We start from the raw sequence: 144179 nt of genomic DNA, 5'->3' as shown, positions 1-144179 counted from the left end.
TTATCACATTATACTATAAAAATAACAGTATAATTTAAATTTACCAATGTTTATAAAAATCAATGTATTCCAATGATGATATAAAAAAAAATAAAATAAATATATTGAGTGATTTTGTGATAATTTATGGCATTTTATTATTCTACTCGTGTATTTTATAGTTGTATAAAGTCTGCAACATTTTAATAATAAATTTTTTTATCGTTTTCAGTTTTTAGTACAAAAGTAATTTAGTACAAACATGTGTCATAAAAATAAATATTTTCGTTAGTGAAATTTATGATCTATTACGATTATTATGTTTATTATTTAATAGCTGAAAAATTAATGAATCGAGTAAATTGAAAACCACATAATTGAATAATATTTTTATGTTATATGTTTAATTTTAAATGTATATGACATTACAAATTCTTTACGTTTGTAAAATTCTATTTTCATATTTTTTCATTTTAACATTTTATTTCGTGTTGATTGTAAAATATAATATGCGATAAAAATCGAACAAGCAGAATAAAAATTAGTATTGTTGCAATAGTATATATAAAATATATAATTTGATTTTTTTTTTAACGAAAGTCTTCCTCTAGGCAAGTAGTGTATTTTTTAAAAATCTTGTAAGAAATTTCAAAATATTTAATTAACTTGCAATTTTCAAATTATATTTCTTATTTAATTGATTTACGAGTATGTGCAAAAATTTTTTGAACTATTAGTTACTCCGAAAGTTTTATAACATAAGCCTAACTAACATAATGTATTAATGTCGGATATAGTTTATAATAACAATGAGCTAAATCTTCATATTTAAGTTAAAATACAAGATTATTATCGGAAAAGTATGGGAAAATGGAAACCAACATAAAGTTGTGCATTAGAACTTAGAACTGGTATTTTAAAACGGATTTGATGAAGGTTACTTTTCATTTTTTAGTTATGAATGGTGCAAAATAATTTTCTTGAATTGACGTTGAGACTATCGACGTGGTGCAATGAATAGATTTAGATCAAGGTTGACTCGGGAGAAAGATGCAGTGGCTTGTTCGGCGTATGAATAGTTCGAACGCTCAAAAACAAGTATGATCAACAATAAAAGGGGAAATGGATATGTGCCAAATGGTGTAGTTAAGAGTGAGAGTCATCCAATCTGCCTGGATATATCATTGCAGCGAGGCGGAAAAATATCTAGTAGGAATATTGTCGATGGAAATGGTGTAGTATAGTCGAAGTGACGAGTTCGTCAGTTTTTTCTTCGACAGAAACGCCAAGACCACGGTAAAACATTTTCATATTTTTACAGCAATTATCAATTTAAAATGCAAACCATCTGAAGAATCAGATTTTACGTGTCAATATTTTATATACTATAACATAATATAATTTATTTTTTGTATAAAGTTAATAATCTTAAATGCGATGGTTCAAAAGCAAAGTAAATAATATATACACTCCGCATCGTGTGGCGCGAGCCTTATTAAATACGTAATAACATCTAATAATATTACAACGACAGCGTGGTGTATTATCACAAAGAAGAAATAATATTCTCAACGGTACTTTTATAACGTTTCCATTTATTTTTAATACAATATAATGCTGCAATTGCATTTATACCACTTTAAGGGGTTTATTAAAGAACCATACAAATGATAATATTTTTAGAGTATTTATATACACCAAGAACTTTTTTCTTTTTTTTTTTTTTTGTTACTGGGTGTGCATTTGTAAACAAAGTGAAATATTAAACATGCAAGTATCTATAGATAAGCACTACTGTTCAGAAATAACTTATTGCGAAACGGATATCGATGCGCTGCACTTGCGCTCATAAACATACAAATTATCGTAATATAGATACCGCGGTGTATCTATCAACAAATAATACTTTAAATTGATCGCGAGAATCTACGCAGTGTTGTAAAACCGACCATACCGAGTACGTGCGACAGTGAAATCGTTTGGACGGCAAAACGTGGGATTTTGTGTGTTATTAGCGAATTATTCCACAATCATTTGATTTATAAAATTATAAAAGTTCAGTGACGGTTTCTTCGATTTAATTGGACTTCTAACTTTGTATAATTAATCATTAGTAATGAATCTAAAAGTTCATGCTTCAATGCCCATGACTGTGGGGACAATAAAATATTTTTTGATCTTAAATCCATCCACAATTTACTGATTTACTTGGTTAATGATAGTCATCTATTTTCCTTAATTAATACTCCCGTTTCGACATTTCATCGTCGGTCTAAAAATGTCTTATGTTTCATGATAAGATAAGCTATATCGTACAGTTTATGGTATTTATTCACTAGTTTATAGGGCTCGTTTGGTGTGTAATGACTTAAAAGTAGATATATTTTTCGTTCGGATTTTTAATATTCAAAATGCATTTTTTTTTACGATCATTCTGATTAAATTATCTTTATTATAGTTGTTAGTTACATTATTAAATTAATTCAATGATCTGTTAAGATAACTTGTATAATTTTTGTCTTTTATGATACATATTATGAAATTAAACAAAATCATATTAAGATTTTAAAAACTTGCATTTATTGTATATTTAAATTACTATTTAACTATATACAATTTAAATAGTTTGCATTTAGATCAGCGGTTCTCAAACTGTGATCCATGGAGCCCTTGGTGCTCCGCAATAGATTACTTAGGGCTCCGGTCGCAACACCATAAAAAATCGTTATTTAAAATGAATATATTTCATGAAGACTTTAATGACATAATTTACCGATATTTATACTGCGTATAACCCTGATTAGAAAATTGTATATAATTATCTAATTTTAGAATTTGATGATATGAAATAACGATATTTCGAAACGACTCTGACGATTCGGTCCGTTGTTTTTTATGCGTATGTAAACGACCAAGTGTATACACTAAATATATTTTTACTGAAATGGAACGGTGGTTTAAAACGGGCTCCATAAGACCTGAAAATCGTCAGCCAACAACTATTGCTCAATCGAAGAAAGATAACAATAGTTGTAGTAAACATAATTCCTTAGAATTACATTCGGAACATATTGTACATGGTTCTACTAAAGAATCTACTATAGCTGATGTAAATATCCGGAAAGGTAGCAAAAATGAAAATATTGCGATTCATATTTAGATATAAAATTCACTGAATTTGATAATGGACGTTCTTAGCATATGATATGTAACAAAGTTTTGCCTAATATCTCAATATTCTCTACTAAACTTAAATGAAATTTTGAAACACATCCTGATTTCATAAATAAAACTACAGACTATTTAAAGAAAAAAAATTATAAGCTCCATGCAACTCAGAAAACGTTTGTATCTCATGTAAAAACTCATTCTGAAAAGCACTGAAAGCATCGCGTACTTAATAAGTTATGAATTGGTTCTTGAAGGCAAACCACACTTCTTCTCTGAAACTCTTATAAAATCACTAATAGTGAATGTAGTGAAGTGCACGGAGGACGAAAAAACTGCGAAATGCCGACAGTAAAATCATGACGTTTTTCAGCGACTTCAAACTTTTTACAAGAGAATAATTTACCAATGAATGAATCATTATTAGAAATAATTAAAGAACACCTAAATTATTTACTTCAAAATTTGAATTTATATTTTCCAAAAGATGCTCAAGAATTAATTCGAAAAAACTATGAGTGGATCATAAATCCATTTTTGGTGACGTCAAAGCCAGCAACTCTCAATGCAACAGAATACGAAGTTCTCATTGATATGATAGCTCGGTTAGAGAAAGATCATTCAATATTAAGTTCAAAAGCTAAACTGCTTTTACTACCTTTTGGTATTACGTATCTTCGTGAAATGGCTTTTTGTATACAGCTACAAAAACAAAATGTCGAACACGTTTGGATGTAGTAAACGATATGCGTCTTCAACTGACTTCTGTGACATCGGACATCGACAAACTCAGTAGTTCAATGCAGGCCTATTGCTCACATTAAGACTCATACATCAAGACTTGTATATGTAACGTTGTATTACTTTTAAATATTCTCGTTTTGTAGATTTAAATAATAAATAATATATTTTCCAGTTATTTTATTACTATTGTTTCACTTTTATTCATAAATATAATTTTAATTTGACTCCCGTATCTATACAAATCATGTTTATTATACTTCATAGAAAATAGAACACAAGTAGAAAAAAATTAACGTTAAATATTTTTTGAGGGCTCCGCGAAAAATTTCTACTTGAAAAAAGGCTCCGAGGCTGAGAAAGTTTGGGAACCGCTAATTTAGATAATACTTTCATCATTTACAGTTTTCCAACTTAATTTAACTTAATTTAAAGTTTCCCTAGGTTAGCAAAGCTGCGTATAATAATATATTGTATATACATATAGTACTCGTATATTATGGTTAGATTCGTTAATTTTTTCAATCCTCTTAACACACTATTAGTTAACTAATAAATTACATATCCCACGTCACATTTCTATAACCATATTGTGGCACAATTTAGCTGTGAAACACAACAAATCTGAACATCCACTTCAAACGATGACTTTTATTAAATAATCAAGTTTGATGTAAGTCATCTGTTTTATTAAAGAAAATATACAACAGCATTAGCATTTGTACTGTTCTATTTCAAACTGAAAATTATATATTTCGTTTTTTAATAATGCATTATTTTATCATTCAAACGTTAGAAACGTTAAAAATGACATTCATAACATATATAAGCCGGTGTTGACAAAATTCTAAATTCTAATTAAGCTTAAAAGGATGTAACAAGTGACAAACGAGGCAAACGTAAACGATTTTTGTATATACCCACCAATATATTATATGGTCTATAGTTACGTTTTATTAAACTTTATTTTTTCTTTTTTTCAAGCGTCTCTAAAAAAGTGTGTTCGAAAAAAATCAATCTACCCATGAACTCTCCTAGCCTGACAATATTAACGTTAGTCAAAATTAGTTCTTACATTGTTTAGCTCAATAAAAAGGGGGGAGGGATGATAAAAAATACATGTCTACTTAAAGTGTAAGCGATTTTCTTGATTAATTAATTTTTTGTTAGTATGGTGAAAATATAATAAAACAAATTTGAATTATAATTAAAATAGTGCTGTCGTAAACACTTTAATGGTATGCGATTTAATTCCACGCAAATATTTTGTTTCATAAAACATTAAAAAGATTAATCGAAACACATTTTTAATGTCGATCGAGTATGAAAATCACATGAATAAAACTTTGGATATTTAAATTGTTAAATAATCTTGAAAAGGTTGTTAAATCCAATGATTAATATACTATGTAAGCAAATATAAAATTTGTAATTATTATTTTATACATATTATTGGATATTTTTCAACTTTATATACATATATATATATATTTCTAAAATACATTATACTAATAGTTTTTAGTTATGAAAGCGCTTAAATTCACAACATTATTTAGTCTACTAATCATAAGACTTGATTACCTTAAATGTAGTTTATAAACTGCTCAAAGAAAATTTATAAATTTACTGTAAGTGACATAATATCGATAGATGAAAACTACCATAACAAAATAAATTATGAAAAAAATATGTAGGTACCATATACATTTATACATAAATACATTTATATATATTATTATTATTATTGCATTTATTTACAGTTATATATTTTTATTGTATATATTTCAATGAAGTTATATCTACATATAAATTAATCTGATAACCTTTCAATGGCTGATTTCAAACCAAATCAAGAGCAGGGAGAATTTTATATTTTGAAATACCATCAACTTTTTCCCAAAATATTGTCAATAACTTACCACCTCCTAACACAAAAACAGTACTTTTTAATAATAATTTAATAATTTTTAAAACCAATACTCCATTAAATTTATTAGATTTTAAATATGACATATGATATTTTAATCATAGAATTAAATAAAAAAAAATTGATCATAATATAAAACATTTTTATAATGATCTTATTAATTCAAGAATTTTTTTCGATTTGGCTATTCATTGTGTATTGGCCACTAAAGATGTGATAAACATAAACGAACTGTTATTTGTATTTATATAACAATACTGTTAGATATTATAAATTAGTATTGTGTCGACGGTTATTTTACTAAAAAATATGAAAAAGTTGTTAACAATCTGTAAATAGGTTACAATCGTTTGAAGATTTAATTGTTAATATTTTATGATTGGTATTTATAACTTATAATAAAATATCAAATAATGTACGAGTACAATTGAGATTGAGTATACTTATTAACTTTATACATATATTATATATTTTATGATTATTTAACTTATCATAAATATTAAATATTATATAACTAAAAAATGAGATTGTGTGTATAAAGTCTCGAAATCATGGAAGTTCCATTCCGCTATTAGGATTTATAAGATTCACAATACAACTACGAGGATAACGCATATGAACATTTTAGGTTAATTTAATTTATATTTGTTATAAATATGTGCGTAGGTACCAACGCGTTTTTTTTTTTATCGACCAATTTTTTTTTTCTTTTTGAAAATCATTGCAACCTACATGTGATCATCCCTTTTTTCGAATCAAAGGTTTCTAGACGCTAAGGTCGAGATATATTCCAGACACGAAATACATTATTTGTCGAACTGCGGTGATTGCAGTACACGGGCTTAATCCAATCTTTTACATTTATCGAGGAAAGCGTGGCTAAATACACTTACACACATAATGTTAAGTTGTATAATGTGTTTGTGTCGGTCGATTTTCCGCCCTGGTGAGGATACGCTTTTTGTGAACACCCAGGGATCGCACTTTTACGTAACGGCGAACATACATATATATTGTACCTACACGTTTTTTTTTTATTACGTTTGCCTACGAACCGAGTTTACGGCCCTTTTGCTGCGATTTTACGACGGACCGCGCGCCGTCTTTTTTCCTCGGTACGCGCGTCGATAAAAACCGTCATTATTATTATTATGTACACTCTTTAGCCTTCATATACGCATGGTGTATACGTCCTGGAACTAGCACGCAACTACACTATTAGTTATTAGTTATTACTTATGACATAACTATGACTATTACTACGGCCCGTTTCGACGGGTCCCACGCGGTTCGGATTCGACCATTGTGATTGGATTTTATTGATTCGAAATCGTTTTTAGTTTGTCGTAAACACGCGCGCACGAGTAGTACAATTGCTAATGGGCTGCGACGGGCCGAGAGGGTGGCGGCGAAAACTGGAAATCTTCGGTGGTCAACGTTCAGTGACCTGGTCGCCACAAAATGAGATTTTACCACGTTAATAGTGCGGTCCACGTATAACTATGCACGAAACTAAGTCATCGCTAATGTAAAACCGCTGTCGCGGGCCGAATGGAACTTAACGTTTTCGGGGGACTTGCCGCACTTCGACGGCGGCGGATCCAGACCGAGACAACAAGTCGTATTGATCTGTTCGCGTTGTTTTCCGTGCTCGGAAGCAATGGCGTAGGTAAGGAGGGTTGACGATTCAACCCCCTCCCCCCATTGCCGAAATACCATCTGGTAAACAAATAGGTTATAACAAGAATAATTATTACTCAAGTATATCAAGCCCGTAAATAATTCCTTTGTGTGGAGGACTCCAATGGCATACCGAAGCTTTTCTTCTTTACGTCTTTGTTTTCGTTTCGTAATACCGTTTTTTCCCATCTAGATCATTAAACGTTGCGCTAAACGAACATGTTATAATTCATAACCGTCATAATTACTACCACGTTGATTTTCCGATACCTGTGTCCCGGTATCTCAATAGTTTTAGTTGACTTTTATTTTTAATCGGGTCGATAATTTTCAGTTTCCCTGCATTGATTACGATTAAAGTATATTAATGTTATTAAAAGTAACATCAATTTATAACGTTCTACGAAAATTATACGTTGATAAAATAATAATTGTTAGTACAATACATTAATAATACCCGTGTTTTTTATTCACAAAAATAAATAAATGAAAAATCCTACTCGACTACTTGAAATAATATCGAAACAATTAATCACGTAGCATATTTCCAACGCGTTTCTCTAGGGGGGGAAAATGAAACATCATTATAATATTGCAACGTAGAATCGCACTAGAAACCGACTCAAATCTCGTGAGAAAATGTGTCAAACAGCGTTAACTACTATGAAATAGCAATGAATAATGACGGGTAAGATTAGTGTACCCAACACATGTTGGTAATTATAATGTTCTAGTTATTATCCCATTAAAGCGTCATTGACAAGATTACGAGTAGCAGTATGATCAGGCAAAAGCTGAAAAAATAATCCTACCCCCCCCTTCCCACCACAAGTTTAAGTATTTCATTTCTGTGAACTGTCATTTTTCCAAACAAGCCTAAGTCGAAGGAAATCTTATATTTTTCTATTAGTGACTGCAGTTACGGCTGTGGTTTGTTTATTGCTATTTACTTTCTTTCCGGCACAATACTTACTATTTGTAGACTGCACACCCAAACATAGCTAGTAGTTTAAATTATTCTATACTTGAAGCAGACTCGAATCTTAAACTATGTAGACATGATCAATTGACGTGGTATATTATACACTGTGAAGCAGTTTGAATTAAACGTACAAAACAATAAACATGTAATAATGGTATTAGCACGATTTCTAACATTCAAATGCCCAAACGAATTGGCTCTGAGATAAAGGATACGTATGGCACTTTTTCCTCTGACAACTTCATCCATCCATTGTTCAAAAATTATTTACATAAATCGATGTAATTGATAATCACAACCTCAAAATATTATAAAATTATTTTATATGCGAAAAATATAAAGAATTGGTTAGGTCAAATAAATCGATAAAATTAATATTTTTTGTGATCAATCGTAAAAAAAAATGTATCTATAGTAAAATGTAAAACACTATAATACACTGGTATATAAATGTAAAACTAACTGTAAAACATTACATGATTTGTTTTTTTTTTTTTCATGTCCTTTTTGATGTCTAAATATTTTGCAAATCCCGTCAATATTAATATCAATGTGTAATACCTATTAAATGTACATTAATACTACTATAGTTACTATCAATATTTTATCTGTATGTGTGTTATTAATTACTTTATAAAATATTCGTTTAAATTTAAAAGTTGATTATTGCGTATTATATATTATATCGTAATTATCCAAGATAATAAATTATAGTCATAACAACAAAGTAGACGTTTTTAAGTAAACCAAAGATACTAGGGTCCTAGAAGCCAGAGCGTTCATTTTTAGCTTGAAATTTTTTAACAGACATTTTTTTTTTCAATAAAATTAAATAAGCATATAGTAATAATAATACATACATATTTCGCATGCATAACAGTTATACAATAAACATATTAAAATGTAATTAACATTTTAGTACGTAGTAACTACATTCTACATTTGATACTACTGCGGAATATTCATAATATTTTGATTTTTTTATAGTATTATTTATTTAAGGCACTTGAATGCAAAAATCAAAAAAAGAATAAATATGATAATGTAATCAGTTTAAATTAACTACAGAGAATAGCGCGATCGACGGTACCAGGATCTTATGTGTTCATGTGTTACTTATATTCTGATTCGTTGGTTTTGTTTGAATTACAATTATAGTTGAAAATAATTACAGTATGTTAATTCATTGAGGGAGCATTATCGAGACTAGAACAGAACATACCATAATTTATGTTTAATTTATAATAAAATTGCTTGAAATAATTTTTGAAAGTTATCTGTTATATTTGATGTATAATCGTATAAATAAAATATAAAATGTTGAGCATAGAATTATATACATGGGACCAAGGTCCCATGATACAAACACACAATATAACTTATACGTAAGAGTAAATATATATATATATATATATATATATATATAATATAATATATAAAATATGTATATATTATTAATTGCTTATATGGTTGCGTATTGTATTTAATTTATTTTCGAGATTAAAATAATAATGGTTTAGAAATTATTATACTTATATTAATATCATTATCATATATCTAATGCATTTTTTTTTATTACGAACAATATCACCTCATCTTGCGATAAATTCAATTTTAATTGTTATATTACCTAATAATTATTACTCGCTGCCTTATTTGTTATTAATACGACTACGATAATTATAGTTGGCAATTATTGTCAAAACTTTTTTAGCAACTATTTTGTATCGATTAATTTCTACGGGCTGCAGGTATTTGGGTACTTCATTTAATTGCCTGTTACTTGAAGTTTTTGTGAAGTTTTTCATTCAAAAATCTCGTCAGTAAAGGATACAGGTGTATAATTTATAATATTAATAATAATAATAGTTGTAGTAGGTAATTAGAAGTGTGTCCGGAAAATGTTTTGTTTCTCTTTAATTAACACCTTGCATTGGATAAATAATTGATTAAAATGTTCCCGTTGAAACAATACCATTTAAAATTTATATATTTTTAATCTGTTTAATAGGTGGTTTCTTATTGAAGTAAACACAACTTTTGTAGGAACCCCAAACCATGTCCAACTCTAGGTAACTAGTTAGAGGGCTGTTGGTCCGATGGTCTGTTGGGACGAATGCAATCAATATTAAATGTTGTTCAAACGTTAGTTGTACAGAATCAAATAAGAGAGAGAAGAATACATGATTAATGATACGAAGGTATATTTGAAGTATATTGTACATTAATTATTCTAACACAACGACCTTGTGATCGTAACGCGTTGCTCGTAGTACACTATTATGAACCAATAGTGTAATATTTTTCCAATAACGAAATTGTTATTTTGTTTGATTTTTTTAACTTTTTTAAAATCGATAGTAAGTATTAAGTAATGTGTGTAGTAATTTCGTAGTATACTCGTAATGTAATTAAGCTTAAAAATGCAAATATTTATAAAATTCAACAGTTCACATTGGACGCAAAATATGTTCACTATAATTTTAACAAAATATATGACTGATTTTCTCTTATGGCGTTATAAATTATTTAAATCGTTTGCTCTAAAAAAAAAAAAAATTAATTTAGAGTAGAATTAAATTTGGTATTTTAACTGATTTTGAAAATGTAGTAGCTTGCATTTGTTTTATATAAACGAAACGCAGTATTATAATCTAGGTACACGTGCAGGAGATTAGCGTCAAAACTGTTTGAAAATAAGGGTGGGAACAATTAGAAATAAGTATATTTCACTTATATATTTAAATTATTTAATTCCGTTTTTTTTTTTTTTGAGTGTAAGGAACGAAAATATATTCGTTAAAATAACATCATTATTTCTATAAGAATTGATACACCTGAAGAACATTTGAACATATATGTAATAAAAAGTTTTGAACTGTTAGAAATATTTTACGCTCTCGTACCAATCGCATTGAATCATACACGTCATACTGGAACCTTGATATTTAAAAGTATGTTTAGACTATGGTCCGGATGAGAATGGTCCGGAAGAAATTAAATTTGTTTGTATACGAGACGGTAAAATTTATTGACAAGAAAATGTTCGTTCAATATTATTTTAATGTGAACAATACTCAGATGTCCCAATTGATTCGTTTGCATTCGCGTCAGTTAATGAAATTTTGAAATTATTAAATTAAATTAGTTAAGTTATTAAAATGTAAGAATTTTGGGACGAAAATGCATTACATTAATTAATCTACAAAAATTTTGACATATTTTATTGTATCGATTAAGTAAGCTAAGAGATGAAAAAAAAACTCTTGACATGAACTCTTTATTGGTCTGGAGAACAATGATAACGAAATTAAGGAAAATAATCGACAGAATTCTTCGTTCCAACTACTTATGGAGCAGAAAAATTCGAAATTAACCATTTGTAAATGTGGTTTGTATTTGCAGAAATACAATTTTTGTACCACAACTTCAACCAAAAAAAGTATTCGAATTGTTTTAAATGTTAACACATTTTTCAGTAAAAACATAGATATACAAAAATCAATTTTTGAACAATGATATTTGCTAGTATCTTTTAATCGTTTTCGATTTATTTTTCGTTAGAGACGTTTTGAGAGTCTATGTAATAACGAGACTTACAGAATAGCTAATTATTCGCCTTCAAATCATTAAAATAGAGAAAAATATTTGAAAAACAACTATTCAGAGGAATTAAGTCTCGTATATCTTTACTTGATCGTTGATCAATACTGAATAATATTTATAATATTCAAGTGACGATTATCAAATATTTACAGGGATGCTCACGAACGAATAATCTAGCACAAATAATATAACACGATGCGGCAACTTAATGTCTAGCAACTCGCGTTTAATTCGTTCGATAATAATCGTTCATGTTCGGATCATATTCTTTACGCACCTTTAAGATATAAAATCTACACGAACAGTTTATTGTACTGTGCAAGCAAAAGACCAAATATAAAAGCCAATGATGTCCGTCATCATTGTCATTTGATTCAGTGGAATTGTCTATATTTACAAGGATTAGATACAGGCAATATCATATACATTGATGATGTGTAAGTAAACTATTTACGGTAAATTATTCTTAGTGATAGCCTTGTACAATATTATAAACTGTCATACAAAATAATAATATAAAAATAGTAAATAAAATAATTCTTTTTTGAAGTATTTTTTAAATACGATTTTTAAACTTAATTGTAAGTATTACCGTTCAATGTATTTTTTAACGATACCTTTATAATTTTGAGCTAATTATAATATATAATATACAATTAAATCATGATTTTTAGTGTTGCTTTGATACTGCAAACTTCAAATATCTGCACATGTTGTATATGTTTATATCTAGGTAACCCAAAGCATATAAATAATGTGAACGAGTATCATCTAGCATCGTTCATGATAGCATTGATTAATTACAAATACGATAACCAATATTTTTATGGGCGATTGTAAACTCCGCCAGTTTTTTTTTGTGTTTTGCCTGTGAATCCTTTCATAATTATCTAAGAAACTCATTTTAAAAAAGTCAACCGAATGTTCATACTTTTAGTAAAGTTCCTATATAATTTCAAACCCATATTATAACAAACTAAATGGCATATCTCAAGTAAATAAGCTAAAAAATTTGAAAAAAAAAAAAAAGACAGTATTATAGGATGCTATAAATAGGTACACTAATGGAGTAATACAAGACTTAGAATATTACAAGAATATTTACTAATTGTATCACATCATTTTAGTTTTAATAAATAACATAACGATAATAACAATTAAAAAACGATAACGATTATTTATTATGATTTTTTTTACTATGATTTAAATATTTAATTTGAACGATATGATATTATATTATATTAAAATTTCTTTTTAATAATATATCATATTAATTTTATACTACTACTTGATTTTCTTCACTAATGGAATTTACATGAACTCAATTTCACCTGTGTTTTTTTCTGGCGAAGTTTACAGTAAAAAAAGGTTTTTGTGGTGGAGTTTACATGCGCCTATTTTTATACCTAGTTTATAATAAATATTAGATCAATCATTTTTTATTGTTTTTATTTTTATTAAATGAAAACAGTTTTTCGTATATCTAATAAGTATATGGTTTTTATGAATAAAAAACAATTTATATTGATATTTTTAAGGTATTTAATTTGCATATTTCAATGTTATTAAAAGTATAGGATGTTATATTTTTGTTAATAACCATGGTCCAAGTTTATTAAAGTGATTAATTAGTGTTATTATTTTTAAAATCGATTTAAAACCATGCAATTATTTGTGTTTAATAAATAAGTAACTACGGTGTGCCGGTGGAGTATAATCTTTCTTCGTTAGTGAAGTATTAAAAACGAAAAGCAAACACATTGATTGAGGGCTTGGTTGATAAAGTGCGCCGTCTTTTTGAGTATGAATGGTATCAATTGGTTAGGGTAACATTATAGAAATAACAAGAGTTATGGTTGCTTAATGTTTCTTTGAAACATTTCAAGTTTCTACCGCAGAGACAATTAAAACAATCTTCAACTACTTCCACAGTTCCACCAAATCGCTATTGAATAATTAGTCTATAGTAAACTCCTTCAAGTTATGTAACTGGTATGAACTTGTCGACATAAAACAAAAGTAATACTTGCGGTAATCGCGTTCCAAACAAAATATACATACATAGTTATAAATAATAAATTATTTTAATACGCTTATGAAATAAAGTTAACAGAGTTTGTAATAATTTTATAAAAATAAATTCTTGAAACGGCTAAAACAAACGCTTAATACAATTATTTATCTATTACGTTCGAAATTATGTACATAAAAATCATGAGTTATTTTATATAGTTAAAGTCAAGGGAAATTCCAAATTCCATTGCTCCCCTTGGAATTTATTTGAATTATTGTCCATAAATATTTACGATTTCCACATAAAACTTACTATGGTTCAGGAACTATCCTTGATGCGGCGCTAGAACTTTAGATAACTTAAAATTTTAAGCGGTAATCTATGAGGATTGGTATTCCTCATCAATGAACACTTAAAATTTAAAAATCTAGAGTTAAAATTTGAGTTAATATAGCTTAGTTAAGTCTACGAACTGGATTATATTAAACTAAAAATAATCAAAACCAAATTGTACTGATAACATTTTAGATGTACTTTGTAATACGTAAAATAGTTATAAAATTAAATACTTGTATGAAAAAATAAATATTATTAGTTAAATATTGTATGTAAAATATTGTTTTGTAAATAAATTTAAATTTAAAATATCTACTTTATCGTATTATTCAGCCAATTTTTATTTTATTTAAATAAAAATTATTTTCTTTCATTACATTAACTTGTTAACATAACAATAAAATGTTTTATCAATCTAATCTTGAAGTAAACATTATGACCAATTGTAAACCGTTAGTAAAAAGATTGCAAACATAGTTAATTTCTTCCGTTTATTACTAAATTATTACGAAAACGGTTACACGACCAATTTACCCTTTGCTTCATTCTAAACACAAACTTGCATCGGGGAAGAGTTTATCTTAAGACTAATATTTTAAAAATGTCACAGATAAAATAATTACACAATAACGTTAGGGTATAATTCAATCTTGTTAGTGGTGGTTACGAGCTCCAAATATTTTCAATATCAAATGTTTACTATACGCTATACGTACCTTATAATATATCAATATTGAATTCGCTAATTATGGGTTTTTTGTACATGGCTTTCGATTTATGGCAAATATTTGTTTTGTTGGACAATTACGAAGTATTCATGAAATTTCAAATGAAAACCTTGCAAAATAAATCATTGTAAAATCTATTTCACAGAGAATATAAGTGGAATGAAGTTTTAATTTGAGAATTTTAACTTTTGAAAGAACATTTATAACCTAATCATAATAGTCGAAAGTCATCGAAAATGGTGAAGAATGGCAGTCATAAAAGATTGTTTTGACTTTTAAAATAACATATGTTTCCAGTTTCATACTATTGTTTATTTGATTTATTTTAACTAATATTTAATTTTGTAACAAATTATTAATAGATATACTACACGCTCGTTTGCGTATTAATTTATTATACATCAAACTAGTACCAATATAATATCAACCAAACAGCACCAAGAGAATATAAAAAAAAATATACAGACAATATGTATTTTAAGTTCCCCCATAACATCATTAGTCGAATTTAATAAATAATATAGATAGTATAAAATTATAATATGAGTTTTTGGAGTAAATTATTTTTAATATATTTCTCTGTGGTGACACGCAAATTATTCTACTGTAATACTTCGTAGTTGAAATATTCCTATCTCATTACGGATGCAATAACAATAAGATAAAAAAAAAAAAAGAAAAGAAAACAGGCAATCAATAAAACTATATTAATCTCATAATACTTTTAAACTTTGTGTAGTATAATTTATCATTGTACCATTGTGTAATGATAATACATTTTCTAATTGATTTTTCTAAACATTAAAAATGTGATCGATTATTTGAAATGTTATCAGATTTTTCTTCAGTTATTCGAGTTACGACCCTCCGTAACGCGAAAACTTCGAATAACGAAATACGAACAAAAGGGGTCCGCTTAATCGTTAAAATTAGTTCCCATCTAATCAGACTTAATGTTGCACATACCGTATACCCCACATACATATGACTTACCCCGACTTTATAAACCCCACTTGTTCATTAATTGTTAATATTTAAACCTTATGTGCGTGTATCATTTTAAAGATAGTTTTAAAATAAATTACCATAATTATTTAAACGCGCGCAGGGATGTTGTACGTTAATATACTAATTTTGATATAAAAATTTGTCAGAATGAAATATAAATATATATAAATTAAAATAATTAACTCTTTTAATTTTCGTAACGTTTAATTTAAAGCGAATATTTTTTATTTTTGTCATTTATACTTATGAGGATTACGAGACGAGAACGGGACTACGTTTTTAAAAAAAAGTACTATATTATGACAAAATATTATCTTTTTTCTCTAATGTACCAAACCGTTGTGCCCCTATCGTTTGTTGTATTGCATTTTTTTATACGTTTAGACATCTTGCCGAATGCACTAAGAGTGTTTATTTTTATTATTCTATAAACATGGGTTCCTACTTAACCGATTAGTTTAATCAGTTTAAAATATAATTTTCGTATTAAGAATAGGTACTTAAATCTGGTTACAAAAAGTGCAATACATAAACGAACGAAATAGAATTGTTATTTTTTATTCAAATGAAAAAGAACCATAGAACTTAAACTGTATTAAATAATTTGTTTTAAATGTGTTTAAATTGATTTAATAATAACTGTATTACAAATTATACGATTTATATCTAACAACATTTTTTAATGAAATTCAGCAAAATATAGGTGGTTAGTAATATTGAATATTTTACCATAAAATAAATGCAAATTAAGTGTTTCGCGTAATATTATGAGTCCTATATACGAATATTTAAGTATAAAACGAAATATAATTATACGACATTTCAGAATTTCACATTTTCATTTTATAAGTTATTACGTACCTAATTTTCAATTAAATTTAGCCACTTTTATAATAATATTTTTTTTTGATTATTAATACACCTCGATCTACATTATAATGCATAATGTAAACAATAGCATATAATATTAATTAAGAAAATGTATTTATTTCTTGAAAAGTATGAATATGAAGATGTCTATAGGCAAAAGCAAAATAGTCTTACCATAAATTCGTTCATATCGGTTTGGTCGATTAAATTTAACAATAAATAATTTTTTTAGTACAAACAAAATATTATCCCTCAAGTAAATAAATGATTTTTTCAAAGACATTAGAAGTTTGGAGTTTTTATATTTTAATTTTAAATATTTTCTATTATTCGTGAAAATAATCGGTGTATAGGTAATAGGTGAATTAAACACTTAATTATATTTTACCATGGATACAATTTTTCTTTTGTTCAGCGTTCTCGTCAGAAAAGACTCAATCAATTTTGCTATTTTGATAGATTTATTTTTACTTCAAAGAAACTAGTCACATAAAAAAATTTATTTATTTAATAAATATTATAAATATTATAAATAAATAGATAAATTTTATCTATTTTTTTTTTAGTCTGATTATTATTTACTTTCGACTTATAACATTATAACGACAAAAAAACTATATGTGTGTTTTATTTATATCTTAATCAAAGACATAGTTACATAATATTAAATTTAGTATATATTTCTGACGGAAAAAATTATCAAAAAAATACTTACCATTGCATAATTAATAATTATATAATTATACATTTACATTCTTAATTTTACTCAGAATCAATAATTTTTTTAATAAATTGAAATTTCTTAGTATAGTATTTTACGTAGTTTCAATGATATTTTAAAATAAATTTTTAATAATTTTGCATTAAAGATTTTTAAATTCATCCTTCTTAACTAGTGCAATATTTATGAATTATAATTTCTTTGAAAATACATAAAAACAAAAAATAAAATAAAAAATAGTTTACATTTTTCATTTTAATATTCGTAAATTTGTTAATATTTTGTGTAAAATGTTTTATCGTTTAATATACTTTGAAATTAAATAGGGGTGTAAAAAATCTTAGAGGTAAGTGTTTTATGACTCTTTAACATTTATTCTGATCAATTATTAAAAGCTTATAGCGTGCACAATTGTCAAAGTTTATTGATTCGACCTGTCCCAAACATTAATACGTATCTAAAAACCGGTCAATATATATATATTCATTTACGATATTTTTTCAAATATAGTTCCGTAGCAAACGCAAAATATCGTGTTGGACCACGATTATATAACGTAAAAAGATAAAACTATAAAAGTAATGCTCGTGATATCTTATCATACAGGTAAAGTGTATTACCATATACCTACATATATTGAATTGAAATGTACACGTAGCCAAAATTTAAACGCTTATGTAACATTAAACTATTTAATTCAAAGCCGGAGTTTGGGGGGGGGAAGGAGTATTAAACCCAATGATGGTTCATAAGGTTTATATAAGATTAGGTGCACAAATAATTTATAAGATACAAGCAGAAGTATTAAAGAGGAGGAAAGTTAATACTTGTTGTGATCAGAAAATTAGTGGATAGAAGAGAAAGCAAAAAAAAAAAAAAAAAATAGGAGAGGACTATAAAATAATATATTTGGGTAGAACTAATACTAGGAATGGGGTTGGAGTAATATTGGATGAGGAGATGAAAAGTAAGATAGTGAACATAGGAATAAAAAGTGATAGAATTAGTAGGGTAAAATTAGTATTTGAGGAAAAAGTAATAAGTAAACGTAATAAATGCGTGTGTGCTACAAATAGGATGTGAAGAAAGGGAAAGGAAAAAATTTTAGCGAGAGATAGATGAGGTGATACAAGGAATAGCAAGAAATGAATATACTGCAATTGGTAGTAATATGAATGAACATGTAGGTAACGAGAGAGTGGAGAGAGAGATAGGTAACAAAAGAGTGCATGGAGGGTATGGATTTGATGAGAAGATTGTAGCTGGAGAAAATTTTTGGATTTTGCATCATTGAATAAGTTTTCGATAATCAATAAATATTTAAGGAAATGAGAAGAGTATTATAAATCATATACGAATGGAAGAAATAGGTTGCAGATTGATTATTTTTTGTGGAAGAGCGACAGTATAAAAAGGTATAACATTGTAAAGTAATTTCTGGAAAGAGTGTAATAACGCCACATAAGTTGATGATAATGGAGGTATGGTGTAGTGGAAATAAGGTATATATAATAAGTAAAAAAGAAAATCCGGAAAGGAATTGAAGGAGATCTCAAAAATATATATAAATTTGATTCAGGATATGATTGAAAGATTGAGAACTTGTGTAAAAAGTTTATGTGGAGTAACAGAAAATTTTAACGTAGAAATTGGTGTGCATCAGGGGTCGGTTCTCAGCCCTTATTTGTTCTCTATGATAATGGATGACGTTACAAAAGACATATAGGGAAAGGTACCATGTGTATGATTTTGCTGATGATATATTTTTGTTAGGAGAAAATTTGGAAAAAGTTAATAATAGGTTGGATGAGTGGAGGTTAGCCCTTGAAGGATAGGACACGTTTTACATCGGGACCAACTATTAATATACACTTGCTTTACATGTAAGTCCAATAGCCAATAAACAAAATAAATGTTTTCCATTCAAATTGTTTTCCTCGTGCAGTTATATTTACAATAGGGATGATTATTATGTTTATGTATAGTTTTCCCAAACTACACCGTTACGGTCGAATTTATGAATGCAAAACTGTTTCTGTATTAATAATTATATGTACTTCATTCGATGAGCAAACTCCTTACCGTAATTTCGGCATTCAGGATTCGAAGAAAAATATGCTTTGTTGAACCTTTAAGATTTAAAACAACATACATGTGTAGCCATAGAATATAGTAAAATATACTATATAAACTAAAATTACTTTTAAATACCAGCGTGGTAAGTGAAGTGGGAGCTTGAAAATGTATCCTATATTGTATAACTATATTTTAAAACTTTCCAATCTCGGGTATACGTCCTGTATCCATGTAGATACTCATTCACAAGTCTAAAGTTTATATTTATAACTATTATAATACAGTTAATTCGCTAAACCACCACGTTACGTGTCACTTTAAATTACAAAATCACCGTGGACATCTGACATAGAAATACTATGCTTCAACCATGTTTTTTTTATTTTAGTGATAAAAAAAAAGTTTTTTGGTTTTTTTTTTTTTGGATAGCTTAGATGGTGACATAGATAATTAAAATAAATTAAATTAGTTTGAAAAAATTGATATTTTAAAATAAACTCAGATTTGACCAACTATAAACTAGTAACCATAATTCATTGAACACAAATGTACATTATATTTTATGTACAGATATGTATAGCCTACGGGTGGTTACTGAAAGGTAAGCTCTGACGCGTTCAGTTGGTGGAAAAAGTTAAATAATTTTTGTTTGGTGGGGGGGGGGGGCAGAAAAACGTTAGCACCCGGGCGCCAAATTTCTGGGTACGTCTCTGCTTATCAGTATAATAAATTATTAAATTATAATAAATTTTAGACATAATAGATAACGTCGCTTTTACACTAAATAAATATCAATATAAATAGAGGATAGTAGTTGTAGTTCACAATATTTTCTGACTGTTGACAAAAAAAATGTCTATGAAAAAATTATAGAAATAGACCAGTGGCGTATTGAACTACATTTTGGCAATGGGTAAACATTTTGAAAATGCAAAACCTCAGTAAAATTATGCTCTCAAATTAACAACTTAGGCCGAAAAAAGAACAAACATGTATTTTGATATAAAAACAAAAACCGCTTATTTGTACAAACATAGTTTTAGAAATTTTTTATAATACCATTAAATAAGGAATAAGGCATTTCGAGCGTTCTATATAAATGTATCAACAATTCACAAGTTTAAAATTTACCAGATGTACCGAATTTTCCATTTATCATCTATGTAAGATCTATATTATAATATATTATAACTATTTGGTTTTGCACGCATATATTGAAAATTATAATTTATGTTTTTACAATGGTTATTTCGATAAAAATACCGTAGAGCAAAATAACAAAATTATCATAATTTTGATAATCCCCACAGAAAACCAAGGCATTCGATGGCAATGTGTATTTGTATTTGTCAAAACGATCTACGATTACAGTATATAGACAGTATATATTGCATCATATATCGTAGAATATATTAATAAAAAAAAAATAAAAATCGAATATTACAAAAAAAAACATATATTAATATTTATTTATAAATCAACATAGACGACGGACAGCACGACACACAAAAAAAAAACTTATATTAAGTGGACGTCACATGTACAATGCGATACACCCGCTTCTCGTTGACCATTCTCGCAATGTTTTCCTTTCTCTTGGTCTCTCGTTATTGTGTATTTATATATACATATAATATTACGTTTCGAGAATAGTCTCCGAGGTTGTTTATTAGTTTATTTAAATATACATCAAAAACACACGTGTAATTCGTTGTTAATATAATATTTCCCTTCTCCCCAAGTCCGTACAATAAACGGTCAACTCACAAATCAAATTCCGTCGGCTCGTAACTCTATCGGCCAGGACAAACGATAAAAATGACGACGGAATAATAATAATATTAAGACACGACGCACAACAAAACAAAACAATAACTTGTCGGAGGTTCGTGTAGAGTTGAGAAAAAAACCGTAATCTAGCATATTAATGCATGAGAAAATAAAATCGGTAGGACGTCCAAGCTGGATTGAAAACCCATTGGTATTCATTATAATAATAAATTAAGTTACATGATATACCGAGGAAATACTATTGCAGTAAAGGTAGACAGTGGGTAACAGTAGGTAGTATTATAATAAGCAGGTATGTTATGCACGGCCATAGGCAGCACTTGGCTCTTATTGTCAGAGGGGAAAAAATGAATTACAATTTACTGACCAATTTAAAAATCTACTCACATTCAACTCATGTACATATTTTACATTTTTACACCTACATTTTTACTTACTATGTGTATAATATCTGATAAGACGATAAGTATATCAATTAATATCAATGTAATATGTTATATTTTAAAAGTGTAACGTGGTCGGGGTTGTTTAGTTAAATATATGATAATCAGGGAAGGTTTCTAGTCCTTTTGAATATATTATACCGTAGCTCGGGAGCATAAAAGGAAAGATCTTAATATTACAAAAAAATCTAAATTTATTTAGTTCAATTATTAATATTTAATATACATGTTTAAATACGACTTATGCACTAAGGACTTCTACATAAAAAACAATACGGAGTGCCACTACATTGGATGGACGTCGTGGCCGAAGACCTTGTCTTACATGTTTTGCATAGCTGTTGGATTTATTATAGTGATATATATGTCCTGGTTGGAACATAATGTCTACTCAACAATATCCATATTATATGAGTAGACTAATAATATGTAACAATCGTTACAAAAGTATTGATTAAATGTACTTTATTGTATATTTAATCAATGTACATGTACATTAATGCATTAGTTTATATTCATTTATGGTAATGATGATAATATAGATAATATTGATCTGACTTAACATGGGGAATAATTTTCTTATATAATTGTACCAACGTAATTTTAACATATTTTATATAAATTAAAAATTGTTTAAATAATATTTAACTTAGGAGGGGGTAAAATGATAAGTTTGCCCCTTAATATTTTTTCTGGAGGGGCAACTGCCCCCCCCAAATGCCACCTATGGGCACGGCCACATTGTGGGGATGATGAATTTCGTCATTTTAATTAAAAAAATGACGGAAAAAATATTTTACACTACATGTTAAATTTTGCTACGTTTATTTTGGTAGTTCAGTATTTTATATATTATATTTAAATTGTGGTTATCAATTAAAAATACTGTTTTCTAACTATGGTCAAACGTTTTTTTTATCTTGTCTAAAACGGATGAAAACTACTTTCGTCGTTTATGGATAGTAATAAAATGAACAGTTGAATATTATAGTGGATTTATTAACGTCGACATAACTTGTTAAATCAATTTAATGACTCGTTTACGGAAGAAACAACAAACTATACCTACTTGAAGTAATAATCTTAGCGTAAACATTTCGGGAGAGGGGAAGTTTAAATAATCACATGGGAATTTTTTTTAATAATTTTTAAAGTTGTAGGTCAAGTTATTTATTTTTAAAATTTTTCCTGATACTACGGACGGAAGGAATTATACCACCCACCCGTCTGCTTTCGCACCTGTATACTGGAGTAAATATCAAACCAGATGCGTCTCCAAGGGGGAGAAGGGGACAGACCCCCATCTAAAGTAATTTTTAAAAATTTGTTAACAAAATAATTATAATCAGTGATATAAATTTTAATAATATTAATGAAAAAAAGATAAAAAAATATATTATGAAAGATAATACTTGTGGTACTGATTACGGTTATAGATAGATAACTGTAACCGTGGTACTGGCTAACGTACTAACGTGCACAATGGTTACAACGAATTATTGATATTCCATAAAGTAATAATATCTAGTATATATATATATATATATATATAAGTAGTAGTAATATAAGTAAATCTTTACTTTTCATTATTATCCAAGTTTTTAAACGTATATTTGCTGTATTTGAATGATGTTTAATAATAGATATTAGTTTAACTTTCACCTAATTTATTGCTTTATACTTCATGCTTTTTAGACTAATATCTCTGTTAAGGAGCCAAATTGGGAAAAATTGATTGATAGGATTGAGATTATTTTATGTACAGAGAAACATTGATATAAATTTATATAGTGTTATTGATCGATTTACTAAAAAATAATCGAAAATTCGATTTTATAGTATAATTAATTGTACCTGTTTATTCATAATTTTATTGTATTAGTAATTATTGAGTTCAAATAGATTCGCCTCTCCCCCCCTTGAAAGTTGTCTAGGGACGTGCCTGTATCAAACAGGGACCTTTCCGGGGGTGGGGTGAGGGGTTATACCATTGACTTTATTACTCTGTGGGATTTACTAATATGTTTTTATATTAGTATAAATATATAAATATAGAAGTGAATATAAGTAAAAAAAAAAAAAAAACTGTACAGTAATAGATATAACCAGCTGTTCTGTACTTATCTTAAAACAAGATGTTAAATTATAGAGGTGGCATTGTCCCTCCTAATTTATTCTAGGGGGCAATGGTACTCATGGTACTCCTTCCCCTCAGTTTATGTCTATGCGTCTATGTCTGTCAACACAATAAGCTTAAACCAATAAACTTAAAAAAACAATTTTCCAAAAAGTAAAAGCGGCCCAATTCAAACAAGCTGCCCACTGGGGCACGCCACTGGTATCAAAAAATAATAAAAGAAATTGATATAAACAGAAGTTAAATGGGATGAAAAATGCTTCCGTATTATTAATCGGAGAACGTATAAAAATACCGATAGAAATCATCTATGCCGTTCGTAGTAGAAAGAATAATAATACGGCAGTCAGATAAGTAGTAGTTAAATAAGTGTGCTCGCAGGGAGGGGGTGCCGAGTATGCCCGGGTACTCCCTGAAATGTTGGGGCCCTAAAATTTAGTTTTAAGAGTAAGGAGCTCGTATTTTAATTGATGTTGCTCAATTTAAATGTAACTTATTCTGAAATATTTGGTGAAAAATAAAAAATGTTTCATAATAGAAAAATAATACTAAACGTCCTAAATTGTCGTGCAACAACTTCTAATGTCAATAAAACAGCTACAATTGATTACTAAGGTATAAATCATAAACAATCTGAGAAAAACGTACGAGATTCAAGGAAAACATATTCATTGGGCATAGTATTGAATAAAAAATTCAAGTTACTTTTATTTAATTATTTATACATTATAATTATTTAAATATACCTACACGTTTTGTTAAGATAGGACCTAAAAGTGTTATAGGCACCTCTCCCCCCCAGAAATACTGGTCTGCGCACGCCTAACCAGTAGGTATTTGTAATATAGTGAGAAGCCGGAGGTAGACGTATTTCCGTGTGTCACGTGTGCAACGCGATGTACACAGTACACGTACGAAAAACGGGCAGACACCACGCGGTGCGCGGTGGAAGGGATGTTGGCGGGGTAGGAGGGAGGGACGGTCAAAATTAATCAGCGTCGGTGAGGTGCGGGGGAGAGAGGGGGGGCGACATCCTTCGTGCGCGCGATCGTCGCCCGCAGCCGGCACGTCAGTCGTGTACGCGCGCGGCATGGTCGCGGTCGTTCGTTGTCTGTTGCTTGTTGGTGTTCCGTGTCGTCCGTCCGTCGCAGTCCCGCGATTTCGTACCAGATTCGACGGCATCGCAGTTCGCCCTATAACCGCTGTTCAAGTCCGCCACCCGACGCGCGTACGCGGTCACTGCAGAGCCGCACGCGTCGTCTCGGCCCCGCGCGATGTGGCGCACCGCGCTGCTAGCCGCCGCGGCCATCGCGCTGGCGTTCGACAGGTTGGCCCAGGGCTCCAACACGTTCATCGACGAGGAGACCAATTTGTCCAGCGAATGTGAGTATCCGTTATTTCTCCGTTGCCCCCCTCCCCTTCCATCGTGTAGCCATTCAACGCGACAAACCGTTCGCCGCCGAATCGGGGCCGATATCGTTGGTCGATTCTGCGCGTCACCCCAGACTCCGGTCGACGCGCCGTTACCCCGGTATACACGATGGTTGAAAACGCGCAACTGTATTTATTGCACCGTACTGTGTGCACATTGGTAGTGATGGACTTGATCGGTGACCCGATACAAATAATAATTATAAATGCAAATTATTTACGTTAGTAGGTACATATATATTACGTAACGAACACGTTCGTCCCTATTACATTCGTATTTCGTGCGACGACGTATGTACATCATTGCCGTTGGTACATTCGTACATCTCGATTTCGTGGGATGTTCTTGATCAGCATTTCGTACGAATATAAATGCTATGACTATATACTGATACTTTTCGTGGACTTCAATCTGCTAGGGGACGCCTCGGATGGTATAACGTTTTGGCCTCACAAAAATATAATCACGTTCCTAACTTGGCCTACCCTCCACGTCTCCCCTGAACCTTGGTTAGGTGAACGATAATTGATAAAGATTATGATTATATCACACTGCTGAGAAGTTTAGTGAGGAGGGGGGTAACCGATGAGGGTTATCTGAAAATCTCGGTGTCCGGTACTAGTGTGTGTGGGAAATTCGAACGAAAAATGTTTGTTCACAAGGACAATATAGTTAATATATATATATGTATAACTAGTTGTGTTTACCTAATAGTTTTATAATTAGATTATCCATAACTAATGGAGGTGATGCTATTTTGTTGTTATCTCCATAAATGCGATTTTCATTACCATGTTTAAAATGATATCGGATATTTATTTTATTATCGTGGACGAAGGTAACTTGTGTAATTTGTAGAATATAATAAACATCCGAGATCGTAATTCCCATATAATACTCTTTGGGTATCGTAATTTTCTCTTAAGTATTCATTCAATTTATAAATACTTGGGCTTGGTGCCTTATAGACCCATTATTTATTACATTTTACCCACTTTATTACAAATTAATTATAATTTCAAGGAACGATTTCAATGTTTCAATAATATATGATAATAATTAATATATATTATATTGAAATATATATTTTTTTTCATAAAATTAGTTATCATTAATATTTCATTGAAGTACAGAATATATCATTCTTATTTAAATCAGGGGTTTGATTCGTTTACTGGGTGATTAAAAAATGTCTTAGGAAATGGCATTTTATCATCAGCTATCAACAAAAATCGTCTGAACAAAGGTACCTATTATTTAGTAACGAAAATATAGTATTTTTATAACTTCTTTTTAATATTTAAATAAATATAAATAAATATTAAAATAAATCCTTTATTTTATTAAACAATTATTCTTCATTTTCAAATTTTTAATGAAAAAATTACAATTAAATAAAAATAAATGTTTCCTGTTTTATTATTGACAATATACCTAGGTTTTTATTATTATTTTATTATTTAAATAAAAGTAGAGCATGTTAAATCATCTGATAATACTTGATACAATAAAATAAAATACCTGTTATTACATATTGTAAAATTATTTTTTTTTTTAGTTCGAAATTTTAATAAAAAACCAGATCCTTTTGAAGTAAAATCTATTTGTAAAAAAATAAAATGTTTGTAAAAGAAATGTTAACATCTGTAATCTGATTTTCATAATAAAAACTCATATATAATTATAATGAATTGTTACTTAACTGTATAATGATTATGTATATGCGATATGAATGATATATTTATCTATCATTATTAAATGCCTAATAAAATATTATTTAAATTTAATATGATCTCATATTTTAATATAAAACCAACGAAATGAAATAGTTGAGAGATGAAATTTAATACTGACATATTGCACAAACACGAATATAATTAATGTTTTTTGTGATGACTGATGCTATATTTGACAGAAAATATCCATAGTCATACATGTATTATTCATTAGAATCCTTTGTAACCTAATCAACCAAAGTATTTAGTATATTTTTAGGGATCTATTATTAAATTATTAAAGGGGTTGGATAGGTAATTTAAGTATAAATGTTTGATTAATTATTGTATATTATATTCAAATTTTACTGTAATATTTATGAATTAATTTTGATTATATTATCTACCAATCAATATAAATGTATTCACTTTTATAATTAGTTCTTTAGCCTTTAATTATAAATTTCTGTTTGAGCAATTAAACTCTATTGGTGTATATTTTATTTAGGTATGACCCTGGGTATGATTGAAATGTACATTATATTAGATTTCAAACATACCTATAACATATTATTACTTTTAATATTTATATTTTTGAGTAATTCACGCATTTTGGGATAAATTAAAAATTAAATAAATAATACTACTTTGGTTCAAAATATAATTATAAGTAACATAAATTATACTCAGTCTTTATAAAGGTCTAACAGAAAATGCAAAAGTTATAATATATTTTTAATAATTCATTTGGTATATGTAAATATATGAATAATATCAATAATACATATAGTATTTTCAGTTGTTTTTCAGTGTTTTCAGCTGTTCCTTATGGTATTACGACTTACGTCACATTAAATAACTATGTATAGTCAAGTATTAGATTTATGTTTACTTGTAAATTTAAACTAATTAAAATTCAATATTATAACGATTATCTACTAAACTTAAAATCCAACATTACAACGATTATAATATACATAGATACATAGTTTTATATATATACCTAAATGAAATCAGTTATTATTTTTGATATTTTTTGTTGAGTTTTGATCATTACAAATAAATTTAAATAATTGTTTTTATCTAAAGTACTTTTGCGCAATTGCTTTTAAATTAGCATTTTGTTATTTTTATTTAATAATTAATGGTCAACAACTAATCTGCCTTGTACGTCTGTACATCCAATAAGACCCGTTGATTCTAATTTAATTTTGTGATCGAAAGAACGGCCGAGTAACGGGATTTAACTAGAATGGGGACACTATATAGGCTCTGCGTTATTGGCTTATGGATAAAGACTTCCCAGTCGGATGCACGTTGCGGAGAGGAAGAAAACTGTAGAAATTATTGCTTTTGACGTCGGTCTGGGGGTCTTGATGAATTTTTCCAGTATACAACATCAGTCTTGTCGTTTGCAGATGGCGTAAAAACATTTTTTTTTTCTTCTAAAAGGTCAGAATATAAATCCTACTAAAGAATAGTATTTCATGGTTTATAAACATACGTAGACGATACAATACATAAAGTGTTCATGTATTGTCTCTTGACGCACACATCGTGTTCATTGACTATAACAAGTTCTAACCTTTTAAAACTGGAAAAATTATAAAATATTATTGTCATTAGTTTTTTAATTTTTCTTTAAATAGCTAACAATTGTTAAAATTTTTTTTCAAAATAAAAATTTTTGGGTCCTTAATAGCTCCTCCAGTCTAGTGTAAAATTCAATAAAATATCTGAAGTTATTGGCATCATTAATAGGGATTTTTATGTGGATTTTATAGTTTATGACATATCATTTGTTGTTTATTGTGTTTACTATATTATACAGCTACCGATGCACCATGGGGGTGCAACGTTAAAACAATATTATGAATTCTAAAATCGTCGGGACGAATGGGTATACCGCCGTTTTCGAAAATATTTCAAAGAAGTAAACAAACACATTGGTGTAAACTATTTGTATTATATTGAAAATCAATTATAGCTGTCATTAAATAAATTGTTTTGTCTCTAAACAAATAGTTGTTTTTATTAAAATGTGACACTTATCTATAGATATTTTATTATAAAATCAGACTTTCGGGAGTTTACCATTTGCGCTTAAAATAATCTTCTCATATATCAATCAAATTATTGTATAATAAATAAATACACTAACCAATTTTTGTTCGATTATAAATACGTAGTATAATATAAATAAATGAATATATTTTTTTTCTTAACATTAAACAATTTTCTTTGTGATCGGCAATTATTCAAAATTCAGTTGTAATTATAAATATAATAAAAATAAACATTACACTGATTTTTTTTGCGACTATTAATACATAACATAATATAAATTAATAAATTCAAATTTAAAGTTATACCAGTTACATTAATTGACATTTAAACTTTTTTACAATAATAAATACATTTTACTAACAATAACTTCATATCTGAAGGTAGGCAAATTTGAATAGTGCAGTTGGTATAAAGACCATAAAATGTATGGAGCGAAATTGGTCTATACTCAAATTTTAATCAAATATTAATTTTACTTCTAACATAATATAATATTTAAAAACTATATGGTTATTGAATTTAATCTTTATTTTAATTTTAAATTGTGTTGGATAAAATAATATATTTGTTCTTAGTACAATATACAGTACATTTGGCTACGGTTATTCATAATTTTACTTACTTAATTCCTTAATATATTTTCTTAATGGAAAATCATCTTGATGTATTATTTTTTTTTACAGTTTGCAAATATTTGACTGTTAATCAATTTGTAAATTAATTCAGAATATAATTAAAATATTTTAGTTTTTGTTCATAACCTAACCTGGGGTATTAATCTAAATAAATATACTTATAACTCAATAAAATTTGATATTAAAATATTCTGACAGTGAATTAATAATTAAAATTTATCTGTATAATATGTATGTATAATTTAAAAATTAAACTTTTGTGTACACCTTAACCTTGTTTTTAGTATATAGACTTGAAAATTAATTTATATTGACAACCTATCTGAATGTTAAAACTGTTAATTATATATATATTATTTCCTTAAAAGTTGCTGTAGAAAAAATAAACTTTCTATTCTTAATTATAGTAATATTAAGAATATAACTTTTCGATTGTGAGTAACTTATTGAATTTACACTTAATATTTTACTTACAATTTGGGTAACTAATGTATTATATTTTTCGTATATACCATAATATAAACATATCTATTATAAATTATTAAAAGTATTTGTATATTTCTTACAAATCTTTGCTAGGTATTTATTATCTTTAATTTTATTGTAAATATCGAGTTTTGTTTAGTATTAAATAAAAATTCCAATTTAAAATTATGTTCTTTTTTCGGAATTGTTATTCTGCATCAGTTTATTTGATAAAATTAAGTTTTCAATCATTTTTGAAATGGATACGTTTTACGAATTTTTTTTTAATTAAATATAATACAATTTTTTAAGAAATTAGTTTACAAAATTTGTAAACATGTGACAAGTTATTCGTTTTCATAGTTTAATGTCATGAAAAAATAACCTTGATATTTTGTAACAGTGCACAAAAATCCCGTTAAACGTAACGTTCAATTTTTAGAATGAGTCCACATGAATACCATACGAGCCACTTATTGAAAACTATAATCCATGCAATTTTCATGAAAAAAGAAATTAACCTTATTTTGTTTGCTAATTTCATATTTGAATAATCATTTTTATTTACTTTCGATTATTACATTTTATTGTTTTATTTTGGAGATCAGTAAAAGGTGTTAGTTTTCTTTTTTTAACTAAAATGTTAAATTTATGTTTTGATTGAATTTGTAATTAATTATAATGCGTTTTGTACAGTAAATTGAGACTAGAGAGTATGTATTTTATTACGCCGATAGGTTTAATTTCATTCGAGCATTATATTGTTATGAATTAATTAATCGGCCGTCCATCTATATTTTGTGTAATCATGTTTTAATTTACAGTATTGTATATTTTAAACTATACATGTATATATATATATATATTATTATTATTATTATTTATGTATTTACAGTTTTCAGTGCGTGTCACTCGTCACTTTATTAATCAATTACTGTATAATATACATTGAGCTTGCCATTTTATTTCATACTCACGACGACAGGCTGTGCATCCACGGTAAACCACTGTGTATAATATATAAATTATCACACGACGGTCTATCCTTGGATTATGCACTTGCCTACCCTTTTGTATGCGTATACTGTATATACGCGATGCTAAACGGACAATGATGTGTATGTGTGTGTGTTATTCGGGATATTTTACCTTGTACATATGCATATGGTTTTTACTGTACCAAATGCTTTATATATTTAGATACCTACCCTGCAATTCAAGGTTTTTCAGTCGGCCAAGTTGGATGATTGATGTGGTTTTAATTCGACGTAAACGCACTTGTTGCCCCTTTTACGGCCAGCAGCAGCAGCCCTCTTTCGTTGGCGTGTGTGTATATACACGTTAACGTTATGTGTCGCACGCCTTTTGCCGTAGCTCAGTACGTGTATACTGAACCACGGCAGAAGGGGTGCGCAGCAATTACCAAAACCGTTTACTATGTGCGGATGTACTCGTATGCGGTTGCTTGTGTCGCCCGTTGTGTACGCGAGAAATGCATTTCTCATCTCTTATAATGAAAAAACAAAATAATCATAATAATAATAATAATAATAAATTAATATAATACAAAATAGCGTGACAATTATTGTTGGAAAATAAATAAACATCTGGAGAAGGGGAATTTGAATGTGTTTCATTGTTTTTACAATTTCGGTGGTCTTGTGCAATGAAATCGTTCCAGCTGAAATGTTTTAGATTTAGAATAGGGTCGGTTATCCCTATGATTTTCGAATTATTCAGAATTCCGATGTATACTTAATATTTAACAGAGCACTGTCCCAAACCATTTCAGTGGCGTATACAGAAAATAATTTCGGGAGGGGCTACTATGGACAGAGTTAAATTACTACTGTTATCTAAGAATTACTAACAAAACACAGTAGGTACTCATCTACATTTCATTTACCGGATGCCCCAAAACGATTTGACATTGGACCTAAATTCTAAATAAGAATAAAGCACCATTAAAATATAATAAACGTTTAAAATAATTTTTAAGTTTTTAAAACATTTCGGGGGAGGGGGGCTGTAGCCTACTAGGCATCCCCTCTATATACGCCACTGAACCATTATGCTCCAAAATCATTTAGTGGGCTCAATTTGTTTAAAAAATACTTATAAATATGTAGGGTGTTTCAAATAGTATTATATTATATTTTATATGTAGTAGATTTATATGATAGTGTCTTGTTGGCATTCATGTCTATACTATATTATTTCCTTATCTATAAATTATTATTTTTGAAACTTGAATACAAATTATGGATATTTGATGACTAAGATATTTTATTTATTATGATATACGTTCGCTGAGTAAAAATATAAAAACTTCAAATTAATTATTTTTGACGATTAAATTTCAATAATACTTTTACGACGTAGGCATTAGTTTGTGTAAACTACACTTATTGTAATTTGAATAATATAATTGTTGAATGATAGTAATAATAATAATAATAATAATAATAATGTAAAGATTTAACATCGGTATTGTTTTGGAACCCAACCGAACTAATGATGGAACAATATCATTTTGGAATTATAAATCGCAACGAACTATATAGAATATTAATATTTAAGAAAACATACAAATGTTCGGAGCTTCATTTTAGTTAATCAGTTTAAATTCGATAATCATATACGCCGACGGTATAAATTGCTGAGGAAACTGAGCAATTTGTATTTTGAACTTAAAAATATTAGTATCTTTCCGGCAGGTAACAAATGAGTGTATACAGCGCAGAATACAAATCATAATAATCGACCCTCGTGTTTAACTTATGACATGATTGTGCCAAATAGATTTAGGACATTCCGAGAAAGCGTTGGTGGTAGAACTTTGTATAATACCGCAGTGCTTGTACAAGTGTAAGTATTACTTTATGCGTGATATGAACTGTAACTATAAACTGTAACGAAATTTGTCCCGTAATCCTTTTAAGTCCCCTCGTCGGTGGTGTCACGGTGGAGTCGTCGTCGTATAGATGTAGGGATGGAGAACTTTTCCCCAGGCTGTATAGTGTATCGTGTGTCAGACGAATCTCGTTACCGGCAGTAATTGCCGTTCGCCTTGGGTTTAGGTTTTAGGTAACTTCTTCGCGGCATATAATAAAATCGATTCGAAGGGGTGGCGAGCGATGAAGGTGTAAAGGTTTTGCGCCATCTATCCTCCCAAACTGGATGGTGTGTGTACAGTGGGGGAAGGTTATCGATCATATTCTCGTCCCTCGGAGAAGCTTTTCGGAGGGGACCAGACGTTGATGGATCGTGTTGACGGACAAACGGCGGCGTGGTGGTGTGCGTTAGACTTTTCTTGTCCTAAAAGCGGCAGTAAGGGTGGTCGTGAAGTGAAGAGGAATATCCCTGTCGCATTTGACCGGGAATCGATCAATCTTGTGGTTGGGTAGAAAGAGAATTAATCAAGAACCGTGTCTTGGATGCTTGGATGTACAATTAGCGACAAACCATTGGGCAATGGAGCATAAAAATAGAAGAGTTAACAGGAAGTACTGCAGAGAGGAAATAAATAATATACTTATAGAAAAATAATTCGAAGAGGCCGGTTATTTTAAAAAAGCTCTAAATACTATTACTGTTGGTGACACTCAATTTTCCTTATAGAGTACGTACTGGCTATAATAATTTTATAAAATGCATGCGTTTGTAACGAAAATTAGTTCAAATAAATGTATTACGAAGTAGTAGCTGAATATTATTTTGAAATTATATCTTTCAAGAGTATATTAATGCTCGTTTTAATCATCAAAGTATTGTACAAACATTTAAGTTTTTTATTTTTATTGTAATTCTATTATAGGTTTATCGACGGCTCTTTCAGTTTTTTATATCAAATATAAATTATGTTAATTTATAATTTATATAAACGTATTTATCGGCTGTCTCAGCGGTCAAGTACATTATACTGATATTTTTACGTAGGCATGAAGTAAAAAAAAATCTTAAACTATCGAAATCCATAAACTTACTAATAATATTTTATACTTATTATTATTTAATAATATGTTTTATTGAGATTTAAAACTCAATAAAACATTCAAAGTATGGAATATCCCTATTAAAAATCTGAAAATGTATACATAAACATGCATATGTAAATAATTGCGAATACTTTACGACCGAATGGTGTCAAGTAAATATGAGTAGAATTATTTATCAACAAACCATCCAATCAAGTTAACCTATACATCAAATAATATTTAAACCGGTTTTATATACTCATGATTTTATGTAGAACATTTCGAATTAATTTGCTTACAATATAAAACTGTCTAGAATTTAAATTCTACGAACTCGTTAAGAATTGATCGGCAAAATGTTTCTTCTAAAAATAAAAATTTTGTTTAACTGTTCTCGCAGGTATTTTATTTCAATGAAATGTATTTGTATCGCAATGCATGCATATAACATCAATAAGGACATATTCTTTTTTAAGGTAGATGTCGAACGCTCATTGTCGTTTTTATTATAATACTTTTAAATATTATATAAAGTATAATAACGCTAGAAAGAAGTAACTCGTGCGGGTACGAAAACTCGAGTAACCCTCTTTCACACATTGATTTTAAAACGAAACGCATAATAAAGGTTTTATTTTGTTTGAAACATATTTCGTGTTTTTGACCCTGCGCGGATGAAGGTCGTTAGACGTTGGACGGACGGCATGCAATCATAGATTGCTCAAAGCGACCTATTACAGTTGTCAAAAAAAAAATAAAGCTGAACATGTTTCGAATTGTTTTTCTTTTCGTTTATAATATATTTTACCTATGCTACCAGGACGGAAATGTCGTTGGCCCGATAAATTGGTTCGATAGGCCGGTCGACGGGTGGTGTTATACGAGGGATATATAACGTGTTACAATATCCATCCCCTCGTCATCGTCATAGTAAAGGCACAAACACCCGAACGTGACATATTTCCGAGTGTTGTTTTCATGTGCAGGCTTTTCATGTGTGTGCGATGAGGGAGAAAAGAAATGGGGGAAAGCAATAATTTCAGAAATAGAATCGACCCTCACGCGTTTCAGCTGTCAAACACTCGTCACTCGGCCTTACACCCTCCTACCGCCCAATGCTAGTCGTCCACCTACCCCATTGCCCCATTTGCCGTTCTTGACGTGCATGACGTGTTCTTGTGATGTCTGCCATTACCACTGGGACCGTAGAACTGTTGTAAAAACTAATCTTAATTCGAATTTTGCAAAAAAAAAGTATACATATTTATACGTATAAAATTGACCCATTCTATGTAAAATCGAATTAAGAACTTCTTCGTATTGTCTAAACAACGATTTTGATGTTGGATATTATAATATGCACATGGGGGAGATAATCGCTTTATAATTAATTTTCACACTTCTCGTCGCGCGTGACCCTCGACCAGAAGTGTGAGCTCTCGAAACGGCTGATGAAGGTTCTATGGATCTCGAATAATTTTCCAGTAGCACTTCAAAAAGCAATTACGTGCCAAAACGGAAGCGGATAGGGAGAAAATAACATTTCACGCAATCAAATCCTATTGTTTACAGTCGTTCAACAGAGTTTTTATTGAGTGCTAAAAAAACTATTTTGGCACTTGCGTCTCCCACTATTTTTGTAAAGGTAAATACATGTACTAGAAAGTCACTTGTGGTACTTGAAAGTAATCAAGTCGTTAGAGATAGCAATTAATATTATTTAGTCATATGCGTATACCAAAATGTGAGTAAGTGTTGTATAGGCATGTGGAGTAATAATGCTGTTCGCTCAAACATTTATTTGATAATTTGATTATAATGATTACTTTTAATAAATGTACATGTAAACGCTTATATTATTTTCGTATATGTCGATCTAAATAATTTATCAAAGCATTTTTTCATCTGGTCCGTACCGTTAAAAGTTCAAAAGCATTTCTGAACATGTTTTTTCTATGGTTGCAGTTAATGGTATTGATATGAAAATGCGATAATAATGGTTTTTTCCACTGTGTTTTATATTTGAATTGTGATATTGTATCATATTATACATGTATATACAGACAAAAGAAACTAGGAACGGAAAAATATGAAATATTGGCGTGGAACAAAAACGGTGTTTTGTGCAAATAAGCCGAGTTTTAAATCTAATACTATCCGTCACGTGGGAGCGGACATGTACAGAGATGGTGAAAGAAAAGGTTCAGACTGTAGGGCTAAAAGTGACAGTCATCCTTTCGCACACGCGTCCGGATCAATAAAACCCTTTTATACAAAGCTTTATGAAACCCTTGGTTGCACGCCACATTTATAAGTTGGTGTAAAAACGAATACTTTACGAGGAGTGGGTTGGAGAGCGGTTTTCCTTTCCGCCAGTGGTGTGCAGTAAACGTGGAATGATGTTTGGTGCGTATGGTGGTAGATAAAGTTTAGTTAAAGTTTTATATTTTCCACCGTATTGCTTTTAAGTCTTTGGCAACACCAATAATATCCACCCATAAGTTATAGCGGTACACACTGTTTTATTTATAACGTCCCTTGAGGTGAACGGGCATTATACATTATTTTCTCTAGGTTTCTACCGCAGCCATTTCGTTCGGTCGTACAAATTCTCTTTGATGTTTTTTTCCGGTCTGTGTAACACCAATCTTACATTGCTTCTCGTCTTGCACCCTAATTTCATTTCGCAATGTCGTCAAATATTATAAAAAATAAAAAATCCTTATTCTTTGACATATGTTTTTAATCATTGTACCTCATTTTGTGACGTTACTATTATGAATTGTCGTTGAAAGGGCTTCAAGGTAATTTCAGGTATATACGTTTATAACAGGAAGGGGGTTTTCAATCTGTTATTATTTTGTTACAATAGAGTTTACATTGACTTGTATTCCTGTTCGATTGTAATAATAGTTTTTTGAAAATACACAAGTGATAATGGTAAAATTCCCAATTATTTTCTCTATAAAAGCATTTGAAGAGTAAAGTATTTGAAGTCGATAAAAGTGGGTTTTTCTGTGTTGTGTATAGCGATATTGTTATATATATATATTTCGCTGTTCAATTGTTTATTCTTTTTTATATTTTTCATCAAAAGACTTCAACGTCGTTTTACACGCGTGGTTTCATTACAACGCATCATTTTCACGCTATGGTGTACTCTGTCGAAAATGCGAATAATTATTGCTGTCGCGAAATACATTGGATTGCAGTAAAACCCGTCGACAATATATATATATATATATATATATATATATACTACTGTTATGCATACTGTTTTCATCGTCGATGAACGTAGTAAATATCTCTCCTCTCGACAATACATCTGAATTATTCTCCATTGAATATTAATCGGTAATGCCATTGGTGTACAACAAATAAACCGATATACTAATTTTCGGTCTGCTGAACTTGTTTACATCGTAATTCTGGTTCCCTTATTGCATATAAATATACATATATTTACGGACGACTTATTTGTTCACATCGGTACATCCATCCAGCAGATTATAATTTTATTTTTTATTTTTGCATGATCCCGATTAATTCCAAAAATACGAATTGTTGCACCGTACCATTGAAAGAAATCGTATCCCTTTTTTCTCCCCCATAACTTAACGACTGTGTTTACTGATCGTAAACTTTCGGTATTATTCGCCCATTAGTACATTGCAGCAGAAAATATTTTATAATTTTTTCCAAATAATAATGTAACGTGTGAATTTTGGCACGAGCAGTTTAACCTCAGATTTTAATAAAATCGTATTTGACTGTTGTTGAAGATCATCCCCTTGTCCGTGTTTTTATCTCACGCGTTACAATAATAAAGTCATACCCGAGTATAACATAATATAATAATTTAATATAAAACAGTCATTTTGTGTATGCTGTATGCGGCGGGTAGACGGTTGCAGCTATAAATTGCCACCAGATATGATCGCGGTCGCGCATACACCTTCGGTCCAGCGCACACGTTATCACCTGTACTATAATAATATATTTCGCGCGAATATTATATTTCGTTGTTGTTTATTGTAAACAGTAATAGCAATAATGCTAATAGTCATCTCGTAGTCAGGAAAGTGGAGGAAATAAATCGTTCGATGAAATTGTTATTCACATGTAAATATACTCACTAAAAATACGACGAGCTGTTTCCGCGGATACGCGTGTTATTTTCTCCAAAACTTTATAAACGTGTTTATAGGTTTTATTTTTTATTTTTTATGTAGTTTTATTGTAACACGCGCGCACCGTACTGATGCAGTATTATATACATTTATATTATACATGTGTACGACGGAATCGATTTAATTTCCACTATACATACACACGGTACAATATACGATTTTTTTTCCACCACTAAAACCAAACATCATCATCGTCGTCTGGTTCTCGTCGGTTTATTCCTTCTTTTTTTTTTTTTTACGAGCTACATAAAAACATGAGTTACTTGGGGCGAGATTGGAACCTGAACAACATAAATAGCTCGTACTGCAGGCGCGCAGTCATCAACCCTGGATACTTATTATTTTTGCCTATATCCGAACGCGTGATTACAACACGATTGTTTTTATGTACGGGCAAAAGTAATGATTACAGTAAATATTATATGCATGTGCACTGTGCAATGTTCGTATCAATAATAATAATAACCGTAATAGTACGTATTCAGTCGTGAAACAAATTGCGACGAGATTTTGCAGTACTGGACGAGTGATAGTTGGCGTAAACCCAAACAAAACGCGTGCGCATTCGCAATGTTGACACAAGTGAAATGTGCAAACACGCGTGAAAGGACCGACTGGAGTGTACATACCGCATTATTATGATATGTATGCTAAATGTGTATTTTTAACGAATTTATTGTTGTACGACGTATTACGCAAAAGTGTATTTTGCTTGCATTATTACTGCATTCGACGTGTTCGAATAATGCGAAACCTCCAAATAAGTATCGACCGTGTTTCTTTTGTTCGAACGTCATTCGACATAATACGTTTTAGAGCGTACACCGATATAATGGTAAACTGTCACACTTTTAATATTTATACGAAATATTTTAATGTAATGACATAAGGATATTTTGTTTGACGTATTATTTAAGATAAATTACCACCTACACATAGAGTGTACTTCATACTCGTGTGTTATACTTGACGACATCTTGAGGTTTAATAGAGATCGTGCACTTATGTGCACTAGCGTTCATACGGTCCATATTGTATGTGTAATACGTAATAAGTACGTATTTTGGTCTAGACGCGTACCGTAACAAACAACCACTTATAAAAACCGAAAACGATGTCAAAATAGGTTCGGTGTACTAATGCCCGTCTCCTCCTACTGACGAGCACATACTGTTATGCGTCATCATGATCATCACACGAAATTTCCAGGATAAAACAAACGCGTATTGTTTCGTGTACTTTCATATATCCGTCTGCAATGTGTTATGAATACGAATGCGTACTTGAATGGGTTTTGACCATCGAACATGTCATCGTCGTATTCGTTACGTGTCTCGCTAATGATACCTCCGCGAAATCTGAATTTTATTCGGATTAAATAAATTATGAAATAATTTGTATATTACCCTTCCTCTGACTAGCACTTTGTGAACGACCGCCATGATTTTAATGCAATTAATTTTTGAACATAAATGCTTTGAAGTAACATTAAAGCTTTTAGTGCTGAGTACTATTGTTTCATCCATCAATAATATTGCAACGGCCGCGGTGAATTACTACAGTCACTTAATAGTTATAATTTCTATAATGATAATATATACAAACTAATAACGTTACCAACGGTACGATTATATGCATACTATGAATTCTATTTTTTTCATCCCTTCGTTACAACATAAAGCTTTACATTTAATATATACCACCCTTATATATATATTTATACATGACTACGCATCGCTCTTTGAAACATAAACTTTTTAATTGGAAATAGTACATAATATTCGTATAATATAATAATTATAACAAAGACCGATTAATTGAATGTAAACAACTAGATACTACGCTGTTTTCTACATCAAAGTTAACATGGAAATATGAGTTCGATACTTATTTATTATTACATTTTAAAATACGAGTAGTGTGTAGTGTACGGGCGAATAGTTTGATGTCGAATGAAAATGTGTTACGCACGTTCGTAAACTGCAAATTATAATATTGTATATTCGATGACGCATAGTACTATCTTTTCAACTCGTAGGTTGGTTTGTAATTATTTTTCTCCATTCTTTCATTCACCATTTTTTATAGTGCTTTGTAGTTTCCAACAACAATGTATTGCGAGGTTGCCCAGGTGATATTTTTCCTTCGATCATACCTTCTAATATTGTGTTCTGCAGTTCTTCTGAATGCCTTAGTTTCTATAATTATCCGTCTTTTCTTTCTAATCGAATCTGTTAATAAACGTTCTTTGTCGACTGTTTCCAGTAAATCTTTGCTTATATTTCGTTCCATCCAGCTCTTATTCTTTGCACACATTTCCAGCACCACATCCTAAATGCTTCTAATTATTTTATTTCGATTTAATTTTTAACCTTTATTTTCCAGCCTTACAGGGATATATTCCAAACTTATGTTTTAATAAGTTTTCTTAAGTTTAAACTTATTGAACGTAAATAGTTTAGAATTTTTACTGAACGCTGTTTTTGTCATTAATAGTTTCTACTGACTGATTGTACTGCAACTAGTTGTGCATGTAACAATATATTTGTCTATATTTAGTGAAGATCTTTCGTGCAATAATTTAAAACTAATAACGGCCTGTGTATATATTATTTCCTCAACCGAGGAAAAATGAAACTCGTTTTCCGGTCTGTCCCGCGAATCGCGAAGTATATGTTTACAGGTTATATATTATAACGAGTATATGTATATTATCCTCACAGAGTGCTGTAAATTATTATTATTATTAATATAACAGTTTGTTACCGTGGTATGCACGAGATAACGTGTATGTTATATACATTTTTCGGTCTGCTAAATGAAAATCGGTGTGACCATCACCACTACGCTACAACAGCCGTCGCCGGTGCGCATATTATCGTCGTAATAATTTGTAGTTTCAGCAGTAAATCGCTGCCGTTGGTGCGATAAAATTTGCATGACGTACGGTCAGTCGATTTCCAGCAAATCGGCGTAACTAACGAGAACTTGTAGGTACTTGTTACTTAGCAGCCATACGTGCATAATGCGTATGTGCGTGAAATTAAAAAAAAAAAAAAAGACGAATATAACGTCAACGCTTACCGTGGCGCAAGTACAAGTCTCTATAATCGATAGGGAGCAGGGCAGAAATTATAATACCCATACACGTATACGTATCATACAGGTACACGGGTACACGGGTACGTTTTAATTATGTCTCGAGGGGTGCTTAATCGTGTCGGATTGTCATGATCGGTAATATATTATGTGTATAATTCGAAGATGAGCAACAACAGCACCACCACCACTACTGACGTCGTGATGGATGTTAGTAGTAGCGCGGCTACAGCGACGGGAACCAGTTATTCATAACGGATTGTAAAAAACCGTATTTTCCGTCATCGTTTAATCATTTGAAAAATAATCCATATAATGAGGTTTAATCGATTGTTTTCGGGCGATAGTATTATTTACTCTTACGTATTGTACATATCATATTAACTGCGAAACATGCGTTATCATATTGTTGGGTAATGATGGTTTATGATTATTAACTATTTCACTGTTAACGTTATTCCGTATTGATGATAATATATAAATTATTGTGAATTTACATGTGCAGACCTCGACGCAACTGTTTTAATTGAAATTATTTCTGTTTAAAACCATTAATCGTCGATGATTGATAGATTTACGGAAAACCATGTGTACTCACTCACGCGGTGATGTTAAAGTGGTTGATCGTTAAGAAAATATTTTTTCCGTGATTCAAACTCTTATATGTATAATATATATGTATACCCGGATGGATAGCATAATATTCTATTTATATATGTATACATAAATTGAGGTCTTTCGATTTGGGAAAAAATACGAGTCGTATTTTTGTAGTTTGTATATATAGTATACTATATAATTTAAACATTCGTCGTACTTGTGTAAAACGGTTGTTTGTTTTTTCGTTATTTTATAACTAAGAGCTAATTAATTTAGAGATGTGAGTTGTAAAAAATACACAGGCACACATATACACATTATTACACCTTGTACAATTCTGTACAGTAATGATTTTATTATTTATGATAACTTTATACATAACAATAATACAGATATATATTATACATACTCTTGAATGAAGTGTCTCATTTGAAAACAACGATGTAATAAAACATCTATGAATGCAATTTTTTCGTAAAATAACTCTTTTGTAGTGTTGAAATAAGTAGCATACGGTATGATTGGAGTCTAGAGATTTTGATATTTATTTTAACTGCCCTCCAAATTTAGATGCTGTAGGTCATGACTGACCTTATAACTTGTTTGTATATTAGGACTTACGTTCTTAGTGGAAGCTTAGAACGTAATCGGTTTCTTAGGGCAGCGGTTCTCAACTTTTTATATTTGCGTGTCACATTCACAATTTGAAATTTCACGTACCTCCTGACTTAATTACTTTTTTTTTTTTGCTTATAGAAAATTTATACATTATTTTACATGTATATAGTAAAATAAAATTTTATTTTACTTGGAACTAAAAATTATGATATTATACATATAAGTATTTATGCTCAAAAATTAAATTAAATATGTTCCATTATTATTTTAATTATTATAATTATTATAGTTTACTTCAATGACGGTTGGTGTTAATCGGATTAATATCGGCTCCATGTTGGTAACTTTTCATCTAAAATCCTTTTCCACGTCCAATTTATTTCTATATTCATTTTTAGTGTACAATAAGTGGGAAAATATATTTTTGCACAATTGAAACAAGTATTAGATAACAAAGTATTAGAAATTATAACTTGTAGCTAATTGTAGCTTGTGGAGTAACACTAAGTATTTTTGTTTCATGATTAGCCGAAAATTTGCGATTTTTTTGGTTTTGAAAGTAGTTTTTAGAGCAGAAAATCTGGTTAGGTCATTGTATGATTTTTTTGCCAAAAATACATCAAGAATGTTCTTAATATAAATCTCGTCGAAAGGGTTTATGATTCATTTAATTTTTAGTTACACTCGGGGAACTATTGTGGAAAATATAAGATGTTAGTGATTATAGGTGTTCCGAAAAATCTGTTTTGTATTTTAATTTGGCTGAATTTAGCTGCTTTCTCAAAATTTGTTTAGTGTCTTGACTGCTGAAAAATAATTCTTGGATACTTGCGAAATAAATAAATTCAACTTTCTCGCAATGCATTGAATTTATTATTAGTATAAAATATGTTTATGTTTGAGACTTGTAGACTCATATTCAGAACATTCAAACAGTCAAATATGTTAGCAATTTACGCTAGTCTTGACAGCAATTCATCTTCGCATAACAATTTGGACTTTTCTTTATCAATATTAGTCAGAAATAATAAAACTTTTTTTATATATAAAGAGATATTTCCTTCGCGTACCACCTATGAGCTTTACGTGTTCCACAGGTTGAAAAGCGCTGTCATAAAGTATGAAGATGTAATCTTAGTGATATACGTTTAGTTTCTATATTGTACTTATATACTCAATTGGGTTTTTTATCCAGACGGATACCTAGGTATTTAACGTTGTTTTGTTAAGAGATTACCATGCTGATGTTGTATATGGGCATTAATGCTAATACAGCGTAAAGTGAAGTTGATGCGTCTAGATTGGGTTTCAATTATATTTATTCTCCAAAGGCAAAACCAGCTTTAGGACTTTGATAGATTATCCTTAAGTCCTTTTCATTAATCAATATTAATTTTTATATTAATCTTAAATTAATTTATATAAATTTTTTATAAATCAAGATAAACGTTTTGATTGATCAAGGGTCTGGGTTGAAAGAGATTTTAGCAGTATCATCGGTGAAGGTAGCGATTATCTAGGTATTGTTTGGATGAGGTATATCCAAGATAAACAGTTTGGAAAGTGTAAGATCTTATATACTATCTTGGAGTGTATCTACCATAAATCTACCATAATAGGGTGATCTATGTGATATATTTTCTGCTCAGTGGACCAAAAATATAAGACTGGTTAAGAAGGATTTAAACATGAGAAATAAGAAGGATGGGAAAAGGCGGATTTTTTGAAAAAGTAGAGAAAGATTGCTTCTCAATGACATTTTGGTTTATGGGGGAGAAAATGTTATGAGTCAAATCATGCATTTGATGTAGAGTTGAATGTTTGTTTTTGAATTCGAATTGGATATTTGGTATTGTATTGAGATCATTAATAATTGGGTATACTCTTTCGAGGGGAATCTTTTCGAGGATTTTTAAAACGAAAAGGAGTAGAATTTAGGATATGTGAAGAAGAAGACTGGGGATTTTCCAGGTTTATGTAGGTATTTGAATTATAATGAAATGTTTCCAGATTGAAGGGGTGTATGATAGACGTTGTATGGAATTGTATATATAGGTAGTAAATATTATTGATTTTTTTGAAAAGTTTTTGATTATCTAACTAGCGATCTGGAGATTTATTTTTATGTAGATTATCGTCAAAGAACGTGAAGCTTGCTTGCTTCAGCCAGCTTCGGGATGGATATAGAGCTAAGAAAGAAAAAGAATCCTTAGTAGAGCGTGAGGCTCACTGAAGCCAGAATCGGGATAGACATAGAGTTCAGAGAGCCAGAGAATCAACTGTAGAGTTTTAGGCTCGCCTCATTCAATTAATACATCTTCATTTAAAATGCAGGTGATTGTTAAAAAGCATAAATAATGATTTTTATTTTCTAAAATCTTAATTAACGCATGGTGACCAGTCCTTCGAATGGTACCTTTTTATAAATATATTTACAAGATAGGTTACGTCATTATAAGCTGTTTATACGTGTTTCGTGTAAACGGTTTCCGTTTCTATTTTCGATATTTACGAGAACATTGCTTTATTATTTCTCTTCGGTACGTAGTATGCGATATTTATACGTGTGTGTGTGTGTGTGTGTGTATACGTGTACTGGACCATTTAAAAATATATAATTTAAGAAAATCGAGAGATGAAACATTTTACCACGTTGCTGTCCGGTAGTGGTGTTGACATATAGAATATAATCAAACGCGTTGAAAATCGTCCCGTCCGCTGACGCCGCACGTTGTTCGTTCAAATATAAATGTATATATTATGTATAATATACATAATATATACATTGTATATAATATTACAATGTGGTTTGATAATATAATAATAGTAATAATAATAATAATAATAATAATAATGTAATGTATACTCCTACGGGAATGAATAATAGTCGTTTGGGCACGCAAGGGTGGATGAGTCGGAGAATATTAGTCTTGAAGTCATGGTCCGTCGCAGCCTCTGGTCTTTCATAATTGATTTTCGCTAATCGTATTTACTGAAGATGACGTTAGTTGATAAAGATTGTCGATAACATATATTACAGTTAATTATACGTTGTATAATATATATTGTGTATGTTAAATATATTAGGTGCGCGCATTCTCGACGATCAAGAGGATGAGCACACGTTTTTATTAATCATAAATATATACCAAACACGTTTGTATGCACGGTGTTTACGTTTATAATAATAATTATATTTCTTCTATGCATATAAATACTGTGTGTGTGTGTGTGTGTGTGTGTGTGTGTGTGTGTAGTGGAAGTTTAATCACTATCGTTGTGGTTAGCGAAGGAGACCGTCGTAGTTGTTGCAGTTATTGCCCTCGTTCGCGTAGTTCAGATGATTTCCCTACACGCACGTATTGTATAATATTATAAATATTGCTGGAATTTAGTAAAATATCATCGTTAAAATGCGTGGTGGAAAAGGAGATGCATATTAAATTTCAACTGGAGAAAAAAAATTTATTCTCCGATAAGATTTTCGTCCGAGTGAATAATAAAACACCTGCTGCGGCAATTTTTTCCCTACAATATTTACGACCGTTGTATGTGTATACCTATACCTTAAGAATATTGGGTTACAACCACACGGTTTTTATATATATTTACTTACTCGCTTTACTATCATACCATTGGCGTTTTTTATTTTTTATATCATGTCAGTGGCGATTTTTTAAATAAAAAATAATCCTCGACCCTCTTTTTTAGGTTAACATATTATATTGAATTACAAACTACTAGATGGACGTCTTTATTACCATTTACTTATGTGCTAGAGAGTTTTACCGAAATATCCAATTCCGATGGACAGCTTTAATGTCGTAAAAACGTTTGTAATTTTTTAGACGATCGATTTCTACGCGAGGAAAGAACGACGGACTTCTTGGCGACAAAGATCGAAAGATTTTGAAAAAACGAATATGTTTAGACCGTGTAAAGTGATTACGTTAAGCTTTATTTTATTTGGCATAATGCAGCATTCGATATATTTAAGCCAAGGTATCGTGTGTACTTGCTTCTTAGCTAAGGTTATTTATATTAATTCATAGTCGTGTAACGAAAACTGCTCGTTTTGTACAGCTAACAGCTAACAGCTAACTGTTATCTACTCCATAAATATATGTCATTAATACAATTTGTCAATAAGTTGGTGCGAACGATATAATATATATTGTAGTATTTCTCGTTCTTCGCGTTTTCGAGAGAGACATTTTCTGTCGTATTTGCGCATGTATAGACAAATATATTAATAAATATATACATATCTAGAATTTGCTGCGTGTTCTCGGCCTGCTGCTAGCACACGCATGCACATAATGTGTACGACATCGCGTCGTTGTCAATACCTCTAGACTAGCTTACGAATTGGATCGTAACAAAACGGTTATAATAATACAATACTCGTGCACATATGTGTACAGCGATGAGGTGTACTCGATTACAATGGGTCGGAGAAGAGACGATGATGTAACGGGTGATGACCAGCTACGGACGGCTCTTAAGGCGCACGCCACGTGAATACAATACACAAGAGTCGCATTATAAGTATATAATTCAGTGTATACCTCTATTCCGGAATAATAGTACATGGATATTTTCGTAACTATATAGTTTATTATATTATTATTGTACTCCGTTGTGGAGATTAAAATGCGACCCAGACGTGTCTATATCACATATACCATATATACGTATACGTAAAAATAATCAAAAACTCAAGGTCCTATCTTTGTAGCGTGTACTGTACGCACACACGTCGCGGACGACACGGGCGTTCTGGAGCGACAAAGAAACCGGTGTGAAATTGAATATTCATGACGCCGAGTGGTAGAACGGCGTGCACCAGCAACAACGGTATTGGTATAATACGAGTATAGGAGTTTACGCGTCGTGTCGTGTCCGTATGCCAATCGTGGTCGTGGTCGAGAGTGTGAAAAGAAAAGTAACTATACCTTATTTTAATATATATTTATATGTGTGGATATTATGCAGTCATTTATATATATAATTTTAATCGGAAAGACCGTTGGAAGGTAGTGGAAAAAAAAATTACACAAAAGTAGTATATGCTATGCTGAAGGTATTTTATATGCGTATACGTGCATACGGTCTTAATAAACACGAGACGGGATAAATCAAATCCGTCTAATTAAAAAGGGAGAAAAAAAAATGTAGTACGACGACGAGCCGACGATAACGATCAGCTGGGGGAATATGTCGTGATTTTTGTCGTATACGCAGAGTTGCTGCTGTTGTTGCCACAGTGCACATGGGTGGCGTACGTCGCCTGACAGACGTGTCCTATAAATTATCGTGTTCAGAGTACACGCATACACGCGTGCGGGCGCGCAACACACCGGAGAGTACGTGTAAATATAAATCTACTTTGAAGAGCGCCAAGGAAATGACACGGAGAAGGAGCCGAAGAAGGAAACGGAGATGAGAGAAGAAGAAACGGTGTGAGAGAGAGAGAGAGAGAGAGAGAGAGAGAGAGAGAGATTGAGAAAAGAAAAGAACATTGTAGAGATTCCGTCACCATTGTGGAGGGTCCCCTGAATTTTGGGGCGTAGGTGGTGTGGAGACAGGAGATAACCCCTCCCTCTTTCATAATTGCGGCTCGTTCGCGTGGTGGCGGGAGGAGAACCGCGTGTTTGGCGCATTCATGAACGATAGGTGTGTGTATGCGCTTGTGTGTTACTTTTATTATTGTTGTCGCCACCGTTAGATTCCAGACACAAATTAATTTTATTATATTATTTACTTGTTACAAAAATGTTTTAAAAACAGTATTATTAAATAGAAACGTGTGCAGTTTAATGCGATGAATAAATATATAAAGTAATCTATTTTTATGGGTCATAATAAAAATGAATTAAACGATTCAACTAATGTATTAAAGATGTATGTAAGATAGTGATGGTCTAGTTGTCTTCCTTTCACGGTCTGGATTTGTAACACCAGTTATCCCGACCGTTGCGCGTCGGACACTTTATTGATCTATAGGCATTATAATGCACCCCCGGTGATAATTAATTATTACTATGACGTTATCATCGACGAAATGCGCCGACCATAATTGAAACGTTTGCAGACACTTCTTATAATGTATTATAATATATGCGTTTGTAATAATTTATGCGACTCCGAATGGAATCTGATCCGCCGTCATTCGACGATAGTCGTCCGCATTTTCTATAAACGACACGAATTCTTGATGTTTTAATCGACCGTCAGATCTAGTTTAACAAATGATATATTATTTATTAAATTTATTTTATCGTTCCTTTAAGTTTTTTTTTCTTTTCTTTTCTCAGATTTTCTTTCTCTTTTTCTCTCTATCTCTCTCTCTCTCTCTCTCTCTCTTTTTCGCAATAATTTATTCCTATTCGGTATTTTTGTACTACAAGATTATTACATTTTATGTATGTTTATAAGCATGCATGTACACGCTATGTACCATAAACTATTGCAGTATAGTGTGTTTTAAATATTAATACAATTTCAGCGACCAAATGCAGTAACGTGAGAATGGGTTCGTTTTGTTTCATTGAAAAATAATTGACGATTATTCATTTTTTGAGATTAGTAGACGCGTGACAAAATTTAATTTCCATCGTATTGCCCACGAGATTCGTGTACATAAATCCTGAAATACACACTCACTTATACTTCGATAACCAAATAATTATTATTTCATGGTATTCCGCGTGTACGGCTTATGATTTATTTTGAAATGCGGTTTTAAATTATTTTTATAGACTCTGCCATGCGTTCCATGTATATTAATTTTTAATTTGATTTAGACAATTAAAAAGTTAAACAATTATTTATTTTAGATTTATTTAAAAATCGGTTACTACAGTTCATATTGGTCGGATTTAATTATTTTATTTCAACCTAAGCATTTAAGATTCGAATTTTTTTTTGTTTAAATGTCTGTTCTGAGTGCTCCGTCGATTGTCGATATTAATACAATATAATTATACATATATTTAAACATTTATTAGGATTAAAATTCTTGTCATGTGATTTATATTTAAAGAGTCGTTATTCAATGCAAGTTCTATTTGGTTTTGGCTCTAGATAAGATTTTAAGACTAAAAATAACATTAATTTAATTTGTCATCAAATCGTTTGTATGTATAAATATATATATATATATATATAGTGATGAACAAGTATTATTATTATTTTTATTATGTTTATAAATAATTATACGAAATTGAAATTATATATTTTACACCAACTAATAAAGAAATGATATTCATAAAATCAATAATGTAAATATTTTTTAAAAAAAAGAACAATATTTTTCAATAAACACACACACACACACACACACACACACACATACACACATTTTTATATAAAAAGAAAATAGATTTCCTTTTTACTTTTTTTTTACCACGACCTTATCTCACATATAGTGGTTTCCAAGTGTTGACGTCTGCTGTGTTAAATGGTCCGTGGTCGAAAGATGATGTCGAAACGAATCTGAAAAAATCATTTTCCATTTCCATCAAATCGTTTTTGATAACGACTCGTTAAAGCACATAATAGGGAATAACTACTTTATATAACTATTCACTGAACCAACTAAAAGTGTAAATAATATCTAACATTCAAATTGAAATCCGAATTTGAAATAAAATAATAACAAGTTTCATAATTATTTTCTAAAAATTACTTTTTAGATTATATGTAATATTTGTGTTTTCATATCGATATAAGATATTAGTATGACTTAATACAGATGTTATTCAATTTTTTTTCATTGTAGAGTATTAAAAATTTATCAGAATTTGACTAGGTATATCTAAATGAGGTCGACTTAACGTCTTCTTCAAGTTAATATAAAGAAATTCCATTGAAATGAATTTAAAAGAAATTGTAATATTCATTTTTCTGCGACCCGTTGAATTAATTAATTGAAAAAATAGGATAGTATCTTAAACTTTAATTTAAATTGACTTCACAACAAATTTAAATTTGTTTCTTAAATCCTTAACGCATTATATTACTGTATCGATTGAAGTCGTTTGAAATAGTAGCTGTTTCCAATTAGGCGTTGGACAAAGATTACAAGTCACCAGTTTTATTCCCTTGATAACATATGCCGCGTGAAACTTTACTTAGCTAAAGCGTGTTCATAATATTAACAAAATTATTCAGTGTAAAAGTGCCATATTTTGTGTTGCTTCTTATGTTACAAGATTTGTAAAATTTAGGTTATTAAATAATGCAATTATTATCAGCCCGTAGGATGCGCTTGAGCGCAAGAAAGAATGGCACACAATTAAATTAATTTTTCAACGTGTAATTTATCACACTTCCTGCGCACACCAGACCTGTGTCGATTTTACTGTTCAGCAGTGACATTTTCAATTAATATCATGTGGCGTTCGTGCGTTCTAAAATGTCAACTTACCCCCTGAGCCAACTAATTAAAAGGACTTTTGTTTATATACGCGAAACACCTCTGGGTGTTAATTATAGATCGCATTGTCTTATCCGAAATCCCTATTGTCAGGAATTTGCGGCTCTTGATCATTTTAATGATATTATATGGGAAATGTGTCAACTGGAAATACATAGAGTACGACGAATGTTTGAAAGCAGATTACGCTATTATAATTTAGTTGGCTGAAAATGTCTACGTTAATCTCTCAAAAATAATAGAAAGTGTTAATAACAACATCAACCATCAGAATCCACTCATTTGAAATCGCATTTTTATAATGGCAAATTAATAATAATGAGTATCAGTGTTTAAACAATGTATGTTGATAATGTCTCTGAGACAGGAGTATTTAATATTTATACATATAAACTGACCAAAAGAAAAAAGTTGTTAAAAAAAAAAAATAAATAAATAAAAAAAAAATCTACAAAAAAACAAGTGAGAAAAATAAAATTGTATAGACGTTTTTATAATTTTTATCAAAAAATTATCAGCATAAAGTATAAGAATATAATGATATTTTCTGTATCTCAGATTGGAATTAAAATTACTATCATAGTATATTTAGTTGTTTCATTTCCATGATTTCCATTTCCTAGGGATTTTTAAATTCTGGACTGCTATAATAGATACTGCTATTCCATTATCTAGTTGGGATATTTAATTCCTTTGTAAGAATATTTAATTAAAGAATAGTAACGAGATAGGTGAAATAAATATTTTTCGAATAAATAAATGTGTATAATTTAATACAAAGTATATATATATATAACTGTTATTAATTGTAATATATAAATAAACAAATTGTTTTTACATAGAAATAAATACTTAGCCTGGAATATTATAGCTTGAATTAAAAATTCATCGTCAAGTATACAAAGTTAATAAAAGCATGATTCTTATTGATTTATTTAATTATTTATATGTACTTAAATAAGATAAACTATTTATTTATATATTAAACATAACCATTTGATAATTTTTTAATTTTAATTATTTTTTTTATTATTTTATTACATTTTGTATATTGTATGGTTATAATATTTTATCTAATGCAATCGACTTACAACTTGAGTTGAAAATCATTAAATAGGATTACATTATTGATAATTATTTCAAAATGAAAAAATTATGGATTCATTAATGTTTTCATGGATAGATATTATAATATTTATTTTTTCGGATGTATCCATTACATATTCATTTCCTATAAAGATCACAAAAGACAATTAGGACGAAGCCAATTAGTATTAATACAGGTGAAAGAAAACAAATTGAGCGATCAGTAGGTTCACAACAGTGTTGTTGTGAAAGTAATACTTTGAAAATGAAACTGCCAATGGGCCTAAAACATCTCCAATTGGATCATGACATGTATGTATTAGAAAAAGTAAATAGTAAAATAAGCGTGATTTTTTTTTTAATCAACTGTGAGGTGGCAAACATCATAACTATTTGATGTGTTTGGTAAGATATTTTAAACCTATCGGAACGGTACGAAACCCCTCACTCAATATATTATGTTCTTAAGATTATTATGTTATTTATGGTTCATAAACATAACATTTCAACTAGGTTTTATTATTAAATTACAATTATTTAAATAACCAATCGACTGTGTGAGACTATGTATGTGAACAACACGCATTGTTTGGTTTTTAGATACCGTTTATGTAAAGTTTATGATAAAATCACCAGACTCGAATAAATACGTACATTGTAACACGGTCGCACAAGAAATAAATGAGATTGATTTTTTCTCGTGTGAATAAATTTGTCGCGTCTGCAGTGAATAATTTACGAAAATATTACCAACGTATAAATATGTACATAATGTAATGTATACATATTAAAATAATAAATAACATATATACAGTAACATTTTGTACGGAACAGTGAAAACGTTAAACAAAACATTTGTATTCATTCAATTAACTATAATTTTATATATATATATATATATATATATATATAGTATGTATACGGCAGAGGTTGATTGCACGCGTTATGCTCACCTGAGCCGATGTCTCATCGACACGAATACATTAATTTATCCCGCCGTCGTGGTCTTCAATGATTTAAATCTCCTAGTCGCATCGACAAAAATGTTTAAAAAATAACGTAACAAGAAGGACCGTTTAGTATTTTATCGATTTTCCGTTTGAAATTTCACAGCAAACGCGCGGCATCGAACGACGGTATATTGTCTCGCCATCACGAGTGAGTGCTACGAGTACGCGCTGAGTGACATCAACGATAATTCGTTTGATCTGGACCTTCGTTTTCAGTCGTCGTGTTTATGATATACATCGTAGGTTTCACGCACACGCACTTGTGCACATAATATTATACGCAACTATTGTGGTGTAATCCGAAACGAGAGCGATGATGGAAATAAAATATATTCCAAAGGTTAGTCCTGTAAATACGGTATAAGCAGCTGAGTGTTTGTGGCCAAGCGTATATGTATAAATATACAAGCGGTAAACGATAACGTGGCGTGTCCCTCCCTGACGGTTTCACTTCGGAATCCTCGTCGGTCCCCGGAGATTACCGGGTCCATTTTTCTCCGTGCGCGCACGCCTTAACAACGAATGCACTCTGTGTTCCGAGGGTTTTCATATTTTCCATGCCTCCTTTTTATATTGTTACGTGACAGCCGCAAAGGTTCCGTGGTCTATCATCTTCAAATGGTCTATCGTCCATTATTAATTATCGAACGCACCGCGCAACATCGACGACGACCCCTGACCACTTGGATCGCGTTACGATAGTAATAATAATATCGTTAAGACATCCGTAACGCGCTAGCTCGTGCCGGCTCGTTGATACGATGTACAATACAAGTGCGCTCGCGGAAGAGAGTGCAATGGTTTAGAGACCCACGTACCTGTACGCGTTGTACCGTACACGTACACATTATTATATAATTATGTACGCGTCGTAAGTACGTATTATTTTATGGCGCCCGGACGATTAGTAGCGGGGCCGCCTCGTCGTTTAAGACCTTGCAACTGATGAATCTATTAGAGCCGACAGCATTACGTGAGGATATAGATCATCCGAGAGAGTAGGTAATACAAAAATATATGGGGCCGACAACGACAACACCCTATGATGCGGCAGGAAACCGGTGCGCGTGAGACGAGTGACCGGAGGACCAGTTGTCTCACCCGGTTGTTAATTAAAAAGAAAAGAAAAAAGTCCGTTGATCTATCATCGTGCGACTATATCTGATCCTTTACGCATACTCCCTCACTCCCTCACTAATGTTCTGCCGCCGCGCGGCATGACACGCAATGACGGTCGCCGTGACGGACGCGTATGTATAATAAAACGTTCGTCTAGCATAATATGGTATATTATATGTGCGTATGTATAATATTTTAACAATTATTCCCCTCGAGCAGTATTCTATCCCGATATAGACTCACACACACACACGCGCCCACACGCGGCTGGTTCACGTGACCCTGCGTTCCGTGTACGCCGGTGCGCCGATAACGTGCGTGTCGGCGGCGTTTCAGAAACCATTCGAAATCGAAATTAATTAAAATTAAGATTCAAAGCTCCGGTACACGCGAGTAGCACGTGACTCTACTCCTTTTGCACGAAGTCCCTTATTGTTCTAACATGTATTCGTTCACATGGAGTTGTGGTCAACGCATAGTTTTCCTCTCGAATCGGCAGTATACAGCGAAATTATTTAGCGAAACCTCTCTGTTATCGGAAACTTATTAGTAGCGGACAAACTTTCTGGTCCCGGCTCAGCCCGATTGCTATTAATGCATTGCGCATCTCTTGATAACGGATATGGATCGATGTGGCTGTTCCGGTGTGCTTGTGTATCTCTGAACGACGGACAGCTATACGCGGTAAAACACGAATCTATTTAAAATTTTTTTTTTTTATACTTCCGATATCTGTATCTCCAGCTTTGAGCATCAAATTGTAATGCGAGAAAAAGCGGATTACAATTTTAAAAGTTTTTTTCACCTACGTAATGCACTTAAAGTCAACTGTTTTTTTTTATCTTTCAATAAATCTTAATCTTGCAGAGACATACATACATGGATAATATTTCATTAATTTTTCTCATCAGCAGACATTTTTGACAATCCCGTAGGTGTCCATTATGTAAAGGTTTCATTGTGTATACCTATGACGAAATTCCTGCGTAAAAAACTTGCTTAGGTCATCGGTCATCACCGTGTAGTATTCACGTGGGCTCTTTTATTTGGCCGCAAAAACGTGTTACGCACATATTAAATATGTAGTTTACGGTATATTCTCTAATGTCCAATCTCGAGGGGGGCAAAAGAGTGCGTTTGAAAATTGTGATCTCGAGTTTTATTTTTATTTTATTTTTTAAAAGGCACGTTGTTGGTTGCGGGTGTATTATGATGAGAGTTACACGAGAGACTCGGTTTCCATATTTAGTTCGAGGTAACGACAAATACACATCTATTACATAACAATGCGATGTACTGTGTTATATTCTAGAAGGACCGATCGTAAAGATTATTGTTAAATTAAGTTTATTTTTCACATTCTACATAATATAATATATGTGTTGTCGCAGTTTGATTTTAAACTAACTCTGCGTTATCAGATTAAGTTATTAACACACATTTTTACTCGATATTATTACTCATCAGCACTTTAAAATATTGATCAATGTTTCGAGTTCCTTGAAGAAATATACTGGACTTACCTAATTAGGCGTTTTAGTACCTTAAAACTTAGAAACTACAAAATTACAAATGATGATAAAACATTTTATTAAAAAAAAGAAAAATGTACATCATGATTCAATGATCATTATCTAATTACGTGAAGTCGATAAATTCAGTAATCGACCATTTGTAACGTCCAAAATTATAATTTCGTTATAATAAATGTTTCTTTGTTGCTTCGAAACGTATCATTTTAATCGATTTTTAATAGCTCTTGGAGCTTTTGAATCCTGCAACGCCATCATTAAAGCTTCCATCGAAAGTTGAACCTTTGAGAGTGTGAATTATGAAGAAAAATGTTGCTGTATTAAACGCATAATCACATTGTTCATGCACATACAAAAAAGTCAATAAGAATATGTATTTCAAATCCACACGTGTCTCCTTATTCTGTTTCAAGTTAAACTTTTTTACCCTAATAATAGCAGTAGTATTGGTAAAGAATAAAAAAAAAAATTCAGATGTTATCGTTGAACACGATCACGTGTATCGCACTGCCTATTATGGTATGTGCAGTAGGTGCATACATTAGAAACGAAATAGATACGTTTCGCGAATCCAAAGCGTTTTAAACCATTTCCATGTACGGAATTCGTTGTATAGTATACATAATATATATTACAATAAAGGCATATTATATTTAATTCATGGAGATTTTCTGTGTGCCCGTTTTGAATCTTGTGATCTCCAACAGTTCGCATCATCATCATCATCATCATCGTCATCGTCGTCATCGTGTACTAAACACATGTGTTTTCGCGTTCAATGTGCTGCACATCAGATACGCGTACCTATTGTTTTCCGACACAATGGTAACTTGGCCGTGTCGGGAGCTCAATGAAAACGGTACAAAGTAGTGCGTTATTATTAAAATATAACATCGAAATCCATAATTTAATGCAGATCATCGCTGTACCACCATGTATTATTATACCACGTATTCGACCAATAATGTGCAACTATGCGTACTGTATTAAATGTGATATTACGATAACGAAATAATCCATAATTCATTCACGCACCGAACATACGTATATATTATACAGGTTGATGTATGTGATTAGTGTGTATTTATTCGATACATATATTATTATAATGCGTGCATTGTATTATAGTGTACGGGAAAGTCAACTGATTCGTATGTAAAATGATCGGATGACTGCGATCGCGAATACGATGTTTTCAATGTTATAGTATAACGTATATACACACTCACACACAAGTATAATAACTCTGCGTAACTGTTCGGTTCAAGACGATGATGACTGAAGACGAATAGCCGTATTTGGACAAAACCTTGTTATCCGGTTTTCATTTATATGCGGATCCCGCGTGGTGCATGCACACGAATGCATACAATAAATGGTTTAGGATATTTATGATCTACAATCGTTGACGATTATGCAATATTCCCCTCAAATAGCCCATTACTAATAAAATAATAACATTATATTGATTATGATCGAAGTTGATAACATCACTATACCTGTACATCGTATACTCATAGGTGTAATTAGGGAAGGAGAGTTTAACCCTATTAAATGAAAAACAGTGAACATCAGAATTTTTATTTTTTATTGTTTATTTATATTTAAATTAAATTAATGTTGTTGAGTTAAAAATATATACAAATATATTATACTATTTAATGTGAATAAAAATGTAAGCCATGTAGATTCTGTTCGATTTATAGGGATGCTAGGAGGAATTTTTTACTGCGGAGACTCGTTTAGAGAAATTATGATAGCTAATCCTAGAAAATTTTCAAATTACATTGTAGTGAGTAGATATATTGAACTTGTAAGGAAATTAGTAAGATATGAGGGTTATGAGCGTAGTCTCTGCGGTTCTCGGTTTTCTTCACTTAATACATATAGCCCCAAAACGTAGATTCTAATTGCGCCAACGCGTATATTACCACACGTGTGTTACATTGTACTTTGATCGTTTTTGGATAACAAAACGATATCGAATTGGCGCACAGGTGTATTGTTCATTTGACATAAGAAATCGCAAACATATAATTGCGACTAGGGCGACATGGAAAACATATTTTTAAAACTACAAAAATCCGTCGCGCTGCTGTACTAAGATCACATCAAATTTATATGTATATAAATTACCCGTATATATTATAATAATCTCGACGTACTCATATCTATAAAATAAAATCATATATTTGTGGTATCTTGGGAGTTTTCTTAGCTGTATCTGCATGGAAACGCGCTCATGAATATTGCACGTATACGAATACATCAAAACATGGTGTGTATAAAAATTGCATATGCTTATGTACGGCGGGAATGCGATTAAATATGAATAAAATACAAATGGAAATACTCTTGAAATTGGTTATTTTTTAACAAAAAATAAAGTACCATTTTCTTACAAAAGAAAATAGTGTAATAAAAACTAAAATAATATCATGACTAACTAACTGCGTATATACTAAAGTAAATTTTATAATAGTTTCATGCTTATTTCCGTACTATAAATTATCAGTTTTTTGTCATATTTAACGGAAAATCATAGTAAAATGTATTATTTAATCATATGGACAATTAACGGTAGGATATCAGCGGTAAAATTGATTACACTTTTTGTATTTATTTATCATTGAGGGAAAAAATATTTTTGCTGTGAACAATATGAATTTAGAATGCATTTCTAAGAGTTTTCATAAAACAAATAGTACATTTTAAATGAACCCGTGAGAAATCTATCTATTTAATCATCTATCATCTATACTGAATATATACTGAATACACCTGGGTAAGCGAGGTACGTGTTTGCATATATTCAGTCATTTGTCGTACAATAAAAAATGTAATGCGCAAATATAAGATTCTCATCGATATATTTCTTGACTATATTTCTATGTAAGCTTTTGATGTTTTTTTACATTAATCGAGTCGCGGTGAATTCGAGATTAAATAATTTACACAAAAAGAGACACATCACAATATATATAATCAATTACATCTGTTAACTATTCGTGGTTACCATGGCAATTAGTTAGTAACAAACTTTATATTATATTACTATTATTATTATCATTAAATTTCCCTCGTCATAGTCACTGGTGCGGCGGAGCTTGTTCAGCAATAACGATAATAATAATAAAATAGAAGTTTCAGACCTCGGTGGTATATTTCCGTGTGGTGGTGCACCTACGGTGAAAAAAAGGGTCCATCTCGACCCACACACATATTTTGAAAAGGGAGTAGGACCGAGAGTCGACTTTTAATCAATCATCGTCAAATATACGACACCCCCGAGCACTGACAACGGCATTACCGTGCCACCGATTTGGAGTATAACATCTGACTTCCGCCTTCAAAGACGGCTGCTTTTCGCAATCGCCTCGCGCGGATAATATTACGTATCATAATATATCATATGCACACGCATTATTTACGTTTCAGTGGCGTTGCACGCGCGGGAGAGATTTTTGATGTCGTTTAACCTATCAATCACGCGGCACCGAAGGTTATTGAAATAAAGTAACAATATTGTCTGCGTTATGTTAACAAGAACAATGTGGCGACCCGAGCGGTGACGTTGAGTCTATTCGCAATAGAATAAAATAATCTACGTATGCGCGAGTGTTTTTAAGGATCTTTATATTAAGTATACTTAATATATACTTAAATATATATATAAGTACATCGATTATAATCTGGTAAACGCGCGATGGGAGACTACTGCTTAGAAACGATAAATACAACAATTATAATGTACAACTCTGAAGCTGGTTTGATGCATCGAAAAAACTGTACGTTCTACAATGTAATATAATTTTTATCGTATTAATATGTCCTAATCGTCAAGTCAAGTATACAAATGTAGTTGCACTCGTACATGTAACAATGTTACGTATGGCATAGTAGACTATGCTAAACTGATATTTAACACTTTCGGACGACAGTATAATACACTATAAGCCGATAATATTTTTTGTACGATATCACATCTTTGAAGGAGAATAACGTAACTATATTAACGTGCAAGAAAACCGTTTTTGTCCATTACGCTAATTATATGTATGTATTATATTTACTCGTAGGTACATATATATTTACATAGGTAGTAATAGTAACCCTATATAAAATGTGTGTCGCTATTATGTTTCGTTTGTTATAAATTCAATTTGGATTTTTAATGTACCGAAGAGCTTTCATAGTCCGACAAACTCGTACGGCGGAAGTCTGTCACCTGTTTACCGCGAACGACGTATATGAAGCTGAGCAGGATGGATTGTTAATGGAAACCAACAGACCGGAAACAACCGAGGAAATGGAAAAGAGAAACTCAATAAACTGCTTGTAAATCATGTGAGGAAATAAAAAAAAAAATTTAAAAAAAACCGAAGAGATGGACATTTTTTTTATTTATTTATTGCCTGAGGACCCAAAGGTCTCCTGCAAAACGTATTACTTTCGAAAACATATTAATTTTTGTAACTAATCGTTGACGTCCTAGTTTTTTCATGTTACGAATTTGATTTCCCTCGAGAATTTCTGTGACCTGAGGTCATTGAGGTTTGAAAAAAAAAGAAAAAGAAATAAATAAAAAAAATATGATGGCTTTAATATGGAAAAAACTTAATTGGTTCGGACTATTAGTGGACGGGTTTTTTAGGTGTGTGTCGAAGTTGTTGATGAATAAAAAAAGATCAATGGGGAAAATATTTTAATGTACTTTACGATATGCGGCGTGTTAAAATATTTGCTCTGGGGTGATGGAAGTACCGGAACTGCAGCGGTACCGTTACCCTCTGTATTATTTTATCCACGACCGGAACCAATACCATTAATTTTATTTTATACTTAAATCCGTTGTAGAAATATATATATATACCTACCTTCTGCTGAAGAGCCTTTAAAAAGTTAATTTTTACGTTCATATAATATGATTTATAAGAGTCATTCAATAAAAAGCTATGTAGTAAATTTACAATAAAGTTAAATATTACGTATTTATGGTATTCATTGTAATTATAGAATATCGTATACGAGCTTATAAAATTATATAAAAACAAGTTTTCAGGAATGATTTAAATAAAAAATAATTTCGAATATTTATATATATATATATATATATAGTTCTTATTTGTCCTTGTTAGTATTTAAATGTTTAATGCTGTTTTGTCACTTGTTTATGTTACAACATATAGAATGATGTAAATTTTTTAACGTTTTATGCAACTAAATTACAAATGATGATTTGAAATTATTATCATTTTGTTTTACATCGATTGGTACTTAATAAAGTGCATATTTGCAAAAATAATGTATAACTTATGTTTAATTCATATGTAAAATATTTAACACGTACTTGATTACATGCATGTATATATATATGTATGTTATTTAAAGATAATATACAATTCGTACCATTATAAAAAAGTATATGTATATACGTATAACATTTAGTATATGTTATTAAGGAGTTTTCGAGTTTTCGATGTACTCTTGATCATAACTATACGCTACATATGCCATAAATGGTATGCATAAATATATATTTAATACATTTAAATGTATATTGAATTAATAAAAATCCTATGGAAGGAGCAAACAATCGATATGGAACGTCACCCCCTGGCTCTTATTTTCTAACTGTATAAAAAAATAACGACAGTGTCTCGAATTATAATAAAAATAAACAGATTATTCTTGTTTTATCATAAATACCCAATAAAAAATATGATTGTTTGTTTACAATGTTATATGATTATTGTTAGAGTATAATTTATGGGTAGCTTGTAAATGCATAATTTTCTCATTATATCTAAGTTATTCGAAATGACCTACTATTATAAAAACAATGGTGAATGAAGTACCTCCTCTCGGTTCGAAAATAGTGAGTTCAAAGATAATTTCGAGGGGCACGGTGAATCGCTTCACCACCTCTTTCGAACTTGTTTCTATATAATTACAAATACATGATCAATGCAAGTATTTCGCCTTTACTAAAAATATTATGTAGTTATGTAATAAATATTATTATTTTATAAATAATAATGTACGTCTGCATACCGTTTTTGCTTAAAGTTTGAGTCTGGCGATAAATTATGTGCATTTTAATTGACTTTTATTATTTGTAAGTACCGTATAGCACCCGCCGAGTGATGTTATTTTTAAACCGCAAATATTTTCATTGACAAGTTAGCAGCTGGTACGTTTAAAGTTGTACAGATATATTAATGTAAGTATACCTACTTTCTGCGGTAGAAGAAAGCCGTGTTCCAGATTAATATCAGTTCAACATAATAAATATATATACATAATCGATTATAAATAAACGATAAATTTAGTCGTAAATATGAAACTGTGTTTAAAATAGTCCCTGTTTAATTAAGAAGTTCAAATTTTTTGATTCCGTTTAACGCATTTACCTAAAAGTTACTTAGATACTTACCGAGTACCCATAATAACGTGGTCTGTATTGAGTCATTTTTAATCAATATTAATATGCCTAATTTGAAAGCATACGTTGAATAAAATAAATTACTAATACAATTAATAATATTGTACCTACAACCTTCCAAGTTCCTGCTGTAACTTAACTTTATTAAACGGTTTGTATTGTGTAATAATATAGTACATAGATATATGTACACTGTGGCCTATGCTGTAATGTTGGTATTTATTTTTTCGGGCCAAATATGAAAAGTGGCCTCAATACGAAAAGGCTCAGTCGGCGATCACCACATCGAGTCAAATCGTCCCCGATACACGTGCGGTACAGACCACAGTACATGCGAGTGCAGTTCGTACTTGCACGCGTATGAATTATACAATAACAATGATTTGCCGAGTGCATTTTGCTGTAAAATGTGTTTATAAATAACACGCACGCATATATATATATATCTATATTAGTCTTCTAATACTTGTGTTTTGCGGACCAACAATTATTTATTGTTTCTGTATAAACTGTGCTGTATACATATATATATATAGTACACACAAGAGTACGTAAACGCGCACTATGGAAAGGTTTTAAGTAAGACTGCTCTACAACCATACGCGGATACAACAGGACGCGTACAAAATTAATATTATTTGATTTCGTGAGTAACATAGGTTTATACGTATACGTATAAAAAAAAGTGTCTGTGCAGACGGAATTGATTGAGAAATTAATCACGTATACATACATATATGCATGCAGATTCCGGTCCAGTGCAAAAACCTACCTCCTATAATATATGTGTTTGTGTGTGTACGTGGTTTACTTCATTGGCTGTATTCATAGTGGTTGGTTTTTTTTTTTAATTATAAATTCAAACATCGATTCCGCGTAATACGATAACCGCCAATGCTGCTGTGTCGCCGTGCTGCCTAGAATATGTACTATATAATTTATGACACTAGCTGCCACTTGTGTATACTTCAATGTATATATGCAATAAGGATGTCCGTTTAAGGACTTAAACGTATTGTGCACTGTGTAGTTCCACGGGTGTTCGATTTAGTTGCAGTGACCTATTACATATATTACGCGTTTTGCATGTATCCTGCAGCACCAGGACGCGTAACTCGGTTTTTGATTAAAATACTTTTAGTTTGATTTTCTTTCGAGTCGGTACGTATCGCGTGTGTATGTAACAAGCACCTCCTATATGAATTTTATTATCACGATCGTGTTGGTCACGTAAAAAATTATATAAACACTCGATAATGCAATTATCTGCATTTGAATAAATAGTTATCCGATGATGGTGTAGAGATATTATAATATTAGCGCATTTGCCGGTAAGAGAAGGCTGACGTTTAATACATACACGTACTACCTGTTAAAAATCCGATGGTTCGACGTTATTGGCTTTAAACTGCACGTCGATTAATAAATAATATAATCTCCGAAGTCAATATACGAGTGATACAATTTGATTGTCTGCAGCTAATTCGACAACTATTCCTCTATATGAGTTGACCGTAATCGATGTATGTAAGTACGTTCTATATTGTATATAGCTCCGTTATATTCATCGTGAGTTTATATTTTGTAACGATTTATAATTCTTTTTTACATATTTTCTACATATTGCTATCATGGAATACTTCTATGCGTCCTTAAAGTATAATATACCTATAAATATAGTATCTGTGTCCATACATTTTGATCTGTACGTAACACTGCTATGTTGATGTGATTTACTATACTCTTCAAGAAACTTTATGCTTGTTATATCGCTATATATTTATATATACTTGTTAGAACTTAAGACTTTGTTTGAGATGTGTCTTTGAACGTAGTATATTCTGTGTGAATAATCGGTTCATCAATTGCATCGTCGTCACGGTAGCACATTATTTGCACGTACCTAATAATATGTGTATAGTTCAATTCTTATAGTACGTTCATTGCATTTGCGTTTCAGCGCCATACTATTCTGTTAAATTGATTAGCTGCAGAAATTTTATATTACATGTGGTTTCATTCTCTGGTATCATAAAATATATTAAATTGTGTACTATACATTAAAATTTGGACCGGTTTAAAGTTGTTGACGTTAATACATAAGTTATTGTTTTAACATACAGTCGCTTAACAAATGTTACTCGTATTGACTTTATTTAAGTTCTCCCTATTCCATTACACGTTTAATAACTACGGATTTCAGATGGCTCGTCGTTTTAATTACATATCATTCCTTCGGATGGACCGACCATATTTTTCAATTAAGCTAAATTATCCATTCTATGACTATATTTATAAGTTCAAAATTCAGAAATCAACAGATGATGTTACCCTTAACTGTAAGCGCTAAGTACGGCTCTGATTATAAATTATGTAGGAGCGGAAAATGGTGTATAGGTTGCGTTTTTTCCTGCGATCGTCAGCTAGAAGGTCGAGAAAATTAAATTCCGTTGTCCGGATCACAGCGCACAATAGGACTTGAAATTGCGTGCAATCATCGCGACCATTGAGGAACCGACCGACGTCTACAGTGCGTTTTTCGTCCAATCTAATTATAAAAGGTCGCTTGTAGCTTCATCAAATGTTTTATTATTATTAAATGTACATTAAATTTACAGAAAACCACTAGCATTTACCACCGTGACGTACGTTTTCCTTCCACTGTATTCAATATAATAAAACCTTCGTGGACCGCTGCCACGACACTTCTAGTGTGTTTCATAGAGCAGATGGAAAAACTCACCCTCCTCCCGCGCTTTCATCTACTAGATTCATTCGTATTATTTTTGCTCGTCGTCCTGGACGCGTGCGAGCGTTGTAACGAATGTCCGGTTCGAACCACCCCCACCCTCCCGTCAAGGCCGAATGCTCACCGGTAAACGTGTTCTCGATTTAAACGTCGTTAATATTAATGATCAAGATATAGTATAATAAGCATATACATAATATAATATTATGCCGAGAAACGGTCGAGAAAAAAACGACGGTGCGTGCATTATATTATATAGCGTCTGGCGGGTGCATGTTGTGTTTTATTTTTTTTTTTTATTTGTTATATTATATACGCGTTGTCGCGTGTTTGTATACACGAATAACATGTACACGTATTTATGTACGTATAATAATAATATTACGATAGGACCCGATGTTGTGTACGACGTCCGTGGCGCGCAGTGTGTGCATGTAAATATATTCGGCCGGTATCCCGCATGGGCACGCATCGTTAAAAATGAAAAATCGCCCGTGACCCGAACTGCTGCTGTCTAGCCGTCGAATGTTTTGTACGTGTGTGTGTGTATGTGTGTGTTTGTGTGTGTGTGTGTGTGTGTGTGTGTGTGTGTGTGTGCGCGCCGCGCGCACGCGCGTGTGTACTCGTTTCTAAACTGGTAAAAAATATACGTATAAAATATGTGTTTGTAGGAAGACAGTGTGTGTCCGTGCATTCGTATACAGAAAGGTAAAAAGATATTCGTGTGCATGTAGTTTATGATGTAGTCGATGACGAGTGACTCCAGCAGAGTGCGTATAAATATGTGTATACGAGCGTTTCATTATTTATTTGTCTTTTCTCCGTCGTATATTATCCCTCGGATAAATTTTAAGAAAAGGATGTTTTTAATAATAAAGAAAAAGACCCAATACGTAACGCATAATATACCTTTTTTTCCCCTTTTTATCTCTTGCCTTGCATCGTGTCGTTATTTAGAGTCTTCGTCTCCGTGTGCCGCACACTGACACTGCCTCGCTTTCGTTGCACACGTCTAATTCAATTATCGTGATTTTTTCCCCTTTCCTCGGACAGTTTTTAACAATGGACCACAAAGTACAGTAATGTTATTGAATTTATTTCTCCTTTTACCATCTCTTCTTCGCTCTGTGTCACTTCATTCTTGCCCAATTGTACACCTACTTATCACCACACGACCGTGACGATCGAAGCACTTACCCCATTTTCGAGAGAAGTGTACTTGACGGCGTCAGTGCAGCTGATCAAACACAGTCGTCGTTCGCACGATGCATGGACACAATAACAATCCGTGCACGTCTCCTTGCAACAACTGTGTATACAAAACGGATCGGTGGAAAATAGTGTTAGGAAGGTCCCTAGAAATCAACACGTTTTGAAGATTTCGTGTGTTCTGTAATGACGAAGGAGACGAAAACGCATGCACAAAATCCTTTCGCGTATGGTAATGATAAACGGGGTTCACTAGAAATTGTTGCCCTTAAAATATACGCTTACACAATGGCGGTGTATTGCAATTAATTTTACTTCGAGGAACTGTACGCATTTTATGTTTAATTTTCCGTATTGTATTGGAAATGTAGTTTTAGTTCGTGTGAAATGATTACGCACGTAAATTTATTAAATTTATATATACTATTAACTCCATACATACAACCTGGATGAACAGAAATTTGTGGAACCTACAAAAATTATGCGTGGAATTCATAAGATCGTATACAAATTAAATATAAACAAAATAATTTTGGTGATTATTTATGAATATTTAATTTTAAATTCTTCTTTTTTAATGACTCTTTACCTCCCCACCCCCACCCCTAAAGAAAAGGAACAAAAATCCGCCACTGATCATGTATAATATATACAATGCATGAACCTTACTATTGGAGTGTTTTATCTTAAAACGAATTAATCACTAGTTCTTAGTCTTACGCATGTAAATGAAATACACAAAATACTTCGAACCCTTACACACATACGGTATACACTTGCATTATGCGCATTACATAATTATTTAATACAATATAAGGGTTGATTTTAATCTATTTAGAGGGGAGTATTAACGCCTTCGTCGCCATTACTGACGGTCAATCGTCACCAAAGTGTTTTTGTAATATTTACTCGGAGGTTAGGTTATTTTTTTCCAGTGAATTATTTAAACACAGCGTGGCGAGAATGCCCGTGCACGCGAAAGGGTGAAAAATGATTCGTCATGTTCGTGTTTACCTACGCGTTGTTCGTCAAAATAAATAATTGCTAACCGTTTCTTGTGGTGTATGGTCTTGAAATATTGAAATATTGCAGAACGTGTGATGTTTTGAGTGCGCGTCTTTATTATATATTACTCGGAAAAATATCGGACAAACTCCCATATACATTTTGTGTGCTTCGAAAAACGATAATAACAATAATACAAAATCTGTGGAGAAGTATTTTCTTGAGTCGCTGTAAATTTATTGATATCCATACTTTTTCCGATTTTTTCGCCCTTTGTATCTTGTTTTACATTCGACGTGCGTTGAGAATAATACGTGTGTTTCGAACTACAATATCGAATACTATTTTATGCGCAAACAAGACCCGTTCGATGTACACATTTGCAATAATTTTCTATATATTTGCGTATAATTAATACACGATCACGAGAACTACCATAAAATTAATTTAAATACATTAACATTTGCATGAGCGTGTGATAATAATGTTCTCCGAATTTCTCTACTGCCCTAGGTGCCTTTATGTATTCGTCCAATATACCTAACCTCTCAAACCTCGATGCCCTCACCCTCCTCGAGTATCTTACGTGTATTTTCTGCAGCTACGAATTTGTCGGATTCGTTTCCGCGTCGACGACGAATAATAATTATAACGGCGTCCGCCCGGCAGCAAAATATAATTATTCACCATGAAAGTTTTTCGAAGCTACCATATAAATTTCTCAATATGCAGCGTACCTATATTCCAGGAGAAAATTATCAGTTATATTGGTTTTTTCGTTCGGTTGATAATGTCGGATTATTTCGCGTGCACGTTTGGATATGCCGTGCAATCCTCAAAACTTTATGGGGTGATGATAAAATGAAAATCAATATTTTCATACCTACGGGTATTATTTAGTACGTACGTACACACATAACATACTGCTATATATATATATTATTATTATTATTATTATTATTATTATTATTATTGTATCTCGTCTTTTTGTTTGTAAAACCGACAAACTTTATCGAAGGGCGACACTCGTGAAAGTTACGTAGGTATATGCTGCATATACGTCATCGATGGGACCACCGTTCTGCACACAAAGCCAAAGAGGGTTTATAATATAATCGGGTATATAAGCGTATTTCCAAACAAAAATCGAATCGAATAATAATATTTAAGCCGTTAAAGTTTAATACAAATTGCAAGTTATTTGAAGCGCTGTGTATGTGTATATTATGTGCATTGCATGTTTGTGTATGGTTTAACTTGAGTAGCTTTGGCTCGACTCTCATATGAATTATATACTTCACGATGGTAAATAATTTTGAATTGATAAATAAAGTACTCTACTCGAGATTTTTTTTTTTTTATAAGGTACAACACAAGCGAGAACTGTGTGAAAAAATTTTACATTTAAATTTCGGTAAAATCTAATTTTGTATGCTTGAGACCTGAAAGCCCGTAGAAGGATTATAACGGCATTAAATTAGGGTTTTCAAGGGGTGGATGAAACATTAAAGGATCATATCGTTTAACTCGATTTAAAGCCCAGGTAGAGTGGTTTCGACGAACACTATTCGCCATGTCTTATACCCGATCAGAAGTAAAGCTGAAAAATTTAATATGCGTAAGAGTGTATATTATTATATAATATATAGTTAAGTTGTTATTGTTAGTGCAATTTATTATTATCCCTTTTAATTCGCACTACGTGGACACATGAATATTCGCAAAGTGTACTTGTTTGACGTTGTATAAATTATATAATATTGTGTGTGAAAAGAAATGCATGTCTAATCGACACACTTACAAGTGAATAGTTTGTGTTAAATTTTAACTACAGACTCTATCCCTCCCCCTTATCATTTTATAATTCGATTAAAATGGTTTATACGTAATAAAAGAGTAGTTAATCATTGATCATGTTTATAATTTATCAGTACACAACAAGGTCTTTAACCGTCTTAATTGTAGCTGTTTAGATCCCGGGGTGTAGGATCGTCAAATGGGCGTGCGAAGAGTGAAGAATACAGTGAGACCAGTGAACGGCGAAGTAAACCATAATGTATAACATTATTTATTGTTCTCGTTACACCGTGTCGACAGATATTATTTTCACTCCCTTGCGATCGCGTTTATTGTTTTCTATTATAAAAATTAATATTTACATAGTATGCATCGGTCTTCCCTAGACGTGTTTACGTATATATAACATGATTTACGGCTATAGATTATAATTATGTCTCCACATAATCACAATTCGTTGATATTAAGAGCTTCGTAATAGTCGTCTGCCGTTATTCTATTCTAAAAAACATAGCCGCCAAGGTAAAGTCCATAAATCTTTCACGTGTTGGTTTATCTCTATGGGCTGCTCTGTACGTATGTATTTATTTTCAATTTAAACGATCTCTGGCGCAAACGAGAGTATGTGACTACATACGTACATATATATTGAAGCTATATATTTCTATACAATATCTCGTCCGTCCATAACAGATAGCATATATAACATGTACAACGTATATGACTTCGACATTGCGGAGGAAAAACGTATTTACATAATTATTCTTATTCGGAAGACAATGTCGTTTGAACTCATAAAACACATAAACCTCTGTTCTATATTATGTAATACGAATGGGTACGTGCTACGGCTTTCATTAGTTCAAAAAACTCGTTTAAACTAAAATAATCGCTCTGAATTCCGCGGAGAAGACGCGTTCGAGATGTACGGTGTGCGTTTATTTTTTCCCCTCTAATTTCACGGTTTTTGTTACACGTTTGGAATAGTGTTGCGCGTATTATATTAAATTTTACTGCATACTGACGTATGCATAAGTATACAATTGTTGATTTAAAAATATAATGTACAACATCCGTCGAAAATTGTTAGTTGCGTCTTCATAGTGGACAACGTTAAAATCGTTACCATTGAACTTGATATTACAGCCGCGACAGCTCAACGGTGGCGCGTATATTCTAATATAATGCTCAACGTGGACGTGTGTGTTTATTTAATATATCGACGAATGATTCGGAACAACAATGATACTATTACGAACCATGTGTACGATGTCAACATGTTGTTTTTATTATTATTATCACGCGTTATCGATAAAAATCGATTTGTCATTAGCCGCGTACTAACCTGCGGTATACGTGCTGTTTTGTTTTACACGTGAATGCGCACACAGTCTCTCCACGGCCCTCGCACAGCATAGTATATATTATTATTAGGATATCGAACACGTGTATATATACCGTATTATAGAGAATATAAAGACAAGACGAATGCGAAAGTGCAAACCTTATAATATATGTCCACGTGCATATCCCAACCATCCGTCTGGTAGTTGGTTTTTATTTTTAGTTGCCAACGATTTGTTTTCGGATAAAAAAAAATGACATCATTCCCCTAGAGTTATTTTTCATGCTTTCCCGTTGTGTAACATTGCCTTCCATGAGTGTTGACGATTAAAAATGCGAACTAATTAATTGTAATAAAAATAATCATAAAATTTATTGCGGAAGTGAAATTTCTTGAGTTATTCTACAACTAATATGTAATGTACATTATTCCGTAGAGAACTTCCTTACAAGTAAACAAATTATATATATATATATATATATATATATATATATATATATTTAATTAATATTTATAATTATATATTATATTGAATTAAATATAGTCATGTTTAAATTTAAAGTTGTATGCGCAAATTATATTATTAGTACAGCAATGCAATTAATTTTAACGGTTTTAGAGGTAATCTATCGTCGACATAATAGATACAGATACAAATTAAAAAGTAAGTTACTTACCTATATGATACAAAAAAAATTAAAAAAATAACCCCCCAAAAAATAAAACTCTAGTTGTGCTTATGCACATATTGAGAAATCGATTCAATCCGTTCTTTGAGTACCTATAATAATATATAAATGATGACGCTAATCAGGTAAACTCGTGTTTTATGATGTACCTATTATTGTATAATGGTCGACGGGCACGTGACACATTACTGTCGTTATTATTGTTACTGTATTATAATATCGTACGTGTGCTGGTTATTGTTGCGTTTTCGTTGTATGTACTCCGTAGAAATAAAACGCATGCGAATAATATAATAACTTACCGTTGTATACCCCTTGATCGCGGTCGGCCGGAGCGTGCCGTTACACTGAATTATCTTATCGTTACTGTGGATATTAACACGTTATAACGTACGCGCACAATGTTTCGCTCGTTGTGTATATATTTATAATATACTTACTAAAATATATTATTATAATCGTGATATTGTAGTTGTTACGACGTATGAGGTTATAACGTATTTCGTGTGCTCGTGCATGACGTTGTGATACGCATCTGTCCGAGAGACAAAATATATTTTACAGAGATTTCGTCGGAACGCCTCATACTTAATGTGCGGCTACTAGTTTATTGGGATTATCCTCGAGCTGTATTTATATAAATACATGTTTTCACGACGGACGAATCTAACACACTCTTCTATATAGATGGAATATAAATCTATAAATATATATATACATATATACGAATATATGATGTGTATACGGAGTAAAATCACGTGTATTGCGTAGGGTCGATTTTTTTCCCGAGGAAAGGGACGTAATATGCGGTGATGCCAACCGTTTGATAGTGTCAATCATGTGCGCGATATATTCTTCATTGCGTGTTTATATATATATTGTAATACGTTATTTTGTACCCTGCAGCGGAGAGAGCGAATGAGTTAAATACGCGGTGATGATGATGACACATCATCTGTGTCGATGACGACCGTCCTATCGGTAGCGGCAACGACCCCTCTGCCAAACGAACTATATAAACTGTATATACATATAAAGGAGAATAAGCGACGAGAGTCTGGGGTGCCAACAGTATTATAATTGGTAGTCCCGGGACTTAACGTGACGTGTTATGGAAACGAAGACCGTATTTTATTATCATGCGCTCGATAAAAAAATAAAAAAAATAAAAAAATGTGAGCAAAAATTTAAAATGGTACAAAATCAAAAAGTACCGCGTATTGATATACAGATATCGAACGAGACACGTGAGCTGAATTGCGGACGGCTGCAGGTGTCTATATTTCCAGGAAGCAGTGATAAATTGTCGAATAATATATAATTACACGTTCGAATTTTGTACATAACTACATAAGAACTTATTGTGAAAAAAAATATTCTTCAGGACTGTGCAAATAAGTTGAACAATTTTAAATTAGTTAAATAAGTTAATATTGTTGCAGGATTTTATATTTGAATAACCATATTACAAATTCTTAGATAAAACGAATTGTAAATCTTGGAAAATTCATCGTATTGTATAATTTGAATTTTCACGAAAAAAAATTGTGTCAAGTTTTTCAAGAAGTTAAAGTAAAATATGATTCAAATGTTTTGTGTTCAAATTTAAAATCCTAAACTTCGGAACTAATTATTTTATAATTTTGGAAGTACAATATAAACTTAAGTTTCAATTTTATAAAATAAAGCCAACAAAGCTATCTCTAGGTTTCTTTTAAATTATTTACCATTTAAAATAATGCTAGGTTGTAGTTTATAACTTTGAATGACCGATTTATATGTCGTTTTTAGATTTCCGTTGTGAAATTTTATAAGTTTTTATTGCAAAAAATAATCAATAACATTAAACAATGTTGAGAATGTTGAGCCTTGAAAAATTCCAAACTAAAACACCTTAAAAAATGATTGTAATGTACGTTTTTTGTAAAATTATAATTATAATTAACTATATTTCGTATATATTTGGGACACATAAACTTGTATTTGAAAGTCTTGAATAAAAAAACGTCAAATTTTGTTGGAAAAAAAACACTAGCGAATACACATTCTAGTAAGAGTAATGGACCGATAGATCATTTTCTTCGTTCAGAATGGCAATTGTTTAGAATGATTTGATGTAAAATAATTTCCTGTTTTATGTATGTATGTTGTTGTTTATAAATCACGATATTGGTGTGCAGTCGGCATTTGAAAACCCTACGGGCCCTATAATATTCCAATTCTATCGCATACATAACAGAAACGGCCGTTCGATTATATCTTGATGACACGCGTGTAAAACACAACTCGACTTCACCTGGGTCGATATTTTACACCGTAGATGTACACATAATAACGTGCATGTGCATATGTATTAATAATAGCAAACAAGATAAATTCTACTTGAAACATGGTTAGATAATAATAAACACATATATACATAATATACTGTATGTGCTTTTTTTTTCACTCTCGAAACCTCTTTTTCCCCTTAGTCGCTCGCTCAGTTTTTGTATCGCATACACGTTCGATTTTAATCCACCGGAAAACACGTCACTCTATATTTCACGTTTGATTTTTCGTATGTTTTTGAAGATGTGTGAGACTACTCGATTTTATTTTTTCTCTTATTATTATTATGACTTAGAAAAAAAGTATTAAACCTCATACACACATGCATACAAAGTTTAATTTTAAAAACGAAAAATTGCGTTAATTTTAAAATGTCACGTATGCTCAGCTCTTCATATAAAGTGTTAGACAGTCGAGTACGAAAAATAGAAATAATATTTTACGATCGATGAAAAATGTTTCTATTCTATTGTATGTTCGAATAGTTTCACCGTATATATAGTATTTATCCGTTAAAACGATATTTATAATTGAGTGCGACTATAATTGGAAACAACGGCGAAACGGATTAAAAGTGTGAACGCGATTGGGATCTTATACACACAACTTGCACTGCCGTATATATTAGAAATAAATAAAAGGGAGGAGTTTCCAATAGAAAACTTACTGATGAGCAAAACAAATTCCTGATTTATTGAAATACTACATAGTTATTTAGTTGTAGATCAAAAAGTTACTACCAAAACACACTTAAAAAACGCTAAAATTAATTTAACATAATGCGTTCGAATTACTGCAAAAACACTAATATAAAAAAATAACTAATAATACACTCGCGGATTACAATAGCAAGAACACGACGCTTACCTTACATACATATAACTAACTGTATAAATTACTGTAATTGATCATTAATCGTTTGTCCGTACCGGTCCTTATTATCGCTTGGACTGACATATACCAAATATAAATTTAATAATAAATTTAATTAAATATTATAATTTTGCAGATGTATCTTCTAAATATAAACAATTTAATCATATTTATGTATATTGTATAAGTTTCTGTTTTTTTTTTTTTATTAGCGTTAATTATTATATTATTAATATTATTTCAGAAAAATAGGTAAATATACTATTATTATACTTTTCTCCCTTCTAATTCACATATAAATATGATTTATTTTTCATTTTAATACTATTGCACATAATTTTCATCGTGTGATTGGATTATTTTATGCGAATAAAACGTTTATAATTTAGTATTTTGTTAAAAAATTTTTTAACTATATACATAGTACGGTTGTTCCCTCTCGATAAAAAATAATTGCACCCTCGGAAAACAAAGCACAGCAACGTTTCAAAAAATATATTCCCTTCATAATTATTATTTCCTTTACTTTTATCCTACGCATGATTATAATTTAATCACGCATATTTTTTACGACAAAGATTTATTTAAAATGTATACTTCAACAAAAAATCTAAAAGGTTTAGTACATATTATATAATATATTATACAGTTAATTTTATGAGGAAAAAACCTTTTTTTTATGGGGAAATAGTTTTATTAAAATTTGCACATGGTTTATTACGTATTTTATGAACTTGAGCCATTCAAGAACAATTGAATTTTTCATTCAGCAAGTAAAACTATCAACATTGCTAGCCACTGGGTCTTAAACCAGAAAAAGCTATTTAAAGGTCATATAATTTACGGTTCAGCGGCTCTGTATACCTTAAAAGCTTTGTATATAAAATAAAGAACTTTAGATTTAATAACTTGTAAGGAACTCGATGAAAATATTTGAAGGACATTTTTTTTTGACCCTTATAAAATATTATAATTTGTTTAAGTATAGCAAATATGTAAACGAACGAAAGAGATATCGTAAAATGCAATGGTGCTCACATAATTTTGAAAAAAAGTATATATATATATATATACACGATGAAAAATCAGTATTAGTGTCTTGTACTATCTAGAGTACTTGTTAAGTATTAAGAACGGTATACCTACCACCATTATAGCCTATACATATATAATAACCATGTTTTCAAGAATTTATCGGGTACCCTTCTCATTAAAGAAAATTCAAACGCTTTAATAATTAATCATTAAACCCCTCCGGAATGGCAAAGTAATTAGAAAAATAAAACAGCTTATTATTTCTCGTTATAGATCGATAAGAGTACTACACAAAACTATGTGGCATCATATTGACGTTACCAGAAAAAACCAATTGTTATTTTTCGACGAAAAATACGCACAATAGTGCGGAAAAGAATCTTTATAGATTTATAACTCATAGAAGATTGTTTATCTTCGAACCAAACCGTCCTAAGGATTTTCAGGGTTTGGGGCAAATTAATTCTGGGTCCCTCAAACATCACAATAATATACAAGTATGATGAAAAAATACTCTTCAAGTTTGCAAAATGTTAAATATAGTTTTCCGAAGGTTTGAACCTCAATCAATCAAGGTAATTAAAATACATCGATACAATGAATTACATTTTGAATTATTTACTTCTAAACAATGCATTACCAATTACTTTAATTTACTCCTGAATAATTTATAAACACCCATAGGAAATAATAGCTTGGTTTATCGAAAAGGATTAAATCAATTAAGATCATCATATTTTTTTTTGTTTAATTCATTTTAGTTTTATTAATTTATTAGGCACTTACATTACATAATTTAAATTAAAAACATTTTTTCCTAGTTTTTCTCCAGCAGAGTTGGCTATAACTTCTTTATAATCAACTTAATAATCAATTTATGGTCAACTCATATTCAATGAAAATAAGTATTAAATAATTCAGACGGTTCTGTATTGTTGTCGAACGTACGTAACTTTTTATTAATTTTAAATTGCTAATAGATCATTTTCCTGTTGATGCAGACGTGGGTAGCAAATATTTGAAAATAAATACATAATTAGAGTAGTATATTTTGAAGTATTTTTATATATATAGTATAAATACTATGTAAATTTTAATAAAATTATATCATACATATAAATTTAAGTTAAATTTATTAAATTTATTTTCATAAAGAAAAATAATATATTAATATCAATCGAATGGGTAACGTCGAGTATTTCTAATCAATCTGGACTCTAAAGGGGCTCCCTTTGTGATGGCCCTGATTCGAACAATTATTATTTCAATGGGTCCTCTCAGTCAGAATATATTCTAAATCTGCATAGAAAATATTAACGTGGTATATTGATGAGCACATGTTTCATAATTCATTATCCTGTAGTGTATCATTGTACTGTTTCGTTAAATTGCTCGTGTACAATGCTCGCATTCAGTTCGGTTCGATACTATATAAAGTAAATTACAATGATCTCACCACCATTCACAAACACACACACACGCACTTGTTTGGTTATTATTGTAGTTATGTACAATAAATTAAACCACGTTAGGTAGGTATACACTTTGGGTGCGATCCGTAAGGGCCGTGATACGTATTGTCCTCGTTTTATTCATGAGAATACATCCGATTAAAAACACATACGCGCACAAAATACTCGTATGTATCTGTGTGCATTCTTGTTTTATGTATACGTGTAGGCATATAGATTAAATTTACATTGTACACTCGTATACACGTGTGTATATATATATGTATGTGTGTGTGTGTGTGTGTGTGTGTATGTGTGCGCGCGAGAGACTCGCTACGTATTATTGTGTTGATAACTCTTCGGCGTGTCCGTCATAACCACGCGGGTTGGTAGGTGCATTGTAGTATATACATGTATAAATATATAGGGTACATGACGTGTGCACTGGTCGTCGTGCGTTGTAGCATGTCCGCAGCAGAACGCGCATCTTCTCTACCGTTGACAGATGTCCGATAAAATATGGATGGAGTGGATTATAATATATGTATTCATAATGTCCGCATTGTATTGTACGTTCTATAAAGGACGGTTGAGGCACCTGGTTAAGGACACGCCACTTGGACACGCCGTTAGAACCGTGTGGTTTCGGATGTATACCGTACGAGTGTAGAACGGGGTGGACGTTTTCGTTGTGGTTCTCTTTTCCATCTTTATTTTTTTCATTTATATTATCGGATTACAATGATTTTTTTTAAATATCTTGTACCATCTTGAAAAATTCGCAGATACCCAGAAGAATTCTCGAAATTAGAACTTTACGCGTCGTATAACATAATATTATTATGTTTGAACCGGAAACGTCTTTTATCAACTACGCGGTGTCAAAGTATTCAACTATACAATCGTTTTCATATTTTTTTTTTTAAATAATTTTTTTTTTTTTTAATAATGAAATATTTTAACACTGAACTGTGTCGTTTGTAACTTATTTCATAATATCACTGATTTAAAAAAAAAAAAATAAATTTTATCGAAAAACTAACAAGTAGGGTTTATTTTTTAATTAACCGAACCGAGTATTACATCTAAATAACAAAATGGTATCTGCGAATACAGACAAACAATCGGTGAGTTTTATTGAAAAACGAAAAGTTAATATAACATTTCAATTGTATTATTACGCTCCGCTCAAACTTCTTGTATTCATAAAACAAACTTTTTTAAACAGGGAAAAAATCCACATTTTATTGGTATGAAATATAAATGCATAAATAATAAATATATATGTATTTAATTTTAAAATCAATTTGCATAGAATTCCAGCAACGTGTAGTACCTCTTTTGGCTCGAAGAATGCGCAATATATATTTTAATATAGCTACACAATGCAAAAAGTAAAGTATTTTCAATTAAAAATGGTTTCTTGACACTCGGTTTCTGAACTTTCGAATACTTTAAACCCGGAAAAACTATTCGTTTTCATACAATAAACTGCATCCCTGTACGGAAACAATCCTATTCAACAAAGCATATATACTTCATGATTGAATAGAAACTTCTTATGTATATTTTCATATGTATGTGTATGTGTTTATATGCGCGTTCTTTCGATGTATTTTATGTGATACCATGAGTTACTGTAACGGTTCTCATTCTGTGCTCTAAGAATACATATCATTAAATTATTATTTTATAGTCCAATAACTATTAGTTACATTTACATATATTATAGGTGTAAGCAGATATGAATATTAGCTTTTTTTCATCAAACCAAATATTGATATTCTATGGTAAATGAAAAAAAAAACATTAGAACTTAAAAATCTTTCAAATAGAATAAAATACTTTTTATTCATACGGCAGCATACGTATTATGAAAAAAAGTACAGTAATGAGCAAATCATTGATATATAATTTTTCATGAGTTGTACTCTTTAAAGTTGATATTCCTGATTTTTGGAGCTCCGTGATTATTTTTTTTTTAAATCTTTAAGGCTCTGTGAACAAAATAGTTTAAGAACCACTGCCATACGTTACAGTATTTATCCACTAACATTTTCGATAACCTCGACACGTGCATGTGTGTATAGGTGGATAATATAACTTGTGCGCGTTTCTCTGTGGATTTCCTAGGTGGGCGAATCGTTTCGAGGATCAGCCATCGAGGATATTATTTTTCCATCCCCGTTTTAAATCCTGCTGTAATAAAACCGACTATAATATGTGTATCGACTTTGTATACAGTTATACATGTATGACTTGGCTTTTTTATTGCATTTGTGGAACGTATTTGTATATATAAGGCATACACGATTCAATACATTTATTAATAATATAATACAAGTGTTTTTTTTCTTATCTGAACAGAGTTTGATGTTTTTTTTTTTTTTACAGTTTTTACGGATGAAGGAGAACCAGCACCTAATATTGAAGAGTACAGTAGCATTTCCAATTATGATGACTACGATATGGATGCAAATTCCTCAGTAGCTTACGAGTAAAAAGATTTTTATACTTGAAATAAGTACAGGAGGTTACAATGGTAAAATGTATTATTTAATTTTTGTTGACAGAACTGAAAACATTGACGTACCTTTACCGAAAGGAAATAGATCAAGTAAGATAATAATTTTCTATGAACTACAGATATTACCTATTTAATTTTTACTTTAATCTAGAACAAATATTATAATTGATTGTTGATACCTCATTAATTTTTTTATATTCATATATATTTAGTTAATGTATAAAAAATTTTAAGTAATAATAATTTAAAAAGTTAGAAAATAAAATAAACTTTTGTAATAAATGAAGTAAATTTAAAATAAATGAATTTAGAATACTGTGATATGTATGATTTTAATCCGAAATGATTAACATATATATTTTTATTTAATTTATAATTTATGAGTAATTAAATTATTTTTTTTTTAAATATTACATCTGTGTTCAAGGACAACTTCCGAATTTACAGGGCTTAAGATATTAATTATTAGTATAATAGCTTTTCTGAATAATTATTAATTTAACTACCTATAATATTTATTACTACAAAATATTATGATATGAAAATTCATAAATCGCTAAAAAGCTAAATACATTAATGTAATATAAAAGTACAATTAAATATTATAATCTTAATTTATGTTACAGGTTAATTAATAGTTTTTTTTTCTATAAATATATTCAAATGGTAAATTATGTTCAAAACTTAAAAACTCGTATAAGAATACCTGTTTTTATTGATACAATCTGTACATATATAAATATACTCGAAATACACACTCCTTTTTATTGATGACGGTAATCCAGATTCCAGTGATATGATAGTTTACAATTATGTATTAATACTCCTGCGTTTTTAATGTTTTAATTAGTGTTTATGCATATATAAGGTGTTTCTGAAATGGTTGAGGAAATTAGTATACGCGTACTCCCTGGAGTGGCCAAATGAAGAATCTTTTGAAATTTTTTTCTATCTTCAAAACCTTGGTTTTATCTATTTATCTTTAAAACATTATTTCGAATCTAAAAAGTAATTCTTTTAAGAGATTTCTTGCAAATTTCTCGTGTGAATCGATATATGATGCAATATGTGATATGTGTGATTTTGGGTTTGTCGTCCGTTTTTCACGCCCGAGTCGCCAGGATCAGAAAATTTGGTGTAATATCAACTTGTATGAGAACTCTGTAAAATAAACGAAGGTGAAATGTATTTGCTGTTATTTCACATATCTGATTAATTAACACAGTTTTTATTGTAAAATAATCATAAATAATTAAAATTTATTTGAATTCAATGAAAACCATTGTTAATTAATCGGATATGTGAAATTACAACAAATAAATATCACCTTTGTTTATCTTGCAGAGTTCTTATAAATATCGATATGTCGCACCACATATTTTGATCCTGGCAACTCAAGCGTGAAAATTTCAAAGCCCAAGATCGATGTCAGATATCGAATCTTATGAGAAAGTAACAAAAAATGTCTTACAAGTGTTAATTTTCAGATTCGAAATAATGTTCTAAAGATAATTAAATAAACCCCAAGTTTTTAAGATAGAAAAACCATTTCAAAAGATTCTTCATTTGGCCATTCCAGAGAGTACGCATTTACTCAACCATTTCAGAAACACCCTGTATAAAATAGTATTTAATTGAATATTTAAATGTTAGTAATATAATGATATTATTATTGTAGATTGTGAGATTTTTTTTTCACAAAAATAATACAAAACAATTATATATTTTATTTGTTTTAATTAAAAATTATTATTACTGGTATATTTTAAGTTCTCACGCATCAATACAAATTATTTTATATTACACTAATCTTTTCTCACGATTACTTCATACGTATTTAAAGATAACGTATAGCGATCTTAACTATCTAATTTCAACTTGATTAAAATGTTTTTCAAATTACAGTTAATTAAATATTAATTTTACATAATTCTTCTTATCCTTAATATCAAATAACATGTCTTCAAAGCTTCGAAATTACTATAACATCAGGAATGTTATTAATTGATAATTTGAGTATTTCTCTTTCTTATTTTTTTGATGAAAATTTCATTCTTTAAAAACTAATGGAGGGGCTGCACAATTGATATTCGAACATCGGTCAAATAAGAAGCATCCTAATGTGTATAGATGTGTATATTCATCGCCGCCCATTAAGATTTGTAAAACTTTTTTATATAAAAATAACAAACGGTAAACATGCCGTGTTACGCGTTGTACGTATTTACCTTATCGTCGTGCATGATGCATTTTTATTTTTTTGTGTGCTGCAGGCATCATGCATTTCGTGCGACAGCTGAACAACGTGACAAGGGACTCGGGCAAATCGGTGAAGCTTAACTGCGAGGTGACCGGCGAACCGCCACCGCTCCGGATCCAGTGGTACATGAACGAGGTACCGGTGGGCGGCGGCGTGGACGGCGGGAATGGGGTGGGTGAGAAGAAGTCCAAGCCCCGGTTGACGGTCAAACGGTTCCAGTCCAGACACAAGAACGGACTCGGGTCCCGGTTACGGATCAACAAGCTGGAGGTTCACGACACGGGATTTTTCAAGTGCGAGGCCACCAACGGCATCGAAAAGATCCAGTCCACCGCCATTCTAATGGTCAAAATCAATCCTTTCAGTAAGTTCAATCCGTATGCAATTGCACGTCCTGCGCGTTCGGGTGTGCAATGCGAACGATCGTCGTAGCCGTAAGACTGTTGGGCTACGGTTCGTAGATAATAATTAGGCCTAACATTTTATATATGCGCAAATAATGGTCTCTTGAACGCTTTCGCATCCACACCCAAAAAGCTTTACGAAATCGAAAACCACCATCGTATCCTATGTTTTCGTAATATTATCATACGAAGCGTCTCGGTCTCGTCAGTTTAATTTTTCTGGCAAGTGTCCGACGGTTCCGCAGCAAATGTTTGTATTCGTTTCGGTATTACAAGTATCGATACGTTTGTTGCGATTTGAAATGTTCTTCGGTGCCATGATATTAAAAAATGTTACACAGTACCAAAAAACCTCATGGGGTCGTCCGTTTGATTTTTATTTTTCGTTAACGAATAACGTTGTAGAAAAATGTATTCGCTTTTCGAATATTTGCAATTAATTTATTTTATTTTTGATCTAAGATGTTCAAAAGTCTCATGATATATGTGCCACTTTTTTACGTGCATGTGTACATTGTGCACCGACCTTCGATCAGAATCGCTTTCAAACTAAGACAAACGATACGACCGATCAACATGTATACAATAGACATAGACCCGGAATCGCCGCAGGACAACTCGATTTATTATAATGTATATTCGTATTATTTTTAATCGAACAGTGCGAATATATTACGCTTGTTAATACTAAGTACACAAAACATTATCTTATTACCATAGGTGTGTGCACGGGTGGGTTCCGGGTATGTTCGGACACTCCTCGATATTTTGTAAACGAGACCCTACAATTTAAACCTTAAAAAAGAGTAAGGAAAACAGTAAGGAGCCGTATTTTATCTATTGTTGCTCGAATCAAATGTTATTTATTTTAAACTATTTGATAAAAAATATTTGAATAATAGTTTCGTAATAGAAAAAATAAAAATAAATTTTCCTGCAAAAACTTATGATAATAAACAGCTACAGTTGTCCAAAGAAGCACAAATCATAAATAGTTGAAGGTATCTGAGAAAAATATACGAAGTTCAAAGAAGAAAACATATTCATTGGGACAAATATATCACAGTATTTAATAACAAATTAAAGTTATGTTAAATTGAATATAACTACACATTTTGTTAAGATAGGATCCAAAAGTGTTTTAGGCACATCCTGATACACAGGTCTATGATATACAGGTACAACGCATACTGAGTACATCGCATACATCGCGAACCCATTCGTCTGATTGAACTATAGTTATGCGTGTTCCGGTCAACGAAATTAAATTTAAATACATTTGTTTATACCACCTATTTTTGTTTGTTGAACATTTTATAACGCGCTAAACATTGGTTTTACATTAATACTCGTGCGCAGTTTGTATGTACATACGCAAATGCAATACGCCTAGAGTTATTTTTTGAGCTCGAATAATTCTGGACTTATTGCTACTGTACATCTACATGTATATTACTTACAGTTTGCTCACTTTAACAATTAAATGAACTAATTCAAGTTCATTATACGCACTGGATAACCTACCATACATGAGTGAACGTACTGCGCGTGTGAAACGAACTCTCGAATCCGTTGGAATAATCGAATGTGTGTGTGTGTGTGTGTGTGTGTGTGTGTGTGTGTTTTATTTACACACATTTTAGTATACCACTACGCTACTGCTGCGTTTTATGTTATTTACATTCGGCAATCGTTAGGATCAGAAATACTTGTGCATTATATGTACCAAAAGAAGAAGTTCGAATAGAGCTATTCCAATCATTTTACATGTACCCTTATGTATAAATGTCTTTGTACACGCGCATCTTAAATCGATGCAGTTGAAATTTTCTTTTAATTACCATCACTACATTGGTAGTGTTAATTAATATTAAATTATTGATGTGTATGTATAAATTTGGTTAAAGTAGTACGGCGTGAATCGTTTTTTTTTTATAAAACATACAAATAAAATGATATAGAAAAAAAAACATTTTTATTGATAATTTTGATGAAACATATAGGATAATATATAAATGTCAGGCAAGAAAAATTCTAATACATAATAACCTATTAATCCTGGATAATGCTTGTTGACTTATATGATTATTATACGTATGTTTATATGAAGTCTGTTGGTTTTTAGATCTGAGCGCGTTGGTAATAAAACTGTTGTTTTAACAACTGCTTCCCTCTTAAAATATTGAAGCAACTGACTCTCTCCAGTACATAATGGCGTAGTTATGCATTGTTCTAATCCACCTTATCGGAAATGTTTATTTTTACAAACCATAAACTTTCAATCTAGACTACGGTGATCATTTTATTTAGTTCATTTACGAAAAATGTGTAAAATTACGGTTAATAAGATTCGATAGCTACCCAGTGACTACGGGAAATTATGTAGCGTTCATACTATACATGTAGACATAGTTATTAAAATTTACGGAATGGATAAAAAAAAAACCTAAATTAGAACGTGTTTTATTCTGCGCGAACGAAAATTATTGTAATCGATTTGACAATGATCGATTTCATAATTTTTTTTTGTCGGAATCGCTAAAGATATAATATGACATTCCAATAAAATGCGAACGTAACCGTGCAACTTCCTGTAAACTCGTGCAACTCGACCACTTTAAATTTTCTGTCCGTAAATTAACTTATCGTATTTCGTTTTTCGTATGGATCATAAGTATTCCGTGTAAAACAGTGTAACCAATAATAAATTTTATATCTGCTTAAAACTGTACACTTTTTTCTATCTATATTAATTTGCAAGTTTTCTAAGAAACTTAACGATAATTAAGGTGATCGGATCACATAAAAAGATGGAGACAGCGAATCATATCAAACAAAACATGACAATCACCGACCCTGCACTTACGTACTATTTATACGTTCCTCTTAATATATCTCATCCATATCAAAATAACCGACTTACGCTACCATAAATATCATTTATTACTAAACGCAAGTTACAGACACACGCATAAAACGTCAACTTGAATTTCCGACCGTTCTCATATTTTTCATTAAATCACCACTATGCGAATTAGATAAATCTAAATTTTCAACCCGAGAAACTGTGCTACGGGGATCAAACGCCAACTATACTCAAAAGTAATATACATTTCAACTTCTTCTGTTTATCTTACAAAAACTATCTTCTATTTGATAGCATTTCTTTATCAGCGATTTTAATTTTTCCAGAATGTACTGAGGTGCATATTTCAATCGTGTTCCCCGTTGCTTCTGAACTCCTTTCTCATAATCAATTACAATTTAATTTTGAAAACAGACCGTGATTTCTAATTTTTTATGATCCAGAATATGAACCTTAATAGTTCAAAATGTATAAATGTATATACATAAATATATATATATATATATATATTTATGTATATATATGTATATAAGAAAAAACTCAAAATTATTAAATATAATATTTACAATATGTTGGCTTGAATAAAATTTAAATGTATGTACATAACTATAATAAAATAATAATGATACGTTTCGAGGCTCTTGAACGTTGTATCGTTATACATTCGTGCAATGTTGTTGGCCTATCACTTTAACGATTTTATTTGTACATTTAAAATCAGTTAACATTTTCATCGATTTGTTGAGAAACAATATTAACGTTATTAATAAATACGACGAAACGTTGAACTTATAAATTGAATAAAATAACAGACATTTTTTTCAAATCAATATTATTGTTTTGTAGTATATGTATAATATTTTACGTATAGAAATACTCTTTAAAATACTTCAGCAGAACAATAATTATTATGTTCTTATATCATTATTATATAATTATTATTATTGGATGTTATGTTGTCCTATCGAATAATATCACTTTTTACTCCTCCGTTTGGCCACTCGTGTCCATTGTATGGAAATTCATTTTTCCCATCATTCGATATAATTGACAATATTTAGCAGTTTGTATACTGTCAGGTTTTATTTCAACTGTTTAAGTGCAACTAATTATTCCCCTTCACTAATTACAAATACGGTCGTTAGTTCGAAAACCTAATACGTATACATATACTGTAACGCTACACTGGTGTAACAGGGTTAGATATTAAACTAGACCGCATTGCAATTATATTAACCTGTAGGTTATATAATATATTATTTTTGCACGACATGTGAGATATTTAGATGAATACGCAATATGAGATGGGATGCTTGTTTATCATGTCTAAAATGACGAACGTGAAATATAAAAACAATTATAACAAACGTTTCTTATACTCCGAGTCGAGTGAATAGTGTCATCGATTTAATGAACACATATATTTTATATTGTTGCAAGTATACGTTAAATATTATTTATTTATTTTCATTTAATAAGTTATGTAGCATATTTACATATATATATATTAAAACAAATATTTATACATAGTAAAAATCTAACATTGATACAAAAATTGTCTCCGTAGCTAAGCTTGTTATGGAGACAAAAGTTACATTAATTGTATTTTAAATCAAAAATGTATTATTTTTTACAGGTCACGATGAATCAAATGTAGACATACCACATTTCGGATTTTCAAACCAATATCCAGTTATGCTAGAAGGGTAAGTCGACTGTCGGTTATGTCTTTTTGCGGTTAGTGGTGGTGGGTTCTAGGAATCCAAAAAAGTGCAATTAAGGTTTAGTTTCATCGTGAAATGCCGATTTCATCTTCAAATGTGTTAGGTTAATATTTTAAGATGGGTTCGCTGAAATAATCAATAAATCCGAATTGCCTAAAAGCTTACATAGGTGGATACACGTAGTTAGATGAATAATAGATAACATAGTTTTAGAGTTAAAGCGCGAGTGTACCGCATTAATATATTTAACTAAATTATAATATGAAATCAGGGCGAATCAAAACTGTTTTTTCATGTAAACCGTCGATCGGTAATGACACCAACAACAATAAAGGCATTATTTTCTTATTTTGTTTAGAACGAAGTAGGGAAATCATGTAGTTTTATTTTTTTATTGTTTTTACCGTGTGCGTGGAATGTATACCATGTATCTTTACCCACAAAGTTATAAGCTATTCGAACGCATTTCAACACATTGACGAAATATAGTGGTTATTAAAAACACATTGTGTCAATTCTAAAATCAAAATCAAATTATTATCAAGATTTAAATACACCACGTGTTCGAAAACATAACCGAAACGTGGTTAGTCAATTTCGTTGTATCTTTCGGAATACGATTACATGTTTGACACCATGTGGACTCGTGTTCGGAAAGTCACCTCTTTGCACATAGACGAAAACTGGGGTTGGCAAGGGGGCAATTTTCCTCCTAGAATAAATTATGAGAGATAGTTACCCCTTTGATATTTAACATATCTTATTTTAAAATAAGTACAAAACAGGTGGTTATAGCTATTATTATACTTTAATCCTTGTAGTATAAAATATTAAATGTGTTAGAACGTTTTATTGGTTTTTATAGAACGAAAAAAATGGGTTGTGAAACCCTTTCATATTTATTAAAAAGTACTTTGCAATCTTTAAGCATAAAAATTAGAAAAAATGGGAGAACAATGTTGTGATAGAGCTGCCTCGTAATGTGGTTCTTATTCTGGAGTTACTAAACAAATATAAGATGAAAATAAGCAATCTTTGTATGTCAATTGTTATGCACATATACTTAACTTGTGTGTTTGTTAAATTAACTCGATTAACTCTCATAGCCTGGCCGTTCTTTTATTCTCTCTATACGACTGTACCGTACCGTCGAATGGTGGAGTACCAATAACGATCATCGGCGTACGTGGATCGTTGCCCTTGGTTAACCGTGCGATCATGTGGTGAACCGTTCGAAACGAAATTAAACGATTGGAGTGCTGAACCATTCCTCTTCCACACGTTTTTTCTAGTTTGCGGACGACTTATGATGTGGCGTCCGGGAAAAACTCTTTGTTTTCAGCCTATTCAAAACTTTGTTAATAACTTGAGCAACGCCAAATGTACGCGTTTTGCGTGTCAACACCTGTACTGAAACCACGATAAATACTGCAAGAGTATATCTTAGTTAATAGCTGCTACGGTTTGGTGCATTGGTAGTAGTGGATTTAACGGTTGTTCAGTCGTCGAATTCCGACGGAACTCCTTCCTAAATTGTTTACTGAGGTCCAAAAAAATTGTAATTTATTTTTAAATTTTACCACAAAAAAAAATTATAATACAAACTGTAATATCGTTTATAAGCTAGCTTTGTAAAACGGTGCTAAGAATGTTAGTGATACATTTATTACGAGGCGCTTTTTTTGAATTTGCCGACTTCATTTGAACCTTTAAATCCGCCACTATGCGGAGGATATTTTAAATTTACCGCTTTACCGATAAGATGGTGCCAAAGACGTTATAAATACCTCGCCGCCGTCCATAGATATACGAGATCAATGGGTAGCGTATTTGAGCGCATGCGCGTTGTTATGTATACAAATATCTCTAGTGGTATCACTTCAACGGTATCAACTTACGTCTTGGTGGGATACTGCAGGACGTCATTAAGCTTTAACCACTAAGATTATTGTTATTGTTAGGATGTCCACTTGTCCAGCGATATTACCGTGATTTCGAGTCTTCAATCGTAGACTTTTTCAGTAGCATTTATGTAGATATAGATCAGACTTGTCAGTTTCCTCTAGTGTTGTCCCACACACGGCATAACAATGTTTTTTCCCCTTTTTTACATACTAGTAACTACTGTCTTTGTAACGTGTTGCGCCGAAACTCTTGCCAAAAGGTATTTGACCGTTGTTGTTGAATTATGCAAAATTTAATTGCATTTTTTTGCTTAAGGGAGACCAAAATCGACGCTAATCTTGGACTCAATGAACAGCAAAGCCCTCTCGAGAGCATCCCAGAGCTAAGCCAAGTACTTCACTACCCGATATGTCAAGTAAGTCTTACTTTTTTTTTTATGTTTAATTTGATTTTTTTTAGATCCTATGATTTGTAACTGTTAACTGTTATAAGAACTGTAGCAAACACTGTGCCTAGTAAAATACAGTTGATTCCGTCTTATGTGGGCTCCGATTAATATGAACAAAATGGTCTGGTCCCAAATCCAATGTATGCTAACAAAGTTAAAAAAATATCACATAATATGGACACTTAATTTGGTTTATGTGGGCAATTTTAATTTATCATAGCATTAGAATATGTGTTAACAACTAATATAATTGGGTTTCATTATATTTATAAGATTGTGTTTATCAAAAGTAATAAAAATCATTAACTTTTAAACCTTAAATGAGATTTTTTTACGAGTTCAATTGAATGTATAGAAGTTTTATCAAGAGCAATAAAAAAAATAAAATTTAACGACATACTTGTGGCTTTCTTTCCCTAACTTGACCACATTCATTTTAGTTTTTCCATGAATTTCCACGTGATTGTGAATGTTTTCGACTATATTTTGAAAAAATCTTTCCCTCAAGGAAAAAATTGGCTAAAAAATTATGTATTCTGATAAGGGATCCCATATGTCCCATATTTTACGGGATTGTTCCGTATTTGAATAAAGTTTCCTGGTGTCCTGACACAAGTATAAAAATAGAAATTTTATCCCATATTTTATATAATCCATTTCGTATGTACCTTATTATAAAAATTAAATTTTTTAAGCATCATAAAGCTTTTTAAATTTTGTATTATTTTGTACTATTGATAAGTCATAATATTTAAATCAAATGATAATAATATTTTATTATAAATAAAAAAAATTGCCAAGTCATCTAATTATTTATTTTCAATTTTAATCATAATTTATATTTGTTTGAAGTATCAAATATTTTGTTTAACTTTATTTTATAGTATATTTAGTAACTATGAGTAAAATGAAAAGTTACATCAAGGCCAAATGTAATTTTAGCTCCCAAATGTTTACAAAGAATTTGTACAACAAACATCACATATTTAAATTTTGTAATATGTTAATTGTTAACATAAGTCCCATCACCCTCTACTCAAATTAACACAAATGTGAATTTCAAAAATAGGTATGATTTAAAATGTCCCCTATTTTTATAAAACAAATCTAGGATCCCTAATTCTGATATAATATTATCCAATATTATTTTGTGTATTTATTTTTTTATTCATTTAATTTAACATTTTTTGCCAATTTTATGGCTTTTGTGTGCAAAATAAAAACTTTTTAATATTAAAAATGTTAGTGTTTTTGAATTAAATTTAGTTTGTATGGCCAACAGCTTAATGTGAACAAATGGGTTTGGTCCCAATGTGTCCACCTTAAGCAAAATCCACTGTACTATAATCTGATATATTTTATTCATTTCCGCTTGTATAGTATATTTCATACTAAAGCACAAATTAAAAAAAATATAACTTAAATGTAAAATGATTTAGCTTGAGGTTTAAAACAACACTCATATTATGTAATTATAGATTAAATTATTAATAATTTTCTTGTTGAATGGTGTTATTTAATTGGTAATTTATTCAAGTTAATTATTATAGTATTTATTATGATAATAATATTACAACAATACTGATTATATGTTAACACCACATTCAGTCTTATATACTATTTTAGTTTAAAATAAAATTAATGTAACTTTTAAAGTATTGAAGTAAATATTTAAATTAAAGTAAATTAAACACAAATATGAAACTAAACCAAATACTTAAATTAATATTAACCATATCATTGAAAATAAGCTTATAAGCCAAATTGAGTTTATAACCTTTATTCGCCATACTTTTTTATTCCCCCTGATAGTTTTTAAAATAATTCTATTCATTAAATAGTTATTTTTATCTCTGTTTTCTCTTTTAATATCGTTATGATTATTGAGAATAATAAAAGTTATCTTTTTTCAAATCAAAGTATTCCTTTATAAATTGTTTTCATGCATTATTACCTTTTTAAATAACTAGAAATTAACTTAATATGTGTTAAAAACAATTCTTACTTAATATTTTGATATATGTATACAGTCGAATTGCTATAACTCGAAAAACTTGATAACTCGATTTTTTTTCTTATTGATATAGGAATTTTCATAATACTCAAAATATTATAAGTCTTGTTAACATAAACATAAAATTGTGATAAATAGTTTAGTCAAAGTATATATAATATAAATTAAAAGATTTTATAAGCTGTATATTGAAACAAAATAAATATATTCATTAATTTATATCTTGCAAGCTAATCTAGATTATTTTCCACATTCTTACATAATCCTGAATTATGTTCCTAAATTTGGTATTCATAGAAATTTTAAAATATTCTATTTCTAATAGGTGTAATTTTAAATTTTTATAAAACAGATAAACCAACATCTGTATTAACAGTTGACTAATTTGAAACAAATTATTTGGTCTATTTGAAAACACCTTATAGTTTTTAAATTTTCATATTCTTTTTTTTCAATGACTCATTTTATGAATTTTAAAATTTTAAATATTCATTAAATATCAGTATAAAATAAATGTATTTTTATTCATCAGTTCAGTTCTTTGATTTATTTTAAATGTTTAACATGTTACGTGAGTAAATGCATGCCAATGTATGCCATATTATTATTATCATTGTATTTTTTTTTTTTTTTTTCGACAAATGTTGTATGTACATCACTTACTAATTATGTATCATCAAAAAATAATACGCCGTTTTGGATTAACCCTTGTGGTTATGACACATATAATAATGAAGACGATAGTGATGCCAGTATTATTTATCGTATATTAAATTTGGCCAAACAAAGTCAAAATAATATTAATTCATTCAAAACTTGCTTCATTATGAGAACATTCAATATTGATTATTTTAATCATTATGAGAGATGGGCCAATGAAAATAATTCTTGGATGATTCCACGCTTACTAAAAAGTGCTGAAGATGATTTACCAAGATCATTTCTAAATTCTCGTTCATTTCCTGAAGAATTATTATTTACTTATGAAATATTACAACGGGTGTCAGTTGGCTTAGAAAAATTACTTGAAGATGCTGAAAAAATTGATTTCCCTGAACATCAATTTTTAAAAAACTTTGTGACTTGCAAGAACAATTTACAGCAAATATTATGTGAAGTCAATGATGCCATTGAAATTAAAAGTCAAATACAACCAGATGATATTACTAGAGATGCAATACCAAATGAAGTTCGACAAGAAAGCAGTACTGCTAAAAGACATCTTGTAAATTCTTTGATTTTTCGAGATTATATGATCGCTATTAAGTATTTAATCAATACCTATGAAAGTTTTGGTTAAATAATAATGTTGTTATTTCTAAATCAGTGAGTTAAAAGATAATAAATCCACTTTATTCTTAAATTTTGTTTTTTATTTCAACTTTATTAATAGTTATAATAAATATATTATAAATAGTTATTATTTATAGTAGTATTTTATTAGTATTCTTTATTCAATAATATGATAAGGATGTTTAAATACTAAAAACATTATTCTATATATTTCCTGTTATTCAATGAACAATGATTTAGTTACAACTTTTCTATTGTTTATTTGTAATTTTAATCAAATTTTTAATTTTGAACCAAAATTTGTGTATGTATATTAATTTCTAATTAAATTTATTTTTCTAAGATCAAATTTGAATAATATAATAAATTTCAAGTGTTATTTACTTCATATGATTTGTAAGTAAAACATTAAGAACAGTGGTTTCTAACCTTTTAATGACCGTGACTGCAATTCTTAATTTAAATGTATTAAAGAAAATATTTATGAATAATGTTATTTATAATAGAGAAATTCAGAATAACATTCCTAATGACTTCCATAATGCTACACTAATTCCTCAATGTTAAGTTGTATATTTCTTACCATGAATACTATACAATGAGTACACTGAATATCATGCAATCATCAAGATAATTTCTGTATCTTGCTTTAGTCACAACTAAAGTAGAAATACTATCTTTAATAAGTATGTTATTTAAATATTTTCAAGTACTTTTGGAAAAATATTTTCTTTAAAAACTCAGTTAGTTTAGAGATCGAAAACTTATTCTTGAAACTCACAAATATTTTTTTCAACTTTATCAAATTAAATATCAAAATTATTTCTTACTAAAGGTCTACGTTTTCTAGAATTTATTGAATTCTAATTGAACATTTTTCTAAGCATTTTTGTAAAAGTAATTCTAAGTTATTTTATGTTCGTTTTGTTGAATTTTTAAGAAATTTGCTTAGAAAAGGGAACTAAGCAATTTTTCCTTGAGTTAAATTTTCCAGTCAAAGTTAAGTTTTTGTTTAAATTAATAATTGTTTTCTCTCATAGCTATGATATTCCGATATTACCTCGCATTAAAAATTAAGATTTACGTGTATTCTTTTTGGATTCAAAGTCTATACTGACAACTGAATTAATATTTGTGATATTATCTATTTAAAAAATTAACCCATTTATCCATGGCTAACTAAGTGATTCTGAAAATGATAAATGATAATGATAGGTCTTTGCCATTGGGAAATAATTATATCAAATATTGACAATATGTAGTCATATATGTACCTTATATTTATTAGTTCAACATTTTGCTATTGTAATTATAATGAAAACAGTAACTGTATAAATAATTTTTAGAAATAAAATTTAACATGTTTTTTTTATAGTTTGTTTAGTTTTTTATATACCTTACAAAAATATGATCTAAATTAAATAATTAAAAAGAAAAAAATGTGTTATTCTATATCCATAATAATTTTGATTTTAGATGTACCAAGGCTCACATTGTACAAAGTATTTGCAAGGAAAAAATGTATATATACCTGCCAATACTTCTCAAGCTCTTATTGAAGGAAACCTTACTTCAGCTTTTAAAGTTATATCACATTCTAATGATATGTCACCCGGCTGCAATAAATATGCTCACAGTTCCATTTGTCATACTGCTTATCCGTTATGCAGAGATGATAGAACTACACCTATGCCAAAACTTATTTGTCAAGAGGTTGGTTGGTTTTTTTTGTTTAATAATGGTTTGTATAATTTAATATTTATTGTTGTTGTTTTACAGGACTGTGAACTATTGGAAAATGATATATGTAGTCAAGAATATGCAATTGCAAAAAAACATCATTTACTCGGTCGTGTAGTTCATTTTCCCAGCTGTTCTTCATTACCAAAAACTAATTGTTTTGAACTTGGAATTGAGAAACCAGAAGTTAATGAAGGTAAAATATTACATAATATTTTATAAATTATAAACATATATATAATTGTTATATAAATAAAAAATATTATTTCTTTTTATAGATGAGAAATGTTATTGGGGACTTGGAGTATCATATAGAGGAACAACATCATCATATCAAAATTTAACATGTGTTCGATGGAGTCAACAGTTTTTTGTAAAGACTTCTAGTTTTAAAGAACTTCAAGGTGGTCATCGCTTTTGTCGTAACCCTGGAGCTGAAGAGAATGAACCTTGGTGTGTCATAGAAATGCCAGATACTGGACTCCTGAAAAAAGTGATTTGTGATGTTCCTCATTGCAGTAAGTTGATATTTTTCAAATAAACAAATGAATAGTTTAGTTTGAAAATGTATATTTTTTCAATTTAGTGAGAACTCTTCAGTTACCAATATTCATTGTAAGCACAGTTAGTATTAGTTTGTTTATTGTTCTATTGGTAATGGTAATTTGCTGCATTCGAAGAAAAAGAAAGCGACAAAATTCAGCAATACGACGAAGATTACCACCTTATGCAAATCAAAAAGTAATTATGTACAACTTAATATAAATAATATATTTTTAATATTAATCTTGTACGATTGTTATTTACAGCAAGATATAGTTAAGGGTAAAACTAATGGATTAGAACTATCATCGTTAATACCTGGATCAAGTGCGTCAAGTCAAAAATCAGATAAATACTCTAAAGTAAGACAGTACGCTTTGAATGAAATAACATTTTTACAAGAAATTGGCGAAGGTGCTTTTGGTAAATCTATTTTTCTTAATTAAAATATTCAATTCTATGTACATTATTTATAATAATAATAAACTCTAATCATTGGTATGTATTAATTATTTTAATAGGCAAAGTTTACAAAGGTCAAGTGCCTAATGATATGGGTACTATAATTATGGTGGCTATTAAGACTTTAAAAGAAGGTGCTAGTGCAAAGACAGCAGCAGACTTTAAACGTGAAACAGATTTAATGGGAGAATTAAGACATCCTAATGTTGTTTGCTTAGTGGGCATGTGCTCACGACCAGCTTGTTTATTGTTTGAATACATGGCAGGTGGTGACTTACATGAATTTCTTATGGCTCGCTCACCACATTCGCCTAATTCTCCAATAGCCCCACCATTAAATCAAGCAGATTTCATGTATATTGCTACACAGATAGCTTCAGGTTAAATATTGTTGTAATTCATTACTAGTTTTACCTGTTGGAGTAAATTTTATAAAATTATATTAAATATTTTTTAGGTATGGAATATTTATGTGGCCATCATTATGTACACAGAGATTTAGCTGCTAGAAATTGTCTGGTTGCTGAAAACCTTACAGTAAAAATATCGGACTTTGGTCTGTCTAGGGATATCTATTCATCTGACTATTACCGGTATAATTTTTACTTATTGATTATTTTTAAGTTTATTAAATAAATCATACTTAAACATATTTATAATTTTTGGTATTGTTATAACTTTATTTTTTATAAAAATTGCAACATATATTAGGTATACCCTGGTTGATATTAAAATAAGCCTAGTTAGGTGAATTTAGTTGACACATTTCATGATTTAAAATCCAAAATAAAATTTTTGTAGAGTACAATCAAAATCATTATTACCTGTAAGATGGATGCCACCAGAATCAATTTTGTATGGTAAATTTACAACTGAATCGGATGTTTGGAGTTTTGGAGTTGTATTATGGGAAGTCTACAGTTATGGTTTACAAGTAAATACTTTGATTTCTGTTAAAACTTTATATTGTTTTTAACTATATATTTTTTATTTTTTTAGCCATACTATGGATATAGCAACCAAGAAGTAATTGAAATGATTCGCTCACGACAACTACTACCGTGTCCACAAGAATGTCCATCACGAATGTACTCATTAATGATGGAATGTTGGCATGAAGCACCTGTACGGCGACCTAATTTCACAGAAATTCATTCTCGACTCAGACAATGGGCAGCCATGTCTGTATCGTCAGCACCCACCATGACATATTCTATGGTACGTCCAGGAAGTCAGTCTGATCGTACAGGTTCATCAAATGTCTCGTCTACTTGTAGACCAGTAAATATATAAGCTATTAGAATCTATTCAAATGTAGATATATTCTTGTGTACATAGAATGATAAAATTTATAACTATTAGTTGATTGTTTTAGTACATTTATTTTGTAAATTTACATCCTAAATTCAATATTTGTTTTATATTCAAACAATGATTTATAACAGAATTTCAATTTCATTATCAATAATTTATATTTAACAAGATCTAAAGACTGTACCACTTTATTTTGTATTATTATTTATTTATTACTAGGGCTCGGATTTTAAAGCAAATGCTTCTTTTTATATATTTAAGAAAAAAATCTAATTTTTATACATAAATACATTTTCCGTTAATCTGTTTCGAAATAAACAAATTTATTTTTGCTTTTTTTAGTATAAATGCTTTTTTTGCTTTTTTATTGCTTTTTTCAGTTATTCTAGCTGTGGAATTTTTATTTGTTTGTTATGCTATTGTAATGAAAAAAATGTTTATATAACTTATAAGAAATGTGAAAACCCGCAATAATAATTATAAAATTATTATAAATATAGATATTATATTTTACCCATCGCCAGACTGTAACCGTACCATTAGTGTGAAACGACCTTAAAGGTATAGATTATCGATCTACAGACACAGCTTAGAAGTCGATAGCTTATTGGCTATTGCATATAGCCTGTAGAAACTACTCTCAGTACTCACTAATCGTATAACATCGATATCTAAGTATGCACCGATTACTTCGGTGGATATAGAGCAGTCATTTTCTATGTATAAAAACATCTTGTCAGACAATAGAGTCAGTTTAACTTCTGAAAATCTTGCCAAATACATGGTAGTAAATTCTTTTTTTAATTTAAATTAATTTTTCAATTTTTTTAACTCAGTTTTATAAAATTATAACTAATTTATGTTAACTTTTTGTAATGCTTTTTTTTGCTTTTTTTAAAATGAATATGCTTCATTTTTGCTTTTTTTTTTATTTATTATGCTTTAAAATCCGAGCCCTATTTATTACATATTTTTCTATTTTTTTTTTTTATATGATCTCGGAAATCCAAATAATACCAAGAAGGTACAAGTTACTCTAAAATTGATACAAATAAAACATGGCATTTTTTATAAAAATTGTAATTAATTAATAACATTTTTCAATATACATCCAGTAATTATTTTATGTGATAATAAAATAAATTTATTTTATGTATACATTTATATTTCATTGTATGAATTGAAATAATTTCTCAGAATAATTTCATTTATTTGGGATGATTCGCTAAAATAAAATTTTGCTCAAGCCCAATCATAATTTAATTACCTCAGAAACAAATTTATAATCCTAGACTAACAAATTTTTACAATTTATTTTGTTTAAGATTTAATTATTATCTGCTGGATGTGTATTATTCTTATAAATAACAAATTGGATATTTAATCGAAGTATCAAAAGTTCTCTCCGTTATGAGCAGCAGTTACTTTTTCTGGTTTCCAATCACATATTATAATTGGTTGGATTCTATACTAAAATCATAATTTGATTGTGTTTCACAAAAATTCACTAAAAACCATAATTTATTTATAATTTTTTATCTGTTGTGCCATTAATTAGAAGTCTTAAAAAACAATCTAATATTAACTACATATTATTCATTAGTCATATATGGTCGAAAGTAAAATTTGAGTATCGTGCTCTTGAAATAATAATTGACAAGAATGCTATGTGTGTTGGGTTATAATAACCATTCGACGGTTGTAATAATTTTCTCAAGTTGTGATGATGTCTAGATTATATGTTTTGGCCTTAATAACTTACTATTTGTATTATTATTATTTTATCAAGTGTATACATGTGTTTTTATTGTACATGGGTACACAATTAATAACGTTTTGTATGAATTAATATATTATGTATATTGAATATAATTAGTATATCATATATTGTTGATTACCTGGTAATATTAATTATAATGTGTATTCCCATGGGACTAATTATGTTTTTTTTCATTATAATATGTATAATTACCTAACAGATAATGTCATTTATAAATAATTTTTTTTTTTTATTTATTTTTTATATATATATTTTTATTTTTTTTTTTTTTTTTGTACTCGTAACGGTACAATCTAGTCTACTTAATGTTAAGATATGTAAACAAAACTTTAAATATAAAGACTGTTGGAAATTATTTCAAACAAACCGTCATTAAAAGTGTTTATTATTATTATTATTATTATCCAATCATTTTTCAGTGCAATATGCTTTCGGTTAACCCAGAGGATCTTCATCTCGAAATAGTTGACTAGAAATTTAGATATTGATCAAAAAACTACATTATCATTTTTGATTAGAATGAACACTAACCGAGCTCAAGACGTGTTGAGCAATGATACAGAACGGATGCCTAAGAGTCAAAAAGTGCAATGCAGTTATTGATAGAAATCTTAGTCAAAGTAAATCCAAACAATAATAAGTATTCTGCGGTTAACCTATCTGAAAATGTTTGTCTACTATTTTGTACTGTTGCCAAACCTTTGGGTTACTATAAATGTTGTGCGCCGCAGATATAATCTATTATTGATAAATATAATTGAAAAAAATTTACTTTTTTTTTCTAACGAGGTATAGATGTGGTTGTAATTCAGCAGATACTTTTAATCTTGTAAGATTATAAGTATACTTACAAAGATCCTATTGTAAGGGGCATGATTTTTTTTTACCGGCCTTTTGCAATAAATATAAGTACCTAGGTAAGATAATAACTTACGCGTATAGCTAATTAGTAGGGATTATATGCGTTCAGTGGCGTACCGATAGGATGGCAAATGGGCAATGGGCCATGGGCCCACGACTCTAGAGGGCCCATCAAGAACAAATATAGTTAATTCAAAAACAAATCACAGCGAAAAAAAAACAGTGAAATTCATAAATACGATTCTCTTTAAAAATTTATGTACCTATGCTCTTGTAAGATTAAATTATAAAATGATCCCAACAAGAATTAACGTCGGATGGGGCATTATACATGTACACGTCGTCTACATATAGTGAAGGTTTTCGTCTTTTTCGGTTTCCAAGAGACTCTAAAAGACGAAAAACTTGGTTACAAAATTGTCGCAGTGACAAATAGCAACCTACAAATTCATCTGAGTTGTGTGAAGTAAGTATTAGATTAAACTTTAGAAGCCTTATTCATAATGTATTTATACAATTTAGTCATGTTAATATTTTTTGTCGTTTTCTTTAGAACATAGTTATTATTTATTATTTTATATTTTTTGCATATTCTAATAAATCCATTTCGAAGAAGGTCAATTCGAACAACATCCTCTGGATGGTGTAAAAAAACTAAAACCAAATGCTTTACCAACATTATTTGCTATACCAAATGCACCTCGCTTGTTGGAAACCAAAAAAAAAAATCTCTGTATAAGGTATATAATATAGGTAAGACTTAACTACTTGTCTATTATAATAGTAGAAAAAATAATTTTTAAATTTAGAAATATTTAGAAGTACAATTTTTTAAAAAATTAAAGTAACCAATATATTTTTAGTTCATGTCCTTATATAAATTAATGATTTTTAAACGTGATACATTCTGTACTATATGAATTAGGTATATATGAAAATAACAGTTTCAATAAAAATATTCGGTACATAAAATTATACTTTTTGTTTTCTTTTGACACCCTTAACTTCACTTACATAAGGGCGTCGCATTTTTATTTTACCCGGGCGTCAAATTTCTCAGATCCAGCACTAATAATTGTACCTATACATATTAATGTGTAATAATTAATCATTCAATGCATTCGGATTCGATATATTTTTTTTAATTATAGCTACGCACACAATAGTTCTTATAGTCAAATAATATACATGATAATGTAATTATTTTTTCATAGCATCATTGTATATATTTTATACACCATACTGACTGTAGTCTACAAATTTTGTTAGTGATTTTAGTCTCACCGTTTTCTGTAATAAATGAATTTGTAACGGCTGAGCAAAAATATAAATATAATTTATCGAAGAAACGTTATGATATTATTTGCATTGATTTTGATAACCCCGTCTGCATATTATCATTTATGTCTCACGGGTAGTGTTTTTCTGTTAATTTTCTATTATTGGTCCGTACACTCGTTCTGAGATTCAGCGATTTCACTTCTGTTCCATCGCTGCGAACCAACTCGTTACTAACGGACTCACCATCTCGCTTCCTGTCCATTACCTCGTCGACAACTTCTTCTCCAAAGTCTTCTGTATTTTGATGTCCAATACTTTGTGTTGTCTCGTCGTAAATGTCTCCTTCTAAGTCTTCCGTCGCGCAGTATTCAACGTTCGGTGACGTCTCCTCAAAAACGTCTTCCCTATCTCTTCTGAAACATGATGTTGTACCAAGAATAGTCTTCTCTTATTAATTGGCGGCCCATTTCAACTTTTTTCTAAAAGGGAAAAAAGAAAACATAAATTACAAATAATTAAATAATCATAGTTTTCAATATTGTCACAAATCGAAAATTTTAAGAAATAAAACAAACATCAAAAATCAAAACGTCCAACGCACATCATGTGAGAATACACAGATTTATTAGTCATTATTTTTATAATACCATTATTTTCGTTTTGTTTAACACAAAAGCATACGAATAAAAATAAAAAAGTCGACTAATATTTAATTTAAAACGATTTGTCATTGTTATTCATAAAACGAAACAAATATAGAATAATAGTACCGAAATATAAATACACCTGTTTTCAATGAACTAAAACCATATTCGTATGGTATAAATAATGCAAATATGTAGTCGTATTAATGACACAATAATAAATAAAAAATAGGTAAAGGCCAAATTTAAAAAATATTTATTTCATTTAATTAAATACCTACTACTTATTTATAATATTTACCCTCCCTCCATCGACTTCACATATTTCAACCATCTTTCCAACTTACCAACCACTGTAAAATTGAGCGCTAACTTATAGACGTTATTTGAGGTTATGGCATATTTTCTAAATAATTATAATTAATTGTATTTGTAAATCGTAATGTTCATTACATAAGAATCATTGCTAAAATAGACTTGTTCCGATTTCAATATTTTTTTATATTTTTCAAGTTAATTACCTAGTAGTTATGATCGGAACAATACTAGTGTTGTCCAAAAAAAAAAAATGTTCATTGACGCAAATCGATGCTTGATAAGTAATTATTTATAAAATTAAAAATTGCAGTATTATATTTATGTAAATTCCGCACAAACTACGATAACGATCGATCATGCGTATTGAGTAGGTTCCATCGCGTGATCTGCAGCATGCGATTTAATTCACCGCGTGTCGTATTAATTTCCGTACTGCGAAATCACGGGTTTTATACGCGTTCAAACGTTATTAAACGTTACGTTGAAGGTTGAAAACCGTCGGGTTCCCAACAAAATACAGATAAAAATTTAAAAAAAAAACCACGTTTTCACAAACAATAAGCGCAGTGCGTTTGCACCTACCGCTAGCGGCTCGGTGATATCTTTTACCGGGATCGCACGGACGTGGCCGTCACGGTCCGCGGACGTAATTGGACGCACGGAAAACTGCAAAACTTCGATTGAACGCCATGCGGAACAGCAATTGGTTCCGACCTGGAGAGCATTGAGCCCACGGTCTGTATAGGACGTAGTTAGTAGTGACGAACACTCCGGGCCGAAGGATTCCGGCGAGAAAGGATTGACGACGTTGCTGTATCGCGCGGAAGCAGGATGCACTGGCAGGCGATCCCTTTGACGGTGGTCACGGTGTGCGCGTTGTTCGCGTTCACAAAACACGAGGTAAGACGGGACGAGAAAACGCACAGGGTGGATACGACCACCCTGCCAGGTACTCCGCACACGGTTCTAACGCGTCCGTCTCGTGCAACAGGGTCTGGTGAACGTGTTCGGGTCGAGTCTGGTCCGCGAGATACGCTACACCAAGTTCAACATGAACTTCGTGAACTCGTCGGTAGGCACCACCCACTCCGGGATCCGTTCGGTGCGCAACAAGCACATGTTGTACATTCAGTTTAACACCAACCGGACGTTTACCAAAGTTCACGTGAGTCCGCCCTTACGACGTCCGCTAAACTCTCGTGTTGTACGGTCGCGAGGGCATAGGCACTCGGCAGTATCACCTCGCCAATGACCGACGGTAACCCGTCCCTACGGAGTTCTTCGCCACCCGGGAGGGGTCGTCGGTGTAATTGGAACGAGGAGGGGGTAGTTATTTGGGTAGGCAGACACAGGAAGAACGCGGGATTCCCGTTTCCTTTGGACTCCGTCTCGGTCGAACCGTAACGGCTTCGCCGCCGACCAAAACAATTGTTCTTACCGACATGTCAGCGGTGCACTGGAGAAATTTTACGGACCCAAGTAGAAAATCTCCTTCGCCGCCCTAGAGCGCTACTCGATTCGTCACTGCAAGTGCGCGACCGTCAATAATACGAGGGAGTAGTTGGTGTTGTTCACGAGACCGTTTTTGAAACGATATTTTCAGATGAAAGTCAGCATTTCCAAGTGCAAAGAATATTATATCGATTGCGAAAACGTCATATTGTTCAACATTACAAACTTCTGCCCGAACTTTGACTCGATCAAGTATTACGTGAAGACCGAAGGCGAATTTAAAATTACAGATCTATGTCCGATTCACGTAAGTACATCCATACCTACTGTTCGGCTCTAATAGCGTTGTTGCGAATAAGACAAACAGCAAAGACAACGTTCGTGTTCTAATGTTATGCGTAACTATTTGCGAAATCAATCGACCAGCGAAACGAACGGTGTAAACTTTGTATTTTAGTCGTAACTGTTAACCTAAAACGCGTCCGAACAGTTGATGCTAAAATGGTTTCACAAATTAGTAACCAATTCGTAATAATTCATAACCACAAATTTGGAATTAGTAACTTAAGTATAAAAACCCAAAATCAATTTTTTATTTTTGGGTACATTATACTTAAGTTACGAGTTCTAAATTTGTGGTTACGAATTATTACGAATCGGTTACTAAATTGTGAAATAATTTTGACAACAACATTTTTACTTTGTGGTGCCAGGGTCAGTGACCTTTATTACGTTGGTCGGGTGACTATTCTGTTATTCTACATATAATTTTATTTCTACTGGTATATGGATCAAGTCTGAAACCCGCTTAAAAAAAAAAATATTTGTATAGATGCTCAAAAACAATATATACACGATCAGAAAAGTTTTCACTGAACAAAAGTTTTTGATCAATTAATAAGTATAACCTTATACTTCATTCAACACAATATGGAGTTTAGAGATACATTTGATAAATTATTTCAACCAAATAATGGAAATTTCTTAGGCTTAGTTCAACTTTTTGGTAAGTACGATGATGTTATGGCAGAACGTTTACGTATCATATCTAATAGAATCGAGTAAAAAAACATTGCTACATTCATGAAATTCAAGACCAATTGATAAACTTAATGGTCAATGACATTCGTAATATTATTATAACAAATCATCACGAGGCAAAATATTATTCAATTATTATAGATTGTACATCAGATATAAGTAAATCAGAAAAAATGTAATCTACTATTCGTTCGGTGGAGAAGGTCGGAAATAGTATAATTATAAAAGAAGATTTCATTGACTCTATAACTGCTACTGATTTTACTGTGTTAGATACTCGTATTTCACAGCTCATGTAGCGAACCATCAAAAATGACAATATTGAATATGCCAATTGCATGGGCCAATTGCAGTATATGATAATGGAGCCAACATGAAAGAACAAAATCAAGGAGTTCAGGCAAGATTATTAAGAACGAATCCAAGAACATTTTATATTCCATGCAGTTGTCATTCTTTGAAATTTGTTAGTTGCTGATGCTGCATCGTCTTCTAAAGGATCAGTTTATTTGGATTAATACAACGTTCATACGTATTATTTTTGGCTTCTGTGAGTTGTTGGGAAATTCTTAAAAGACAGATATCAGGATTGTCTGTCAAATAAGTATGTACAACTCGTTGAAAAAGCCGTAAAAGTGCCGCTAAAGCAATACGTTACGAAACAAATAATATAGTTATATTACACTAATAGAAATTTCTGATTTACCAAATGCTGAAGCTGGTCTTCGTCACAAAGTGCAATGTTTAGTCGATAACCTATGTGAATTTGAATTTCTTATATTACTAAGTGTTTGGTACGGTTTACTATTTCAAATCAATGTTGCCAGTAAAGCAATGCAAGGAATTACTGTGAACATAATAACAGCAACTTCGATTATTAAAGATTGTTTAAATTATATTATTTCTTATAGAGAAACTGAATGTATTTCAGCTGTATATATATATATAAAACAACATATTATATATGTTGTTTTACTAGTTAAATCTTGAAGATAATAAACAATTATAAAATTCTACAAACTCCTACCCTAGATAGGGATATAATTTTTTTTCTTTAAATTTTAAATAATGCAAGTCTTGCAGCAAGATAAAAACTATAATGGCTCTGCAAGATTAAAACAATGACTGCTACTATAGCAAATCTATCTTGGTTTGCTCATTACTAGCTGAAATTTTAACGTGGAAACAAGTTTTAAACTCAGGAATTTTTACTAATTTTTTATTAAAAAAAAATAAATTTTAGTATGAAAGCTTAGACAAATATCAACCTACTCCAGAAGAAAAATTTAAAAGAGATTTTTTCTATTGTCTAATTGATACTGCTATAACTTCAATACAATCACATTTTGAACAATTGGAAGCTCATAAAAATACATTGGGATTCTTATAAAATATTTCTGATTTACCCAAACATGATACTTTGGTTAAACATTGTATAGATTTATACAATACACTTAAGAAAGAAAATCAAAATGATATTAACGGAATAGATTTATGTGTTGAGTTAGAACGCATTAAAACTCCATTACCAAAAGAAATGTATTCTCCAAACAGTATTAGAATATATATTACAATTTAATAGGTCAGATCTAATACCAAACACTTGGATATCTATAAAAATTTTGTTAACAACTCCTGTGGCAAAAGAAGTTTTTCAAAACTAAAATAATAAAAAAGTGTCTTCGTTCATAATTAAGAAAGGAAAAGCTGACATCTCTAGCAATTCTTTCTATTGAAATGAAATAGTTGAACAAATGGATTTCTCTGAAATTATGAAAAATATTTCAAAATCGAAGGCAAGAAAAAAAGTCTTTATCAACATTTAGAATTTTCTTTTTTAATATTAAAATTAAAGTAAATTTATAACTAATTAACAATTATAATAGTTATGTAAATTAAATTTATTGTTTATTTATTTATATTTTAGAAAATAATATAATCTATACACATGTAGTACAATAAGCATAAGAGACGTTTTTAAATATAATGCTTTTTGACGTAGGTAAAAAATCAAATGGCACTTGAATTTAATTAAAATTACAATGAAGCAACTACTATATACATATATATATATATGGGGAGGGGCGCATATTTGTTCATTCGTCCAAGGCACCAATTACTCTACCGCCGTCACTGCTTCTAAAAAAATGTGTTGGACCAATTTTATTGTTTGTGTATGCAATATATCACAGCACCCGTTACGTGACGATGTTTTATTTACGAAATCGAATTATCTTGAAATGTTACAATATTCATACTTATTATTTTAATGGATTCGTTGAATTGAAACCAGTTCAATTTGTTTTCGGTTTTTGTGATTTCAGGGTGAAAAGTCTTTCACTAATTTCACGATCAATGCTGACTACTTCGGAGCCATGTTCAGTTTTCCGACGGAAAAATGGTGGGAACTTTATTGGAGAACATGGATAAAATTATACGATCAAAAAAATTCAGAATTTCTTAAAGCCACGTGTGATTTTTATTTTGTACAGTTTCGAAGTCATCATCACTAAAACTTTTGATATTATATAATTTGATTTCGATATACGATAACGAGGCACAATATATATATATATATATATATATATATATAATTGAACGTTTAGGATGATCACTACTCACACGAATCGCCAAAAAGTATTAAATATTCAATCTTAATCTTAAATATTTATCTACTGAAATTCATGCGGGTTCATATTGTGATTACTTTTGAATTATCATTATTACCATTATTATTCGTTATGCATTTTTTCTCGAAGTTTCGAAAAGCTCTTCGGATTTTATGTTCAACGCGCGTTCGATGAGATTCACTAAAGCATTGTCGTTGTACCGAATTCAAACCGTACCACCCAAGAATCGAAAAGTACGGCTTTAAAGTTTCGTTCGTTTTCAGATAACTACGGTTGGAGTTTACATGACATTAACCGGTATATTTGCAGTGATCTTATCGGTCAAAACACCACGTAAATATATATATCGGAAATACATCATATAATATATTGTAGGTACCTAGTCGTGATTTACACAATCGTTTTGGTCGTATAGATACTAAAATTCGTTTAAATCTATCACTTTTTGGGGAAAAAAAAAAATTACAAAAAACCGTACCTGATTGAGAATCGAACTGAGCACCTTGAATATCGGAGAAAAACAGTTAATCGATCGCAGTAAAACTCGAAAACATACGTTTGGATAACCGAAAAAGAAGACGTGTTTCCTATTCTAACCTAAGCAGCTTGACCGCCGTCCATGTACTCTTACCCGTTGGACACTTCTATGCGTTATTTTGGCTATGGGTTTATATAGTACAGGCACGTCTTCTACTTAACAGTACGCCCGACCCGGCTATCGGACGTACAGGTACTTTACAATTTTTTACTAGTATTTAAACTGTATTATTGATTTCCCATAGTTGCACACATGAGCATGACGACTACGTCCGCTTTAGTGAATCTTACCGAACGCGCGTGGAAAATAAAATCCGAGGAGTCCTTTGGCACCTCGAGGAAAAATTCATATCAAATAGTGATAACTCAAAAAGAATCCCAGTATGACCGTGCAAGAAATGCAGTAGATTGTACTGAATATTCAATACGTTTTGGTGATCTGTAGAATTTCTAATATAGTTTTTATTAATCGTCGATACAAAAGTACGCGGTTTGACCAGTATACGTAAATGTATTCCATATATAGAAGTATGTAAGTATGTTAGTGTATTCCGAGTAGATTTTTACAGGGACATAAAATATTTGTCCCGGTGGCACTAAATAATAAAAATTATCTGCACTTTCTATGCTCATAATTTTTTCATAACTTATATGTATGTTTAGTGTGCAATATTTTGCTTATACTTTTTCAATACAGTTAAATTGAGCAATTTACGTTTTTATAAACAATTATTTTTATTATGTGAACATGACGATAAACAATTTGAGCGTACAATACATCAAAGCTATGCGTAATTAGGTACTGTCTTAATTTTCGTCGATAACAACCCGTTTCCTGTGAAAATCACACGACCACACGGGTTGCGATTTGTGTACTGGGACTATATTATTTTTAATTACAGATAAAGTGATATTCGTAATACGTAATTTGTAGGGCCCCCGCTTGCCCCCCTCTTGGGTCGACACTGTAAGTGAACGTTTCCTAATCAATACGGACGTCGTATGTTATAAATGGACCGGAATTCAATAATTAAATTATATCTTAAAACTGTTAGGTAGCTTAAGAACAAAGAAATTAACATTTTCAACACGTGTGCTAATGTGAACCGTTGAATATCGTTTTGTAAATCAAAATACCATAACGATTCTCAACATAGGGCACTCTGTATAGGCAATTTAGGTGCATTCGGAACTTTAATAATGCTATTCACTTGCCAACGCCATTGTTGGCGGCGATACGTCTTAATCTCCCATTGAAAAATAATGTGAACTTTTAATTTAATAAATATGACCGAGTAATAACCTACACGTATAATAACCTAAATATTAACGGGATTTCGGTAAAAAAAACCACTGGAAAACTTCGATTATTCTACAATCCAGATTTCATGTTTGACTCACAAAATCGTATATATTATAACATCAATTTCACAAATAACTTTAACCATCATTAATATCGTATCTAATAAATTATTAGTTTTTGGTGGAAATACATCATATATTTTTATAGGCCTTATTTTATACATTGAAAGATATTCAAATTGAATAAGAAAACAAGTTCAGGACAAAAAATGTTACCGTTTATTAGTTCAAATAAACATTTTAAATCGTCTATTTTCCATCTGTGGCTTAGACCACTTATGTTAAATAAATTTAACGATAGCTGATACGGAGAGTGGAATCGACGATAAATGTTGAATTTGAAAGACATAATCGCAGAAAACAGTTTTGAACATTATTTAATGAGTTTTTTCTTATTATTTTATCTTCTAATCTGAGTTTGAGTTTTTAAGAATGGACATCGTGCCACAGAACTATATTCTAATTTAGTTCTAACCAGGGACTGAGACCTTAATGGTTTTAACGGTTTAGGTAAGGGTTCGAGTTTTTAAAATATTTTTTTAGTGGTTTAGGTTAAATTTTGGGATTTTAAGAGTTTTAAAATTTAGGTTTCGGTTTCAACCGGTTTCTAACCTTTATTTTTGTACATTATTTTTTCAAACTAGAAATTTTAATACGAGAATATATATTGTATACTATTGTTTAGTATTTTCCGACACTGATTAAAGTGTTCATATTAATGTTGACTTTAATCTCGGGTATAGAAAAATAAAAGAATTTTTCATGTGCTTTGATAACAGATGTGTTAATCTGGGTAGATTTTTTTATTTCTATATCTTGTATGTAAACTGCGGCAAGAAAAAAATTGAACATTATACAACCTGCGGCAAAACCGATGAAATACATAATACAAGTTGTGGCAACTTATTTTGTACACCAACGAAATTACATAGTACATAGTATATAATATTGTAGCTATATAAAATTGAATTGCCACAGATTGTACAATGTTAAATTTTTTTTTGCTACAGTTTAAGCATCGATTTTTAGAAAAATGTTAATTTTGCCGCAGTTAACCATCTCTCTTACCAATAAAATCGGCTTGTACATTTAAAATATTAATAAAATTATTTTTCATTATTTAATGAATATGTATGCATACGACTAAGTTATCTAAAACTGAATTTTATCAATACAAACTTAGAAATGTGAAATACTCAAAATAGCATTTACATTAATTCAGTTTTAGAGGAATTACACATAAACAATTAAATTAAAAAAAAAAAAAATTAAAAAAATATTTTCAATGTACAAACCGATTTTAAAAATAATATCCTATATTAATAAATTTTATATAATAACAAATAATAATAATTAAAATATTTATATTCCATAACATATCTTTGTCTGATAAGAACTAATTTTAAATAATTTCATAAATTATCTCTATATAAAATGATGACATATTTAAATATATTCCTTTCTTTATTGTTTCATATTCAATCGCAATGTTATTGACTTTGTATATATTTCATGATGAATTTTTAGTTCGAAACTGAACGTTTAGTACATACATTTTATTACTCCAGGCTACGCGCATTATTTTATTATTTTATTCTAATATATTATAATATCCATTATGCGTAACTGTAAACGTAGTTCTTCTTTAAAAAAATTACATTACGTTTAACTGTGCAACCAATTATTGGATTTTCAATGCATTCCTATAAAATATTCATAAAGTAGCAATATTTTACTACTTTATAGAAATAAAAAAATATTTCAAACATTATTTTTCTAAACTCCGTTAAGGAATGAAAATACGAATTTATAGAGCTGCTACTGTAAAATTACGCTCAGACAATGTCATTGATAAAAAAATTATGTTTGCGGAGGCATTCGTATTACCATTGGGGTAAATACTTGAGCTTCCTCTACGGCATTTCCTTGAACACATTTATAACTGATAAAGTGTACGAATACGCGGGGTATGCAATTGTTTTTATCTTTCTCTTTCAGTGCCGGATCACACTATGAGTTTTATCGGTTACCGAAAACTAGTGAACGTATACAAACGAAATGAAAAAGCCCGGGGATTGCGATTATAATAACAATTACCGATATTTTAACAATCAACGGAAACCGAAAAACGTATATAGTGTAGATCAGCGATACTCAACCTGCGGCCCTCCAACGATTTATATGTGGCCCGAACAGAACTCATTGAATTTATAAAAAAATATAAATTTCAAAACTAATATTATTATAAATATAAAATATAACAAAACAATCAAAGTGTGTGCGATAAAGATGACTATGTTTTTGGTATTTTTTCTATTTATAACGATTTTGATGTATTTTATCTTACCGCTAAACTGGCCGTAGCTCGAAGGTAGGTACGCATTATGATTATATGAACGGTTAGTCACGTTGTAGATGTGTAATAGCGTTGGTGTCAGGCACATTTATTTATTAAATATCAGTCGTAATTTTATTTTTTTATATTTGTTGTGACATTATGGCAGACGTATCTTCGAAAAAAACGAAAAATATCTGAAGAAAATAGACTGTTTCAGGACAATTGGGAAGAAGAATATTTTGTCGTACAAAATAAAAAGGGTTCAGCTACTTGTTTAATCTATCGAGAAACTGTTATACATAAAAAATATAATATTTTTCGTCACTACAATACAAAACACGAATCATTTAATAGTACTTATAGTCCCGGATCTTTGATGAGAAAAGAAAAATTAACTTTTTTCAAGAAGTCATTACAACAACAATGTGTTATTTCAGTGGCGGTATCACAAGATGCAGCTGTCACAACTGCATCATACGAAATTTCTTACATACTCGGTAAGCATTTGAAACCATTTATTGACGCCGAAATTGTGAAGGAATGTTTTGTAAGTGCTTTCTCCTTACAATTTGATAAATTTAGTAATAAAAATCAAATAATATCGGAAATTAAAAAAATGCAGCTTTCTGATTCTACCTGTATTAGGCGTATAGAAAATATTCCAAAATATATTTATAACCGCATCATCGAAGACTTAAAAAATTGTAAATTTTTTAGCTTAGCTTTTGATTCTAGCACTGATAATTCAGCAACATCACAATGTTCTATTTTTGTTAGATACTGTACTGAACAGAATTCTATTAATGAAGATTTTTTTAAATTCATTCCAATGAAAAATAAAACTAGAGGCGTCGATTATCTTGATGTGATTACTAATTTTCTTGACGACAATGATATTGATATTAAAAAATTGGTTTGTGTGTGCATCGATGGATGTCCATCGATGATCGGATGTGAAAAAGGATTTATATCTCTGTTAAAAAAAATATAATTTAACAAATATCTTGTCATTTCATTGTATTATTCACCAAGAAAACTTGGCAGCACGCGTCTCTATTTCAAAAGTAGATTTAGTGATGAAAAACGTAATAAAAATAGTTAATTATATTCGAGCTCAATCACAGAAAATTTTAAAGTCTTTTAGAAGAAATGAACAGTAATTATAGTGACGTTCATTTACATACTTCGGTACGTTGGCTAAGTAGAGGAAAAGTACTTGAAAGGTTTTTTAGTTTACGATTATTAATTACTTACAACAAAATGATAAATTTAATAAATTTAATGGACTTGAAAACAATAATTGGTGGTGCCTATTACCTTATATGTGTGATATCACAGAAAAACTTAATGAGCTCAACCGCGGTTTATAGGGTGAAAATAAAATTATTTCGCAGATGGCGAATAAAGTTTTTGCTTTTGAAGAGAAATTGGAGATCTATTACAAGGAAATATAGAACAAAGTGCTACATAATTTCCTAACCCTTCAAAAGTTAAACAAGATGATATAATTTCCGAAACAAATAATATAATAATTTTAAATCATTTAGATGCCTTATCCAATGACTTTAAAAGAAGATTTCAGGATTTAAGAGCTGTAAAGAATTGTTTTTTACTTATAGAAAATTCTTGTCACTTAGAAGTAACGAGTATAACACAATTAGGTGCATTGATTGTATCTGATTATTCAAAAGTGTTTGATGAATTTATTGAATTAAAAAATGATACAAATTTCGAGGCTATTTTCAAAGAGAAGAGAGAATAAAAAGAATACATAGAATTATGGAATTCAGCGCCAGAAAAATACAAAACCCTACAAAAATGTGCCTACTTTTTGATGACAATGTTCACATCAACATATCTATGTGAAACTTCAAATTCAAAAATGAAATATGCAAAGAATGTGTACAGAAATCGGCTTACTGATTCATATCTTGACGACTTGTTAAGAGTAGCATGCAGCAACTACGAACCAGATATATTCAAAATAGTGAAAAAACTATCTCAATATCAAAATTCACACTAATTTAAAATAAATATTTAATATAATTGTTTTTACATTCCTAACCTAACCTGCCCGTACCAAAATTTTTACGTTCACCTTAAAAGGTTCACTGTGATGTTTAAATAAGTAAAAAATTAAGGAATTCAAATACATGTTTGTTTTTATTATTTACACTTTCATAAATAAAAAAGTGTTTAATTGGGAAATCTTTGTTTTTGAAAGCTTCAACATTGTCTGATGTACATCAACAAATAAGTAATTATGGCGAAGCTTTCACTAACTTGAGAAAAGTAGTTGAATTATCTATGGTAATTCCTGTATCCTCAACTAGTGCTGAACAAAGTTTTTCTACTATGCGGTGTATTAAGACTTACTTGAGAGCTACAATGCAAAATCCTAGGTTGAGTAACCTTGCTTTATTATCTATAGATAAAGAGAATTCGGAAAAATTGTTAAAAGACCCAACTCCTGCTCTTGATATGTTTGCAAAAATAAAACATAGAAGATTAAAATTTCAGATATAGTAAAAATATAGTTTATATTATACTTTATCATTATAATATGTTAAATTATTTCTTATATACCTAAAGAAAAAAGGAAATATATATATATATATATATATAATTTGAATTAATATTTTTATTTTTTATGTGTGTTAACTGTTAAGGAAAAAACTGTAGCTTAGGAAAATTTAGAATTTAAATTTAGCTTACAGCTTACTTATAAATGTACATAAGGATGTTATAAATTTTTTATCGGATAATAGCAACATTTGGTTTCTCTGTGAAAACAAAAGATATTTATTACTTATTATTTACAGAATTACAATTTACAAATTTACCTGTGAAAACAAAATAAACAACAATTTATGTTACTTACACGCGTACGATACGCACCTACGTGAAACGGGACGTAACTTGAAACATAAAATATATTGTTTGCCCGTACGAAAATCTAGTGCTAGAACCGCCCCTGGAATATTCGTGGGATTTATATGTCACGTATATTAAGAGGACGCTGCCCGGACAAACGAAACCGTATAACGCTCGATAGATTGCGCTGTTGGGTGATTTCACACGACGCATGCGTGCGTTTAGCCACGCCCAGTACCGCGCGCTATCGGCTCATATTTTCAATTCCGGCCACAGAGTAATTCAGGAGCGCGCTTCAGTGTTATACCGAATGTTAGTTGATAGACGTCTCTCGAGAATGCAACAGCGGTCATAGTATTCATTTCTCGCTTATTATACGTCTGATATGATGGCGCGTACTCACTATCAATAAGAGATCTCGCCTATCAACCAACATTACATTTTATTATGTAATTTAGATGGAGTTACACTTACTTCGTGATCTACACCTATTACATACATTCACCTAAATAATTTTTTTTCCTATTATTATAAATCGATTACGATTGTAATATTATAATATAATCAAACTATATTTCTAATAATAAATTATAAGTCAAATAATAATAATCATCGGACAAAGGTAAAACTATAATAAGTGAAATAAAATTAAAATACAAGACGTGTAAAATATTATCGAAATATATACCGTATAATTTTATTATATTATAATATTTATATATGATGTTTATTTATTATTATTTAACATTCTCTTTTATCAGTTTTGAGCATCCTTTTCGGGTATAATGGATCAACTATTTCTGGCGACAAGGCTTCCAAATATAATCTATAATGATTCCGTCAGTATTCCGTCAGAATCGATATCACCACATTCAATAGCTTTACGTTTATCTTCTTCGCCAGATTTTTTAATTTCCTCCCATTCCGACTCATGAATTAGTTCGGCAATATTATTTTGAATTTTAATATATTTATCACACGAGAGGGAATGCATATCAAGGAAAGCTATAAATTCCGTCAGTTGTGTATGTCCAATACCTGTCATGATAAACTAGGTATTATAATAATCATGAAGAATTTGTAGAAAATAGAAACTATTAATATTATAATTATTATTTAATGTAGTGACATCATTGTATACGCATTTACCTATAACTTGACAAGCATTTACAACGGCTCTATTGATAGGTATAATGTTTTCAGTTTCTTTTTCAGAGTATATTTGAGTTATTATGCCACAAATTCTACACTTAAAACGTAATATTGATTGGAATCCACGAATTACTTCTGATTGAAAGTCCATATCAATAAAAGAACAACTTAACCCTGCATTATGCTGAACTTGAATTTGTTTAATAAAAAAGGAAATATCAATTATTCGACATCCGATAAGAGGCCTGCAATATTAATTTTTGTCGTATTTTATTGTTACATATAATATGTAACAATAAAATAATAAAATAAAATGTTTGATTATTTTATTAAAAACATTTATTTGTATAATAACTAATAAATAATGAGTAATAACAACCTACACTTTAAAATCATTTGTATTACTAATTTCGGTTTCCACCGCTAAACATTGTGATGATACATCCATGTCGCTAAAGTATAATAGGTATATATATTTTTTAGGTAAGTCGTAGATACTTTTATTATTTACGTAATATTATTTATTATTTACCTAGAGTGATACCATGCAGTATCAATTACCAATGGGTTATTTACCATAGAATTTTCAGGTGTAGAAATAGGAGCAACTGGACTGGCATAATTTTGATCTACTTGACTGCAATTACAAAGTAAAATTAATGCATATATTATTATATATGTATACATATATAAATATGATTATTAATAATGTACATTTATTTAAAATTTTGAAAACCAAAATAAAAATTGAGAAAAAACGTAATTTTTACGCAGTATCAGTTTTTAAACTTCAAACACTTGAAAGAAAATACGCTCAAAGTTTTTAGATTCTGAGCAAAGCGAGGAATGTATTGGGCTTACAATAATGTTTATCTCTTTATTTTTTCTTGTCTGTCAACACTTTTTCGTGAAATCCTGGACCAAAAGTTTCATCCAGCAACTTTTTAGATTTGAAATCGAACTGAGATGGTCATTTTTCCAAAATCTCCATAGTTTTTCCTTGAAAGTCGAAAAATTGCCGAAAAACTGAGTAATAACGGCAAAATCGGTAAAAATTCGCCGTAAACGATATTTTCACTCTTCAGATTTAGTTACTTACCTCAAAATGTGTTTTTACTAGAAACTTGAAAATTTTTTTCTGTATCAAAGACATATTTCCTTGTTAAAAAAAATTTCATGCAATTTTGAGCATTTTTCGCCTAAATATAGAACTTTGAACTCACTTAATTTTTTGAAAGTTTTTATGCAATTAAATTTTAAATATTTCATAAAAAATTCTGAAAATTTAATATGACCTTACTCATATACTTAACTACCGGTTCTAAAAAAAATTCTAAAATCGCTGGTCAGGATTTTTTTTGTAACGACCGTGATAAATAAAACCAAAATAGTATCATTTTTTAATAAATAATTAAATAAATAATTAATAATTTAATAATTTTTGATAATTATAATAATTAATTTTTAAATAAATAAATGGCGAAGTTACAGTTTTATCGGTTTCTAATAGATCAGTCCATTGAGTACTAGGTTCCCTGTGAATAAAAATAATGTAGGTACGTGTACGTAATACAATAACCAATAAGAAGGTATAAACTGTATAGTAGTTGAATAAAATAATTATTTACCATTTTGATGATTTTTTTCTCTAAATTATTTAATCTACATACATTTATTTTTTTATGACTTTTAAGCCTTGACTGTGCTGTTCGCTTTTTTTTTGCACTCCAGAAAGTCGTTCATAATTTTATTTAATGAGAATTTTTAAAAAAACATAGCACAAAACAAAAAGTATCTAGTCAACGGATGACATAGGATTGACACACAAAACAATTAGTCTGTCAAAAGTCAAAACTCGTCAAAAATTTGACGACAAATAATTTCTAGATGAACTGATAATCATCGCAATTATAAAAGGGTTAGTAGAATATTATTAGCACCCATCGCTATCGCAGTAGTTTTATTTTTAATATTTATCAAGATTGCGGTACGAACTGGTTATTGCGTTGTAGAGTGGTAATGGACGGGGGTCGCCATTATTGCAACTAACCGCCCAGCGTTTAGCTGGCCGCGTGGTGGTACTATTAGACGGTGAAAATAATTATAAACTTTCTTGTGAAACCCTTTTCGAACTTCAAGTACTACGACGTATTGAACGATCTGAGACGCATAATTAATATACCGTTGGAAAAATCAGTACTGGATCTAGGGGGGGGGGGCGATCCGGGGCCCATGCCCCGGGTGCTAATTTTAGAGGGGCGCAAATTTCAAATTTTTAACTTATTATTTTTATTACAATTTAATTTTTTTTTTAAACCCAATTGAATCTCTTGTATTGAATTACATAAGTATTTCAAATTAAATAGTTTTAATTAATAATAGTCACACTGGTAAAGATTAAGATAAGATATTTGTCATTTCATATCATATTATATTATTGATTTTATCATTTTGCTAAAAATAGCCAAAAACACAATCGGGCCACTCTGCAATTAATATAAGCCAATGTTGTATACTTGTATCGGTTAGTCGTATATGAACTAATTGGACAATGATAAGCCGACAACAAAGCATTGCGTATTCATGTGTGTGTATTTTCTGCTATTTAACAGTTGTACTTATTTATTATAACAGTGTTTAGCGTTCACTTCACTGTTCAGTGGACGATATTTAATGAATGTGTATGATTATGTGAAAAGGGAATGTTCATATTTAACTAAATATTTATTTAAGTGTACCTTACAAGTTATTGTATATTTTTTTTGTTATGGAACAGTCTAAAAAAAAAATTATCAGGTTGCGAGTTCCGGAAAAAAGCTCTCGGAAAAAAAAAAAGAAAATGAGCGAACTTCGGCGTATTTTCATAATTGGCTGGGTAATAATAATACACAATATAGCGCAGGTTAGAAACTATTTATAATTATTATTCTATATTATAATTATTAGAACCATATAGTTTTATAATAATTAATGACGTGATTTAATATTATAATAATTTATTACTCTCAATATAAGTACTATTTTAGAATTTAATACCTAACCACGAGTATGAAACAGGTATAACTTTTAAAATAATAGTTTTCGGAAAATTTTGTGAATTAATTTTTATAATATATTGAAATAATACAGTAAAATACTGCCCTGTGAAGGAAGAATGCCGTAAGTTTTCTACATGACATTTTGAGTAAAATTGATTTTAATGTTTTGTAATTATTGGTTGTTCTATTTTCATAAATATAATATTTTTCAAACTAAAATACATAATTTCTATTAAAAAAATACCTGACAAATGCAATGGAACTGTTCAATTTTATTTCATCGAGATATTCTGATTTTGATATTTATACTAAGAACGCTATAAATTATTTAGAATTGTTTACTAAGCAAAAACGCCGTAATTCCAGTTACAGTTTTTTTACCTAGCATACGAAAATGTACTGATCACTAAAATATTAAAATATTATAGAGAAGTGAACCAAATATGTGTGTGATGAGTAACAGTATACAACAGTGAAATCCCAAACATTATCATTTATCAGTAATTTAAAATTAATTTATTAGACACGGCATTATTACGACATGTTTCCTAAACAACAATGCCGTAAATATAGATTATGAGTAAAGTGCTAAGTAAAACCGCTGTATATGATATTAATATTATATACACTAAGAGACATACGGAAATATTTTTTAGCAAGTATATTTACGGCGTTTTTGCCGAGTATTGATAATATTTAATTACAATTGCGGCATTATAATTTTCTTACAAGGACCTATACCTGGATTTATTATAAATATCTAATATTTCATAGAAAATGAAGAGAATGGGACAGATGTTGAAGAGGATGAGAATACTGAGAAATGTAGTTCTGGAGTAATTGTCGAGGAAATAAATTCTGATCATGAAAAAGATCAAAATCTAAATGTGTCCGAATTTATGTCATTGAAATTAAGTGAAAATGAAACTTTGGATTTCAAAGATTGTGGTACATGGTCTGAAAAAATAATAGATTCTCAAAGAACTCATATTGTTAGAATGAGAATGAACTATATTGAAAAATTGAAACTTACTAGATCTGAAAGAGAAGGGCGTTCTGTTAATGTTTCTGGGTTTTTCAAAAATCTTGTAAATGGAAATCAATGTCGACGAACTTGGCTTAGCTATTCCAAATCAAAAAATGCATTATTTTGTGTACCATGCAAATTGTTTAAATTCAAACGACAAAAATATATCAAAATTAGCATTAGATGGGTTTATTAATTGGAAGAAAGTATCAGAAAGAATACCAGAACATGAAAATTCTAATATTCATAAAAAGTATTTTTGTTCATGGAAAATGCTTGAAATGTCAATTTGTGAAGGTAAATGAATTGATATAGAGTTACAAAATGCAATAAAATTAGAAGAAAATCATTAGAGATTAGTATTGAAAACAATAATTGACATAATTATGCATCTAGCAATGGAGAACAGTGCTTTTCGTGGAACTGACGAAATTGTTTCTAATATAGGTAAATCTAATCAAAGTGGAAAATTTTTAAATTTGGTAAATTTAATATCTCATTATAACGAGCCTCTAAGAATTCATTTTGAAAGTCAAAAAAAAGGAAGTATTACATATTTTTCACACGAAATTCAAAATGAATTTTTAGAAATTATTGCAAATAAAGTTAGAAATACAATTTTATCAAAAATTAAAAGCGCTACATATTATTCATTATTATTCGACTGCACGCCAGATATCTCACATGAAGAGCCAATGTCTCAAGTTATTCGTTATGTTATTGTAAATGAAAATGGATGTGAAATTGTGGAAAGTTTTCTAGGTTTTTTACAAGTTTTTAAAAAAACTGGTGAGGCAATAACAGAAGATATTTTGAGAAGCTTGTCTAATCATAGTATTGATTTATCCTACTGTCGCGGTCAGTCATATAACAATGGAGGTAATATGGCTGGGAAATGGAAAGGTGTTCAAGCTAGGATCAGTTCTAAAAACTCTTTGGCTAGGTTTATTCCTTGTACGGCCTACAGTCTAAACTTAGTAGGCTTATATGCCGCTAAATGTTCACCGGAATTAGAAAAATTCTTTGGTATTGTTCAAAAATTGTTCAAATTTTTCTCTAGTTCTACTCAGAGGTGGGATATTCTTAAAGAACATTTGAAATGTTCATTGAAAGATTACAGTACGACCAGATGATCTGCAAAGCAACGCGCAGTTAAATCATTATATTTGCAGTTAGCCCAAGTTATTCATGTCTGTAAGTTACTTAAAAATAGTAATTTATGTGAAGAAGCAAGTGTTGAATTAAATTGTTTGTTGAAAGGGATAACAAATTTTAATTTTATATGTATGTTAATAATATGGAATAAAATATTAACTGCAATTGATAGAGTAAATGTGATTTTACAAAAACAGAACATTACAATAGATATAGCGACTCATCACTTAGAAGGTCTGATACATTTTATTGAGAAATTTAGGGAAGAAGGTATTGAAGAAGCACTTGATGAATCAAAACAAAAATCATCTGAGCTATCAATAGAACCGGTATTTCCATCGATTCGAGCTAGAAAAAAGAAAAAATGCCTGGTGAATTAGCGGAGGACGAATCATCAAAATTATCCGAAGAAAATAAATTTAAAATTTTAATGAAAAATGTCTGTGATAGAATCTTGAACGGTTTAAAAGAAAGATTTGATTCCATTGATGAAGCTGCAAAAGATTTTTCTTTTTTAGATGGAAAGTTTTTACTTAGTATGCCAACAATTCAATTAAAAAAACATGCTATGGACTTTTGTGTAAAATATGAAAAAGACATTGACAAAAATTAATTAATTTTAGAGTTGGATAGTTTTACTCAACATGTAATTCAATTGGATAATAAATTAATAAATGCTCGTTGACATGAAATTTTAAATTTTATTCTTAAAAATGGTCTTCAAGATGCTTATCCCAACATATTTACAGCCTATCAAATATTTTTGACATTACCCATAACATCGGCATTTTGTGAACGCAGTTTTGGTAAACTGAAACTAATTAAATCATATTTAAGATCAACTACAAAACAAACAAGATTAAATAACCTGTCAATGATATCCATTGAGCACGAAGTTGCTAAATCCATAAATTATGAAGATATTATTAACGAATTCGCATCAAAAAAAATCAAGAAAAATTATTATTAAATAGAAACAAGAAAATTATTATTTTACTTTACTATAGATTCTAAGGCTTCATTAAGTTATGATATAGGTTTAAGTTCTAAATTTTTTGTTTTTTATTGAAAATAAACATTTCCATAATATATAAATATTAAATATATATATAATTTCTTTATTTATTGAGTGAATATTTAAAATTTAAATTGCCTATAATAATTCGTATTCTGATACACTTTAGGACACATGCATTTTTTATTGGTAACTTTTAGGGGCGCTAATATTATGTTGTGCCCCGGGTTACATAATTTGTAGATCTGGTACTGGGAAAAATGATATAATTTACTATGTTTTGTTAGAAACCGATTTTTGAAAAAATAATTCACAAGCGAGCTTTAAGACATTATAAAATACTACAAATGAAGTTTTTAATTTGCGAAATTTTGCAGAAAAAAAAAGAACAATTAAAATAATCTGATATATTGACTATAAAATGTACACGTGTAGCGTTCGAGCGCGAGGTGGTGGTAATGAACACTGTTTTCGAACGCTGCCGCTATAATCAGCAAAGCAGCACTTGACGACACGTACGTGAAATTGGCTCATCCTTTTTCACGGATTAACTTGAAACCTATACTAATATTTTACGAGAATTTGTGAATTCATTTTCAAAATTTGCGAGTAAGCCATTTGCGAATTATAATTAAAAAACAGACGGGTGGGCCAACTTTACGTAGCCCCTCCAAGTTGCCTTAGAACTTATTAATGGAGAATATTTTATTTTAAATATAGCTCTTTATTTGGATAACAAATTTAAAATTACATCAAATCATTGTATTATGAAGTGTCTTTAATTGGAAAACCCATGAGTCCTCCGGAAGGTTCTATTGTGTTGCTATAGACCATAATTATAATTGAAAGACGTGTCTACAACTAATAAGTCATAAGTTACATACTCGTAAGTCGTAAATCATAATTTTTAGATAGGTAAATTTAAAATATAATAACAGTGGAAAATGTGAAAATGACCGTTCAAACATATTTAAAACAGTATGATAATTTATTCTCTATATAAATAAAGGATATTATTATTTTATTTTATAAATGTTATTAAAAAAGTATAATAACAGATAGAAACAAAGATTTTTGGTAATTTTTTAGAACTAATTAAAGATCATAGTATCTATATAAAATCACCTTTCATCTGTACTGTACTATAGTTACAAATCTGAGAGTAATAATTTCATTTAGGGAAAATATTTTTATAAACTTAGTTTTAAATAAAAAAAAAATTTTTTTTAAACAATATTTAAAACTTACGAATAAAATAACAATTAAAAACTGTTTAAAACATAAAAATCATTGTTTTAAACAAATAAAACGTATTTTATGTGTTTTTTTAAAAAAACTGATTTTTTTGCAACCCTAGGTATGGTGATAAAAGATCTTACTATAACCGGTTATTACTTTGTTTCCTTTGATTCTAATAATTTGAAATTCTAGGGCGTGTTAAGTGTGCTGACATCATGGCAGGAAAATGGAATTTGTGGGTAAGGGGTGAACTCGCAAATTTTGAAAATGAACTCGCAAATTCTCGCAAATAACTCGCAAAATATTGGTATAGGTTTCAAGTTAATCCGTGAAAAAGGGTGGGCCAATTTATTTTTTCGTATTTGACGACTGTACATTTTTAATTTTACTTACCAAAAACATGTTTTTGTACTTCTCATTTTCCTCAGCCCTCGTTTGTCGTGGAAACATGATTTCTTCACCAAAATAAACTTAAGAAGTTGCTCTAGATAACGTCTCAGATTTTTGATATCTTTTACTGTCTTTTTTATATAATTCTTTAAACATTTTGAAAATTTTGAAAATTTAAGAGGCATATATCATTGGTTTGAAAAAAAAAATCGAAAATCTGACACGTATTTATCTAGATGAACTTCTCAAGTTTATTTTAGTGAAGAAATCATGGTTTTACGACTAACGAGGGCTAAGGAAAATGGGAAGTACAAAAGCATGTTTTTACGGTCGAATTTTACTACCAGAACGGCCTCTTAATAGCTCTTAGGTAGCTACTAATTGTTGACCCATTGATTATAATCTGAAACTAAATCAAAGATAAATTAAAATACCATCACGATTTCAAAGAAGGAATAATAATTAATATTTCTTTTACAATTCGTGATTTAATTTGAATACATTTTAGTAAATTTCATAAGATATTAATTTACCATTAATAAAATTAATGATTTATAGTAATGAAAACAAATCAATAAATTAATTTAATCTTTATCATTTTCCAACTAATTTTGAAGGTAAATCTATAAATTTCATAAAAATAAGTAATTAAATATTTCTCAAACAGGTATACCAAAATAAGTTATATACAGTAGAAACCGTTCATTATTATATTCAAGGGACTAGTAAAAATTGGTCATAATAATCAATTGTCATTATAACCAAAATTATGAAAAAAAATGTAAGAACTCAAATAAACTTTTATATTAACTGTTGTATACGCCGTTACCCGAAGTCCCACGCAACAACAAATGAAATTTTTTTTTTTGTTTTAATAATGATTTTATTGAAGACTACGATTGTTAAAAAGGCTATTCCTTCTCCGTCTACCTGTTTTCGAATCGATAAGCCTTGTCTGTACAGAAAACTTAAAAAAAAAAGCTTGAAAACAAAGTCAAAACACGTTTGTTAAAAATGCTATGCCCAGGGCCGTCCCGAGGGGGGGATTTAGAGAGTGGGACACCCCTCCACACCGTTCTAGTTGGGCCTAGTTTTCATAATGCTTTATCGATACATTGAGTCGGCAATTTAATAATATTTTAAGTATTTTAATAATCAACTATAAATAGTATTTATATTACACAATACAATTACGAATTCAAGTATTTCCCTATGAAAAAAAAAATATTTCTACTTTTTTTATAATTTTATAAGAATATCATAAATATAATATTATTATTATTGTATTAACTGATAAGTAAAAAAAAGAAAAAAAAACATTACAATGGAACATTGTCGGTTAGTTGCATGGATGCAAGCACAATTATTGCAAATATAATTGATACTTTAGAAAATCTCTATGTATTTTTTTCTGTAGATAACAAGAGGTATGGTATAACCACAGATATATATTAAACTAGATAGCCGACTCCTTTCAATCATTGAAGTCTGGCAGCCATATGCAGTTTGGAAAATGTTTACATTTTGTTATAATTATTGATTATAGTGATAAGTAACTGATTATAAAAAATCGAATTTCAAATATTTAATTTTTTTTATTCTATTGATCAAAAAATAATATTTATTATTGTATAACACTCAAGTACCATAACTGAGAACCCAATGCCAGTAGTGTATATTGGCCTGTGAAAATTTAGCAATTGCACCACTAGAAAACTGTGAACATTGTATAGGTAGGCACCTACAATTTTCATTTTAAAATCTAAAAATGTACAATTACCTATTTGTATAATATATATTGTAAGTAATATTTATTTAATATTTAATATTGCACATACAAAGAAATCAGGTAAAATTAAATGAATTAATATAATATAATAATAAAAGATTCAATAAATTATCAAGTGTTAATATAATAATACATAAATAAAGTGAACTGATATAATAATAATTAACAATAAAGTATAAACAGATATAATATATAAACAAATTATAAACCTTAATATTAGACGCTAAAAGTAACAAACAGCTGCCGTATATTGTGTGGAGTTGTTAAACCAGAAGGTCATGTGGACGTTTTAATCTACGATGAAGTGGGTGTATGTGGAGTTTATAGTGAAGTGAGCCATAAGAGTTAAGCAGTGAGGTATGGAAGTTTTTTTGATAAGGTTATTATGTTGTCTATGATTTCCTGAATCTGAAGGTCTTTGTGAAGGTTTATATTCCTTATAAACCAAGGTGCGTTCGCAATAATACGTAGCACTTTATTTTGATAAATTTGTATTTTACTGATGTGAGTGGTTGCGTATTTTCCCCAGACCAGACACGCATAAGTGAGTAGTGGACATAGAATTTGTTTAAATATTAGAAGAGAGCATTTTTTCTGTATTGGAGATTTTTTAATAGGGTTTAACTTAGAAAGGTACTGATATGCCTGTTGAAGTTTGGATGATATATGGAACTGCCATGTTAGCCGTTTATCCAATGTCAAGTCAAGGTATTTTACTGACGAGCTCCAAGGTATATTTACATTGTTAAATGTTAATTGTGCAGGAGGCGGTAAGGACGAAAACTAAGAATAACACCTGTGCTTTTTAACGCATTCATTTGGATACGCCATTTATTACACCAATAAGATATTGTATCAAGATGTACTTGCAAATTTTTGATAATTGTTTCAATGTTACGTGATTCGGTGAATATTGTAGTATCGTCTACAAAAAGGACAATATTCGTACGAGGAGACTGGGGGATATCATATACGTAGATGTTAAATAGAATGGGACCAACCTTAGAGCCTTAAGGTACACCAAGCAGTTATAGGCATAAGGTCAGAGGTGTTATCATGTATTTTTACAGTGAACTGCTTGTTTAGTGGAAATTAATTTATAATATTGAATAAGTAAGATGGAGTATTAATGGATTTTAGTTTAAACAGTAGGCCCTCGTGCCAGACTTTATCGAATGCTTTTGAAATATCTATAAATACAGCTCCAGTATGACAATGTTTTTCAAATGCAGTGTTAATGTGTTCAGTTATTCTAAGTAATTGTTGAACCGTAGAATGATTTGATCTAAACCCGAATTGGAATTTGGGTATAAGATCTATGGCATTTCAATAGAAAATAAGTCTAGTGTGAATGAGTTTTTCAAACAATTTTGAAATTGAAGATAAGAGGCTGATTGGCTTATAGCTGTCAGGATTGGATTTGACTTTCCCTGGTTGGTTTATTAATATTATGATTACGACTTTCCATTTGGATGGAAAGTAACCAAGACACAACAAAGAGTTAAATAATGTGGACATAAACACTAATTCTTTCGGTAGTAATTTTTTTAACATAAGGTTTGTAATTTTGTTGTGACCCGGTGATTTTTTGTTCGGATGATTTTTCATAATTTGTTTGATTTCATTTGGCGTTACGTAGTTTATGGAGTTTTGGACTTCGTAATTTTTTAGTTCTTAGGTGTGTTTTATTCTTAGGTCGTTGCTTGGATTATAAATATGGTTGGGAAAAAAGGTATTGTTCAGCATATTTGAAAAAACATCACATTTTTCTTGATCGGATATGACAATTTTTGCATCAGTGTGGAGAGGGGGAATGGTGGTGATATCTTGGTTTAATAGCCTTTATTTGGCGAGATGTCACCCCAGCCCGCCTTTCTATTTTTGATGTAACTCGAATTCAGTTGGCTTACAAATGGCGGGAATGGTCATACAAATACATACAAATTATATATTAAAGGTCACATACCAGAGAATAATCAATTTCGATATGGGGTAGGCTGGTGAGACGTACGTTATTATTTATGCTAATTGAAACTGCTACGGCTTCTAAGTACGTAAGGACAAGTGTAGGCAATTGTTGTTTTTTGATTTTGTTTCGTACTAGAATAGCCACTCCGCCCATGGCACGAGATTGTGTAATACGATCAGCGCGATAAATTTTGAAGCCTGGGAATTTAATTTTATCTGTATTCGACAAATGCGTTTCAGTAATGTATGCGATGTGAATGTTGTGATGATTAAGAGAAGCTCATAATGTATTTCTTTGATTTTTAAGGCCGTTAGCGTTCCAGTTCAATAATAAGATACTATGGGGCTCCATTAGTGTTTAAGTTTAAGCTGTTAATGATGACTGGCAGATTTTGTATTATTTTCTGCATTAATTGGGTAACAAATGTGTTAATTAGTGGTTTTAATTAAAGAGTTTTCATAAAGTCGTTATCGTTATTTGTGAAATTGGCTGATTTGTCTTAATAATTATTGTTATTACTTTTAATATTACAGAGGCATGTGTTATGCGTATTAGTGTTACCTTTGATTGAATATATATTTTAAATATTTAAGTTAGGTATTGTGATAGTGTGATTTTTCCTATGGAACAGAATTGTACTAGTTTTATTTTTTATTTTTGGTTCTTGATATTTCATTGTAAAAAAAACACCCTCGATAATTAGCTGGGTGATCACTATCACAGTTAACACATTTTGGGGGGGGGGGGGCTTCTGTTGGTTTCTTACATTGACTGTAGTGATGATCACTACAGTGTGATTTGACACACCTTGATGATCGATTGCAAAACTTTTTGCTGTGGGAAAATCTTTGACAATTTGTACATTGTGGGATATCCTTGGAGGGTTTACATGGTTCTATTATTATTATACAATATAGAAGTCTATTTAAAGAAAATATTTCAGTAGATGATTTTAATAATAAAACTGCTACGATTGGGTTTGGCGATTTGAACTGGTTTTGAAGGCGTGTGACTGAAGCAACTTCGAATTTAAGTTCTTGAAGTTCATTGTAAATACAAGTTTCAGATGTGTTAACAGGTAGATTTGTAATGACTATCAAAAGCTGTTTATTTTCAGGAAACTGGTATGTGTGGTATTCAATTTCTGTCTCGTCGAAAAGTTTAGTAACGATTCTATAGTCATCAATCGAGTTTAAATTAATTTTTAGGGCAGATATTGTATTTACAATGGAGAAATTGTCAATTGTTATATTTTCTAATGAAGCATGAAAGTTTTCGTAATCGGTAATATTACAAACATATATAGTTGGAATTTTAGGTCTGACTTGGGGTTGCTGAGTACTGTCGTTTTCTGTAACATTGTTCAATTCACCGGTGTCTTGGAGAGTTAATAGCGGAGAGAACCTATTTTTGCTAGTGTGAGGATGTGTAAGAGCGATACTGCTAGTTCTTTCATTTGAAGTGTCAGGAAGATCGAGGTCTTGAGGTGAAGTATTTTTAATTTTATTATTGGAATGCATTGAAATTAAATTAAAAATACGCGCGATTACGAAGTAACGGAGTACTATGGACGACTTGACACTATGGCTACTGATAGCCGAATGAGAGAGTTATTTTAAAACACATAATTGTAGAAGATTATGTCCTAAACGAATTGACTCAATACCATCCACTGAAGTTGAATGTATAATACATTTATTTTACCGAAGAGAATTTAAGTTAGCTCTTGATACACTGATCACATTATCAAATATCAACTAAAAAAACAATGTATTTTTTTCTATTCAGCCATTGTTCAAATTGTTTTCACAACATTTAAACAAATCAAATATTACTCTTAAAAATATTACAAATTCACTCTCTTTATTTCCACCAGATAGTATAAATCCAATCTAAATTATCTAGATTTAGTCTAGGCTCAACTAGAGATATTATTTAACTTGTTACTAAATCACTCAAAACATTTTAAATGTTTAACGAAAAAGCCTGCGTATTCTCGGTTTCGCAGATGACCTGCATATAATAGGAAACTCGTTTACAGAAATAGCAAATGCATCAAGGAAACTGGAAAAAACCGTGGAAAAAGTCGGTCTAACAATAAACACAAACAAGACTAAACTAATGGAACTAATAGATAGTGACATAGACCCACAGCAAAGTAAAGGACTAACGTTTGAAAAAGTAGAGGAATTCAAGTATCTAGGGACAACTCTGAGCATAAAGAACGATTGGTCTAAAGAAATAAATATACCTATAAACAAAGCGGAACAAACCTTCTACGCATAACTGAAATTTCTTAACTCAAAAACGTTCTCGAGAAGATCTAAAATGAGATTGTATGTGTCAATTATAATACCCACATTGATCTACGGATGTGAAGCCTGGACTACAACGGTAACGACGGAAAGGAGGTTAAGAACTCTTGAAAACAGGATATGGCGAAAAATATGTGGCCCTGTGTTTGACACGAATATGGGATGTTGGCGAAGAAGATTCAATAAAGAACTGCAGAAAATGATGAATCTGGCTCCAGTTAATAGCTTCATCAAAGGTCAAAGGATTCAATGACTAGGTCATATCATAAGAAGAGAAGAAAATGACCTTGTACGGGTTGCGTTCGAGTGGAAACCGAAGGGAAAACGACCAAAGGAACGTCCCAGGAAGAGGTGGATTGATGGAGTGGTGGAAGACCTAAAGGAAATGAGCATAGGAAATTAACATGAAATTGTTCAAGACGGAGAAAAGTGGCGGGATATTGTAGTGACGACTAAATCTCAGAGAGTAGAATGGCCAAAAGAAGAAGAAGAAGAAGAATGAAAAAGTCTGAAGAAGTCAAACATATTTTACTATTTGCTAATTATTATGTTGTGTGGCTTTAACTTCTCTAGTGACTGTAACATCAAATGAGAGGACATTCAGTACATTAAAATAAGTGAAGACATTTCTCAGATCATCAATGAAAGATGATCGATTAAATTTCTTAGTAATATTAGGAATAGAAAAAGATATTGTGGACCAATTGGACATTAATAAATTAGCACAACAGTGGTCAACATTAAAAGAAGAATAGAAGAATAGAGATTTAAGTATTTAACTGTTAATTTTTTTACTTAAGTTTAATTTTTAATAAAAAAAAAAAATAGTATACGTTTTATAAATTTATAATATATATTTGTATGTATAATATGTAATAAAATATTTGTATTTGAATACCTGGCCATCATAATTATATTGTATAAACCTTGTTTTATAATAAAATCTTTGGTTAAAATGTAGATTTCTTATATTGCACTACATACCTACTATATAATGATATATAATATCAACCTAATTAAAAATAATATATATAATGTATATTATAACATGAAAATATTCGATCGAAGCAAGACAATTTTTAAGACCACAAGTTGGCAATTAGTTAGACTACACCCCCCCCCCCCCCAACATAGTTTTTTTATCGGGATGGTCCTGGCTATGCCTTTCCTAACCACTTATGAACTCAAAGTTATGATAGACAGAAAACGCATAATTATTAACTCTAATAATTTAATTTTTAATTTCTATTTACTTTTAAATTATTACCGCACGAAATAAATAAAGTCATGTATTAGTCAATAGTTACATAAAATATTTTTTCAATATAATTACAAATAACCATCATAACATCTATATAATGATGACACTATAATCATTAATAATGACTCATTATAAAGACGTCATAATAATCGATTCAAATTAGTATATTCAATATAGGATATTTGCCTTCAATCTAAGATCATTACATCCGATATACAAACTACAACAAACTACAACTGGTATCATTAAATATGGTTTTTACTATGTATATATTATAGATCAATACTATACTTAAAATATAATTTTCATACAAATAAACTATTATAAATAATTTCTGTTGAAAAAAAAAATAGAAAATCGATGAGTTTTGTAACACTTACTTCTTATACCATACATTTTTTTTTGGAATTTTTTCATTTATAATTTGGAACTTGACTCGTGGTTTAATTTTCTCACTGTCTTTGATGATTTCTTTTAAACCTTCCAATTGCGCCTTTTGCTTTTGTATGGTTTGCCAATATTTCGTACTTTTAGATTTTATATCGTTTACATATTCCTGTGTTACTAATTCAGATTTTTCAATCTACATTTGTAACAATTTATTATATAAAAAACGAATATGTCATTTTTATTAATTGTATTAATTACAAATTTTGGAGTTTTTGTATTCATTAAAATATTTATTTCTTTCTCCAAATTTTTAGAAATAATTCGTAAATCTGAATTATTTTTTTGCTCGTTTTCAAATCGCTTCATTAAAATATTAAATTCTTCTTTCATTTTATTTATGATATTTTCTTTTGTTCTTGAAAAAAATATTTGCTTTTAATTACACCTTAAAAATTATCATACATATTCATAATAACTATTATACTTCAATTCTCGTTCGTTTATCAACATTTTCGATGACATCGATTCTATGATCTTGGCCATTTTCGTTTCTTGTATACTGCAGTTAGTGTTCTCCATTATTTTCTCACACCTTTTAAGTTTGACCTTTAGATTATTTATTTCGTGTTTGTCTTCGTTTATAATTTTTTGATATTCGAAGATTTTAGCAGAACTCTAAAAATTCGAATTGTATTAATTTATATTTAAAATTATTAAATACTCGTATATTAATATATTGTTAGGGAAAAAAATGTTGAAATATTACATTTTTCCGTTCGTAATTAAATTGTTCGTTTAAGGATTGATAATCTTTTATCAAACGATCATTTTCTTTAAAATATTTTTGGTACATCGTAATATAAGGTTCTAATTTTAATTTTATTTGACTCAATTCACTTTTCAGATCTTCATTTTCAGCAATCGCTTTGATGCCTATTTTGTTACCTGAAAAAACAAAAAAACAATCAATTATTTTACTATCAGTCAAAACACTTAAAATGAAAGAATGATTACTTTTATTTAAAATTGAACTATCATAAGTCAGAACTTCAATAGCCGATCTCAATTCATTAACGATTGATTTACTTGTACTTAAATTAATGTTGATAATTTTAATTTCATCCTGTTTCGATAAAAATAATTACATAACATATTATTACCGTAGAGTATATTGATTCTATATTTTTATAACTACAAAACGTACCTATAATGACTTAGAAAAAATAATTTACAGTAGTATAATCTTACCTTAAGAGACCTTATTTCAAGTCCTAACCTATGTTTATCACCTCCAGATTTATTCAACAACTCTAAATATTTAGCATGAGCTATTCTTTCGTCCTCTTTTATTTTATTGTTTAACTCTACAACTTGTCGATTTGCACAATATCGTTTATTTTTTAATTCTTGAATTAAAATTTTTTTTTTATCGAGTTGTCCTTGAAGTCTATATTTTAAACATTATAAGATTAATTTAATTCTAACTCATGAGTGTACATTAATGATTATTATGGTTCGGATTTTAAAGCATAATAAATGATAAAAAAAGGAAAACATTTTTTAAAATAGCAAAATAAAAGCAAATTTATCTTTAAAAAAAGTAAAAATAAAAACATGACCAAAAATTAACACGAATCAGTTATAACACTGAATAAAAAAATAATTAACTACCATGTATTTTATAAGATTTTCAGTAGTGAAACTGTCTCTATCATGTGACAGAATGTTTTATACTAAGAAAATTTATGCTTTACATCCACTGAAGTTATCGGTACAAAAAAAGCAAAAATAATTTGGTTTATTTGGAAACAGAAAAATGTGAAACGAATTTATATTTAAAAATTAGAGGTCTATCTCATATATAAAAAAAAGAAGCATTTGCTTTAAAATCCGAGCCCTAATGATAATGAATAAAATACGGATTTTAAAGCAATAAAAAACTAAAGAAAAACACTAAAAAAAAAAAAGCAATAAAGCTGTATAAATATTACAAAAAGTTAAAAAAAAACATTAATAATGGGTTTAAAAATAATAATAAATAATTTTCGGCATTTTGTAAATAAATATGGCATATGGTGTTACAACGAAAACTAAACTGTAATTCTGAGTAGATAATTTCCGAAATGAGAGCATATTTTTGTGTTTATTGCCGTTTTAAGATATATCAATCTACTATATGGTATATCATACGGTATGTGACAAACTAAACACACAGGGAAAGGTTGTCGAAAAAATGATCGAACAAGATTTGGAATTCAAGAACCAAAAATGGAGCCAAAAATGTATAAAATTTCATCAATAGAGAACGGTTGGCCCCATTTGGCTCAAATTATTTTAATTGTTCGTAATTACCAGGAGAAGGTTTTTACAAAAAAAAAATTTAGAAAAGTGCTATTGTTTAATTAATCGTAGTTTAATTAAATAAATTTTGACCAGGTCGATAACTGCACAATTGAAAATTAATTATTAAATAAAACTAATAAAAAACTATTAATTTTATTTTTGGTATTAAATGACGATTATTGCATAAATATTAAACAACAAGATCCCGCAATCGGTGCTAAAACAAACAAGAATGTTAGTTCGAAGGATTATTATGCATATCGGTTGATGATCAGACGCGATCAGGACAACGTTATTCTACGATGTCGTGAGATTTGTCAAAAATTCATGGTCAACGTATATGTAAAGATAGAAAGCGAACGATTTCTATACTTGCGATTCAATCAGAAAAAGCAGTGTGCGGAAGATTCTCTAAACAAATATTAGATATCTGATGTAATCGATGACTATATGTGGCTTATATTTGAGCACATCATGTTTTTCACACGGACAATTATACGTGACGTGCTTTCGAACTATCCAGTTTGTGTTGACGAAATACGGGATAACAAAAAATATTGTACACTCTGTTGCATTAAGGGATTGATATTGCTTTTTACTAATATTGTCATAGTTAGCGATACATATAATTTTAAAGGGTCAATTTTTATAAATTATTAAGAAAATAAATGTTTGATGTTTTTTCATTTTATTCCGTAACCGTTCACAGCACTCCATACCTCTTCCACTTATATACCACATCCTTACACACTTATATTAAATTATTTTTTTTTTTCAAAATAACAAAACAAAATAATGACAAAACAACGTTTGTCGGGTCAGCTAGTATAATATAAAAATAAATACTAACATTTCAAATACGTTTATTTAGAACATGTTTTGAAGAAAATGTTACCTAAAAGCAAAGAAAGTATCCAAAATACCAAAAAATCTGTGATATTTGAAAAATGAAACATAAAAGCAAAAAATGTATCCAAAACACCCAAAAAAAGAAAGCAAATGCCTTCAAAATCCGTACTCTGATTATAAATTATCGTCCATACTTAGAGTAATGGTATTTAAGTACTTCATTTTCAAATTTTACCGATAGCGGTTCTTTTGCAGTACTTTCTTTAGCAACTATACAATTCTGTGGAATAAAATATTTATTAGTAGTAGAATACAATAACAATAATAATAGATAATATTATAAGGATTATAATTTTTAAATAAAAAAAATTTAAGCACTGAACGTTTTGAGAGATAAATATGACTAATATATAATAAAAACTATACATTAAGCAAATAATTTATTTTTTACTTTTTTAATGATAACGAATAAATAAATTAAAACATGCATTTTTAGAAACAAATACCTTAAATATTTAATTTTTATAAAATGTTTTAATCGTTTCCGAGAAATTATCTGTTAATATATGTATTGTTATTTTTTAAATTGAATAAGTATTTGATAACCATTTATTTGGTTTTCTGTAACTATCATATATAAGTAACTCACTGAATATTTTTTCTGCAATTCATCTCTTTCTAAGACAATACTGTCCCTTGGATTTACTACTGGTACAATCATATTGGGGATTACATTGGCACCAATTGGTGTTCTTTCCCACTCATCCTAAAACAAAATAATTAAAATAACATTTAGTATAGCAGAATAGTGTGACTTGGTGTCTAACAAATAGATCCTGCAGTTAAATTACGCCCAGCGTATCTAGCTCCCAGATGGGTGACATCGGTTAATTTTAGCAACGAATTTACAGAACAACAAATCATGGGTGCCAACTAGAGGTCGTGGTTGTGAACGGGTATTAGATTACACGGGGGCACACGGAACCCAGGCACGTGGGCAAAAAAAATATATTAAAGCCCGTGTATATTATAATGGTTAAAAATTAATAAGATGCATTCGTTTATCGTATAATATTTTATAGATTTAAACTATAAGTACAATAATATATAAATCACAATATATATTATATGCTATACATAATAAATCAATTTTATCATCCAAAATATATGCCTATAAAATTAATAAAAGTGATTGTAATTATTGATATACTTTAATTTATTTCCTAGTGATGATAATTGTCATGAAAATTAAGAATGTAATACATTTGTTAGTTAAACACGGTGTTCATTGTGATCTTCAAATAATTTAAATATTGAGTTTTTATCTTCATCGTCGAAATTCCGTAAACCACAACCCCGGAAATTACGTAGAATTATATCGATAAGAATATTGAAAGAAATCAAATTTGGAGTTCTGGAAGAAAAAATCCATCAAGCGTTAACAAAAATTATAGCCATGAATTCAATGCCCAACTTTTATTCTAGTTCCGAATTTAAACAATCAATGAGAATAGTTGAACTAAATTATATAATTTGTAAGGAAGGGTAAGCACTACCAACACGTTAAAAATAAAACCTTTCACCTACTATAAAAACTAAAATAAAAACTAATGGACATAGTAACCGAAATTGATTAAAAGTAATGTTAAATTTACTATTACACTATTACAGTATAAATATAACATTTTTTTATAAATTACTTTTTCAACTAAACATTCTTCCAATTCTAATTGCAATCTCTTTTGTGTTTCACGACATTTCCTTTTTAAAGTACGCATTTGTTTGTTCCTAAATTTTAATTTAGCTCTGAGTGTATCATTATGTTCTTTTATTAATTCACCTTTTTCCTAAAGAATACAGTTTTATAATTAGTAAAATCAAACAAGATAAATATTTAAATCAATAAAATTACAATTTCCTTCTTCAGAAAATTAATCGCAATTATGGACTTCTCTTCTTTATCGATTGCAAGAAAATATTTTTTTTCCGAGACTGCGAGTTTTTTTTCGACATTCATCAACTCAAATTTTAATTTTTTAATTTCAGCCTAAAATAGATAACATGTACAACAAATTAATGATTACAATATCTTTACATTTTATAAACGAAACAAAGAATTTGTCGTGTTACCCTTATTTGCAATAAGTTCTACTGTACCTTACATAGCAAGAGATTATTTGATTTTCCTTTATTATCATAGGTGACTTTCATGATTTGAATATCTTTATTTTTTTGTTCTAGATTTTTTGCTGTTAACTGTTTTTGATAATCGGTTATCTGGTCCTAAAACAAACGTTACAAAAATGTGAAAATGTGTATTCTTTAATGACAATTTTTTCTTATGGTATTCTATTTACTTGTAGTTTATCGATGATACTACTTTTTTTATTCATTTCCCAAGATTTTTTATTACACATATCTATTATGTTTAAATTATTTTTTTCGATATCTTTTATTCTTTTCTGTAATTTTTTGTTATCAATCTGAGCAAACAACATCCATAAAGAGTTTATTACTTCCTTATTGTAAACATTTAATTCATACAATAATATTACCTCCAAGTCCTGTGTTTTAATTATTAACATTTCTAATTTATCATGCTCCCTTTCTCTGGATGCTTGTGTACTATTCAACTGAACATTTAAGTCGATTATTTGACTTTTTTGGTCATGAATCATTTTTATATAGTCCATTTCTGTTTGTCTTAAGTCCTTTATAACTTGATTTTTTTCCTTTGTAAAATTAAATTATGAAATAATTAATATTAATTATATTAATAAAATTAATAAATAAATAAATGAATAATAAATATTATATATATTATGAAGAATAAAATATTAAATGTTCATATGATAATTGTACAAAAAATTGTTCTTATCGATCGCAAGAAAACAATTTTTTTCCGAGAGTGCGAGTTCTTTTCAAACATTCATTAACTCTAATTTTAAGTTTTTAATTTCAACATAAAATAAACAACATTTACAACAAGTTCATTATTATTATATCTTCATATTTCAAACAACAAAATTTAAAAATTTAAATAAATAATGAAATACTATTTTCGCTTGCCAAAAACATAATCAGAACGAAACTAAACCTTAAATGTATGAACAACTTTGTGAAACTTGGACTCGAATAGAAACCGAATGAAACCGATTTTTGTCGATGAGGTTTTCAGTTCTAACAGGTCTCTGTTAGGTACCAATCACATGCCATATACATAAGGTGACCATATATTTTCTTGTTAATACGGGACAAAATATAAAAATAAAAATATCCTCATTGATTACAATTTTTTTTTTTATTTAATTATTATTAACAAGATTAATTACTGTTATGTATTTTAAAAACATAAAATATTAATCAATTAATTACACTTATTAACAAGTAACACATTTTTATTATAAATAATTTTTTTTTTTATATTTATACATAAGAATAACAATCTTAGATCACTTTAACTCCGCAAATATTTTTTTTTTAACACCTAACTCCGCACATCATTTTTGTATATAATTAAAAAAAAGAACAATCTGTATTCTATCGATTGGCCGTCGTTATATAATTCTATGTTTTTATTTATAAATTCCATATTGGTTTTTTGTTTAGTTCTAACTATCCTACTTTCATTATTATTAGCAGAATTCATTCGTATGTAAGAATCCTTTTGCATAGCTAATAAGTTTTTAATGAAAACTGCAATATTTTGATGTGCTGAAGTAAATAAATTATTAAATTTGGCATGAAAAGACTTTAAAGTTTATTGATAAATGTAGAGCTTTAGTGTTTTCGATATTACAAATAATTTTATGCTATTCAGACTCTGGGTGTTAAAAATATTTTTAGAATGCGGAGCTATGGTACGTTAATTTTTTTGACTGTGCTGAAGTACGGTGCATGCAGAGTTGCGGATTTACAAAATAATTTTATTCGTGCGAAGCTACGGTGCGTTCAAATTATGATGAGAGCACTTTTTCTTTAAAAATTATTAAGAAAGGATATATTAATAAAAAATCATAAGGTTGTAATAAATTTAATATTATTAATTATAATAATTATATTAAACAATAATAAATTATATAATAATAATAATAATAATAAAAATAATAATTAATTATATTATAATATTATTATTATAATTTAATATTAAATGCATTTTTATTTTCTTCTAGGAGTTCTTTATCATATACATGAATGCTTTGAAAAGTGAAATAATGGTATTAAAAAATTGTGTCTTCCCTCAAGTAAAAAATTATATGTTTGTTACTATAATATGTATACTGTGGTAAATATATTGATATATCATATCCCCTCTTAAAATTTGAGATAAGATCTAAGGTAATTTTGTGTAATAATGAAATTAAGATTGGTTAAGGTACAATAATTAAGGGGTAAAGCCCCCCCACCGATCTGTTTGGTATACATTTTTCAAGCCCCTCCCAGGTAAAAAATAAAATTGTGCCTATCCTTATATAACTTAATAATATTATTTTGTAGGTACTTTCATATCAAGTTCCACTTTTGATTTTATTTTTTCACAGGACAATTCTTTTTTTTTGTATATTTCTAATTCAGATTCTATTTGGGCATATTTTATCTTTGATTCTTTCAATTCTTTTTCGGCTAAGTTCAGCTTTAAATATATATCTGGATACATATTTTGTTCGTTATATCTGTAAATTAATTAAAACGTTCAGAAATCGTCATCCTCATTCTGGTTATTATCATAATTATGATTATAGTTTTTTCATTAACCGTTCATAATGTATACATGTGTATATGTTACCGTCATTGTCGGAAATTCAGACAATGTAGGTAATTACTAGGCAATGTTAGTAATTGGTGGTGCAAACCAGTCATTGTGCGAAATCGGTGAATATTTCCGACATCGATTCATAAGTTTACAGCCAATGCCATTTATCGGTTATCGATTTATCACCAATGAAACTCTATATTTCATTTTAACTCTAATAAAATAATGAATGAAAGTTAATTTATCTATAAATTCAATGCAATAACCAGTTCACTTTTGAAGACATTAATAAGCATAAATATCAGCTTTAAATAAACAGACATATAAAACGAGATAAGTCCACTATCGTTAAATAATTGTACATATTTGTTTATTGCACTAATACGTAGAGCAGCTTCTGCTGCATAATCTCAGATACAAATCAATTTTCAAAAAAAGAAAACTACATATCTGGTTGTTGCACCAAATATTTCAATTAAATTGTACTATACACTTTCAGTCAAGCGATCTTTGTCCGTTAAGTGTGTACGTACCTACCGTGTATTTATAAATTATAAAATCACAGTATTTATTAATAACGGATTTAGCCAATAAGCGTGAACAATTTAATACAAATATTGATTCATTATTCGTTAAAAAACGTAGAGATATTATTATTTTTTTTTTTGAGTATCAACCACCAGCAATATTGCACTCTAAAAATGGTAGAAAATTTATGAATCTCATTTTAAGAAAACTCATTGAAATGTGGGGAGATATAAACATCGTTTACGGAAAACCTCAACATACGTCAATCACAAGGGTCAATAGAACGGGAAAATCGAAATGTTGAAGATATGCAGGCTGCTTGGTTGGCAGAAAATAATTCTACAGATTGGCCAACAGCATTGCAATTTATTCAATTTCGAAAAAAATGTACTTTTCATTCAGGTGATAATTCGATAAATATTTATAAATAATTAAAATATATTATTCATTTAAATATAAGCAAGGATATTGCAGCTAATCATCAAATTTAATAATTTACATATAAAATGTATTTTCAGGTATAGGAAGATCACCCTATAAAACAATGTTTGTTTGCCCAGTAAGATTAGGAGTAATGTTAGTCAAATTCCGGACAGATACAATTACCTATTTGAATTCTGAAGAAGATATTAATTTATTCATATAAAAGGACTTAAGTCCTATACATAAACATATAACATAAACGTAAACAAGGTTATACAGTGGTCGCCGCTTAATGTAATCACGTTGGTACGAGACATAACTGATAACATAATCCGATTGATAACATTAAACGTAAGTTATAAATAATAATAAAACCAACGTTAAATAAAAAAAAAATGAATAATGTAGTGTTGCATCAAATTTTATAATCATAATACATAGTTATTAAAAATATAAAATTAAAAAAATTAAATTAAATGTAAATAAATATGTATAATATGTAAAAGGATTTTATTATTTAATTGTTTATCCCTCTTTATTAATCACTCATTAAAAATAACTGATGTCATCCAAGCATTTGTGTTGGTATAATAATCAACTGGTAAACATTTTACTGATTTAAAACCACGAGGATTTTTACGTTTCCCTATAACCAAAAGTTTTTGTTTTTTACCTAACATACTTGTACAACATAGGACAAAGATGCGCTCTTTTGCTATTTTACAGCATTTTGCGTTTTCATTTTTGAATAAATAAGTATGCTCAGGCAAGGCACGATAAAATAATCTAGTTTCATCAGCATTACAAGCATTGTCGGGCGTATATTCTGAAATAATTTTTGACCATTCAGTTTTTATCCAATTTTCTGCTGCCGAGAAATCTGCGTCTTTTTGTTCTTTGTACGTTTATTTGTATACAATATTTTCACGTTTTATCCAGCGATGAAAACATTCTGAGGCAATAAAATTTTCTATACCCATTTTTTTTTGCAAGTTCTTCAGCTTTTTGACGCAATATTGGACCATTAATGCGTGCATCATTTTTTCTAACATTAATAAACCATAATGTTAATGCTGATTCAACCTGTTTTTCTTTCTCACTGCGTATCCTCTTTATGTTTGGATTTTTAAATAATTTAGTGTTGCTAAATTTTCTATTTCAATTCGTTTTTTTAATAATTTATACAATAATGGTTGGGAAATTTGTAGTTTTATAGCTGCTTCTCATTGTCCCATTTTTGGTAAATTGTCGTAACGTTGTAGTATTAAAATTTTATCATAAATTGTCAGGTCACTTATTTTTTGTTTTTCACTCAATTTTACTCACACGCGATACAGATACATACAAACGTGATAATGGTCGACGGGCAGCAACGATACTATCTTAATGCTATATGAACGAAAGGTAGATAAATATACGGTAAATAAATAACGGTATATTCGAGACATTCGACGAAAACTTTGATTGTATGTTACAAAATTATAATTTTATGACCTCAAACTGATAATATTATGAGGCGTATTGATTACAATAGCCGTCATAATTTACACATATAAGTATACATTCGGTCCGTACTTATACTTTTCGATAACAATAAACGTTTGATAACATTAACTGGATTACATTAAGCGGCGACCACTGTATTTATATTAAACGCATTATGTGAACTCTTATAGTCTTATACACAGTAAGATAACAAAAATAACAAAATTAAAACTAAATTATAAATACAATTGTAAAATTTACATTTATAAATGAAACGAACTTATTAGGTAAATAACAACAAAGAAAAATGTAAAAGTGAGAGGTGCTAAACAAAATCATAAGTAATAGAATTATCCGCAACCATCAAGATAGTAAAGGGACTGTTTATCATATAGTTCATTTTATAAGGGAGATGTGATAAAATAAGTCACTATTTATTGAGTTGAGGAGGTTAATTTTAAAATGAATAAGGGAAAGGAGTTCTTGACAATCAATGTTCCCAAAAAGTAAATTTTGTAAAAGCTTAGATAATAATAAAGTGCGCTTATATTTTAATATAGAAAGACCTATAAAGATTGATCAATTTTAACACTGAATCATACGAATCATGAGGAGATCTATGAATGTTAAAATTGAAGGAGATAAATCGTAAAAAGTTATTCTAAATTGATTCAATGGCATCGATTTGCTTTGACGTATTATTAGTCCAAATTAATGGAAAATATTCCAAGTTAAAGCAGACAAGGGCACAGAAAAACATTTTTAGGAATAGAGGATCTCTGAATAATCCACAAGTTCGTTTAATAAAACCTGATTTGCGCATTGTCTTGTTTTTCATCATTTCAGTAAGGGCTGAGAAATTTAGTTTTAAATCAAAAATTACACAATTCCTTAAAGTTAGTCAATATTTCAATAGTTTAGTCAGAAATATAATAATTATAGTTGATAGGATTTTTGATCAAACAAAAGCGGATAAATTCGTATTTGTCAATATTTAATGACTGTCGGTTAGCTGAGAATCAAAATTGAATATTATTTAAATCGATTTGTTAGTCAAACGCGTCCCTTTGGTGCTTATTAATTATTTTTATGATAGCTACTATAAATAGTGAACCAGAATAATCTCATGGCATAGATCATGTTATGTTATATATTAATAGGTAATATAATTTTTAAATTGAAGAGTAATTATAGTGTTTTTAATTACATAGTTAATCAACGACAAGAAAACATACTTCGTGCTAGAGGCGGCACGAAATATTTTACTTCATGAGTCCTGTTAGGATTTTGACCACCCACATACCTAACTAAAAATAAATTTAATGGTAGCTTGTAAAAAGAGTTCCTCCACTATTTGTTCTACATGCTACATACCCACTCGATACCCAATGGTCAATATCTACTCACCTACCCACCCACTGACTTGAGTCCAGGGACTCAAAAATCTGCTGTCACGCCGCCATTGCTTCGTGCTCGTGAAGAATTGGTGAAACATTTAGAAAAGCAGACAAAACAAATAATAATAATAATAAATACATCAAATAGCAAATTCGAAAACATAAATGTGGGGACTACTATACCAATACCGATTCCTGATATCGATAGGACACATCTAGATCGTCTAGAAATGTATTAGCTGTTTTTTCAGATGTTCAATATAACTTCTATTAAGTATGTGAGCACCTAACTAGATTATAAATGAGATAATACACTATTGGTTTTTTTATTAATTGATTAAACGTTGTAGGTACAGAAAATGTTTTTCCTAAATAAAAGTATACAAGAACAGAAATAGCCCTTTTTAAGGAAAATTTTCTTGACTTAAAAATAGCTATATTATCACCAAAATCAAATTAACTGACTCTCCAGGAGACTACCGAGCATAACAGTATTGCAAAGAGTCAATGTTATTGGAGGTGTCATTATGAAAAAAGTATGCGCTTGTTGAGTATCAAAAAAACTACGGAACTGGAAATTACATAATAGCTTACGCTGTGAAAATAAAATAAAATTTTAAACTGTATTGATGTTTAACTTTTAATAAACATAATAAATTAAATATTGTCAACTTTGACCGTTAATCTTAGCCATTTTCGGTAATGTATATCTAGTGTCAAAATTGCCTAACCAAATTAGCCATTGCCACAAATGAACAATCATTCTCAGTTATCACTGATTGCCGACATTGACTATAACATTATCATATATATATATATATATATATATATATATATATATATATATATAATTCAATAAAGTAGGTGCTGGGGCGGGTTTTATCACTAACCAAGGGAGGGGCTAATGAAGGTTTAAGAATTTAGTTAGTTTTTTAAATCTATATAAAATTTTAAATTATAGAATACGTTTTTGAGCCCCTCATAAATGAGTAATTTTTTTCATAATAATGACAAAGTTTAAATAGTTACATTATTGGTATCAATTTTAATCTGAAACCATTTTCAAACATAGGTAAATATATATAATTAGGCTTAGGGACTTCTAGCATTTGCGTACTTTTTTTTAATTATTGTTAAATATAGCAGAGTGCGAAATAAATTCGTTTCTCGGTGCTATGATATCAGATCTAAAATTTGAATGTGCATATTTTTGCATATTTGATAGATTTTGCAGGAGAGTGCATATTTTAAAATGTTTATGCTTATTTTGAATATTTTGACAAATTTTCCAAATTTAAAATTGAAAACTATGGATACATATTTCAACCTATCGAGAAAAAAAAATATTAAGAGGACTTAATACTTCCAGTAATATGCTATCTGCAAACTACCTCTCATACCTTGTTATAATTTTCGTGTAAGTATAAATAATATTATAAACCTGTATCGACCGGAAGTCGATAAAAATAATAGTTGATATAGAATAATAGATTATTTGTTTAGAGTCCAGTTCAGTTGATTATTACCCAGGGCCGTAGCTAGGGGTTGGCGAGAAGTGTCTACGCCCCGGGCGCAATTCCTGGGAGAACGCAAAAATGAAAATCTTGCGTTTAATGTTAAAAATTACAACGGTCAATGTCGTATATTTTGTTTACAAAATCTTTAACAGCCTTTATATTATAATCAAAACAATCATCGAAAATAATATCTAATAAGCATAATATTTTCAAATTGAAAATACGTAAGGGCGCATTTTGAAGTTTCGCCCCGGGCGCAATGTTTGGTTGCTACGGCATTGTTATTATTCGTCGTTATTTTTACATTTTGTTTTTACCAAAAATTTTACTTGTAAATTTTGAGCCTGAATTAAAGAAAAAATTTTAGTCGCCCCCCTTAGAAGTAAATCTAAATATGCTCCTGGG

General features: G+C 30.0%; 6 protein-coding genes across 6 annotated transcripts in view; 4 read left to right on the top strand and 2 right to left on the bottom strand.

Annotated features, from left to right (window-relative positions):
* Positions 1 to 25273: 25273 nt before the first annotated feature.
* Positions 25274 to 96709, top strand: LOC112685932 (tyrosine-protein kinase transmembrane receptor Ror-like). Its single transcript, XM_025557992.1, has 15 exons — positions 25274 to 25590; positions 79516 to 79618; positions 79695 to 79738; positions 81922 to 82272; positions 86815 to 86884; positions 89123 to 89222; positions 94039 to 94275; positions 94342 to 94498; positions 94581 to 94820; positions 94889 to 95043; positions 95112 to 95268; positions 95367 to 95687; positions 95765 to 95900; positions 96109 to 96241; positions 96307 to 96709. The coding sequence occupies exons 1-15, from the start codon at positions 25482 to 25484 to the stop codon at positions 96598 to 96600; spliced, it is 2607 nt and encodes an 868-aa protein (XP_025413777.1). The 5' UTR covers positions 25274 to 25481; the 3' UTR covers positions 96601 to 96709.
* On the top strand, positions 91807 to 92606 carry LOC112685933. Its single transcript, XM_025557993.1, has one exon. The coding sequence runs from the start codon at positions 91853 to 91855 to the stop codon at positions 92567 to 92569; it is 717 nt and encodes a 238-aa protein (XP_025413778.1). The 5' UTR covers positions 91807 to 91852; the 3' UTR covers positions 92570 to 92606.
* A 5475-nt stretch (positions 96710 to 102184) lies between the features above and the next one.
* Positions 102185 to 107799, top strand: LOC112685966. The gene is made up of 4 exons (XM_025558041.1): positions 102185 to 102405; positions 102497 to 102670; positions 103109 to 103264; positions 106323 to 107799. Exons 1-4 carry the CDS (start codon positions 102337 to 102339, stop codon positions 106509 to 106511), a joined length of 588 nt encoding a protein of 195 aa, XP_025413826.1. The 5' UTR covers positions 102185 to 102336; the 3' UTR covers positions 106512 to 107799.
* Positions 107800 to 118470: 10671 nt separating this feature from the next.
* On the top strand, positions 118471 to 120089 carry LOC112685953. Its single transcript, XM_025558026.1, has 5 exons — positions 118471 to 118492; positions 118704 to 119033; positions 119134 to 119253; positions 119353 to 119502; positions 119632 to 120089. Exons 1-5 carry the CDS (start codon positions 118471 to 118473, stop codon positions 120087 to 120089), a joined length of 1080 nt encoding a protein of 359 aa, XP_025413811.1.
* Positions 120090 to 130922: 10833 nt separating this feature from the next.
* Positions 130923 to 134476, bottom strand: LOC112685979. The gene is made up of 6 exons (XM_025558055.1): positions 134321 to 134476; positions 133866 to 133951; positions 131728 to 131926; positions 131494 to 131602; positions 131246 to 131424; positions 130923 to 131154 (listed from the first exon to the last, which is right to left on the bottom strand). The coding sequence occupies exons 1-6, from the start codon at positions 134390 to 134392 to the stop codon at positions 130936 to 130938; spliced, it is 864 nt and encodes a 287-aa protein (XP_025413840.1). The 5' UTR covers positions 134393 to 134476; the 3' UTR covers positions 130923 to 130935.
* Positions 134477 to 135266: 790 nt separating this feature from the next.
* LOC112685952 overlaps positions 135267 to 144179 on the bottom strand; it is a 9394-nt gene continuing 481 nt past the window's right edge. The window contains exons 4-8 of the mRNA XM_025558025.1: positions 136227 to 136403; positions 135829 to 135954; positions 135584 to 135718; positions 135372 to 135518; positions 135267 to 135278 (exon numbers count right to left, since the gene is read on the bottom strand). Of these exons, the coding sequence (XP_025413810.1) occupies positions 135267 to 135278; positions 135372 to 135518; positions 135584 to 135718; positions 135829 to 135954; positions 136227 to 136403 (597 nt within the window). The remainder of the gene's footprint in view (positions 135279 to 135371; positions 135519 to 135583; positions 135719 to 135828; positions 135955 to 136226; positions 136404 to 144179) is intronic.

This window comes from Sipha flava, unplaced genomic scaffold (assembly GCF_003268045.1).
Source record: "Sipha flava isolate LNK unplaced genomic scaffold, YSA_version1 299_pilon_pilon, whole genome shotgun sequence".
NCBI classification, from domain to species: Eukaryota; Metazoa; Arthropoda; class Insecta; order Hemiptera; family Aphididae; genus Sipha; species Sipha flava.
Note: the sequence above shows the minus strand (reverse complement) of the source record. Positions and strands in the feature narration are given on the sequence as shown.

Excerpts from the sequence above, each read along its gene's own strand:
- LOC112685932 (XM_025557992.1), top strand. The coding sequence starts at position 25,482 with ATGTGGCGCACCGCGCTGCTAGCCGCCGCGGCCATCGCGCTGGCGTTC. Across the intron at positions 86,885-89,122 it reads TATCCAGTTATGCTAGAAGG|GGAGACCAAAATCGACGCTA; the intron begins GTAAGTCGACTG and ends TTTTTGCTTAAG. Across the intron at positions 89,223-94,038 it reads TTCACTACCCGATATGTCAA|ATGTACCAAGGCTCACATTG; the intron begins GTAAGTCTTACT and ends TTTTGATTTTAG.
- LOC112685953 (XM_025558026.1), top strand. The coding sequence starts at position 118,471 with ATGTTTCCTAAACAACAATGCC. Across the intron at positions 118,493-118,703 it reads GTTTCCTAAACAACAATGCC|AAAATGAAGAGAATGGGACA; the intron begins GTAAATATAGAT and ends AATATTTCATAG. Across the intron at positions 119,503-119,631 it reads TGAAAGTCAAAAAAAAGGAA|ATATCTCACATGAAGAGCCA; the intron begins GTATTACATATT and ends ACTGCACGCCAG.
- LOC112685979 (XM_025558055.1), bottom strand. The coding sequence starts at position 134,392 with ATGATTGTACCAGTAGTAAATCCAAGGGACAGTATTGTCTTAGAAAGA. Across the intron at positions 133,952-134,320 it reads AATTGCAGAAAAAATATTCA|AATTGTATAGTTGCTAAAGA; the intron begins GTGAGTTACTTA and ends TTTATTCCACAG. Across the intron at positions 131,155-131,245 it reads TTAATTACGAACGGAAAAAT|AGTTCTGCTAAAATCTTCGA; the intron begins GTAATATTTCAA and ends TCGAATTTTTAG.
- LOC112685966 (XM_025558041.1), top strand. The coding sequence starts at position 102,337 with ATGCACTGGCAGGCGATCCCTTTGACGGTGGTCACGGTGTGCGCGTTG. Across the intron at positions 102,406-102,496 it reads TCGCGTTCACAAAACACGAG|GGTCTGGTGAACGTGTTCGG; the intron begins GTAAGACGGGAC and ends CTCGTGCAACAG. Across the intron at positions 103,265-106,322 it reads CAGATCTATGTCCGATTCAC|GGTGAAAAGTCTTTCACTAA; the intron begins GTAAGTACATCC and ends TTGTGATTTCAG.
- LOC112685933 (XM_025557993.1), top strand. The coding sequence starts at position 91,853 with ATGCCAATGTATGCCATATTATTATTATCATTGTATTTTTTTTTTTTT.